This window comes from Mytilus edulis, chromosome 1 (genome assembly GCF_963676685.1).
Source record: "Mytilus edulis chromosome 1, xbMytEdul2.2, whole genome shotgun sequence".
NCBI classification, from domain to species: domain Eukaryota; kingdom Metazoa; phylum Mollusca; class Bivalvia; order Mytilida; family Mytilidae; genus Mytilus; species Mytilus edulis.
The window spans coordinates 20,815,014-20,959,192 of record NC_092344.1 but is presented as its reverse complement, the minus strand read 5'-3'; the positions used below and the strand labels follow the sequence as shown (position 1 = coordinate 20,959,192).

The 144,179-nt window shown below is 31.8% G+C and overlaps 6 protein-coding genes across 7 annotated transcripts in view; 1 reads left to right on the top strand and 5 right to left on the bottom strand.

Annotated features, from left to right (window-relative positions):
• The first annotated feature begins 1,284 nt into the window (after positions 1-1,284).
• LOC139527330 (oncoprotein-induced transcript 3 protein-like) lies at positions 1,285-8,317 on the top strand. 2 transcript variants are annotated; one of them, XM_071322715.1, is made up of 5 exons: positions 1,285-1,425; positions 2,736-2,945; positions 3,404-3,571; positions 4,811-4,864; positions 7,566-8,317. In XM_071322715.1, exons 1-5 carry the CDS (start codon positions 1,371-1,373, stop codon positions 7,568-7,570), a joined length of 492 nt encoding a protein of 163 aa, XP_071178816.1. In that variant the 5' UTR covers positions 1,285-1,370; the 3' UTR covers positions 7,571-8,317. The 2 variants fall into 2 exon arrangements, with proteins under 2 accessions (XP_071178816.1, XP_071178805.1); XM_071322704.1 differs by lacking the exon at positions 7,566-8,317 and having other exon boundaries at positions 4,811-5,083.
• A 3,036-nt stretch (positions 8,318-11,353) lies between these two features.
• On the bottom strand, positions 11,354-32,314 carry LOC139527324 (guanylate cyclase soluble subunit beta-2-like). The gene is made up of 12 exons (XM_071322692.1): positions 32,219-32,314; positions 27,607-27,680; positions 26,468-26,568; positions 25,129-25,312; positions 23,845-23,921; positions 22,728-23,216; positions 21,562-21,736; positions 20,973-21,118; positions 19,833-19,981; positions 16,926-17,072; positions 14,937-15,091; positions 11,354-11,991 (listed from the first exon to the last, which is right to left on the bottom strand). The coding sequence occupies exons 1-12, from the start codon at positions 32,219-32,221 to the stop codon at positions 11,571-11,573; spliced, it is 2,121 nt and encodes a 706-aa protein (XP_071178793.1). The 5' UTR covers positions 32,222-32,314; the 3' UTR covers positions 11,354-11,570.
• Positions 32,315-40,558: 8,244 nt separating this feature from the next.
• On the bottom strand, positions 40,559-114,136 carry LOC139527379 (tudor domain-containing protein 1-like). Its single transcript, XM_071322796.1, has 20 exons — positions 114,023-114,136; positions 108,775-108,921; positions 106,967-107,105; positions 104,864-105,226; positions 103,692-104,078; positions 102,530-102,582; positions 96,383-96,470; positions 94,937-95,408; positions 94,323-94,453; positions 93,607-93,743; positions 91,618-93,110; positions 90,130-90,254; positions 89,007-89,123; positions 58,307-58,402; positions 57,404-57,586; positions 52,221-52,278; positions 46,766-46,904; positions 45,586-45,737; positions 45,150-45,206; positions 40,559-42,675 (listed from the first exon to the last, which is right to left on the bottom strand). The coding sequence occupies exons 2-20, from the start codon at positions 108,883-108,885 to the stop codon at positions 42,498-42,500; spliced, it is 4,479 nt and encodes a 1,492-aa protein (XP_071178897.1). The 5' UTR covers positions 108,886-108,921; positions 114,023-114,136; the 3' UTR covers positions 40,559-42,497.
• A 3,859-nt stretch (positions 114,137-117,995) lies between these two features.
• On the bottom strand, positions 117,996-123,540 carry LOC139527315 (probable glutathione S-transferase 7). Its single transcript, XM_071322680.1, has 5 exons — positions 123,332-123,540; positions 120,825-120,917; positions 120,178-120,293; positions 119,031-119,135; positions 117,996-118,435 (listed from the first exon to the last, which is right to left on the bottom strand). Exons 1-5 carry the CDS (start codon positions 123,462-123,464, stop codon positions 118,268-118,270), a joined length of 615 nt encoding a protein of 204 aa, XP_071178781.1. The 5' UTR covers positions 123,465-123,540; the 3' UTR covers positions 117,996-118,267.
• Positions 123,541-129,031: 5,491 nt separating this feature from the next.
• LOC139527308 (probable glutathione S-transferase 7) lies at positions 129,032-136,287 on the bottom strand. Its single transcript, XM_071322667.1, has 5 exons — positions 136,054-136,287; positions 134,103-134,195; positions 132,162-132,277; positions 129,800-129,904; positions 129,032-129,554 (listed from the first exon to the last, which is right to left on the bottom strand). Exons 1-5 carry the CDS (start codon positions 136,184-136,186, stop codon positions 129,387-129,389), a joined length of 615 nt encoding a protein of 204 aa, XP_071178768.1. The 5' UTR covers positions 136,187-136,287; the 3' UTR covers positions 129,032-129,386.
• Positions 136,288-140,353: 4,066 nt separating this feature from the next.
• Positions 140,354-144,179, bottom strand: part of LOC139527292 (uncharacterized) — a 4,650-nt gene continuing 824 nt past the window's right edge. Inside the window, exons 1-2 of the mRNA XM_071322648.1 lie at positions 141,820-144,179; positions 140,354-140,976 (exon numbers count right to left, since the gene is read on the bottom strand). The exon at positions 141,820-144,179 is cut by the window's right edge and continues 824 nt beyond it. Coding sequence (XP_071178749.1) covers positions 140,696-140,976; positions 141,820-141,925 — 387 coding nt within the window. The 5' untranslated portion in view covers positions 141,926-144,179 and the 3' untranslated portion in view covers positions 140,354-140,695. The remainder of the gene's footprint in view (positions 140,977-141,819) is intronic.

Sequence of the window (144,179 nt, the reverse complement as noted above, 5' to 3'; positions counted from 1 at the left end):
ATGAACACTTTGTTGGATCTTGATATCTTGATCTCGATGAAATATAATTACTCAATTTTAGATGGTGGCAATCGTATAATCTACACATCAATGTTTTTGAGTCGCTTGTGTACGTATTTAATTTTTACTGCAAAACTTTCACTTCAGGGTTTTAGATATCACGAAATTGTCAAAAGCTTTACTCAATTTTGTTATCGGTACAGGAACAACATCTGAAAATACAAATCAACGAGCAGTCATCCGTACCAAGTCAGGAATATGACGGTTATCTATTTGTTTAATGTGTTTGAGCTTTTGACTTTGACATTTGATTAAGGACTGTCCGTTTTTAATTATCCTCGGAGTTCATTTTTTTATATTACTTTTTTTCTTATACGTCAAATATGTAACAGTGCATCTTTATTACAAATATCTTATACAAATTGCAAAATATTGAAACTCACCTCAAAAGCTAACCAAACCCTAAATCAGAATTATTCACAAGGGGTAAAGTTAAGATACTATTGAGTTTTTCTTTTTTAAATAATGATGTTGTATGATTGTTAATGAGACAACTCTTTATAATAGATCCAATGACACAGAAATGAACAACTAAAGATCACCGTAAAGCCTTTAAATATTATCTAAGTTAGTAGTTATTAAATATGGCATTTTTCAAGAATTAAAATTGCTTCACTATAAGGCCTTTGCATGTGTAATAAACACACTTATTATAAAACCAGTTGACGACATGATATTTCTCACGGTCCGCCGAAGAGCCATAATAGTTGGTGGCATTGGTATGTTTTCTGCTCTTTTGTCCTTGAAACATTCTTCGTTGTCACTTCGATTCTATTTTTATATATAATATAATAAGCTGACCTATGTTGCAAACATATACTATTCCACTTTAAGATGAGTTGTCATACTAATTATATTTGTAGTTCACCTTAAATATCTACTTGTTCAAATACATTCCTCAATACTATGTATACGCAGCACAGATTAACAAATATTGCTAAGGGATACAAATCAACATAAATCAAAAAGATTTAATTGGTCAATCGAACTAGGAAGTTTTCAATGTGAATAAGTAGTACTTCAATAGTTACCTGTGCATATTTTTGAACGTGACATTTGATTTGTATAATGAAACAAAAAAGTATTGTATCTAAGGTTATGAAATAAGCTAGACTGAAGTATTTTCAAAAAGCTTATGAGTTATCGTGTCCATTTTCAATATTTACAAATAAATAACACCTCACAACCACTGTTTGAAACATTTTAGGAAAAATCCAGCAATTTGAATATTTCGTTTGTTTATATAACGTAGATATGTAAACATTCATGGTTTCGTGTAATCTGTGTTTCCGTTTAAGGTTAAAATTGAAATGGTGGCTTTAATGTTATACCTTATTCACGTCTGCTTTCTTCAATTCGGGAATGGTAAGTACCATAATATTTAGGGGTTTTTTTATCATATTTTTCATTTTAAATACCCTCAAACCTCCACTGTTCAAATTAATATGGTGATATAAATGCAAGCAAAATCAATTCAATATAGACATGGAAAAGTACAAAATGAGAGAAAGAAATGTCTAAGATCATGACATTTGATTATAAAAATTGGAGGGAAATTTCATCAATTTTGCAAATTTTGCAAATTTTTATTAACATTTCACAATAGCTATTACAAATTCAATGCTTTACTTTCTTGGTAATTTTCAAATACCGATTCTTCCGTTTAACACATTGTCATTATGATATATCTGAAAAGATACTTGTTATCAAAGGTACCAGTCTTACAATTTTAAAAGCCAGGCTCGCGTTTCGTCTACATAAAACTCATCAGTATCACTCAGATCAAAATAGTAGTAAGCCAGCCATGTACAAAGTTGTTAAGTATTGAGGACCCGAAACTCCAAAAAAGTTGTGCCAATATAGAATAAGCCTTACAGTCATCATGGTGTTTATGGGAGATTTCTGCATAATCTAAATGAGAAATTCAGTTATTGTATTTAAAAAATGTGGGACTTTTAAAACTACTATTGATCTAGGTATTTTGATTTGTTTGATATTTCGCTTCAATACTTTTTGTTTGAATTTTCTACGAGAATTTGCATGTTTTATCCGAGATTATTGTTTCATGGATGTTTATCAGATTCCTGCATTACATTTTTTATGATCTTGACAAGGCTCTCTGGTACAACAAATAAACTTATCATGGATACCAGGATTAAAGTTTTATATTTACCCCCAGACGCACGTCTCGTCTACAAGAGACTCATCAGTAAAAACAATCCTTAAAAGGCCAAATAAAGTACGAATTCTTAAAATTTTGTCAAATACACCTTAGGTAATCTATTACTGTGGTAGATTGACATTAAACTCTTGCTTTATTACGACACTTCGACTGCGCTGGAAATATAAATAAACACTCCTTCTAGGACACTGACTTCTATAGTCCAAGTTATGATACTGTTTCTATAAAAAAAAATACTTTTGACTGTGAGCATGAGGAGCGGATGGTGGTGAAATATGTCTCGTCACTTCTTATCTTTATAAAAAAAAAACATGTTGGTTGATAAGTCTCATACTGAACAAATTCTTACATTATTTTGTTGTCGCAAACATACAAAGTCTCAAATTAGATTAAGTATTATATATATTTACTGTTATTCAATAGTATGGTTGATTACAACATATATATAGTTAGGGAATCAGTACAATATAAGATATATTTTTTTTTATTCCAGCATTTGACCCATGCTATGAGTATTTAACTATTTCCAATGAAGAAAAGCGTTCACCATCTTACAATTTCGATCTCAATAATGACATACCGATTTCGGATGAAAGATTGACACAAGATTGGTACAGGATTGAAATGGGCACTGGCAGCCTTATACCAAACCAAAGCCCAGGAGCATTCAGATGTGGAACATTTTATCCTATATGGTTAAACGGTATTTGCTTAGTACTAATTAATCAAATAAATGAAATAAATGTTTTATTAGGAATTAAAAATTTAACTATTGATGCCTTTACAATTGGACAGAACACAAACATTGTTGATTTTTGTTTTTTTGGTTGTTTTACTTAGGTGTAAAGTATAGCACTTAAAGCAGTATAAGTGAAAAGATTTTGATTATGTCGAAAATTTATTAATGCGTGTAAGGTGGAGATTGGATTTTGTTTTTGCAATTATACCGTCTTTTGTCGTATAGTTTTACGTAATATTTAGTATTACTTCGGTTTTAAGTTGGAATTTATTATTCAAACTTTTGGTACACAAATATTTTGTAATCAGTACAATTTTTTATTTCGACAATACTAAGCCTATACATTAGTAGTGATATAAGGCTTTAACCAATGTCTATAAGATTATTTTTCTATTGTTTGATAACAAATTATTTTTATGTAGGTATATTACCATCAGTACCAAAAGTACAAGTTAGTCGACCAGTATGTGTTCAATCAACAGAAAACGACTGTTTCCAAACTTGGAACATCAACATTAAATTCTGCTGTGGAAATTATTTGGTATATGAACTGCGTACAAGCCTTGTTGATAAGTCTGCCTATTGTTTTGGTAATAATGTATTTAATGTCAATATCAATTTTGAATTAAATAAGTTACAAATAATAAACTTATTCGTGATTATGATTTGAGTATGAACTTGGTCATACGGTAAGGAAAGAATTAACATGTAATCTTTATGTTGTCGTTCCAATCACTGAATGTTTAAATTGTTTGATCATTGCAAATATTTGTTATTGATATTAAAAATTTTGACAGTTCTGCTAAACGTGCTACATAATAACATTCAATAGATAATCATTGATGCGTAACTTGGCATACATATGCATTTTTGGTTGTTTCTTTTTCTGTATAACACTTACGGTATCAATTTTACAAAACCGAAAAAAAACATTTCGACATTGAAAGTCGATTACGTGATGTACGTGGAACAACAATAGGCAAACCAAACGTTGAATATTTAAAAATCATCAAATTTATTATCTAAACCGAATAAAGAATAGAGTTGTGCATGACGAAGTTACATATTAAGAGCATTGGTGTAGTGCATCGGCCTACTAACACAAAGGTTCCTGGTTCGATCCCCGCCCCGGGGAGCAAAATTTCAGGGACTTAATTTTCGGCTCTCCCTTGACACCATTTGCGAGTATGATGGTCTTCAGGAAACGATGATAGTCCGTCTGAAGGGTACGATAAATGGCTGACCCGTGGTAAGAGAGGGTCATATCTCTTGCACGTAAAAGACACCCTTGTAGATTTCGAAAATGAGCAGGTTAATGCCGCTACAGGGCAGGACTCGCATTCGCAAAGTTAAAAGGGATTAATATAAGTTGCAATAGCTTGTTTCCCAATTAACTATAAATAAATATGTTTTAACTAACATATTAAATCTAATTTATCCAAAATATGCGTGTATTTGATTTGAAGGTAGTTCCTCATTTTGACTACCAGTCTGTAAGAATCCCCGGTGACTGACAGTCCAATATCAAAAAGTCTAATAACGTTAACTGTACTAAAATGTACTTCAACAAACGCCTTTTTCGTAAATTTAGCTTTTTTTATATTTATTTTGAAATCTTTCATCTTTGAAATATTCGTTTTTGAGCGTATCTGATTAAATAAATAAATCCAGAAAAGTGCTGCGTAAGCAAGACTTGTTCAGTTTGGTTTTCATTTTCGGATGTCTCATCACTTATCGAGGCTTACATATTAGAGAATCTAAGGTATTGTATCAATTGACTAAAGTAATAAAGTGTTTTAAACGTTTATCATATTCTTTGTTATTTGTAGGAAATGTTTCTAGTGGATTTAATGTCTCAGAAAACAACGATTATACATGCTATGGTAAATGAGTAGGGTTAATGACTTATTTAGTCAATGTCAGCACTAAAATTTGGTTAAAATGAATCATATCAAATACACTTCTCGATGCACATATTTTAAGTGTAAAATTGGTTAATAATTCTGTCCAATAAAATACAATGTGTTTTGCGGTATAATTAGTTTGTCGCTATATTTTATTTATATTTTATCACGCTTTTAACTAACAGTTTGCTTCAACTAACACAACTTTTAGTGATATTTGATCTTTTAATGATGTCAAGTTTGGTATATTCATGATTATTTTATAATACACGGTTTTGATTAATACCTATGTTTATTTTCTTAGCTTACATTTCAAAGTGAGGTAAACAAAACATTTTGAAAAATTTACCATATGAAATATTTCAAATATATAGAGAAAATATTATCTGCATCATTTTTAATATGTAAAGGACACATTTTGATTGTTTTAGATCATATTATAGAACTTGTGTGATGAAAATTATTATACGTACTTCAGTTTTACACCTTTTGAACATTTCAGTTATTTATCATTAAGAAAATAATTTATTTCACAAAGAAAATTTTATATATGAATGCATACATAATCCTATTTCGGAACATGCTTTACCATAAAAGTATTATTTTATTTCATTTTGTTGTATACGGTTTTAATCGTTCTTATCATTTAAGCATAGTATGTTTTTCGATTTCGATTAAAATTGTCAACAACTTATATTGAATATCTTATAATTACATATGTCTATTAATGTATTTATCTATCAGTTGTATTCAATTAATGTTTCAACTTGTTATGATAATTAATGTTTCAACTTATTATGATAATTAATGTTTCAACTTATTATGATAAGCAATGTTTCAACTTATTATGATAATCAATGTTTCAACTTATTATGATATAATTATTGTTTCAACTTATTATGATAATCAATGTTTGCCAACCTATTGAATATAAGAAAATAGCAGATACTAAACAAAACGCAAATAAGTATTATATTGCATGTATGACTTGTGCATTTTACTCGATTTCATTCTTAGCAACAAACAGAGTAAGGTAAGTACGATGTCATTTACAAAATATTCGATTAATATGTTTTGCACAAACTTTTGAATTACTACATTAAACTATATATATAAGGATAAAACCCTTTTTGTTTGAGTAAGGTGTCACATATAATGCTTTACCAGATTATTTTTATATTAATAATTATATGAATTCGATATAAGGCGAATACAAATATTTGATACCTCATTCTTTGTCATGTTTTACATTTTGGAAGCTCCTACTTTAACATTGATTTAGCATATCATAGAGAAAAGATCTAGGGCTTTCTGAGACCTATATTACAAAACATTAGATACGTTAAATAACATTTTAAAGTTCTGTAAGATTGTAGCCTTCGTTTAATAAGAAGTAGCGGAAATATGACTTTATGAGTTGTATTTTCATTTATAACTCATTAAACGCATTTTATAATTGCAGAACTGAATACATTAAAATGATGGTATCTCACAAAACAAATACATAGTATTCCATGGTTTTTTTCTTGCTTTAATCATCTAGTCTTGGAAGAAGATTCCAAAATAGCTGTTTCAAAAGTAAAATTACACATCCAAATGAGCAAAACAGGATCGAACCAAACCAGATTTAACAAGACTGGTACATGGTATTTGGCCCAAGTTTACAACATATTTATGAAAATAACTTGTTTAATTAAATATGGAGCCCGAAGACCTTGTTTTGGTGTTTCTCCATTTGAAACGCTCAATCTTAACACAAATTTGAAAAACAAGGGATACATTATAAGTTATATGGTTCGCTACTGACCCCCTACGGATCCATAGAGGGTTAGTAAAATCCCCTATGGATTTTATTCACCCTCTATGGATTCGTAGGGGGTCAGTAGTTAACCGTATAACGAATTTATCGCACGCTAGACTTTTTCTGCTGCGTTTTGTTGAAAAATAAACAATAAAACACAACAACATTGATAGATGACGTCACCATTAACGCGTCATGAACCCCCTATGAAATTTATTATCCCCCTACGGTCTCAAAGGGGGTCACCACGTGACGGCTTTAAACCAATCACAACGTGATAATTTACCCGCGGTGCGATGATATACATTAAATACCTGACCATACGAGAAGTAAAAAGGATAACCCAATTTGTATTACATCTAATGGTCAGAGAGGTGGAACCTTAGTTTTTTTTCAACCAAGGTTAAAATGTTTGTTATGAACAGTGTCGGTATCGAATCATCATTAATCAACCAGAAGCGGCAACGACCGAGTTTCAGGACTCAAAAAATAAATTTGTGCACACAAACACCTTTTTTTTAATTTAAAATTCATCGATAACACTCGCATCAATTTTTTACACATACAGTAAAGTTTGGTAATTCATATCTCAGTAATGGTCGTGTTATAAAGAAAAAGTGGAAATTACATTGGTTATTGAATTTCGTAACAGTGGTCTAGCATTCTGTTTAAATTTTGTTTTAACCATGTCTGTTTTCTTATCTCTGCAACGTCTGAAAAAGGTTTTAGATTTTGGAATTGGTTGGCCGGGTGAAATACTTAGAAGATATCAAATCACATCGTATTACACACTTTTACCTAATAAAATATGATATGTGTATCCCAGTTAAATGTATAATTCTAAAATCGCATTACGTATTCTCCTTTTTAACATTTCAGAGTGACAAGTCGTCGCAGAGTTTGTCGTGCAATTCAATAGAAAACAATTTCAGTCTCTCTGAAGAAAATATCCTTCTCAAGATTCGTATTGGATGGTTTGATGTGATTGAATCACGAAGGAACTAAATTCTGTTAGTAGAAAAGTATAACAAACATACTGACTTCAAAACTCAAAACAGGGAAGTCCATATTAACTGATAGAAATCAAATGCTATCAATTGACGGAACACGAGAAAACAACTGCATTTTATATCAGCAATACAACTACGCAATCTTCAAAAACATGTTATTTGAACTATGGAAGTCATCTCAGATTTTATTTGAGATTCTCAGATTTTTAGAAATGCTTTGAATATCTGTACTAAAATGTAGAACATGTTAGATGTATTTGTAAATATATATGTTTTTATACTGATGTTGGTGTCGATTTTTATTTATGTAACAGACATAAGTAAACTGTCAAGCATTCATTCAATGAATATGTTTATTTAAATCACAAATTCCGTTCAAAATAATTATTTTTAAATCTTTATTGATAATCATTTTGATAGTCACAGAGGACAGAATAAAAACTTGACATGACAAAGTTTGTTTAATAATTAACGATGACGTTTGTACTGATTATTGTTGTTTACGACCGGAATCGTAATTATCAACCTGTCATACTAGTTTGTTTCACAAATTCATAACGTTTTATAGAGTATGCTTATACATAACGTATTTCAAAGATTACAAATAGGTTATACAATTTGTTGTGTGTGTTTTTCTTTTTCAAACAAGCGAATTTAAGGATTATGCAATGTAATTCCGTTAGGGAAGTTGAAAATATGCGATTTTCAACTCCTCAGACTATTTTGGTTTCATTCCACTGTTTTAGGGCTTCTGGGGAATATGAATTAAACCCTTAAGCACGGATAACATAAACTGAAATTGTTGTGGCTGTTCACTTTGTTTCTGTTTGATTTAATCACAACTGTAGAATTCTTAATTCTTGTTTATTTATAGCCTGAAACATCTCATTCATACTTCTATCTTTACTGAAATTTATTATTTTCGCTGAAAAAATAATGCAAACAACTTATTATAATACACGATTCGTTTGAAACATGTATTCATTAATTATAGTAAAAAACGCCTTTTATAAATATCAATTTTTATCCAACGCAATCATATGTTTGAATGTTTTTTTCAATTTAGACTTGTTTATATTTTTTCTTTTGGTCTTGACTTATATTTCATTTCAGGTTTATATAATCCGTTCATCTTATTCCGACTCTTAAAAATTCAAGAGTCTATCATGTATTGAGATACATTATATGGCCTTCCAAATATCGTTTCGATTCCAAACATCACTGAAGAGACATTAATTGTCGAATTCCGGATAAAGTGTACTAATTTTTGCACCTTTTGTTTTGCAAATAATTATAAAACTTGAATTATATAAGTAACATGTTATAATACTTTTGAGTCGGAGTTTAGTATAATGCATTACATAACTAATTGCACCGGTAATTTATGCATTCAAATTATATATTTTAATCAACAACAAAGAAATTAGCTTATTTTAATTTTTCATAAAACAAGGAATGTGTATTTGGAAAACTTTTAAATTGCCCATTCAAACCTAATACATCCATTTTCATGTAGATCATATATCAATCGATTCATTATTCTTTTTACTCCACTGAGATATAATGAACTCATCATAGATACCATGAATGAAATTTTGTATTTGCTCGTTTCGTCTCATCAATTACGTTCGAATATAAAATGATTAAAAAAAGAGGTAAACAAATTTGAAAACAACACGAAGCGCTTTTCTGGATTTACCTTCATCAGGAACGCTCAAAACCAAACCGAAGTACCGAAACCGTTGAAGGGCTATATGTCAAAAATATCAAAAATAAATAGCCAAATTCATCTAAAGCCAACTTTGCGTGATGGAGTTTAAACCTTAGTTCAAATAGAGTATTAAGTTGAAGAGCATTGAGGACCAAAAATTTCTTAAAGTATTACCAATTACCGCTAAGGCAATCTATTACTGAGGTCGAAATGTAAATGTATTTACGTACTAATCACCAATGGCGGAAACCCAATATTAATAAAGACATACTCTCTTTTTGTTCAATATAATGAATATCTTGTTTATTTTCTCATGGTGGTTTTTATCATGGTGGCTAATTTATAGAAGAATGCTGTTGTGTTCCTAGATTAAGACCCAAATTTATGTAGTGATTGTCTGTAGGAGCTTTTGTTCAATATTGAGATAGCCAATTGGGGTTTTTTTTCAAATGTTTCCATTGCTCTAAAAAGTTCTTCAAAATGAGTGGTTGTCAATCACACACACAAACTAACAAACGCAATAAAGCACACATACAGGAATAGGTTCAGTTTAGGCAAAATATGACTTTTAATTTGAACTTTATCGTAAAATTTCAAAATTGTTATAATTTGGTTCTAAGATATACCTATTTCAAAACCTTTACTTCATTTCTAAAACAAATTCCTCACTAATAGTTCATTCTTCGCTTCAGAACCAGAACAATTTAGAGATGTTTACAAAACGAAGATTATTTGCATTTTTTAAACCTAAAAGCTCGAGGAACTCCATGGCCTCAAATTAGGATCCAAAATGTGCTGTAATCAAAAGTTACAAATGATGAAATTGAATCCCTAGACACAAACACTTTCTGGATCGTAGGTGGCGGCCTAAGTAAATTATGCAAAATACTGTTTAGAAGTATCGAAAATTTGTGCGAAACTGACGTCACAACACAAATAGTGCATACTTCAGGAGTCAATACTTCAACATTTTTTATATGATCTACCAAAATGAAGTTATTTTCTGCTAACATTGATATTGCAACTATGTTTATGAGAAAATTGTTGGGGTTTTTTGGCCTGGTTAAAACAAGACTTTAAAAATTGAGGGCCAACATTAGCTCTTCGAGAACCTTCTCCATTTGCTAATGTTCCGCAATTATATAAAACCGGACTTGTTTTGCTGGTAAAATTACAACTCAATAAATTCAGACTTAGTAGAAATACATAAAGTACTGAATAACCCAATTCGAATCTGACGAAAAGTGGTCCACATATTATTGATCGGACTCGATGACTATTAATAAAGATATGAAGTTATTTGCAATGAACTGTAAATGACTTGCTTTGTAATCTTGAATAAATGAATGGTAGACTTTTATTCTCGATATGTTAAGACCTAGTGAATGAAAAAATGTCAATGGCCGGACATGGAAACGTTCCAAACAACTATTCGAGCGTGAGGTATAATATGAAGACAAGTTTTATTTGAAAACCGATTATTTCAGTTTTACAATTGTAAAATTCCAACAGCTACTGTATACGTAGTATATATTTCCCCAGTCAATATACAATGTTTTAGCGTTCATTATATACCAGGATTATCTTAATACAGGATAGCGAAGTCATCCCTTCTAAAGTTTTCCATACGCCAAAACGATTGTTTGATGACGGGATATCTGTATCGAAAGATGACCACGAAAATTGTTTTATTTAATAGTCGTAACGGTACCGACAATCGCGTTCTCTTTCGTCAAATACCAAAATCATAGATGATACCGAATTGATGAAAAAGATGATGGGTGTCACGTCACATTGGATCGATAAGCCTAACCTTCCAGAGCACCTGCGATCAACCATTTTCATTTGAATTCAATATTTGTGATTTATAAATGACCACGCGAATTTTAACTTATCATGCAGTTTCTTTAATTTCGTGCAAATGAATAATAATAATAATACAAATGTACAATAACTAGATTGAGAATTTACCTCACATATTAAACATAATCGTATAGCTTGTCCTTATATGATCGAATAACCTGTCCTAACTAGAAATTGTGAGACCAATATTTGAGCGTCCTTTCAATTTAAGTGAATCGATTCAACAACATAATTTAGAACTGTCTAGTGTTCCAATGTTGACATTTGCAACTGCATCAGCATTGAAGTTGATACAAAGAATTAGCTCAGCATACACGTCGAGCTGTTTTGTTTCTGGAGTGGTGGCTGTCTTCTAGATATCGGTATTGGTCTTGTTACAATGACTGATCGACTCTTTGGACGTTCTACTGGTTTGTCGATTATTGGACTTTGAATCTGGCTTTTAGATCGCTCCTTTAATTCATTGGTTTTATCTTCATTGGTTTTATCTTCATTGGTTTTATCTTCATTGGTTTTATCTTCATGAGTTTTATCTGGTAAAACTTCAATTTCAATGTCCATATCAACAGTTTTAGCTATAGGCATTTTGCAGAAAGCATCGTCAGGTTCCTCGTATGTCTGACCGGATCTGTTGATCAAAATATAGGTGCTCATCAAACCTTTTCCTTTAATCTTGTTTTTACCTCTGTCTCTAAAAACGTACCCCTTGTCAATCAATAATCTGAAAAAGATAAAAAAAAAAAAAAAATGTTCAGAGTTTGTTCACTCAATCATCTGTTTATCATTTGTCATGAAATGTATCAATTTTATATGTTCAATTCGGATCGAAGTTGACAAGGATTGGAAGAAAATTTAAAATAAAAAACGCATTACATTGATACGGATCGAAACCTAAAGAGAAGACAGGGTTCATATATCCTGTCTTGCATGCATTACATAATTCAATAGTAAATGTTGAAGACAAAAACAGGTAAAACAGAAGATAGTGTCAAGTTTTACTAGGGAATTGATAAACTCAGATACTGTTTCGATACATCTAAAAATTATTAGACGATGTGAAGTAAAATATCTCTGATCCAAATTTTTCTAATTGTTTAAAGTTAACATTTTTGGTTTAGTAGAAGGGATGCAATAAAATGTTGTCCTTCGAAGTGATATCAGAAAATATTTGAAGACCTATTTTCCTGTAATAATTTTGAAAAACAAATGTAAAATTGTATGAGAGAATAATTAAACATTAATTTTGAATTAAAAACCATTAACCGGTTCAATGTTAACAACATTGGATAATCTAGTCGACATATAATGTGTTTGTAATGATTTACTATTCCAAATTATTTAAAAATACAAATCCTAATACAAACGTCGAAGAGGGAATATAACTGGAAGCCACCAAAAGTAAGTTCGAACTAGAGCAAAAGAATGTTTGAGAGGCTTTAAACATTTGAAATGATTTCTTATCGCAAATTTCATAGCAAACAATGTACTTTTAGCACTATCAAAATATCGAGCTTCTAAACATAACATTGCGATTTGCATATTGTTGGTTAATGTTGTTGCCTTATATAAATACATAATACACGGACATATGTTTTCCGCATGAAGACTTCAAATAGACCATTTGGATATTGTAAACCAGCTTATTTCTGCAGATACTTTATCAAGCATTTTTTAACACATTTCACGGCGATTTAATTTCGCGATTTCGCGATTCATTTGATAAAGCTAAATAAAGACTGATCCAAGGTTTCCATAATGCCGATAATTTATTTTCGCTTTATTTTTCTACTTGCAAAAGTAGTTGATTTACATTATTCAGAAGGATTGATTGATTGTTATTTGCTTTATGTCTATTCACAAAATTTCATAAATATTCAGGATGAGAATTAACTCTAATTGCAACGAGTAGTTCCTATTGAAGGAGTCAATTGGGATGAAACGCGGGGAATATTGAATGGGACTGGCAAATGAGGTCTTTTGGATAGGTATAGGCAACAAACTTAATACTGAAAGAAGTGTTGTCTTAACGTACAGAGATCCGACACTCTCTCAAGACGAGGAATTTTAACCGGACGTGGTTACGTCGGTATATTTCCCGGACAAGAAATCTTGAAGAAGAAAATAAGTGAAAAAATTTCCATTCCCCATCCACCTTTAGTTCTAAAAATCTAAAAAAAAATACCTTATCAAAATCTGATTAAACAATCAAAATAAAACCTTCAAAAAGCAAATCAAATTAAATTTATTTTTAAAGATTTACAGAATAACCTACAGCATGGTCAAAAAAAAAGAGACAAAGCGTCAAATAACGTCTACAAAATAGAAAATAATGATACAAACCTAAAAACAAAATTAACTCCGGTTTCCTTGACGGGTTAGAAGTTCAACTTGTAAGGACCTGTTGTGTTGCTTATATCAAGCGAACATTTGGGGACCCTACTCAATGCTACATGCGATTCACAAACAGCGAAAAAATAGAAGGTTTTTAACAAGAACAAATGATTCATATCTATGGTTATAATATTATATGTGATACGAAAATTCGTTAATGCTTGCCTCAACTATTATTGAGTCTTTACATGTTTAATGAATTGATATAAAGATGAAACTGTCGAATATAAAATCACCCTGAAAAATAAATTTCAAATAGAAGTGCCAATCCTTAAGGATAAATTTGTTCTTTAGACAACCACTGTTTATCCTTCTTTGGACATGCAAATTAACTTTAGCCTATATAACTTGTTTTGGTTTATGTCGGTTTAGTTTTTCCTCCAGCCTCTTCATACTTTATCTCTCTCAATGAATTACTAAAAGGAACCGAAAAATCTCCTTATCAAAAGTCGGAAAAGAAATGGTGGTAAACACAATAATTTATATACCACAAACAACAAGCATCTGTAAAACGATGCTTGACACATTCGAAATACCGTGACCTTAATTGAATACGTAAAAGTCCTACAAAATCTTCGTTATTTTTTAAAAGTTTTGAGAACTTGAACTTGTCAATGATAAAGCTATGAAAAATCACGAGAGAACAGCTTCCCGCAAAAATTACAATCGCTAATATCTCGAAAACAAGCACATTGACCTATATCTCTTTTTTTTGCATTTTTTGTTTCTTTGATAATCCTCTATCAATATATACTAGTGTTATGAAAAGCTTGTTATTTCGAAACTGAGTATCGAACTTCTTTAAGACTTATCAGTGGTATTCGAAAAAACCAGTTCGAAGAAATGTGTAATTTTTGCTTAGGTCATGTGTGATTAGTGGTAGAAAAATATAAGTGTTAATATAAAATTATGCACAGATTGATAATACATAAATATCAATATAATGAATACAGTGGCAAATTAAATGCGTATTCTGGACGTAGTTCTTTGGCTAATATGGAAATCACCCATTTCAAGAAAAGATTTGCCGAAATTGAGTCGATTTACTGATCCCTAATAATGCGTTAATTTTAAATTTGCTTTGAGTAAATGAGAAACAGTAGCTTACAAACCTTGTTTCAAAACAAAAATTTGACATCAACATATAATTTATTTCAAAGAAATAATGAGTAGCAAAACATCGCTTTTTGCTACTTCGGAATCATTAAAGGAGACATCAGATGCTGCAAAACATAAAAAGAAGCAACAATTTAAATCAATATGAACTATAATTACTTTGCAGACTGTGGACTTGCATGAACCCTAGCTGGTATGCCATGACTTTCCATTCTGGACGAAGTGTTAACAGTATCTCCGAACAAGCAATAGCGTGGCATCTTCAGCCCAACAACACCTGCAACAACTGATCCACTGTGGAATCCGACACGGATCTGCAAATAAATTATACAATGAATCAGGAAGGGCACAATCCAGACTAGTTATCATGTACGACATACACCGTTTCCTGGAGCGTTGTGTTGTGCATATTTTTGTTTCAAAATATTGCGTCTCTGAAAAGCCATGATATTTAAGGAGAAATGTTTGCCACTGAAACTGATACCCAATTAAAGGCTGTGGCTGTTTAGATATAATACTGTTAACATAGTCTGTGATAGTAAATTTCAAAAGTGTGTACAGGTACAAACTCCTATCAGGACTTGTTTTTCTCAAAATCAGTGCATTATAAATACTAGAATTAATCCATCGCTATAAAAAAAAATCTTCTTGCACAAGAAAATTTCAGGTTGTGTTATCAAGACAGTACTTTTACACAAAAATTCAGTAAGCTAGCGAATGTTAAGATTATAATTAATGTCTAATTGCCAAACTTCAACTCAGTTTGAGGCACGTGTTTTTAGTAAGGTAAATTTAGAATACCTTGTTTGCTTTGAGAAAAAAATCAAAGAAACATGTTCCAACCATATACACACGTAAACGAATCATTGGAAACTCTATTTAATTTTTGGGCTGAAATATTGAAAGTACTGCGAAACGTCTGTACCTAAATTCAAAAATTAGTGAGTAAAAATTACTTGCATGTTTTGTAAATATTTCGAATTCAAATAAATGACGAAGCAATAAATATCATTTGTATTTATAATATGAGATATAGGTTTGTCTAATGTTGCTTACAAGATGAATGGTCAAGTAGATGTGCTCTTGCATAGCAGTAATCCTATGAGACTGGTAAATCGCAACGGTACGCGTACGGTAATGCGCAATTTGTACTAACACAACATGTGTATTTATTTTTGGCAAAAAATGGTTACATTGGAATCAAAACAACATTTCCATTTATGTCGTTACAGCTTTTAATATTGGATTTAGTAAGCAGACATCCGTTTTTAACAAGTGAATATTAAAGAGCGAATTTTTAAATTAATAAAACTCATTATGTTTGAAATTAACCGGTTCATTGCACCTTTCGAAAAAATACGTCGAGATAGTCTTGTTCGCTTTTAAAGAAGGAAAGACTTCATTGGTATTTCATCAGGCCAAATCTTTCGTTACAATGAGATGTCTTAGTAAAGAATATTGTTTTGTAATGTTAATAACATTCTCCTGTTAATCTGCTCGCCACACCGTTTAACTGCAGAACCGTAGTTGGTCAGCCAATTGTCAAAAATACCATAAAAACATAAGAGCTACGGAACCACAGCTGTAAACTGTACTGAAACTTATTGAGCTTAACAGAGATTTTTTTGCGGAATTAGTATTGAACATTTAAAGAAGAAATATGTATTTTAATTTTATTTCAATTTTCCTGGACAAGAACATCATCGACAAGGCATTAATTGCATAGAAAGGAATACGCTTTCTTTTTAAATGAACCTACTTTAATCATTATCTAAATTTCAAATAAATGTTTATCAAATGCTGAGAGTTGTCGAGCTTTGAGGGTAAATAATAATAATTGTATTTTCTCTTTAAAAGTTTTTTCACAAATGTAATTGATAAATGGCAATACGTTTTCATCAATACTGTATTCGTATTTTAATTTTGTCCTAACTTTCGGATAGAATCATCGGATCGAAAATTTTGTTATTGTGTGCCCATCCTAGATAAATTAGGGCGGCAGTATAAGACAATGTTACAATTTCGTAAACAGATTAAGAAGAAAAAAAATCAACTGAAGGCAATAAACAAAACTGAAAATTAGAAAAGCCATGTGATTGATTTGGATCAATTATTGACCTACAGATGAAATTGATAATTATAAAATACCTGAATGGACTCTCCTGTAGCGGGAGACTGTACTTTGCCTGCTTCGTTGACCATGTCAAGAGAAAAATTGGCTACGTCTTCTGCATGTGAATTTGTTCTGGTTGGTACACCACTTACAACCATATATGCATCTCCTATCGTTTCGACCTTTAAATATAATTGCATTGTCAGTAATTGACTTGGTTGAAGACGAAACCAGGTGTCAATGATATTAATTTTAATAAGACTTAACAATGATATAGAGAGTTTCAATCTATAGTGTGTCCTTATTTACTATTAATAATCGAGAATGAGAAAGTATTGACCAGAGACCAAATGACGAATCAATTATTTTAATATGACGTGCTTCTTTCGCTTTGTGAATAAACCCATGCTCTAAATCCAATAAAATTTGTTTCCACATGCGTATATTGACTACTGCAGAATGATAAATTTTATAAACTTGGCATGTATTTAATATATTTTATTTACTTAAAACACTTCCAAACTCTTAAATGGTGCACATGTTGTAACTAATTCATTTATCATGATTGTAATGTGTTGACTTTGACATATTTGACCTAGATACGACAACCGTTCATGATGGCTGTTCAAAACTCCTCCTTCTGAAAAATCACACTGCCAGTCGTTTGCTTTATTTACAAACAAAAACGGGAGGTTCATGGAAGAGCCTACACAAACGATCTACACCAATACACTTCGGACATAGAAATTACCTTAATTGGCCTAATTAGAATCGAAATAATTGATGCAAGCTATACTTTATTGTAGTTTTATTATATTCGTGTTATTTAGCCCTCACTATCGGTCGTTCAAAAATGATCACGAATATAATGCCTACCCATGTTAAAACTACAATAAAGTATAGCTTGCATCAATTATTTCTTAAACAACTACTGTAAATACAGAAATTATTGCATGCATTTATTATTTTGATTTTGTCTTTATAGACTAAAAAGCAATTTTAACGTTTGCAACATGAGAAAATTCTGTTAAATTCAGATAACAAGTTTCAAAATTCTAGTTAAAATTATTGTAATTATAACCCTGTTGCATTTTTCGCAATAAATCTTAACTTACAGTATACAGACCACCCGTTTTGCCTTTAAATAAGTCAATTACTTTAATGTTTTTTATACAGTAATCGAAATAAGATTTTAATGTGGTTCTGCATATTGACTTTATTTTTAACTTTTCCTGTAAAAGAAGTATGTTTCGCTTTTAGTCGTGTGTAGTCAAAAAAAAAAAAAATTTGAGTTATAAAGAATCTAGCAAAATAGACAACAATTGCATCATATTTGTAACTAAAGATAAAAAGTTACGAAAACAGCCAAGTAATCAGTACAAAACCTTTTGTTAAGTGCCGCCTTCACATCCCTGGAAACATCTTTGTTCTTTTGCATCTTTTAATACCCCACGTATTACTTTTAACTAGAGGCTCTAAAGAGCCTGTGTCGCTCACCTTGGTTTATGTGAATATTAAACAAAGGATGCAGATGGATTCATGACAAAATTGTGTTTTGGTGATGATGATGTGTTTGTACATCTTACTTTACTAAACAGTCTTGCTGCTTACAATTATCTCTACCTATAATGAATTTGGCCCAGTAGTTTCAGTGGAAAATGTAAATAAAAATTTACAAATTTTATGAAAATTGTTAAAAATTGACCATAAAGGACAATTACTCCTTAGGGGTTAATTGACCGTTTCGGTCATGTTGACTTATTTGTAAATTTTACTTTGCTGAACATTATTGCTGTTTATAGCTTATCTCTATCTATAATAATATTCAAAATAATAACCAAAAACAGCAAAATTTCCTTAAAATTACCGATTCAGGGGCAGCAATCCAACAATAGGTTGTCCGATTCATCTGAAAATTTAAGGGCTGATAGATCTTGACCTGATAAACAATTATCCCCCTGTCAAATTTGCTCTAAATGCTTTGTTTTTTGGGTTATAAGCCAAAAACTGCATTTTACCCCTATGTTCTATTTTTAGCCATAGCGGCCATCTTGGTTTGATGGCCAAGTCATTGGACACATATTTTAAACCAGATACCCCAAAAATGATTGTGGCCAAGTTTGGATTAATTTGGCCCAGTAGTTTCAGAGGAGAAGATTTTTGTAAAAGATAACTCAGATTTACGAAAAATGGTTAAAAATTGACTATAAAGGGTAATACTCCTAAAGGGGTCAACTGACCATTTCGGTCACGTTGACTTATTTGTAAATCTTACTTTGCTGAACATTATTGCTGTTTACAGTTTATCTGTATCTTTAATAATATTCCAGATAATAACCAAAAACAGCAAAATTTCCTTAAAATTTCCAATTCAGGGGCAGCAACCCAACAACAGGTTTTCCGATTCATCTGAAAATTTCAAGGCAGATAGATCTTGACCTGATAAACAATTTGTATCCCATGTCAGATTTGCCCTAAATGCTTTGGTTTTTGAGTCATAGGCCAAAAACTGCATTTTACCCATATGTTCTATTTTTAGCCATGGCGGCCATCTTGGTTGGTTGTCCGGGTCACCGGACACATTTTGTAAACTAGATACATCAATGATGATTGTGGCCAAGTTTGGTGTAATTTGGCCCAGTAGTTTCAGAGGAGAATATTTTTGCAAAAGTTAACGACGACGGACGACGGACGACGGACGCAAAGTGATGGGAAAAGCTCACTTGGCCCTTTGGGCCAGGTGAGCTAAAAAGGACTTTTAATTCTGACATACTGTGGATTCAGTATAATTCGTGGGATTTTAATTTTCGTGGATTTTTTTTGTTACAGATAAACCACGAATTTACAATTTCAGCAAAAAATGCATTTTACCATAGGCTTTTCCTCAATCCATCAAAACTGATAACAACGAAAATAAATGAATCCATAGAACTGTGGCTTACCTTATAAACATTATGTACAGTTGTTAGGTTATCAAACCTCTGATACAAATTGTTGAGAAGATTAACAATGTCCATCGGTGTACACGCTGAGGCTATATTGGTGAAAGTCACGATGTCACTAAACAAGATAGTTACGTTTTCAAATTTTTCTGAAAATAAATGTGTTATATAATCATTTGCCCTTACAGTACATAAAATGTTTAATTTGTTTCGGTGTTCATTCATGGTACTGCACTACTGAGTCGAAACCACTGCTGGTGGATTGCGACACCATGATATTACTTCGTTATATTTTCAGTTAAAACATACATAAAATTAGTTTAACTAAAATATAAGCTATCAAATAAACGGACGTTCCTTTACTATTTTGGTTATCTTAATAGCCTCGTTGTCTCATTGGCAATCTACTTATTTGAATATTTCTTTATTTCTTTATTTTATTTTGTCAATAATATTGTGAACAAGTTTTTGATTACACTAAGTACACTCTAATCATCTAATAAGTTATAAATCAGACACATGGGTTTGATATCAAACAGTTGTGCATTATATACTTCTTGTGTTTGAAGGATCTAAATAACATGTTGTTTGTGTATTGTTTCTTTATTTAATTGGTTATCAAAGGTACCAGGATTATAACCGTTTTGTTATTCTTCATTGTAATTAAAATCTTTGAATCATTGGGTTTCACTAGTAGAGCAGGAACTGCTGATCCTTCCAGAACACATAAGTGCATCCTTTGGTATGTGTAGGACATTCACTTTGCTGTGAATCGTGTTTTGAATTTTTGTTCACTATAGTCGGTTTTTTGCCATAATGTTGTGTGTTTTTATTCGACTTATGTTTTTATATTCCACTTTTGAATCCCTTTTCTTTTCATTCAAACCCCATTATCAAATGTGTTTGTCTTGCTTATGTCTAAGCATAATATTGACAAGAGTTCAAAAACTGCTGCAGCTGTTTGCAAGTTTACCTGTTCAACTTTAGAAGTTTGATGCACAAAACAAGACTTAAGTTTACATTTTTCTTTTTCTTCATTCATCGTTCCAAAAAATACTTGTGTTGTTGGGTTTTGTTTTTATCACTCTTATAACAGAGTATAGGATGTTAAGTGCGTTGAAAAGCAATTAATTATTATACCTGCGTCTACAGTTCTACCAGCTAATAACTCGGTAGCAACTTTGGTTGGCAACATTTCATGTAATAACTCATCAGTCTTGTTTTTTTCAATTTCCAGAGCTTTTGACATTTTTGTTAAATCTGCAGTTGTCTCGTCGAGCTTTTTTCTTTAATCAAAAAACGAAATATATAGCTAAGAAAGTATAATGTTAACACAAAAGAAAACTCATTGACACATTAGCCAAACATTTGAGAAAATCCTTAGTTAGTGTAAAACGCATCTGTCGTACACATGTATTTATGGCCGCAATTCATTTGTTTTATAAAACTCAATTTAGTTTAATTTTCTATTAATATATCATTATGCTTCTACCTATTGGAGACAATACCTCGTGTATTTTATTAATTATTTGTTATGAGTACAAATTATTGAGCACATATAGCTGAAACGGTATCAGTCTTTGATGATAATACTTACAAAATGGTATAATACACAATAAGACCATTTATGTTTTAAAAATGAAAATTGTATGCTTTTTATGCATTATTATTTGGTTTATACATCTGACTCTAGTAGGGTTCATTTTATGCTTATATAAAATCTAATTACGCTATTTCCATCTCAGCCATTCGTTGTTGGTTAAGCAGAATCAGTTCTCGTGTGACGTCATACAATGGTATATCAGATATGTACAGGTCCATTGCCTTTAGTTCCTGGAGACTTGATATACACGGTGAGCTGATAAATATCATGTGGCTTATATCTGGCATCCATCGCATCTGACCTTAAAGCATGAAAGCAATATGTATGATACTTTTATTAATTAATGTAAATGCCGTATTTATGTTACTGTAAGGTACTTTACGCAATATGGAATTATAAATATATTAATTCATTTTTCTTGTCATCGAATTACATATTATTGTGGTTTGTCCAGCAAATACACAATATATACTTTTCAAGATATTTGTATACATGCTCAAATATTAACAAACTACCTGTAATACTACAAGTTCATACACAATCAATTATTTACAATTTGATTAGATTGAGTTGGAAACTGGAAACTTTCGTATTAACGCATATTATATGGGTTGTTTTCATATACAAAGTGTTTATAATGTATATTCTGTTGTCTTACGACAAATTTATTTGACGTATAAAAAACTTTCTGACGTCAGACACACAAATCAATGAATGTGTTTGTAGATGTTTTTGTGTTCTGTTCCTTTTAACATTGTTATACGATGATGACTGATGTACCCATATTTTGACTATTTTATTCATTGTGTCTGTTTAGTTTACGCATCAATGTAAATATAACGGAATTTGATGAAACTGTCATCAAAGTGAGAGGGTTAACCCTATAAAACCAGGTTTAATCCACCGTTTTCTACATTTGAAAATACCTGTAACAAGTCAGGAATATGACAGTTCTTGTCCATTCGTTTTTGATGCGTTTTGTTATATGATTTTGCCATGTGATGATGGACTTTCCGAATTGATTTTCCTCTAAGATCAGTATTTTTGTGATCTTACTTTTTGTAAATATATATTATAAATCATTATGATTATACATTTATGTTGCTTACAAATATTGTAATTTAAATCAAATGTATATTATATAGCAGTATTGTTCTTATTGCAATAAACGTCTTACATTTTTTTTAATTTATTATCTAAATAGAAAGAATTGGAGAACTGCTATTTCTACCGAAACGACATATTTTTTTGTTCTTCCTTGTGGTATGCTTTCAATTTTTATTGATCATTACCTTTGAGAACAAGACTATGGCCGTTTCTTTTCTTGACAGACGTCATCAAGAAGGCGCTATTGATGAATGCCATCAAATTAGTTAGGGTGAAGTCGACCCTTGGATAAGTTAGATCAAATAACGATGTTAAGCTGGATCCTCTCTCCATCTTTGTTTTCAGGAGGATTTGTATCATCGAACCACATTGCTTAATAACAAAGTTTTCGTCAAAAATAAGATGGTATGGAAATATGTTACAAAAATGTTTAGCTTGAATTATTGTTTGCTTAGGGAACGTTGGTCTGATGCAGACAAGTTCTTTGTTGTTTTCGATGGTGCTGCTATCTTCTTTGTTGTTTACAGTAGTGTTGCCATCATTCTTTGACAGTTTGACTGTAAAAATGACATGGTCGTCGAGAATTCCATTCTCTATATCCTGCTCTTCTCTACTGTCAACAGTTATTGTTGCTTTCTGATTGTACAAGACACTAGCTATTTGTGGGATTACTCCTAATAAAACAAAATAGTAACACTATTATATACAACATGGCTTAGTGTATAGCGTTACCTCCAATCTTTTTATATCCTTCCTCGGTTAATTAAACAGCAGTAAACCCAATATGTCAAAATGAGTAAACTTTTAATTACTCTTTAAAAGGTTGTTGTATTCTTAAATTCCTATATCTGAATTTTGTTAACCGATTGCAGATAATTATTCTGTAATTGCTTATTACTTCGGAAGTGGACTAAAGGTTAATCATTTGATTCCATTTTGGTTGCATAACATATTTCGAAAAAAAGTCTTTCATATACTTGACTATTTGTTTTGTCCTTTTTTCTTTGATTATTATTATTTGATATAGAATTGCGCAGAGCATTTAGCTCTCGCTCATTTTAACATATTTCTAGTAGCATTTTACATTACACTCGGTCTAGTTTCTATTATTTTAAATACCTCGGACATAATACTTATATCTTGCCTTTCATAATAATCTCCCATTTTGACAATTGATAATATAAAGTGAACTTTTTTCAGAAAATCATTGGCCGTTTTCGATATAAACCTTAAACGCTATAAACAATAGCATGATGACCATTCATTTCCTATGACACAAATGCACTAACTTAGGTAACTCACCTAGCACAATGTAATACAGTCCTGATCGCTTCGAATAATAATGTAATGTCAATGTTCCATCATTGTTTGTTTCACATCTAATGAAAGAGAGGAAAATTATCATTGTTCATAGATGGAAAATGATATAAATATTTCTCAGTTTTCTGTCTTTTTACTATAGTAAAATAACTTGGGTTAAAACTGTCAATTAATAATGTTTATAAACATGGTCGCCTAAAACGGACTGTTTAAAAAGTATTGTATTCGCCATGATTTGTTATCAAATCGATTTCCACATATTGTTTTTCCAAATAAAGCATAAAATAATTTTTGTTATCATTAATATCATCTTTTTAAAGGAATCCACTTTCGTAATAGATTTCAGACGCAGTAAGTTGCATGCAGAAAAGCGGTGAATGTCACATTAGCCCTATCGTCACAGATACATAAATTACTGCATAGCTAAAGATGCGGCAGTCAACATTGTAAAAATAAGAAGATGTGGTATGAATGCAAATTGAGATAACTCTTTACCAGATACCAACGCACGTTGAAGTTAGCAACTATGAGTAACTGTAAAGCCTTCAACAACGAGGAAACCCCTTTCCGCAAAACAAAAGATAACAGGCCTGAAAAAACTAATTTAAAGCGATTCAAACAAAATCAAAATAACAGCCTTCAATAATGTACAAAACAATAAACGAAATTCTTGTTGATTTTTTTCAATCCAGACATTGCATCGGTATTGACACGGTTAGGTCCTTCTATTTTTTAATGTTTTTGGCACACAAATATTTTACATAATGTCATCGTTATTTGTCTGCCTTACTTATAATGTCAGATGTACGTGACGGATATTATAAAACACAGGGCATGCGCACTAACGTCAGTATTGTAATTTGTTTTTTTTTAAGATATTGAAATGTCGGCTTCATTTTAGTGATATTAAAAAAAAAGTATTACTGGATTTTAAATTTACATAACGATGTCCGATTTAGATTGAATGATTGATTTGTTGATGTTTGCTTTACGTCGCATAAGCGTAAAACAATATTTCATGGAGAGAATTTATTTTTGAAACTAAACAGATATTTACATATAATTTGATTTATTTTGGATTTGTTTGCTGCATTTAATGACAAACAGAGCTATCAATGGTGATTGCCATACGGTAATATACAGTTGCTTACCACAACGTCATCTTGACACTATTGAATATAGTCTCTTTGGTAATCACACCACATCTCCTTTTGTGTATATGGAGAGAGGAAGAGATATTATACATATATAATTGTTTTGACTGACCTAAATGAAGGATAGTTAAGCTTGGTGTATGTTCTTGATAAATGAGCATGTAAAGCATCAAGGTTTTGAACAAACGATGTAAAATCTCCACCAAGAGTTCGTAACATTTCCTCGTAACCATTGTCCATACAAAATTTGAGCCAGGTTTGCCCAAACACTTCAAGTACAGTTTCGAGTGGTAAACCTAAACAGTAAATACAGTTTAGTCAATACATTAAATGTGGAAATTGACTCCATCTATAATTTAAAAAAATCAATTTCAATAACTCAAACAATCATAAAAATCATGGGGAATCATTCTGCTATAGAAATTATATTTCCCGAAAAAAATGTTATATTTTTAATTTTGTTCCATTTGCTGTCAAAATGAAAAACTATGCTAATAGTTATCAAAGGTACAGGATTATAATTTAGTACGCCAGACGCGCGTTTCGTCTACATAAGACTCATCAGTGACGCTCATATCAAAATATTTATAAAGCCAAACAATTACAAAGTTGAAGAGCATTGAGGATTCAAAATTCCAAAAAGTTGTGCCAAATACGGCTAAGAAAATCTATGCCTGGAATAAAAAAATCCTTAGTTTTTCGAAAAATTTAAACTTTTGTTAACAGGAAATTTATAAAAAAAAAAAAAATGACTACATTATTGATATTCATGTCAACACCGAAGTGTTGACTACTGGGCTGGTGATACCCTCGGGGACGAAACGTCCACCAGCAGTGGCATCGACCCAGTGGTGTAAATAGTTATCAAAGGTACCAGGATTATAATTTAGTACGCCAGACGCGCGTTTCGTCTACATAAGACTCATCAGTGACGCTCATATCAAAATATTTATAAAGCCAAACAATTACAAAGTTGAAGAGCATTGAGGATTCAAAATTCCAAAAAGTTGTGCCAAATACGGCTAAGAAAATCTATGCCTGGAATAAGAAAATCCTTAGTTTTTCGAAAATTTTAAACTTTTGTTAACAGGAAATTTATTTAAAAAAATGACTACATTATTGATATTCATGTCAACACCGAAGTGTTGACTACTGGGCTGGTGATACCCTCGGGGAACCTTCAAAATTAAAATGGAGCTTTTGAAAATGATAAACAATGGCAAGTAAACAATCAGATTGTCTTACGAATCGGGACATATACTCTCACTATCAATCAACAATAAGATCATTTGCTCTCAATCAAAATAGGATTGTGGTATTCCAACGTACTTCACACGGGATACGTACGTATAGCCTGTCGCCTTCTAGGTCATGCAACATTTAAGCAATTCCATCTTTCAAAATTCTTGAAGAAAAATCTATATTTTGTTTATCAATATACATATACTAACCGCTAACTTTACATGCTGCAGTGATAAGCTGGAATGTCTTTTCATCATCATACGATTTGAACATCAAGAAATCTTTTGTTTCATCAAAGTTTGCCTCTATCCTGTTTATACATATTAAACTATACTTCTAAACAATACCATATTGTTTCTTGAAACATCATATACACTTTTAATCACTTGCGTGTTACTGATTAACAAAACAAAAGAGGCGTCATATTGCACTTGCATCAACTAGAAATTCGAACGAAGCCGAAATTATATATTTTTTTTAATTGTTATGTTGTAATGAATATGATTGTAAGTAAATGTACAATTAAAGATTCTAGTCAAAATGTTTAAGCATCTGCATTCATTTTATTTTTAGGTATTCAGTTACACACTTTTTTCTTTTTTATAAATTGATTGTGTATATCTGAATAATTGTACATGTGTTCTCTAGTTATTCAAGTTAATAATTTCATTGTATTTGTTTTTGTCATATAGTGGAAATGACCGCTTTGTTTTATACACTAAAACATAGGATTGTTTAACTGTCTCTGTTGTTAAGTGTTATGCCATGTTGGAAAATAATTTCTAAGAACCCATATACTATTTTTTTAATAGGGATATTAATACCAAAGATGTGGAATTGACAGTATTATTTCATTTTGGATTTGTATGTAAAACTTAAGACTAAGAGGTTGAACAGTATATAAATAACACACAGGGTGATAGAGCAGATTGTTACTTAGAGAAAACATTATCTACCGCAGCTAAGCCAGCTTAAAGGTTGACAATGATTTCTCGAGGGGAACCAATCTGCTCTATCACCCTCTCAGTTATGTGTTATTTTATTTATTATATTGAATAACCTATCTTATTGTCTTGTACAGATGAATTTTATTTAAAGGTATCTTCTATGACATCACGTACATAACAACGTTACGAGTATTAGAAAATTTAAAAGAAGTGAAGCTTGATGTTTTCTTTTTTTAATTTCACAGTTAAATAATAAAATCTGAGCCAAAACGTAGAATATGGATTCTGTTTAATAATGGTGTAAATTTAATTAATTGACCTTCAAATTACCGATTTTTGATTGGTCTGGACGAGAGGGTAACATCCCAAAAAAGTGTGTCTATAACATAATGCCAACTTACATAACTTTGTTCCACGCATCCTGTCCAAACTTTGAAAGCACCAATTCCTTAACACATTTATGAATTTTGCCATACTATAAAAATAAACGTCTATATAGTAACAGTTAAGGACATAATGTAAAATAAGTATTGTCATACTATAAAAAATCGCCCAAATAATATGTATAAGTGGCTTATATCACTTAACAGAGAGGGTTATATGGCTTAGCGTTACGAACATCTTTAATCCCGCCACATTATGTACGTGCATGACCCAAGTGAGGAGTCTGCAACTAAGACCCCGTTCACACTAGGACATTTTTATCGATTTAAAGTAGACCGGTTCACTTTAGATCGATTTAAGGGCCAATGTGAACGCTTTGAATCGATCTTCAGTCGGTCTAAATTAAAACACCAAAAGAGGTAGTTTAGTTTGAATCGATCAAAAGTAAACCGATCTTACTTTAAATGTGAACGCAGAGATCGGTTTAAACTAGTACGATTGAATCAAAAATAACGTATGCGCATGTACAGCGCCACAACTATCTCAGATGTTCATTGTTTAACCCATATTTCTCTGTTTACAGTCAATTAAAACAAACTGAAAACATTTTGTCTTCGCCATCGCATAGATTTGCGAAATCTGTGTCTTCTTATCTTATGATGATTTTTTTTCTTTTCAGGAACCGCAATATTTCGTCGTGCTGTAACTTCGTTACTACAGATATTTTTTTCAAAATTAAAGAAAACGGTAATAACATCTGTACCAAAATGTTAATTTCTGATTCAGGAGAAACAATAACTTTGTCCATTTTTTTTCAAGTGTGGGTGTCAGAGTATCAATAGATGAATTTAATAAATCAGTTCTATTTATACATAATGTTTACAGTTTTAAGGGTAAAAATGTTAGACCGGTTGCGTGTAGTGTGAACGCAGTGGATCGGTTTAGACCGATAAAGATCGTTATGATTAAAGATAATGTGAACGCTAACTGGTTTTATTTAGATCGATTCAAATTAGATCGATTAAAAAAAATGCTAGTGTGAACGGGGTCTTATGAAATAAAGGTTCAAAGATCTTCTAATTCAAATCAATGACCCCTGATGGAACATAAAGACAATAGTACACAATACGTTATCATTCATAACACATAATCATACGAATGGAGATAACATTAAAAGTCAAATAAAGTGGATGAGATTATCAGAAAATATTTGAATGTCCTGTAACAAGTCAGGAATATGGCCATGTATTTGGTTTTGATGTTATATTTGTTATTCTCATAGGATTTTTTCTTATGCTTAGTCCGTTTCTGTGTGTGTTACAATTTCATGTTGTGTTGTTGTTCTCCTCTTATATTTAATGTGTTTCCCTCAGTTTTAGTTTATTATCCCAATTTTTTTTTTCATGGATTTATGAGTTTGAACAGCGGTATACTACTGTTGCCTTTATATGTCATATACTACTGTTGCCTTTATATTTCATACATAAAATCATGTAAAATATCGCAACATAAAACTTGTTATTATATATAATACATTTCATTTTTTTTCATAAATTAGTTTATATCTTTCCGAATATCATATCTTTGCCGGAGTGCCAACACAAATAATTAAACATTTTATCATAAAGTTTGCTAACCCCTTACAGATGTCTACCTTGCCACTTATCCATAAAAAAGTCAGTTGAAGGAATAAATAATTCAAGTCACTAGAATGTAAAAGAGACCATGGGCAAATGTACTTGGACATGTAAGCAAGTCATAAACTCATCTTGAATAGCGACAAAAAAAAAATTCTATAACTTTAATGTAAAAGTCAAAAATGGATAATACTTAACTTTTTATGCATCTCTTTATCTCAATTTAAAGATTAGTTGTCTTTTGTTGCTATATATCATTTTGTTTTTGTTTTATTGGGTGTTTTTTTTAAATCAGGCCGTTAGTTTACTCGTTTGGACTGTGTCATATTTGTTATTTCGGACCTTTTATAGCTTGGTATGTGGTATATTTGTTTTGCACATTGTTGAAAAGCGGTATACTACTGTTGCCTTTATTGAAGACCGTACATTGACATATATTTGTCAATGTGTGTCTGTTGTCTTATTGACAATCATACCAATCTCTTTATTTTTTTTTAAATAAAACGTTTTTATAATTAATAGTTTTACTAGTAGTCATTGTCTCTGGATGATTCGTCCCAACTCCGATTCGTACCAACCAATTCGTCCCAAGTTGCTTGGTTAGTTCGTTCCAATTTTTTCAAGAACAGTAATATTTACTATTAAGATAACCTAATTACTTTAATTTTTAATGCTGTACATATATTAAATTGATATGAAATGTATAAAAATGCTTATTTAAAGACATTTATATGGTTTATTAATTTTAAAATATCTATATGGTTTATTAATCGGAAAAGATATATTAGGAATGATATATTGACGACTATTTTAATTATTTATGTTCGTATTTCATGACAATTTATATTTAATAGATAAATATAAATTAGTGTTATTTTCAAGGAAATCGTTATCATTATAAATGCTAATTGTATCCAAATAACATAGTTAATTTTTCTAAAATATAGGAGGCATTTCAAGTATGTATATTTAAATAAAACGAAGAGTCAAAATTGAAAGCAGAGAAAACAATTTGACACAAATGAAAAAAATATTGAAAAATTATAGTTTAAATAAGTATGACGGTGTTGTATCTATCATTACATGGGCCATAGCATTCAATGAATATTGAAAACGTGGGTTTTTTTCTTATTCTATAAAATACGTTCAGAAGACATTACCCTATAGATATTGTACTAAGCTTGCTGTATTTGAAACAAACACAAAACTGTGTCAAGTTGAACTGTTACAATTTTAATCCATATTATTTAACAAGATAAGTTTAGCATTATGGAATATTATTATTTGCATTGTCTGGGATGCCATGGAAATCTGTTTTCTTAAACTATAAGAATATTTTTTTATTTGTGTGTGATATTGATTGAGATAGAGTATTTCCTGTTAATTCTAAGCGATGCTTAAGTTTAAATATGATTTCATTGTAAACATTTTTTTCCCACGTCTCAAAGTTTAAAAATTTCCAATGATTAAATATAGGATCTTAAACAGTATGGGAAAATATCTGAATATTTATGTAAAGAGTAATGTATTCAAACTCGCTTTGGACTAGAAGAACATTAGAACACGATCTCATTGCGTGCAACTTTTGTGTTCAGCGTCTTTTGATTCAACCAAAATATAACTTCAAAACATGAATATTACATTGAAATAAAACCTCAAAAACTGATTTATTTAGAAAAAAGTAAAATTGCAAAAATACTGAACTCGGAGGATAATTCAAAACGGAAAGTCCCCATTCAAATGCAAAAACAAATGATAAAACACACCAAACGAATGGACAGCAACTGTCATATTACTGACTTGGTACAGACATTTTCAAATGTAGTAAATGAGGCATTGAACCTGGTTTGATAGCGCTTAACCTCTCACTTGTATGACAGTTGCATCAAATTTCATGATATATACAACAGTGCGTGAACATAAACATACATAATAGGTAAAATTGTCAAAAAAGTGTACTGCAGTCATCACTGTGTCACAATCTCAATTAAAACAGAAACAAACAAATATTTAACAAACGAAGCACAAAAAGCAACCATCAAATTAAACAACCACATTCATTGCTTACTTTTAAATCAACCCATAAAGGATTAAAATATTTGAAGTCCTGTGACTGAATGGCAAGGTTCATATCAACTTAAGTGTAGAGTCGCGTTTTGACTTCAGAATTTAAACGTCACCCAGGAAGAAATATAAGATATTTTTGTCGTTCAAAGTATTTTCAAAATTATAGTTTCACATCAGGAATGGTGGTATACAGTTTAATCTCTAACATCCTGCAATACTTTCTTCTAAATGAAAGTCAATGCCGAGGCACAAACTATCCTGGGGTTATGCTTTAAGATAAGATAACCGCAAATTGACCAGCAATTGTATCGACACATTCTGACTAACAATAAACATATATTGGGGTTAAACAAATTTGAAATCTAATTATGTTGTCATATTAACCATTTTTCTTTCACATCCCTTCATAATTATGATATCATTCAACTCTTTTTACAATCTACAAATTTTAGATCTATCTATATACAGAACTAAACACGCTTTTGAAGAAGAAAGTTACGGTTCGATTTAGTCGCATTTTATAAAAACCATCTAGAAAGGTTAAAAATGCATAAACATATTTTCCTGTAGATATCTCTTATAAACATTTTTAGTGATATATCCAATTTTATATACTTATAAATTAAAAATTGGGAATATGTTATCCCCGGGAACAAAAGTGTTTTTGTAACAAATGGTCCGTTCTGATACACCTAAACATTTAAGTAATTATGGATGTGGTGTGATTAAAAATGTCATACTCCAACTTACGTAATTCTCGAGCTTAATTCAGTTATAATTTTTTAATAGAATTTTTTTTATAAATATACTAGTACATTTGGCTCTTATAAATGACATTTTATCTATTCGCATCAATTTAATATTGATATTTTTAATACAAAATCAAGAAAATATGAAACACTAAATTAAGTAAAAGTTACTTTACCATTTTCTAAATGTTGATTGAGTTTCCTATATCTCCTGAGTGATAGTAATTTACGATCTAATGGTCATGTTCATCTCTTTAAATATCACCAAGAATACCGCTAAACAATTACAAGGATAATATTAATAATCCAGAAATTGATTTAGACTCTTCTGATTGATTAAACGGTTACATATTTGATTGCCACATCTAAATTAGAAACAAGTCAAATACATTAGATATAACTAATATTTCGATTTAAAAGGGATTTCATTGGGGTCTTATCTGAGGTTTTTATGATTATCTGAATAAGATTTGATCAATCTCTTTACATTAAGTAATTAACTTTTTAAATAGCATTTCCAATTTCTAATAGTGTTTCATGAGACAGTTTCCAGGATATTTATTTGCAAAACAAACAAACTTCTAATATGTTACAATTAAGAGTGTTATGTAAAGTTCAGGGTGTAATGAGACTATTGTAGACAAAACGTGCATTCTGGCGTACACAATTATTAAGCTTGTATTAATTTGTTGGTGCAAATGAAAAATAACTTTTTTTTGTTTTCGATCGGAAACAAAATAATATCATTTTGTTTTCTCTGTGGAAGGTTGATGCTTACAGTGAAGCCATTAAATCAAGATTTTCAGTTTAATGTGAAGTCATCTGTTTTCGGACATTTTAAGTACGTCATCATTGTTTAGTTAAAGGGGCACTAGCTGTCAAATTCATGGTCACCGATTTGACTCAAATTCTCATATTTGATTTATAACAATGTAAAACATTTATTCAAACTATCAAAAGTCTACAATAAACAGTTTACAGAGCATGGGGTATATAATATATAGGTTCGTTTCGTGTGTATTTTAGTCAAGACGGCATTTAATTAACTATCGATTTGACCTCAGATGACCATATAAGCGATGTAAACATAAATAAAGATATGAATAGATTAAACCAACACGTGCAATTGGATTTTTATAGGTCTGTTTGATTTTATTTTATAGATTAAAAATAGATGTTTTTCATTGTTTTTAACCGTATAAGAATGATTTTATGTGCATCGAATTAGTAATCAAATGATTTACCGTAGTTTCACTTTCATTGTTGGCAATCTTTTTCTTTAAATAACCAGTACACGTACAATGCATGCGTTGTCAATGGGCCATTCAAGTTAATTTCTAACAGGTGGGGATGGATGGGGAGATTTTTTTCATACCTATCAGAAAAAAAATCATGAAAAAAACTACCTATCAGATCTATAAATTAAGACCTATCAGATGCATATTGGGTGGATGGGCTTTCATGGGAAAATTTGACAAAATTGAACCTTTTTGGCTGCAAAAAGCGAATTGTTATTTCACTATTTCACTTTCGTTATTGATTGAACAGAAAAAAATCAAACTTTATATTTTGTATATATCTCGTAGCTAGTGCCCCTTTAACAATACGAAATTTCACAGATAACCACGGATTTGTCTATTTCTCGTTACCACAATCCCGTCTTCATTTTCACGACTGTGACATTACTGAATATGACTTTTTATCAAAAGTTTACTCGCTATGAGCAACTCAACGGGATGGACATTTTCGGAAAACTCGAAAGCATGTACGGTTTAATTTTTTGCAGCCATTGTTTGCCTTTCTTCGTATTCTTTTTAAGGGATTGCCTCCTTGTCATTAGTACCTTTTCTCCTATTTTGTTTGTTTGTCATTTTTTTTCAATCTAAAACTGAAAACGTGCGGAAGCTTTCAAGATATTCTTCATTTTACTTATCCTTTTTCCTAACGTCTTGCCAATGCATGTAGCGAGTTCCTTTAAATCTTAACATTACGTTTTACAGAAACTCTGATAAGTATGCATTATTAAGAAGACATTTTTTTCGGAAATCCGAGATATCCCGGATAAATCATTACTGTATACCTTTTATCTAAAATCAATGATTTGTACTTCACAACTTGATAGATCAACAGATAGATACAACCAGGAGATCCTTTTACCTATTTTATATCATGGTCATGTATGCTGGTGTGATTTGATCATGAACATGATATATATGGAAATAATGGCATTTTTATTTTTGACTTGACTTTATCACCTGTAATATCAAGCAAGTCAGTCGCCAGGTTAATTTGACATTTATGCTGAGGTAGTCCGTATGAAAGAGATGTTATCATGATGTTCATCGGTAATATTTCTTTATTTTATGTTTTATTTTTTGTTTAGACTATGATACTACATTAAGTAGGTGTTTTTAACATCGACCAATGAACATTGAAAGCCAGAATTCAATTTTTGTCATCGTCAACGGGAGATGACGACAGTGATGTGTCACTTCTAGGTTTCTGAAAAAAGCAACACTTTATAAATTTCGGGCGTACGAAGCGATTTTCTGGATTTACTTTAGCTGTCCTTGGATATCTGTAAAACTGCTGAATCTTAGAGACGTCACAACGAACGATAAAACGATAAAATCTCGGCGTCTTTATAAAACTATGGTAATCACATTTTCAAATTATGTACATTTTTCTAATTTCTAAAGGACCAAATGGAATTTCTTCTTTATTTGTCAGAGTGTAAAATAACATCTTATTGTTACTATTAGTTTTTTTAAATGTATAATTGGGATCTTCTGTGTAACTTTAACTTTAATAGTAGTTATCGTACCAGGATTATGATTTGATACGCCAGACGCGCGTTTCGTCTCAAAAGACTGACCAGTGACGCTCAGATAGATACCATGATTAATTCTGAGCCAAATTTTGTGCGCCAATATATTCCTGTGGTAGAAAATCTTACGTATTTCGAAAAAAAACAAAGGTGTTTAAATAGCTAATGAATAAGAAGATAATCATAAAATGTTTCTCGTGGTAACAGATTAGTAAAATATTCTACAATCCATCTGTTCAACGTGAATGTTAATATAGGTTTAATGCGCTTATTATCTGATCTATATGGTAAATCTTTCATCATGTGAGTTCGAGGCGTCAATATTATTTACAAGCAATATTCCTTAATCCTTTAAAATTCATAATGCCTTTGGGCGAATTGCTTCTGCATAAATGAATCAAAATGCAGTATTTCTTTATAAGGTTATTATTCATTTGCACCAACAAATAAATCTTATTTCCGCAACTTTTTTCAAGTCATTGATTTTCATAATATTCATTTTACAGAGTACACCTTCAGAATATAAATCTGGTCATTCATATTTCTCATACATTAGTATTGATAAGTTGTTCCCATTTTCGAGGTGAAAAATTCATTTGAGACAAAGGGAGAAAATAGCGCAAACGCATACAGATCATCTAGTATATCACAAAATTCAGACAATCTTATAGATTCAATAAAGAAAAATCGTGACAGCGAATGAGGACATTCATAGTTTTATAATGGAAACAAAAGTTTGAGATATTGTCCATTTAACTGATTATAAACAAATAATACCACTTAACAATTACAATAAGGATATAATTATTAACCTAAAAATTGATTCAGATTCTACTGAAAGAGCTATACGAAGGGTCCACAAGGTATATTCTAAACAGTTACTATACATATTTGTTTACTAGATGTAAATCAGAACAAAGTCAAAAATATTTTTAGATAAACTTTTTTATTATTATTAAAAGGGAGTTCAGTGGGGTAGTATCTGATGTTATAAAGAATAAATACATCATAGATACTAGGATTGAAATTTTATATTTGAGCCAAACTCGTGTTTTAATTATCTACAGACTCATCGGTGGCAAGAAAAAAATAAAAGGCAAAAAGAAGTGCGAAGTTGAGGAGCATTGAGGACCAAACATTCCTAAAAGTTTTGCAAAATAAAGCTACGGTAATCTATAAATAAAATTGGAATCTATCTCGTTACATTCAGTAATCAGCTTTTGACATTGATGTGTGCCATCATAGTTTGTGTGAGAGATGACATACATACGTTCACTTTCCCTACTAGGACTATGACATCCCCAAATGTGACTTATCACAGAGAGTTGTCTCTTTATGAGATTTGAACGTCTGCGTACCGAGTACTCAAAATCATCCCCGGTTTTTGGTTTGACTATAGTTTGCCTTTTCATCGTACTTCTTTCGGGTATGTTATTGTCTAATTTGTTTTATGGATTTTGAGTTCCCCCTTGATATCTTCTGTCCGATTTGTTTTATTTATCTTCTTTCAATCTAAAAATTGAAAAAAAAATAGGAATCGTTGTAAAACAAACCATGATTGTAAATGCGATTTGTTATGATATTGTCCGTTATATCATTTAATGCATGCCTTTTAACTATCAATGATTGGTACTTTAAAATTTGATTGATCAACAGATAGATATACCCATGAGATCATTTGACTATTTACATATTTTATAGCATGGTCATTTATGATGATACAGTTTGATTATCAGCAATGTTAAAGCAAATATTAAGGCAGTTGAACACTTTTCTTTAACACCTTCAAATTCTTGACAAGTCTAACATCATTTTGTGCCTTGAATATCTGAGCATTTATTTCATTGATAAATTTCTGGAAATGTTAATGGATAGGATGTTATGATCAATGCACTATATTATGTGTATCGAAAAAGGTTGTGAGAAGCCTTGGAACATTTAGTTATCAAGTCAGTCCCATAAGGTTTTGATTGCATTTCATGCAATCTTTACCTAAAACTGATAGAATTGCATGTATATTCCAAAAAAGATTGAAACCGGATGTGTCATTCAGGCTTTTGGTTGATAAAACTTTTGACTTTAAGTTTCGAATGTTTGATTAACAAATCATAGATACCAGGATAGTATTTGTGAGCGCTAGACGCTTGTTTCGTCGACAAAAGACTCATCAGTGACGCTCGAATCAGTCAAATTTAAAAATTGGCCAGAAAAGTGAAGAGAATTGAGGACCATATATATCAAAATGCCGAATGGGTCGATATCCTTAATTGATTTTCTATAGGCGGTAATGGTAACGTTGTGGTTTTTTTTCCTGTAGCTCATTCCTTATCGTAAACTTTGATACGTCTCGAAGCTTTGACATTTTCACATATGTGGTTAATTTTCGAAGTAAAAAGTGAGATTATTTTTTCTGTAAATTAGTAAACCCCGAAAATCCTTTCGTGATGCACGTTTATTAGCTCCATAGATTTTACACATTTATCCTATGTTCCTCTAATTTCAAAATTAATACAAATGGTTAAGTTCGTATATTTGTTATAAATAGAAACATGTCTATACTACTACACAGAGATTTTTTGTTTACAAACAACTTTAGAGTTCCTCATTTTAAGGCGCATTGCGATATTGATCCAGCTAACATAACAGAGTTATTGACCACTGGGTTGATGATGTCTTCGTTGAGGAAAATTCAAAAGCAATGGCAGTGACCAGTTGTTGTAAATAAATGTGTCACAGTTACCAGGATAAAAACATTGTACACCAAAAGCGCATTTCGTTTACAAAATACTTATTAGTGACGCTCGAAATTAAAAATGCTAAACAAAGTACGAATTCGAGTTGAAGAGCATTGACGACCTAATAGTCCGGCGGCTACAAGCATATTTCAGACGAATTGTGCACATCCTGCTACAAGCATGAAATTTGGCATAGACCTTCCTCAACTATTACTCTTTTATTTCAGATAGGGAGGCATTTGAAAAAAATGTCTCACTTCCGGTAAAATCCAAAATGGCGGACCTCATACTTGAATCAGCCTAATATCGAAGGCTAGTATTTGAAAAGGTGTTATTATCATGCTACTAGCATAATATTTAATACAAACCTTTGTTATGAACTACTTTTTGTATATTTTATAGATAAGATGTCTTCAAAAACCCTACTTCCTGTTAAAATCCAACATGGTGGACATTGTACTTAAATAAGCTTATTTTTTAGGGAGCGTAATTGAAATGTGTTTTAACGTATTGCTACTATCATTACATTGTGCATGAACCTTTTTTTTGGTGCTTCTGATGGTTATAATGATAAGACATATGTCTTAAAAACCCTTACTTCCGGTAATATCCAAAATGGCGGACATAGAAATATCAATTAATTAATCAAATATTCAACTTTTTTTTAAATGTAAAGAAAATATTTTTTTTTTTTGTGCTGGTCATTTTGCTTTAAGCTATCCCCAAAACCACTAATTCTATCATGTTGTAAATGTTTAAATATAAATTTGACACTTCCGGTAAAAATATGTCCTAAATTTCAAAGATGAGTCCTCAATCCATTTCTTCGATGTAGAGTTTTGGATAGATTGGTTAAAACAAAATAAAATCACTATAGTACTCAAATATATTTAAAATTACTACAATTTTCGGCCAAAAATAACGATCACCACGACATGCACACATCGCAGTGCACGGGAGACCCGATTTTCCACATTAAAAATGACCGCAGCATCCTTTCTTGTTTAAGTCTAAGCTGATTTAAGATAAGACAATTATTGAAAGGACATGCATCTAACATTTTTTTGATTTTTATCGTACAAATCTTTAAAAAAAAATATATTCACATGTGGGCCTAAGCTATCAATGTAAACTGCATGGTTCATGCATATAAATCTTTATTTTTAGTGTGAACCACTGTTTCTAATAAATATATTAAAGAACATGTGAAAAAAGAAATTTCTTAAAGACACTCCGATAAATATTTGAAATAATACTTTTTGATTAATAACTAAATGAATACTGGCATGTCGTGTCGTTGTAACCTTCCAACAGTGGCTGCCATTTTGAAAATATTGCTAAAAAATGACAAAATATGAACTTTTCCATCAAATTTTGAAGCAAAATGTTTGATACCTAAACTGATATGGGTTTTGATTTCATTTATATGAATATGTTGTCGATCTTTTTAGGGGTTGGAAGGATATAAGTAACAAAAAAAAGTTTAGAAAATTGGTTATACTAAAAGGTCCCATTGCAATTTTATCGAGTTTTAACACGGGGTTGGGAGGTAAAATACACGATATAACAAAAAAGTTATGACCGTTTAATATGTGTAACTAGACCAATCACAAACTAAACCATTGTTGAAGCCACAGCTGTGAAACACAGCATACATATATATCTCACTTTTTGACTCCCTCAAGCGGGACAAAAATGAGAAAACAAATGAATCAAGTATGACACCAACCAATGAGTAAAATATGAAGCAAATAACCTTAAATATGAAGAAGTAATTGATGCATCAATATATTTTACGAAGAACACTCTCACAACTATCGCTATGTTGAAAACCAAAGTTTTTCAGTGACAGACGTCATGTGAGTTGTTCATTTGGGAAAATTCAATAATACATTAAAACCAACCACAGTTTTAGATATATAGTTCTCATTTGCAATCACATCACATCTTATTTTCGTAATGAGTGAATTGGGCAAAGTTTGGTAGCTTATATAGAAAATGCATTTGATAGACAACAGGTAATACAAAATGACATTCTGAATAATATTCTTTAAGGTCTGAAACAGTACAGCCTGTTAAATATGGGGTTTATTGGGACTTTCAATAAACCTCCCAGACTACGCGAATGAATTTTATTTTTACAGGACATTCGGTCTGGTAAGCATCCTAGCTTTACCAGACCAAATGAAATTTTACAAGACCAATTTTTTTTTTACATCTAATTGTATATTATCCGACAAAAAACAACAAACATATGACTTTGTTGTGCCCTACTCCTCCCCAAAATGCACAAATTAAAACAAAATGATGTAACAAGAGGGGATATTGTTATGAAAGTTGTGCACAATTGCTTGAATGCATTTCAGTGAAGAGTAATGTCCCATTTTATTGGATTTTGACAATGTTTGTGAACTAAACATAATTTAGAGTTTCTGTATAAAATATTATTTCCTGTTTCTTATTTCTTTTTCATATATCTTTTGGTTTTCAATTCTTGTGGTTATATTTTATAGCTAAATTTTGTGATCTGCTTGGATTTTTATTCATTCATTGTATTTGAATCGGCAAACCCGGAATTATCCTTATCCGTTCCCAGAATCTGATCCGGTTTTATTTACATTTCCGGTTGTGCCAATGATGGCATCCATTGTTGTTTTTGACAGTCAGATATGTTTTTACCCGGATTTACACATCACTGGTTGGCGATGTTCGGCATAAAGCTAGCGGTTGAACAAAATAAACATCGCTGTGATGAATAATAAAGATGAAAATGAATTTGAGATCGCTCAGCAATTTTGCTAGAATGTTAGAATAATCCATGAAAAAAAAACACCGGACATTCGGAACGGAATTCAACAAAATTTTACCAGACCGATCCATTATTCACCGGATTTGTCCGACGGTCCGACGTATTTCGTGTAGTCTGACCTCCTGGACAAGTAACAGGATTTGAAAACAACAAAAAATCTCCTTTATTTTTGGAAAAATTGTATAAAAACAAAAATTCAAAATCTTACAATTTAAACTACAACTAGCTAAAAATCACAGTTACTAGTCACTTAATACTTTTGTCAGTATTTCACATATATTTCCAGCTACAGAATGTATATATCCCTGCATGTGTATGAATATAAAACTTCATAGTTCGTGAGAAATTGAAAATGTTAATACTACCTACTTTCTTTAAACTGAAAAAATGTGTCCATATTATACATAAGTGCCACTCACACTATCATTTTCTATTTACAGTGGACTGTGAAATTTGGCATTAAAATTAGAAAAATCCTATCATAGGGAATATGTGTACTAAGTTTCAAGTTGATTGGATTTCAACTTCATCAAAAACCAACCTTGACCAATATCTTTAATTGAAAAACTTGAACCTGAATCGAGACAGACAGACCAAAAAAAAAAACCAGAAGCACAGACAGAAAAAACAATGCCCATAATGGGCCACAATAAATTACTTTTCAGTATTTCATAAAAATTTCATGAGTTGGACAGTTTTTAGTCATAAACTAGAGGCTTCTGAAATCCTGAATCATTCACCTTATAAAAGTTGAAATACACAACAACCCAAAAATTAGTCAAATATCATCATTAAAGGTCAATAACTTAATCATCCAATGATTTGGGTCATACAGGCAGTTGTGTAGATCTTGTATCGTTAATCAATTGTTCTACATGCAATTCTTCTAAACCAGGTAAGCATCAAAAAGGGCATTGTACATATCTATGTAAAGAATAACTTCTGTGAAAAAACTGTTGAATTCCAAAATTTCTTTTGACTAAGCAATTACCTAGTAAAAATGGTACAGGCAAGCCAAATAAACATGTTATCATATAAATCTGTAAGTTTGATTAAAAGTAAACTTGAGAAAAATTAAACAAGAAAGACTTAAAGTAGTTGTTCTTGGTTAACTTTAGTTTGAAAAATTTAATGATCAATGATGATATATATAGAATTACTGAATACAAATAGTCAACCCTTTTTCTGTTAAAGTGATATCTCCATTTTAACTGTAACACTACTAAAGTACAAATAGCACCATATGAATATGAACTGCAGAGTAAACAATATAAAAAAAACAAAAATAGATGCCAATATCAAAACAAACAAATTTACAAAAAACACACCTCTTTGTGGTAAAAATATAAAATATTATTTTCTAAATGTTTCATTTACAATTATAAGGTAAATGTTTTATATACAATAAATCAAAACAAATGGAAATCACTGAAATGTTTTGACAAATACAAAAATGCAAATAAAAAAAATGTAACAGTAACAACAAAACAAGAGGCTCCCAGAAGTAATAGAAAAACCATAGAAACTTAATATTGCATAGTAACATGTATGCTAGATTAGCTAAAACAATTAATTGTAAAATAACATAAAAGAGGTAATAATGACTAGTTAGAAATTTGAGTTTGTCAATTCCTTCCAACTCAGAAATTTAATCCTGGTCAAGTTTATCCTGGTACTAAGATAAGTAATGAATGGCTTGAGTGGTTATGTAGTCCTGGTCAAGTTTATCCTGGTACTAAGATAAGTGAGGAACGGCTTGAGTGGTTATGTAGTCCTGGTCAAGTTTATCCTGGTACTAAGATAAGTAATGTCTGGCTTGAGTGGTTATGTAGTCCTGGTCAAGTTTATCCTGGTACTAACATTAGTGAGGAATGGCTTGAGTGGTTATGTAGTCCTGGTCAAGTTTATCCTGGTACTAAGATAAGTAATGTCTGGCTTGAGTGGTTATGTAGTCCTGGTCAAGTTTATCCTGGTACTAAGATAAGTGAGGAACGGCTCAAGTGGTTATGTAGTCCTGGTCAAGTTTATCCTGGTACTAAGATAAGTGAGGAACCGCTCAAGTGGTTATGTAGTCCTGGTCAAGTTTATCCTGGTACTAAGATCAGTGATGTCTGGCTTGAGTGGTGACTCTGTTTACTACTTGTTGTTGTTGATGATCCAGTGTCTTGGACAAGTTTTTCAGACAGCAAAACTTTAGCAATGTCAATGTCTTCATCACCTGTGGTGTCATACAAATCTACCCATATACTACCATTAAAGGACCTGAAAAAAATATTTACTTTACAATATATACAGATACATATCATAGTTTATATCAATAACATATCTTCTTTTGGAAATTACTGTATAATATGTTAAACAAGCCAATGGTTTGTTTTAGTAGCTTTAGAAGAGTTATAGACATTTATTTCACATCTGTTATTCACTTTTATTTTTAAACATTACTATTTGTAATAAGAGCTCTTTGAATTTATAGTCTAAACCACTATAAATCCATTTTCAGAAATAAATAAAACTAGAGGCTCTAAAGAGCCTGTGTCGCTCACCTTGGTCTATGTGAATATTAAACAAAGGAAGCAGATGGATTCATGACAAAATTGTGTTTTGGTGATGGTGATGTGTGTACATCTTACTTTACTGAACATTCTTGCTGCTTACAATTATCTCTATCTATAATGAACTTGGCCCAGTAGTTTCAGTGGAAAATGTTTTATGAAAATTGTTAAAAATTGACTATAAAGGACAATAACTCCTTAGGGGGTCAATTGACCATTTCAGTCATGTTGACTTATTTGTAAATCTTACTTTGCTGTACATTATTGCTGTTTACAGTTTATCTCTATCTATAATAATATGCAAGATTATAACCCAAAACAGTAAAGTTTCCTTAAAATTACCAATTTAGGGGCAGCAACCCAACAATGGGTTGTCTGATTCATCTGAAAATTTCAGGGCAGATAGATCTTGACCTGATAAACAATATTACCCTATGTCAGATTTGCTCTTAATGCTTTGGTTTTTGAGCTATAAACCAAAAACTGCATTTTACCCCTATGTTCTATTTTTAGCCATGGCGGCCATCTTGGTTAGATGGCCGTGTCACCTGACACATTTTTTTAAACTAGATACCCCAAAGATGATTGTGGCCAAGTTAGGATTAATTTGGCCCAGTAGTTTCAGAGGAGAGGACTTTTGTAAAAGATTACTAAGATTTACGAAAAATTGTTGAAAATTGACTATAAAGAGCAATAACTCCTAAAGGGGTCAACTGACCATTTCGGTCGGTTGACTTATTCGTAAATCTTACTTTGCTGAACATTATTGCTGTTTACAGTTTATCTCTATCTATAATAATATTCAAGATAATAACCAAAAACAGTAAAATTTCCTTTAAATTACCAATTTAGGGGCAGCAACCCAACAACGGGTTGTCCAATTCATCAGAAAATTTCAGGGCAGATAGATCTTGACCTTATAAACATTTAAACCCCGTCATATTTGCTCTAAATGCTTTGGTTTTTGAGTTATAAGCCAAAAACTGCATTTTACCCCTATGTTCTATTTTTAGCCATGGCGGCCATCTTGGTTGGTTGGCCGGGTCACTGGACACATTTTTTAAACTAGATACCCCAATGATGATTGTGGCCAAGTTTGGTTTAATTTGGCCCAGTAGTTTCAGAGGAGAAGATTTTTGTAAAAGTTAACGCCGGATGCAAAGTGATGGGAAAAGCTCACTTGGCCCTTCGGGGCAGGTGAGCTAAAAATAAAGATGAATTTTTGGAAACACTAATAAAACAAGAATGTGTCCAAAGTACACGGATGCCCCACTCGCATTATCATTTTCCATGTTCAATGGACCGTGAAATTGGGTAAAAAATCTAATTTGGCCTTAAAAGTAAAAAGATCAACTAATAAGGAACATGTGAACTAAGTTTCAAGTTGATTGGAGTTTAACTTCATCAAAAACTACCTTGACCTAAAACTTTAACCTGAAACTCACACTTTTAATTTCTATGTTCAGTGGACCATGAAAATGAGGTCAAAAGTCTAATTTAGTTTAAAAATATGAAAGATCATATCATAAGAAACATGTGTACTAAGTTTCAAGTTGATTGTACTTCAGCTTCATCAAAAACTACCTTGATCAAAAACTGAATCATATCATAAGAAACATGTGTACTAAGTTTCAAGTTGATTGGACTTCAGCTTCATCAAAAACTACCTTGACCAAAAACTTTAACCTGAAACTCATACCTTAATTTCTATGTTCAGTGGACCATGAAAATGGTGTCAAAATAAGAAAGATCATATCATAAGGAACATGTGTACTAAGTTTCAAGTTGATTGGAATTCAGCTTCATCAAAAACTACCTTGACCAAAAACTTTAACCTGGAGTGGGACGAACAGACGGACGGACGGACGAACGAACGGAGGCACAGACCAGAAAACATAATGCCCCTCTACTATCGTGATGGGGCATAAAAACAACAGCAGAAACCATTTACATGGTCTAAGATTAAACATTTTACTGAAAAAGTACAATTATTTAATTTTCCTCATGAAAACTCAGGTATGTAATATTTTACAACATGCAAAGTCTGCACCAATGCAGTTTGAAAAATCCCTAATAATTCAACAAGCCTAGAAGACGGTCAAGAAAAGCATATTCATTGGGCAAGAGAACAATGATAGTGTGAAATATTCATCTGATTCCAGTGAAGAACATTAAGTTTACCTTGTCTTCACAAAAGCCACAAGAACTTTATTGTCAACCAATTCTTTAAATCTATACCTGTAAAAGAAACATATTCAGAGTTATCAGTAGTTCTTGCATTGTTGTTTTTTTTTTCTTGTTTTTTTTTTAATTGTTAGCAAATTATATGTTAACATTAAGATTTAGATTACTAAAATAGTGTTATAAAATGTAAGCCATTACACAGCTCTGGTTTTATGACAACCGTAAATTCAGAATTTGACCTTATCTAATAATCCAGAATAGATGCATAAAACCAGTCTAAGCAGGCTTAAAAATTACTGAGATATAAGGAGATTGTTAGGTGGCCAATAGCAAGTTACATAATTAATTTAGTTTTATTTTTCTCAAATGTTATTCATTTTCTAAGTAACAGGTGTTCCAGTTCAAAACACCAAAGAGAAATGATAAAACTTACTTGGATTCTGTGGTGTACTTTGCACCAAGAGGTTCTATGTGCATAAGGAAACATTCTACAGCTTGGAAAGGTAAATGGAGAAAATCTGGTAAAATTGATCTAACACAGTTGTATCGTAGCCATTCCCGGTTTCCAAAGTCAACAAAAAATACCTGAAAATTGACAATTGAGACATGTACTTATTTATTATTCATGTAATAGAAATATCAAACAATGGAGGTCAAAAAGTCATGTCTAATGGTGCAGCAACAATTGTCTAGAGGTTATTTACCCACATTTTAAATATCAAAGCTCATTCCTACTGGTTAAAATTAAAATTCAACCTATTTAAAAAAAACAGTAAATGCTACAAAATAAATCATTAATCATGGAATTAAAATGATGAACTATGCTGAAATTGTATAAAGAATGACATGAAAGTGACAGGTCTGATAATAGTGTTATAATCAACATGAATCTCTTTCACTTTTCAGAGTTATTTTGAATGCTTTTCCAGCTTTAGACTTTGAACAGCTTCAAACAGAACTCCATTGTTTAGTACAGGTCTTAGAAGAAGTTAAAAACAAATCCAATTAACAAGAAGGCAACATGATAAAGAATGTCGTTCTATCAAATGCAATTATCCATATAGTATGTCAATCTCCTTTTGGATCATATGTCAGTTAAAATATCATTGGTTATTCTATTTAATTAGTAATACATCACATATTAGTTGAATTAATATTGTAAAAATTATATCAAAAGTCAGCTTTACAGACTTATGAATAATACAAATTGTTAAACCTTCATAGAACTTATATTATGCTAATCAAATCTGACATTTTCATGCTTAAAAGTTATTCAAATTGTTATTTGGCATTGAATCTGCTTAAAATTGTTCACAAACAGTATAAACAAGAATGTGTCCATGGTACACAGATGCCCTAATCACACTATCATTTTCTATGTTCAGTAGAGTCAAAACTTGCCCCCACTTGCATATAACATGATAAAGGGGAATAAATTTAGAACAGTTAAAGTGATGCCATCAAATTTTAAACTTGTTCTGTGTTTAGTGGTAATTAGCATTGTGTTTGAGATTAATAGCATATTTGTTGAGGCAAACTTAAATTAGAGAATAGAAATCTATTTTGGAACAACTGTTTCTCCCTTCTATCCTAGGCTTGTATGTCAAACTTACTCTCAGTCTATTTTCCTCAACAATGAGAACACGTGCTCTGTACCATTTTCCATCGGATGTAAATTTGGCAGCTACTATTTCTCCAGGGGCTTTGTCCACTGTTGTGTCTTCATTATGGCTTCCTTTACTATACTCCTCCCTAAGAAATGTAAACACATGTTGATTCCTATCTTAACAGCACAGTATTCATTTTATCAAAGTAAATATATATTTATTTATAGCAGTAACTGTTTAGTTTACTTCCATTAACAATAAGGATATTTAAAATTAATTTTCTGGGTCCAATATACTGCTCATGGCTTGTATTTACTGCCATACAAAAATTAAACCAGATGCTCCGCAGGGCGTAGCTTTATACGACCGCAGAGGTTGAACCCTGAACGGTTGGGGCAAGTATGGACACAACATTCAAGCTGGATTCAGCTCTAAATTTGGATTGTGATTGAATAGTTGACACAGCATAGGTTTCTGACACAGAATGAATGTGTTCTAATGAACTTAAAATTTTTGTTTTCTCTTAGAGCAATTCACTATGCTGTTGAATATTAATCCTCTCAAAACAAGAATGTGTCCTCAGTACACGAATGCCCCACTCACACTATCATTTTCCATGTTCAGTGGACCGTGAAATTGGGGTAAAAACTCTAATTTGGCATTAAAATTAGAAAGATCATATCATAGGGGACATGTGTACTAAGTTTGAAGTCGATTGGACTTAAACTTCATCAAAAACTACCTTGACCAAAAACTTTAACCTGAAGCGGGACAGACGGACGGATGAACGGACGGACGGACGAACGAATGGACAGACGGACGGACGGACGGACGCACAGACCAGAAAACATAATGCCCCTCTACTATCGTAGGTGGGGCATAAAAATGTTTGAAGAAATTTTCTTTTTTATTTATGAAATTTCAAATGAGAAAAATTGAACCCAATTTTTTTAATCACATCCCCCTTTCCCTTATTCCAAAACTAATCTCAATTAAAATTTCTAATGGAGTTTGCAACAATAACTACTCATTTAAATACATCATAAAATATTAAGATGTAAAAAAAACTGCTTGTTATCACTGAATGTTATTTATTATAATTTATCAGTTGGTAGTAAAAAGTGAATATACATTGTATATTGTATATAACAAAGATTTAAGTTGATTCTGGACAAAGAAAGATAACTCCAATTAAAAAAAAATCTTGCTATTGCACAATATTTTGCAATTAGATATTTCTTGCTTACTATTCTGAACAAAGAAAGATAACTCTAATTAAAAAAAAAATTGATATTTCACAATATTGTGCAATTAGATATTTCTTGCCATTGTGCAATACTGTGCAATTGAAAAGACTTGCTATTGCACAACACTTAATATAATAATTTTAGATTCTGATTTGGACCAACTTGAAAACTGGGCCCATAATAAAAAATCTAAGTACATTTTTGGATTCAGCATATCAAAGAACCCCAAGATTTCAATTTTTGTTGAAATCAGACTAAGTTTAATTTTGGACCCTTTGGACTTTAGTGTAGACCAATTTGAAAACAGGACCAAAAATGAAGAATCTACATACACAGTTAGATTTGGTATATCAAAGAACCCCATTTATTCAATTTTTGATGAAATCAAACAAAGTTTAATTTTGGACCCCGATTTGGACCAACTTGAAAACTGGGCCAATAATCAAGAATCTAAGTACATTTTTAGATTCAGCATATCAAAGAACCTAACTGATTCATTTTTTGTCAAAATCAAACTAAGTTTAATTTTGGACCCTTTGGACCTTAATGTAGACCAATTTGAAAACGGGACCAAAAGTTAAGAATCTACATACACAGTCATGACAGTTAGATTCGGCATATCAAAGAACCCCAATTATTCAATTTTGATGAAATCAAACAAAGTTTAATTTTGGACCCTTTGGGCCCCTTATTCTGTTGGGACCAAAACTCCCAAAATCAATACCAACCTTCCTTTTATGGTCATAAACCTTGTGTTTAAATTTCATAGATTTCTATTTACTTATACTAACGTTATGGTGCGAAAACCAAGAAAAATGCTTGTTTTGGTCCCTTTTTGGCCCCTAATTCCTAAACTGTTGGGACCTAAACTCCCAAAATCAATACCAACCTTCCTTTTGTAGTCATTAACATTGTGTTTAAATTTCATTGATTTCTATTTACTTAAAATAAAGTTATTGTGCGAAAACCAAGAATAAGCTTATTTGGGCCCTTTTTGGCCCCTAATTCCTAAACTGTTGAAACCTAAACTCCCAAAATCAATCCCAACCGTTCTTTTGTGGTCATAAACCTTGTGTCAAAATTTCATAGATTTCTATTAACTTAAACTAAAGTTATAGTGCGAAAACCAAGAAAATGCTTATTTGGGCCCTTTTTGGCCCCTAATTCCTAAAATGTTGGGACCAAAACTCCCAAAATCAATACCAACCTTCCTTTTGTGGTCATAAACCTGGTGTTAAAATTTGATAGATTTCCATTCACTTTTACTAAAGTTAGAGTGCGAAAACTAAAAGTATTCGGACGCAGGACGACGACGACGACGACAACGCCAACGTGATAGCAATATACGACGAAAAATTTTTCAAATTTTGCAGTTGTATAAAAACTTTGTAAAAAAATATCCAGTGTTTAAATTTTAACTCTTCAAAACTATTCAAAGGGTAATATAACTCTAGTAGTATTCTCTTTATATCCAGTCATATGATACTTTGACATCTACAACTGCCAAAATATAACAAAATAAACAAGGGTAAAACTTAACGACCCCTCCACTGCAGCTGGGGCATACACAAAAGTCTCATTATTTCTTCACATTCTTTTTAATGATCGATGCAGAGAAAGCAAATTTGCCTTTGTTGCCTAGCCAGTGTGACAATGATAGGATAATATCTTTTATGTTAAATCTTAATTAACTTCAATCATTCTTCCCCAGAAAAAAATACCAAAACCTGAATCTTGATGAATTCTCGTGTTAAGTTATTTGACTATAACATTACATAATTATTATATGGTATGTTATTGAAAATGGTATTAAACCTCATTCAAACAAGTGGTGAACCTGCTTGTCTGAAACTCTAGCCTAAAGTGGTCATCATAATAACACACCACATAGTCATTCAAGAAAATATCTTCAACAGGCCAAAAATATATAATTTTATGATTCACACTTGGTTCCTTCTGAGGCTTCTCCCCTTAACATGCAGAAGAAGTGAGATTTTCAGATTAGTTGTCTGGGCCACAATAAAAAATATTTTGGTTTGCCCAAACCCTACCCAAAGGTTGAGACAGTGGGTAGGTAGGTAGGCATTTTTCAAAAAAAAGAAATTGAAATATCGGGTGTTTATAAGTCTTCATGCCTATCTGATTAAAAAAAAACTTCTTCAAATCAGGACAATAAAAGAATTTGAGTAGGCAGCTTTTTTCTGGGTAGGTAGGGTTTGGGCAAACAAACCTATTCTTTTTTATGGAACCTGGGAGTCAAAATAATTTGTCCTAAGAGGGAGGGGGGTAAATATGTGGTATGTTATTCAGAATGGCATTAAATATCATAATAACACATAAGAGAGTGTCTTAACAGGCCATTAAATTTTATGATGAACACTTCTGAGGCTTCTCCACTTAACATGCAACAAGAGTGAGATTTTAAATGAGTTGTTTTGGAGGCTGAACAATTTGTCTTGGGAGGGAGGGTGATAAATATATAGTGTTATTCAGAATGGTATTAAACCTCATTCAAACAAGTGGTGAACCTGATTGTCTGAAACTCTAGCCTAAAGTGGTCATCGTTATAACACATAAGAAAGCATTTCAAGATAATGGCCAGACCAGATGAAACCACCCTTTTAAATATAGCTTTTACTGCTTTTCTGTTATACATGAGGCGTATAGGATAGAGATTTAGGTTTCATAGTGTCTGGGTCATGATTTAAGTTTGGTTGTCTAGGGAGTTATAATCATGTCTTCTTGGAGGGAGGATGATAAATATATTGTATATTATTCAGAATGGTATTAAACCTCATTCAAACAAGTGGTGAACCTGATTGTCTGAAACTCTAGCCTAAAGTGGTCATCATTATAACACATAAGAAAGCATTTCAAGATAATAGCCTGACCCGATAAAACAACTCTTTTAGAAATGACTATTGCTGCTTTTCTGTAATACATGTGGCATATAGGATTGTGATTTAGGTTTCATCTTCTCTGGGTCAGGATTTAAGTTTGGTTGTCTTGGAGTCATTATTAAGTGTCCTGGGAGGGAGGGTGATACATATATGGTATGTTATTCAGAATGATAATAAACCTCATTCAAACAAGTGGTGAACCTGCTTGTCTGAAACTCTAGCCTAAAGTGGTCATCACAATAACATATAAGAAAGCATTTCAAGATAATGGCCAGACCAGATGAAACCACCCTTTTAAATATAGCTTTTACTGCTTTTCTGTTATACATGTGGCGTATAGGATAGAGATTTAGGTTTCATAGTGTCTGGGTCATGATTTAAGTTTGGTTGTCTAGGGAGTTATAATCATGTCTCCTTGGAGGGAGGATGATAAATATATTGTATATTATTCAGAATGGTTATAAACCTCATTCAAACAAGTGGTGAACCTGATTGTCTGAAACTCTAGCCTAAAGTGGTCATCATTATAACACATAAGAAAGCATTTCAAGATAATGGCCTGACCCGATAAAACAACTCTTTTAGAAATGACTATTGCTGCTTTTCTGTAATCATGTGGCGTATAGGAGTGAGATTTATGTTTCATCTTCTCTGGGTCAGGATTTTAGTTTGTTTGTCTTGGAGTCATTATTAAGTGTCATGGGAGGGAGGGTGATACATATATATGGTATGTCATTCAGAATGGTATTAAAACTCATTCAAACAAATGGTGAACCTGCTTGTCTGAAACTCTAGCCTAAAGTGGTCATCATAATAACATATAACATAGCTATTCAAGATAATGATTTGAACAAATCAAACCATACACTTTATAAAAAAGACAGAAGCTGCTTCTCCGCTTAGCATGCAGCATGTTATAGTTAGATATAATAAGTTATCTAGTTCATAGTATACAGTTATTTAATATGGAACTATGCAATAGATCAAAATATATTTCCCCCGAGGTATGAAGATCCCCTCATTGACAGTCTGTTCCCCAAAACCAAAGGCTGAGGGCAATAGAACAATGAGCTGATCTTCATACCGAGGGAAATATATTTCATAACGGAAATGAAAAATCCAGCAAATTTTCCATTTAAAAATGGGCAATATAACTAAAGTACATGCATTTGAAAATTACATTGTGATTTTAAAGTAAATAGTTGTGTCTGTAAGTATGACTAAGGTCTGGTAATCCAGCATTTCTATACCCTGCTCAACATATAGTGTCGGAGACAAAAGAGACAAAGAGTGTTGCATCAGCATAATACTCACTGCATTTCTGATATCAGCTGATCAAAATTCATTTGCCAATCATCCTTCTTGTCTATTTCTATAATAAAATTTAAAAAATCCATCTGAGAAATATTTTTTATCATAACAATATATAGTGAAAAGGAGAAATATTAATCCAAATCTGAAGGCAATGCATTTAAGGTATTATATAAATCATTGCAATACACTTAATACAACTTCACACACATCTTAAACTAATACTGACAAGAAGTTTCATATAATGTCATACAAAGTACACCTCTGAGACAAAAAGAAAAAGTTATGGGAATAAACATGCAGCAGATTTGATGTATCTCATGTTTGGGGCTATACAACTATTTTTACTAGTAAACAAATAACAAAAAAGCAATCAGTAACTTGATAAAATTTCATTTGAATTTTTAAAACTTAACTTTGCATGGTAAAGAGTAATTATCAATTTCAGCCTTTAGAAGTAATCTTGTCCTACAGACAAATAGATTGGTTATCTGTCAGACTAGTCTACTCTTGTAGCATACATAACCTAATAATGACTTCACGGTTTAGCTAACAAGCAAGCTAACCAAAGATATTATATTTACCTATACATACACTCAATGCATTCTGCAATAACTGTTTATAAAACTTGGAAATTTTTGTTCTACCTCAGGAAAAGATTAGGCCAAACAAAAAAATATATGCCTGTTTACGGTTACCCGACCGTCCCTATTTTTGGGTGCCGACCCTATGTCATTTTATTTTAAAATGAAATCGAAAGTGAAAGTACAAAGCCGGAAACACCTACTTTCAGTTTAAAACAAAAAAGAAAGTTGCATGATCATCTGTATACTCTGAAAGCTTTCTTCGATCTCGATCTTAATGGCAGCCTGCTTGCCCCAACAGGCTGTCAGAGGCATTAAGCGTGGTTGCATTAAATTAAAACTAGAGGCTCTAAAGAGCCTGTGTTGCTCACCTTGGTCTATGTGAATATTAAACAAAGGAAGCAGATGGATTCATGACAAAATTGTGTTTTGGTGATGGTGATGTGTTTGTTCGTCTTACTTAACTAAACATTCTTGCTGCTTACAATTATCTCTATCTATAATGAACTTGGCCCAGTAGTTTCAGTGGAAAATAAAAGTAAAAATTTACAAATTTTATGAAAATTGTTAAAAAAATTGACTATAAAGGACAATAACTTCTTAGGGGTCAATTGACCATTTTGGTCATGTTGACTTATTTGTAAATCTTACTTTACTGAACATTATTGCTGTTTACAGTTTATCTCTATCTATAATAATATTCAAGATGATAACCAAAAACAGCAAAATTTCCTTAAAATTACCAATTCAGGGACAGCAACCCAACAACAGGTTGTCGATTCAACTGAAAATTTTAGGGCAGATAAATCTTCACCTGATTAACAATTTCACCAATGTCAGATTTGCTCTAAATGCTTTGGTTTTTGAGTTATAAGCCAAAAACTGCATTTTACCCCTATGTTCTATTTTTAGACGTGGCTGCCATCTTGATTTGATGGCTGGGTCACCAGACACATTTTTTAAACTAGATACCCCAAAGATGATTGTGGCCAAGTTTGGATTAATTTGGCCCAGTAGTTTCAGAGGAGAAATTTGAAATTTTGTGTAAAAGATTACTATCTTTTACGAAAAATGGTTGAAAATTGACTATAAAGGGCAATAACTCCTAAAGTGGTCTTTATTCTTGGTCATGTTGACTTATTTGTAAATCTTACTTTGCTGAACATTATTGCTGTTTACAGTTTATCTCTATCTATAATAATATTCAAGATAATAACCAAAAACAGCAATATTTCCTTAAAATTGCCAATTCAGGGGCAGCAACCCAACAACAGGTTGTCCGATTCATCTGAAAATTTCAGGGCAGATAAATCTTGACCTGATAAACAATTTTACCCCTAAGTCAGATTTGCTCTAAATGCTTTGGTTTTTGAGTTATAGGCCAAAACTGCATTTTCCCCCATGTTCTATTTTTAGTCATGGCGGCCATCTTGGTTGGTTTGCCGGGTCACCCGACACATTTTTTAAACTACATACCCCAAAGATGAGTGTGGCTAAGTTTGGATTAATTTGGCCCAGTAGTTTCAGAGGAGAAGATTTTTGTAAAAGATGACTAAGATTTACGAAAAATGGTTAAAAATTGACTATAAAGGGCAATAACTCCTAAAGGGATCAACTGACCATTTCGGTCATGTTGACTTATTTGTAAATCTTACTTTGTTGAACATTATTGCTGTTTACAGTTTATCTTTATCTATAATAATATTCAAGATAACCAAAAACAGCAAAATTTCCTTAAAATTACCAATTCAGCGGCAGCAACCCAACAACAGGTTGTCCATTCATCTGAAAATTTCAGGGCAGATAGATCTTGACCTGATAAACAATTTTACCCATGTCAGATTTGCTCTAAATGCTTCTGTTTCAGAGTTATAAGCCAAAAGCTGCCTTTGACCCCTATGTTCTATTTTTAGCCATGGCGGCCATCTTGGTTAGTTGGCCGGGTAATCGAACACATTTTTTAAACTAGATACCCCAATGATGATTGTGACCAAGTTTACTTAAATTTGGCCCAGTAGTTTCAGAGGAGAAGATTTTTGTAAAAGTTAACGACGCCGGATGCTGGACGACGACGCCGGATGCCAAGTGATGAGAAAAGCTCACTTGGCCCTTCGGGCCAGGTGAGCTAAAAATGGATACCAGGGTTCTAAGATTCCCATTTCCCGTCACCCGTGGCAAGTTCATTAAGGTCAAGGGAAAGTGAAAATTCAAACCTTTGACTGTGTTGTAAGTGGGCAAGTAAAATTAAATTACAGAAACTGCCTATTCATGCAGATCAAACGGTCATTTAAACAATTGTTTTCATTTATTTGAATAAAAGCAGGAACAAATATGGATATACTGTTCCCAGATCAAAGTCTCAAAGCAAGATCTTTTTTGTTGGCATTAATCAAGGGTTTTAAAGTCTAGGGGAGAGAAACATGTGCAATGATCACAGTCATAAATACGCTTGCATGCTAAGCAAGGGAAATCCTTAATTTGAAGCATCTATCTGATCTAGACGCAAAAAATTAATAACGAGAATGCAAAACGGTAAAAGATTTAAAATCCGGATTTTAAATTGTTGATTTTCTGCTTGTAATATTATCACTTTTTTGCCAATTCATTTGAGTTACTGATGTTATGTCATAATTAGACATAATTCAAACTAAAATTAATATATTTCAAACTAATATAAATATATTCCATCACATGTTTTGTATCTAGATTAACATGACATTGAATTATTTCAAGCTAGTTAGACAAACTAATTAATTTCAAAGGAAATAACAGAGCTCATAATTTTAAATTGAACAACATGTACATGTATAACATGCAATAAAAGGAATAACAAAATTTATATTATGAAAACATTTTTGAAATAGTATAAATTTAAGGGAAAGTTCACTAAACTTGTGAGAAAGTGAATTTTTGACACCAACTTTCCTGTGGAACTTTCCTTGGAAAGTTACAAATGTATAAAAATCATAGAACACTGGATACCAATGTGTTTGATCTGTACCATAGTAAACATCAACCTGCAAAATGTTACAAAGTAACAGTGACTTGCAAGACTGAAATTCAACAAGGTGACGCTTTTATTGTTGACGGGAACTTAGCTGTTGAAGATGTTTGAATATGGCAATGTTTAAATATAAAAGAATTCTGACATGACCCTATTAACATAACACCAATCCCTGCAATTATATTTCAAACCAAGTATTTAAATTGTAAAAACAGGCATTCTTTTTTTAATTTATAAATTCTGCAAGTAAGTGTCAGTCCTTGTAGAGGTTAGCCAATTACTGACAGATAGATAATTTTAGACTAATCTCTCACAATTAAATGTAAATACCACACATTTATTAATATGTATGGTCTGCAGGGGCGTCACAAAACCTTTAAACTATATACAACATGTAACAACATCACACCAAAAAAATTAAATGAAAAAATTAAATAAAATAAAATGGAAATAAAATTGAGAATGGAAATGGGGAATGTGCCAAAGAGACAACAACCCGACCATAGAAAAAAACAACAGCAGAAGGTCACCAACAGGTCTTCAATGTAGCGAAAAATTCCCGCACCTGGAGGCGTCCTTCAGCTGGCCCCTAAACAAATATATACTAGTTCAGTGATAATGAACGCCATACTAATTTCCAAATTGTACACAAGAAACTAAAATTAAAATAATACAAGACTAACAAAGGCCAGAGGTTCCTACCTACCTACCTACCCTATTTTTTGAAGGATGTAACCTTAAACAGACAATTTTTTTTTTTGGCCTTACCTTAGCTGTATTTGGCAAAATTTTATTAATTTCTGGTCCTTTACTTCACACTTTATTTGGCCTTTTTAACTTTTTTATTCGGGCATCACTGATGAAACTATTGTAGACAAAACGTGTGTATGGCGCAAGTATAAAATTTCAATCCTGGTATCTATTCAACAGCATCAATTATAACTATTGATGTGATCCTGTTTGATTAGACTTTAATTTTGTATGGTGTATAGTATACCTAAGCATCAATTATTAACCATAGCTATTTTCCCATATGATCAAATCCTAAAATATCAAAGATTTATTGAACTTAAGCATCATTTATAAACCATACAGGTTTCCCATCTGTTCAAATCCTCCCAACTATGAAGGTTGTGTATAAAGTACTTCTTTTTTTTTTTAATCAATTGAAACAAAAGATGTCTCCCATATGACAAAATTTCACATCTGAACTAAAATCATTAATTTCAAAGTAATTGGAAAATTTTCATACATGACACTGTAAAATACGGGTTGATTTCCTTGCAGATAATTGAATTATTAACTTCTATGAGAAGCCATACCAACAAACAACAGAAATAAACTACATCATGATAGGGAGTATACTTTAAACCAACTAATTTTCGCGAGCCATTTATTTTCGCGACTAGTAACATATCACAAAAAAAAATCATTGCAAATATGTAAAATTAGGTCTATTCTCATTTAACTACATCAAACAAAGTTAAGAATCGTGAAAAATAAATCGCCGCGAAATTGGTAAGTAAGGGCTTAACGCGAAATAAAGTATCCGCGAAAATAAGTTGGTTTACAGTATCTAAACAGCTTTTTATTCTTACCCTCTTTTTCTTTCAAGTTGTCAATAGCTGACTTTCCAAATGGTAGTGAGACATAGAAATGACCAGGGTTCAGTACAGTGGTGACCTCTACAGCCACCCATGTTCCTGGTTCTGGTAGAATCTTCTCCATATAATACTCATCCACAGCTCCATATACTAGTTCTTGATCTAATGTGACACCATCTGAAAAACAAATTACAGTGAAACCTTCACCACTATCTTGGTATTTGTGCACAGCAACTCAACGTGTCAAAGAATTAGTAATTAAAACACTGATGCACTCAATATGCAATTTTACATAATAAACTGTTGACACAGAGATATGCCTCACCTGTCTGCTATTTTGATAGTTAAATTCAATTGTTCAAATCAAATAGCAATAATCATTTACATCTTAACTATGCAAAATATTCATAAGTGATTCCCCAATTCAATTGAACTAATCACAAATTTTAACATTTTTTTAAACTATGCAAATATTCCAAGTTAATGGAGGTAGAACCATGATTGATATGACTGGGCCTAATGATCTATGTGGTAATAAAATATACCAATGCTATTACAACTGCATAACAAAAATAATGGACACCATTTTGTTGTATGAATGTCATAACATGTAAACTATACAAAAGATTCAGTCGATTGACAAGGAGTTAAGGGGGAGAGTGCTATAAAATCTTGTTCAGATTAAGCTTAAGTTATTAAGCATCTACAATACTCAAAACGGTGCTATGCAGCAGCATACAGGCAAAAGTAAACTGCCTTTAAAACTTAAAGAAGGATCTATGGTTAAGTCAAATCAAAATTATTTATGTAATTTACTACTGGTATGTTGTCTAGTTTTTTATAACTAATTTGCTGGTCTTTTTCTCATTATACCTGGGTGGGTGAACAAATAATTACCTGATGTAACTTCCACATGTCTGTAAGGACACCTATCTCCTCTCCAACAATCACCAATGTTGTAGTATTTACAGATCCTAGACTCGTCCTGGGCTCCTGAAATAAACAATATACATCAGTAAACACAAACATAAGGTATACTATAATTCATCACTGATTTATTTTCTAAGTAGTCTCATGACAGAACAAAATTTCTTCATATATTTGAAAATTATCGGTCTTATGTTTTTTTTAGTTATAGAATATTTTGTTTATGAGTTAATTTAACATGGTAATAATATGCTTAGTTTTTTCTTATGTTGTGCCGTTACAACATGTCGTGCTGTTACAACACTGTCCCAGGTTATCGGTGGGTTGAGAACACTCACTAACATGTTTCAGCCTTTTTGTCTTGTGTTTGTCCCAAGTTAGGAGCCTGTAGCTCAGTGGCTGTCTTTGCTTCATGTCTGTCATAATTGTTTGTTATAAATTAGGCCATCAGTTTTCTCAATTGAATTGTTTCATATTTTTTTTAATGTTGAAGCCTTTAATAGCTGACTAAATGGTATGTTTTTTCTCTTTGTTGAACCTCATAAGTTGCCTTTAGTTGCTTCCATCCACTTCATTTGAACTTTGGTGGATAGTTGTCTCATTGGTAATCATACAGTAACCACATCTCCTTAAATATTGAATAAGGTTGTATGAGATTCTAATATGACATTCTTCTGTCACTTTTGGAAACAAATCCCTTTTCAACAAAACATAGGCTGCATGTTATGAAAATGCAATGTCAGATGTATTTCAAACAACACTGGAGATTAAAATTGATATTTGTTTTGGTGATGTTCACTAGGAAATTAAATCAAAGTGCTTGTTGGCATTGAAGAGTAAACATTGCTTAATTTATCATTGGGAAGTAAATTCAATACTGTAAATTTAGAAATTAGTGCGTGTATGGAACGCGTAAAGCACATTAATAGATAATCACAGTTTATCGGCGACAATGATAGATTATCGGTCGACCATTATAGATGTACGGCGTAAAGTATACTTTACGGTCGACCATCATAGATGGTCTAATTAATGTGACTCGCGCGCAGACAATGATAGTTACTTCTTTGATAATGCATTTACAGTCGACAAGGTGAATTGTTTCGACAATGATAGTTAACCTCGACCAAGTGAATTAAAACACAAGTCGTAAATTCGATAATTTTAGATAAAACCGGAAATGCTAGCTAATTGTAAAATCGATTTTGATTGGCGGTCAACTTTTTTCTTTGGAAGTTAATTCCTTGAAGTTAATTCCTTAAAGTAAAAGTTACCCTTTCTAAAACATGTTCAACAGGTGTTTTAAAAAATAAATTTCGGACTTCACATCCTTGTATTAACTATGATGGTAAAGTGCATCGGACTATTCGTGCAACAGAATGGACACAAGAGGAACATAGTTTCCAATTTTCAATCCTCGAATATTGAAGCTTCTTGTAAAATTTAAAAGTTCCGCACATAAATAAAGTTTTGTTTTCTCTATCGTTTACAAAGTAAAATACCTTTTATTATCATATACATGTATATTTGTATTTTTTCTCTAAAAGGTTTGATTTTTACAGGTAAATGCATATTACAGGTGGCTAGATGATCACATGTTTACCTGTAATATTGCTAAGAGGTGTCAGAAGTTAAATTTCTATAACAACTGGCCCCAATAAACGTTGACATAACAGGGAACAAGTGTTTTTTTTAAGAATTTTATAATCAATAAATTAATTCGAGACTGTTTAACAGTAAGAAACAAATTTTCAACATTCATAAACAAGAAATCTTTAAAGATTTATGCTCTATGGTTCTTTTTTTGTGTGTAATTATTTGGGTTGTTCTTTTGTTCAGAAATCTATATATCATTTCATATAATAATATTTTATGAAGTTAGTGTGTCTTAACACTGATTAGGACTCCTAAGTGCACTAAAAACTTATAATATGACACTCTTGACAAGAAGGAGTACTATTAAATGTTAAAAAAAATCATGTTATGTTAGAAATTGATATTTAATGCATAAACTCAAAATAATAAAATAAACAGAATAACAAATAAATGAAGTATTTAACAATGTTAATCTTGCCGGTTATTCTTTGATTTTACCGAAAACCGATGAACCGCAAGATATGGGTCAAATTACATATCTGATTACTCTATTATCTTAAAAAAAAATGAAAATTTTAAACTTATTTGCATAAGAAAATATCTCAGACATTATATATGTTTAACATAGAAAATACTTTAAGATTCCGTGATTATTATTTTTAATAAGACATCTATAGATAAAAGCTTAAGTGTACCTTGGTGAATTCAATGTTGTGATGTCATAGCAGATCTTAGAATACAGAAAGTTGTTACTTATAACGATTTTTTTTTTAATGAATTGACAAAAAAAAAGTTTGTCCCGGGTAACCGCCCTCCCCCTCTATGATTTGGTATTGCCGAAGTGGGAGGCTAAAGTTTAAAAAAAAAACGCGACCTAACAGACTACAGAACAGCAGACAGTGGATACAACATTTGATATGTTTTAAAGACACAGTTGGACACAAAATGATTGCACTGGGTAATTTCAACTATCACATGATGCCCTATGAATTAATTGACATACTTGAGCTCGTCTTAGGAATATATTCTCAGTGAACAAAAACGAATTCAGTAAATGTTTACTATAAAAACAGACAACAGACTTGCTGTCTTGAATACAATTGTGGCTTGTATTGTTTAATTCATTTTTAAAGCAACATTTGATCGATTGTTGGTATGTGTTTTCTCATTTTTACGGCTGTAATTTGTTTTCAGCTTTGCCAAATTAGTGGAGATAACTCAGATAAAGTATTTTTACAATTATAGAAATGACCTATTTTAATATGTAGCATTTGATTTTTTTTGGGGGGGGAAGGGGGGGGGGGGGATGCTATGGATTTTTTTTGGGAAAAAAGTTTGTTTCCAGGTTTTGGAGAAAAAAAATATTTGTTTTTGACCCTGAGAAAAAAAAGTGTTTGTTTTATCCTCAGCTGCCACTATACGTAATTCTAAAATTGAAAGAAAAAAATTGTTTTCGTCTTTTCGCCAAAAAAAAAGTTTGTCCAGAAAAAAAAATCCTTGCCCCCTCCCCCGAAATTCAAATCTGCCTAAGAGCTATATACCGTAATTTTGATTACTTTTTTCTCAGTAAATTTTTAAATAGATATAGAATTAATGAGTGCAATTTAGAAAAAAGGAAAATTCATTTACATTCTTCAAAAATGAATAAAAAAAAAAAAAAGTATTAAAGGTTATTTTCCAATATTCCCGTTGTTTGTGCATTACTCTTCGATAACTAAAAAGAAGAACCAGACTTTCATAAAAAAAAATTAAGAAGATGTAGTATGATCGCCAATGATTCAACTCCAAAATAGACCAAATGACACAGAAATTAACAACTGTATGTTACCATATGGCCTTCAATAAGGAGCAAAGTCCATCCCGCATAGCTATAAAAGGCCCCAAAATGACAAATGTAAAAACAATTTATGCACGGAATCATGAAAACAAATATGTTTTACAGCAACAAACGACAACCACTGAATGGATCCTGACTTGGGACAGGCACATATAGAATGTGGTGGGTTAAAACTTATTCGAAGACACTAACCCTCCTAATATCCTGTGACAGTGATAAAACAGTACAACATAAGAATAAACTATTAAATTTAGTGGAAAAAAGCTTATATCATCAGTTGGGTACAAACAAAAATACATCTGACAAACCAAAAAACACAGAGTGCTATGACTATAGGATATTAATCAAGTGACTGCTATGATTGTAGGTTATTCTTCACGTAACTGCTTTGACTAAAGAATATTCATGATATTCATCAAGTAACTGTTTCTACTATATGATTTAAATCAAAGTAATTGTTATGATTAAAGGTTACTTATTAAGTACATGCTATGACTATAGGTTATTCATCAAGTGTCTGCTATGACTATAGGTTACTATAGAATATTCGTCATTAAACTGCTATGACACTACGATATTCATCAAGTACCTACTTTGACAATAGGATATTCATAAAGTACCTGCTATGACAATATTATATTTCTTGTGAAACTGCTATCACAATAGGATATTCATTAAGTAACTGCAATGATTGCAGGATATTTATCAAGCAATTGCTATGACGATAGAACATTCAAAATGAACCTGTTATGACTATATGATAATCAACAAGTAACTGCTTTGCCTATATGATATTCGTCAAGTAACTCCTATGACAATTTGATATTCAACAAGTACCTGCTTTGAGTTAGTATATGATATTTATCAAGAACATGCTATAGCAATAGGATATTCATCATGAACTGCTTTGACTATAGGATATTCATCAAGTAACTGCTTTGACAATATAATATTCATCAAGTACATGCTTTGCCAATATGATATCCATCAAGTAACTGCTACGACTATAGGATATTCATCAAGTACATGCTTTGGCAATAGAATATCTTTCAAGTAACTGCTATGACTATATGATAAACTTCAAGTACCTGCTATGACAATAGGATATTCATCAAGGAACTATTATGACGATCGGATATTTACCAAGTCCCTGCTTTGACTATAGAATATTTATTAATTCCCTTATTTGAATATAGAATATTCAACACGTAACTGCTATGACAATAGAGTATTCATCAAGTACATGATATGACAATAGGATAGATATAGGAAGATGTGGTGTGAGTTCCAATGAGACAACTCTCCATACAAATAACAATTTAAAAAGTAAACCATTATAGGTTAAAGTACGGCCTTCAACATATCCATCAAATAACTGCTATGACTATAGCATATTCATCAAGTACCTGCTATGACAATAGAATATTCATCAATTCCCTTATTTAAAATATAGGATATTCAACAAGTACTAAGTAACTGCTATGACAATATGATATTCATCAAGTACATGCTATGACAATAGGATATCCATCAAGTAACTGCTACGACTATAGGATATTCATCAAGTACATGCTTTGGCAATAGGATTTCTTTCAAGTAACTGCTATGACTATAGGATATTCATCAAGCACCTGATATGATTATAGGATATTCATTAAGGATCTTCTATGACTATCAGATATTCACCCATTCCCTTATTTGAATATAGGGTATTCATCAAGTAACTACTATGACAATAGGATATTCATCAAATACATGCTATGACAATAGGATATCCATCAAGTAACTGCTATGACTATAGGATAGTCATCAAGTACCTGCTATGACAATAGGATATTCATCAAGAAACTATTATGACGATCGGATATTTACCAAGTCCCTGCTTTGACTATAGAATATTTATTAATTCCCTTATTTGAATATAGAATATTCAACACGAAACTGCTATGACAATATAATATTCATCAAGTACATGCTATGACAATAGGATATCCATCAAATAACTGCTATGACTATAGCATATTCATCAAGTACCTGATATGACAATATTATATTCATCAAGTAACTGCTATGACTATAGGATATTCATCCATTCTCGTATTTGAATGTAGGATATTCAACAAGAAGCTGCTATGACTATAAGATATTTATCTAGTAACTTCTATGACAATAGGATATTCATCAAGAACTTGATATGACAGTATGATATTCCTCAAGTAACTGCTATGACTATAGGATATTCATCCTTTCTCGTATTTGAATGTAAGAGATTCAAAAAGCACCTGCTTTGACTAAAGGATATTCATCAATTCCCTAATTTGAATGTAGGATATCCAACAAGTAGCTGCTAAGAATATAGGATATCCATCCAGTACCTGCTATGACTAAAGGGTATTCATCAAGTTACTGCTATGACAATATGATGTTGAACAAGTACCTGCTTTGACAATAGAATATTCTTCATTAAACTGCTATGACAGTATGATATTCACCGAGTACCTACTTTGACTATAGGATATTCATAAAGTACTTACTATGACAAAAAGATATTTCTCAAGTAACTGCTATCTTAAGAGGACTTTCATCAAGTAACTGCTATGATTGCAGGATATTCATCAAGTAACTGCTATGACTGCAGATTATTCATCCAGCATCTGCGATGACAATATGATATCTTCAAGTAACTGATATGACTATAGGATGTTCATCATGTACCTGATTCGACTATACGATATTCATCAATTTTCTTATTCTAATGTAGGATATCCAACAAGTAGTTGCTATGACTATCGGATATCCATCCAGTACCTGTTATGACTATAGGTTATTCAACAAGTACCTGCTTTGACTATAGAATATTCGTCATTAAACTGCTATGACAGTATGATATTCATCAAGTACCTACTTTGACAACAGGATATTCATAAAGTACCTGCTATGACAATATTATATTTCTCAAGTAACTGCTATCACAATAGGATATTCATTAAGTAACTGCAATGATTGCAGGATATTCATCAAGTAACTGCTATGACAATAGAACATTAAAAAGAACCTGTTATAACTATATGATAATCAACAAGCAACTGCCTTGCCTATATGATATTCGTCAAGTTACTCCTATGACAATATGATGTTGAACAAGTACCTGCTTTGACTATAGAATATTCTTCATTAAACTGATATGACAGTATGATATTCATCAAGTAACTGCTTTGACTAAAGGATATTCATCAATTCTCTAATTTGAATGTAGGATATCCAACTAGTAGCTGCTAAGAATATAGGATATCCATCCAGTACCTGCTATGACTAAAGGGTATTCATCAAGTTACTGCTATGACAATATGATGTTGAACAAGTACCTGCTTTGACTATAGAATATTCTTCATTAAACTGCTATGACAGTATGATATTCATCAAGTACCTACTTTGACTATAGGATATTCATAAAGTACCTACTATGACAAAAAGATATTTCTCAAGTAACTGCTATCTTAATAGGACTTTCATCGAGTAACTGCTATGATTGCAGGATATTCATCAAGTAACTGCTATGACTGCAGATTATTCATCCAGCATCTGCGATGACAATAGGATATCTTCAAGTAACTGATATGACTATAGGATATTCATCATGTACCTGCTTCGACTATACGATATTCATCAATTTTCTTTTTTCAATGTAGGATATCCAACAAGTAGTTGCTATGACCATCGTATATCCATCCAGTACCTGTTATGACTATAGGTTATTCAAGAAGTACCTGCTTTGACTATAGAATATTCGTCATTAAACTGCTATTACAGTATGATATTCATCAAGTACCTACTTTGACAATAGGATATTCATAAAGTACCTGCTATGACAATATTATATTTCTCAAGTAACTGCTATCACAATAGGATATTCATTAAGTAACTGCAATGATTGCAGGATATTCATCAAGTAACTGCTATGACAATAGAACATTAAAAAAGAACCTGTTATAACTATATGATAATCAACCAGCAACTGCTTTGCCTTTATGATATTCGTCAAGTTACTCCTATGACAATATGATGTTGAACAAGTACCTGCTTTGACTATAGAATATTCTTCATTAAACTGACATGACAGTATGATATTCATCAAGTAACTGCTATGACTATAGGATATTCATCCTTTCTCGCATTTGTATGTAGGAAATTCAAAAAGCACCTGCTTTGACTAAAGGATATTCATCAATTCTCTAATTTGAATGTAGGATACCCAACAAGTAGCTGCTAAGAATATAGGATATCCATCCAGTACCTGCTATGACTAAAGGGTATTCATCAAGTTACTGCTATGACAATATGATGTTGAACAAGTACCTGCTTTGACTATAGAATATTCTTCATTAAACTGCTATGACAGTATGATATTCATCAAGTACCTACTTTGACTATAGGATATTCATCAAGTACCTACTATGACAAAAAGATATTTCTCAAGGAACTGCTATCTTAATAGGACTTTCATCAAGTAACTGCTATGATTGCAGAATATTCATCAAGTAACTGCTATGACTGCAGATTATTCATCCAGCATCTGCGATGACAATAGGATATCTTCAAGTAACTGATATGACTATAGGATATTCATCATGTACCTGCTTCGACTATACGATATTCATCAATTTTCTTATTTTAATGTAGGATATCCAACAAGTAGTTGCTATGACTATCGGATATCCATCCAGTACATGTTATGACTATAGGTTATTCAACAAGTACCTGCTTTGACTATAGAATATTCGTCATTAAACTGCTATGACAGTATGATATTCATCAAGTACCTACTTTGACAACAGGATATTCATAAAGTACCTGCTACGACAATATTATATTTCTCAAGTAACTGCTATCACAATAGGATATTCATTAAGTAACTGGTATGACAATAGAACATGAAAAAAGAACCTGTTATAACTATATGATAATCAACAAGCAACTGCTTTGCCTATATGATATTCGTCAAGTTACTCCTATGACAATATGATATTCAACAAATACCTGCTTTGAGTGAGTATATGATATTTATCAAGTACCTGATATAGCAATAGGATATGCATCATGAACTACTTTGACTATAGGATATTCATCAAGTAACTGCTTTGACAATATAATATTCATCAAGTATATGCTTTGCCAATATGATATCCATCAAGTAACTGCTATGACTATAGGATAGTCATCAAGTACCTGCTATGACAATAGGATATTCATCAATTTTCTTATTTTAATGTAGGATATCCAACAAGTAGTTGCTATGACTATCGGATATCCATCCAGTACATGTTATGACTATAGGTTATTCAACAAGTACCTGCTTTGACTATAGAATATTCGTCATTAAACTGCTATGACAGTATGATATTCATCAAGTACCTACTTTGACAATAGGATATTCATAAAGTACCTGCTATGACAATATTATATTTCTCAAGTAACTGCTATCACAATAGGATATTCATTAAGTAACTGCTATGACAATAGAACATTAAAAAAGAACCTGTTATAACTATATGATAATCAACAAGCAACTGCTTTGCCTATATGATATTCGTCAAGTTACTCCTATGACAATATGATATTCAACAAATACCTGCTTTGAGTGAGTATATGATATTTATCAAGTACCTGATATAGCAATAGGATATGCATCATGAACTGCTTTGACTATAGGATATTCATCAAGTAACTGCTTTGACAATATAATATTCATCAAGTATATGCTTTGCCAATATGATATCCATCAAGTAACTGCTATGACTATAGGATAGTCATCAAGTACCTGCTATGACAATAGGATATTCATCAATTTTCTTATTTTAATGTAGGATATCCAACAAGTAGTTGCTATGACTATCGGATATCCATCCAGTACATGTTATGACTATAGGTTATTCAACAAGTACCTGCTTTGACTATAGAATATTCGTCATTAAACTGCTATGACAGTATGATATTCATCAAGTACCTACTTTGACAATAGGATATTCATAAAGTACCTGCTATGACAATATTATATTTCTCAAGTAACTGCTATCACAATAGGATATTCATTAAGTAACTGCTATGACAATAGAACATTAAAAAAGAACCTGTTATAACTATATGATAATCAACAAGCAACTGCTTTGCCTATATGATATTCGTCAAGTTACTCCTATGACAATATGATATTCAACAAATACCTGCTTTGAGTGAGTATATGATATTTATCAAGTACCTGATATAGCAATAGGATATGCATCATGAACTGCTTTGACTATAGGATATTCATCAAGTAACTGCTTTGACAATATAATATTCATCAAGTATATGCTTTGCCAATATGATATCCATCAAGTAACTGCTATGACTATAGGATAGTCATCAAGTACCTGCTATGACAATAGGATATTCATCAATTTTCTTATTTTAATGTAGGATATCCAACAAGTAGTTGCTATGACTATCGGATATCCATCCAGTACATGTTATGACTATAGGTTATTCAACAAGTACCTGCTTTGACTATAGAATATTCGTCATTAAACTGCTATGACAGTATGATATTCATCAAGTACCTACTTTGACAATAGGATATTCATAAAGTACCTGCTATGACAATATTATATTTCTCAAGTAACTGCTATCACAATAGGATATTCATTAAGTAACTGCTATGACAATAGAACATTAAAAAAGAACCTGTTATAACTATATGATAATCAACAAGCAACTGCTTTGCCTATATGATATTCGTCAAGTTACTCCTATGACAATATGATATTCAACAAATACCTGCTTTGAGTGAGTATATGATATTTATCAAGTACCTGATATAGCAATAGGATATGCATCATGAACTGCTTTGACTATAGGATATTCATCAAGTAACTGCTTTGACAATATAATATTCATCAAGTATATGCTTTGCCAATATGATATCCATCAAGTAACTGCTATGACTATAGGATAGTCATCAAGTACCTGCTATGACAATAGGATATTCATCAAGTACATGCTTTGACAATAGTATCCATCAAGTAACTGCTATGACTATATGATATTCATCAAGTACATGATATGATAATATGATATTCAACAAGTACCTGCTTTGAGTTAGTATATGATATTTATCAATTACCTGATATAGCAATAGGATATTTATCATGAACTGCTATGACTATAGGATAATCATCAAGTACCTGCTATGACAATAGGATATTCATCAATTTTCTTATTTTAATGTAGGATATCCAACAAGTAGTTGCTATGACTATCGGATATCCATCCAGTACATGTTATGACTATAGGTTATTCAACAAGTACCTGCTTTGACTATAGAATATTCGTCATTAAACTGCTATGACAGTATGATATTCATCAAGTACCTACTTTGACAATAGGATATTCATAAAGTACCTGCTATGACAATATTATATTTCTCAAGTAACTGCTATCACAATAGGATATTCATTAAGTAACTGCTATGACAATAGAACATTAAAAAAGAACCTGTTATAACTATATGATAATCAACAAGCAACTGCTTTGCCTATATGATATTCGTCAAGTTACTCCTATGACAATATGATATTCAACAAATACCTGCTTTGAGTGAGTATATGATATTTATCAAGTACCTGATATAGCAATAGGATATGCATCATGAACTGCTTTGACTATAGGATATTCATCAAGTAACTGCTTTGACAATATAATATTCATCAAGTATATGCTTTGCCAATATGATATCCATCAAGTAACTGCTATGACTATAGGATAGTCATCAAGTACCTGCTATGACAATAGGATATTCATCAAGTACATGCTTTGACAATAGTATCCATCAAGTAACTGCTATGACTATATGATATTCATCAAGTACATGATATGATAATATGATATTCAACAAGTACCTGCTTTGAGTTAGTATATGATATTTATCAATTACCTGATATAGCAATAGGATATTTATCATGAACTGCTATGACTATAGGATAATCATCAAGTTCCTGCTATGACAATAAGATATCCATCAAGGAACTACTATGACTATCGGATATTCACAAAGTCCCGCTTTGACTATAGGATATTCATCAATTCCCTTATTTGAATATAGGATATTCAACGAGTAACTGCTATGACTATAGGATATTCATCTAGCAACTGCTATGACTGCAGGATATTCATCAAGTAACTGCTAGTACTATAGAACGTTCCTCAAGTTACTGCTATTATAGTATGATATTCTTGAAGTGTCCACTGTGACAATAGGATATTCATCAATTACCTGCTATGACAATATGATATTTCTCAAGTAACTGCTATGACTATGCGATATTCAGCAAGTACCTGCTATGACAATCGGATATGCATCAAGTAACTGCTATTGCTATGGGACATTTCTCAATTAACTGTTATGACAGTATGATATTTATAAGGTACCTAGTATAACAATAGGATATTCATCAAGTTCCTGACATGACAATATGGTATTTCTCAACTAACTAATATGATTATACGAAATTTTTATCAAGTAACTGCTATGACTGCAGGATATTCATCAAGTAACTGCTAGTACTATAGAAAAATTAACAAGTACCTGCTATGACAATAGAATATTCCTCAAGTAACTGCTATGACTATAGGATATTCATCAAGTACCTGATATGACAATATGATATTCATCAAGTAACTGCTATGACTATAGGATATTCATCAAGTACCTGATATGACGATAGGATATCCATCAAGTAACTGCTATGACTATAGGATAGTCATCAAGTACCTGCTATGACAATAGGATATTCATCAATTTTCTTATTTTAATGTAGGATATCCAACAAGTAGTTGCTATGACTATCGGATATCCATCCAGTACATGTTATGACTATAGGTTATTCAACAAGTACCTGCTTTGACTATAGAATATTCGTCATTAAACTGCTATGACAGTATGATATTCATCAAGTACCTACTTTGACAATAGGATATTCATAAAGTACCTGCTATGACAATATTATATTTCTCAAGTAACTGCTATCACAATAGGATATTCATTAAGTAACTGCTATGACAATAGAACATTAAAAAAGAACCTGTTATAACTATATGATAATCAATAAGCAACTGCTTTGCCTATATGATATTCGTCAAGTTACTCCTATGACAATATGATATTCAACAAATACCTGCTTTGAGTGAGTATATGATATTTATCAAGTACCTGATATAGCAATAGGATATTCATCATGAACTGCTTTGACTATAGGATATTCATCAAGTAACTGCTTTGACAATATAATATTCATCAAGTATATGCTTTGCCAATATGATATCCATCAAGTAACTGCTATGACTATAGGATAGTCATCAAGTACCTGCTATGACAATAGGATATTCATCAATTTTCTTATTTTAATGTAGGATATCCAACAAGTAGTTGCTATGACTATCGGATATCCATCCAGTACATGTTATGACTATAGGTTATTCAACAAGTACCTGCTTTGACTATAGAATATTCGTCATTAAACTGCTATGACAGTATGATATTCATCAAGTACCTACTTTGACAATAGGATATTCATAAAGTACCTGCTATGACAATATTATATTTCTCAAGTAACTGCTATCACAATAGGATATTCATTAAGTAACTGCTATGACAATAGAACATTAAAAAAGAACCTGTTATAACTATATGATAATCAACAAGCAACTGCTTTGCCTATATGATATTCGGCAAGTTACTCCTATGACAATATGATATTCAACAAATACCTGCTTTGAGTGAGTATATGATATTTATCAAGTACCTGATATAGCAATAGGATATGCATCATGAACTGCTTTGACTATAGAATATTCATCAAGTAACTGCTTTGACAATATAATATTCATCAAGTATATGCTTTGCCAATATGATATCCATCAAGTAACTGCTATGACTATAGGATAGTCATCAAGTACCTGCTATGACAATAGGATATTCATCAATTTTCTTATTTTAATGTAGGATATCCAACAAGTAGTTGCTATGACTATCGGATATCCATCCAGTACATGTTATGACTATAGGTTATTCAACAAGTACCTGCTTTGACTATAGAATATTCGTCATTAAACTGCTATGACAGTATGATATTCATCAAGTACCTACTTTGACAATAGGATATTCATAAAGTACCTGCTATGACAATATTATATTTCTCAAGTAACTGCTATCACAATAGGATATTCATTAAGTAACTGCTATGACAATAGAACATTAAAAAAGAACCTGTTATAACTATATGATAATCAACAAGCAACTGCTTTGCCTATATGATATTCGTCAAGTTACTCCTATGACAATATGATATTCAACAAATACCTGCTTTGAGTGAGTATATGATATTTATCAAGTACCTGATATAGCAATAGGATATGCATCATGAACTGCTTTGACTATAGGATATTCATCAAGTAACTGCTTTGACAATATAATATTCATCAAGTATATGCTTTGCCAATATGATATCCATCAAGTAACTGCTATGACTATAGGATAGTCATCAAGTACCTGCTATGACAATAGGATATTCATCAAGTACATGCTTTGACAATAGTATCCATCAAGTAACTGCTATGACTATATGATATTCATCAAGTACATGATATGATAATATGATATTCAACAAGTACCTGCTTTGAGTTAGTATATGATATTTATCAATTACCTGATATAGCAATAGGATATTTATCATGAACTGCTATGACTATAGGATAATCATCAAGTACCTGCTATGACAATAGGATATTCATCAATTTTCTTATTTTAATGTAGGATATCCAACAAGTAGTTGCTATGACTATCGGATATCCATCCAGTACATGTTATGACTATAGGTTATTCAACAAGTACCTGCTTTGACTATAGAATATTCGTCATTAAACTGCTATGACAGTATGATATTCATCAAGTACCTACTTTGACAATAGGATATTCATAAAGTACCTGCTATGACAATATTATATTTCTCAAGTAACTGCTATCACAATAGGATATTCATTAAGTAACTGCTATGACAATAGAACATTAAAAAAGAACCTGTTATAACTATATGATAATCAACAAGCAACTGCTTTGCCTATATGATATTCGTCAAGTTACTCCTATGACAATATGATATTCAACAAATACCTGCTTTGAGTGAGTATATGATATTTATCAAGTACCTGATATAGCAATAGGATATGCATCATGAACTGCTTTGACTATAGGATATTCATCAAGTAACTGCTTTGACAATATAATATTCATCAAGTATATGCTTTGCCAATATGATATCCATCAAGTAACTGCTATGACTATAGGATAGTCATCAAGTACCTGCTATGACAATAGGATATTCATCAAGTACATGCTTTGACAATAGTATCCATCAAGTAACTGCTATGACTATATGATATTCATCAAGTACATGATATGATAATATGATATTCAACAAGTACCTGCTTTGAGTTAGTATATGATATTTATCAATTACCTGATATAGCAATAGGATATTTATCATGAACTGCTATGACTATAGGATAATCATCAAGTTCCTGCTATGACAATAAGATATCCATCAAGGAACTACTATGACTATCGGATATTCACAAAGTCCCGCTTTGACTATAGGATATTCATCAATTCCCTTATTTGAATATAGGATATTCAACGAGTAACTGCTATGACTATAGGATATTCATCTAGCAACTGCTATGACTGCAGGATATTCATCAAGTAACTGCTAGTACTATAGAACATTCCTCAAGTTACTGCTATTATAGTATGATATTCTTGAAGTGTCCACTGTGACAATAGGATATTCATCAATTACCTGCTATGACAATATGATATTTCTCAAGTAACTGCTATGACTATGCGATATTCAGCAAGTACCTGCTATGACAATCGGATATGCATCAAGTAACTGCTATTGCTATGGGACATTTCTCAATTAACTGTTATGACAGTATGATATTTATAAGGTACCTAGTATAACAATAGGATATTCATCAAGTTCCTGACATGACAATATGGTATTTCTCAACTAACTAATATGATTATACGAAATTTTTATCAAGTAACTGCTATGACTGCAGGATATTCATCAAGTAACTGCTAGTACTATAGAAAAATTAACAAGTACCTGCTATGACAATAGAATATTCCTCAAGTAACTGCTATGACTATAGGATATTCATCAAGTACCTGATATGACAATATGATATTCATCAAGTAACTGCTATGACTATAGGATATTCATCAAGTACCTGATATGACGATAGGATATCCATCAAGTAACTGATATGACTATAGGATATTCATCAAGTACCTGATATGACAATATGATATTCATCAAGTAACTGCTATGACTATAAGATATTCATCCATTCTCGTATTTGAATGTAGGATATTCAACAAGAAGCTGTTATGACTATAGGATATTCATCATTTAACTGCTATGACTATAGGATATTCATCATTTAACTGCTATGACTATATGACATTCATGAAGTTCCTGCTATGATAATAGAATATTCATCAAGTAACTGCTTTGACTACAGGATATTCATCAAGTACCTGCTTTGACTATAGGATATTCATCAATTCTCTTATTTGAATGTATTTACATGTACATGATTTGGAGCAGATTTTATTTTGAAGGAATAAATTTGTATTTCAGAAAGAAATTTATTCATAAAATAAGAAGGATTAGCATTTTTTTTTTAATAAAATAGAAATTGGATTCCAAAAAAAAGGGAGGGCTAGATGGGTTTTTGTGGGCATTGGATGATTTACAAAGATAAATTGCATGTACGCATCATGATAGATGTAAATTCTGAAGCTATAATTAGTTAATTTGTTAGTTTTTCCATTTCAGTGGCATGAAAACCCCCCAAAATACTAAGCGTATAATTTCGACGAATACTCTCGACTTACAGTGTAATGTAACATTTTGCTCACATTTTTTAAAATTTTACCCCGAACATTTTTCTGAGTAAAAGCAGTTTGAAGTGAATGTCAAAATTTGAACATGACCTTGTCCTTGACCTAATTTTCTAAGTTGGGACCCAAGGACCTTCAATAAAGCGACTCTATGTTTATACGGCTTACGGTTTATGAGATTATATGCATATCACTTATATCAAATGCATAAGGGGAAAGAACTTTGGTGCAATCCAACTCATCATCTTGAAGATATAGCAAGCACTTTGGTAAAATAAATTTGTCGTATTTTTTTACGGTTGTGAAGGAGTAGTGGACACAAGGAAAACAGTGTTCGGGGAGATAACACTTACAATGTAAAGTGTACGGTTTAACAGGGTCAGTTTCAAAAGCGCAATAACTGTTCGATATCATATGCGAAAAAATCTAGGCGACATCTTGCGAAACCACAATACTACGTAAGAACAAAATGTGGCGGAAGAAAAACAATAAATCTCAGAACAAAACCAATAGGTCTTTCCACGGAAAAGTTTAAAGACCTAATAATCAAAACCAAATAAATGGGTCTTTCCACGGAGAGGTGGAAAGACCTAATAATCAGAACAAAATCAATAGGTCTTTCCACGGAAAGGTAGAAAGACCTAAGTAATATGATTGTCAATGAACTATGAAAGTTTTACTATTATTCTAGCAAATAACCTTATGTCATCTCCGTGCCTATATCATCGTCCTAAGAATATATGAAATATTTGCCTCTGAACGTTAATCAACCAATAATCGATAATTCATTTTAAAATATGTCAAACCATTGAAGGTAACATGGAAACTACGTACAAACTAGTATGATTGTCAATGAACCATAAAACTTATACTATTATACTACCAAACAGCCTTGTCTCTATATTATAGCCCTAAAAAAACATGAAATATGTGCCACTAGATGTTAAGCGACCACAATCAAGATTTCATCGCTATATCATTTCAAACCTTATACAGAACATGAAAACTAGTTATAAATCAATATGACTGTCAATGAACTATGGAAGTTATACTATAATACTAGCAAACAACCTTCGGCCATCACTATATCATCGTCCTACACATACATGAAATATTTGTCACTGGCATTAAAACAATCACAATCAATAATTCGTCGTTATTTCAAGTCAAACCTTAGTTGGAAACATGGAAAATAAATACAAATTAATATGATTGTCGATGAAATATAGATGTTATACTATTATACTAGCAAATAACCTTAGGTCATCACTATAAATATATATATAGCTATTTCATCGTCCTAAAAATACATGAAATATGTTCCACTGAACGTTAAGCAACCAACAGTCAATATTTCATCACTATTTCAAACCATTGAAGGTAACATGGAAACTAATATGATTGTCAGTGAACTATAGAAGTTATACTACTATAAAAGCAAACAACCTTATATCATCACTATGCCATCATCCTACACATACATGAGATACTTGCCACTGGGTTTTAAGCAATCAACAATATATAATTCTTCGCCAATCGTATCAAACCTTAGAAGTTACCATGCAACCTGATTACAAATAATATGATTGTCAATGAGCTACCTATGGAAGTAATGCTATTATAATACAACAGATCGTTGGCGTTTTAATGGGCGGAGTTGCCTTCCAGGAAATATTTTATATTGCTATATTTGACAATGACCATAATAATAAACAATAAAATAAAGCAATATCTTACAAAAATAATATCAAATTGCACAAAAGAACGAGAAATAATGGATTTAATATATTCAAAGAAGACGGTGAACAAAAACTATTTACAAATTGCGAGAACTATTAGAAACAATAGCAACATGTACAAAATGTGTTTCTGAATATATTCTGTCTATAGATATTCATTGGTTATAGTTCTGCCAAATTAAAATATTTTGATTCTTTCAGATTAAGCTGTCTGCCTGTGAGGCTTACTTTCTTTTACAAATGTTTCACCGTCTATATGATTCTTTTTTGTTTCTCTTGATAAACTTTATTTAATTATGTACAATTAGATATTCACTAGACAGTATTTGTCGGCCTCTGATGAGGGTTTACCTTGGAATATTCCTGAAAGAACCCGAAACATTGCATATTAAATTCTATAGAATTAAGCAATATAAAGTACGTAGTGTCAGGTCAGAAATATTGATGCCATACCATGAATAAGTGGATTTATGGTTCAGTATTATATACACCAAACAAATTAATAAAAAGCTACTTTCTCGGCATTTCTTTTAATTTAAAAATTAAAATCTGGTAATGATCAGTTGATATTGCAAGAAACTTTTCTGTACCGCATTTATTTGCTAAGGTTTGCTTCTTAATTACACAGTAAAATTATATGTGTCCGATTTTCCAATAATTAGTTCTGTAGCCCGAGTTGTGACTGGATTTACAGGTGTGCGATTGCGCAATTTATTGCCCTCCAATTAATCACCTGAAATTAAGCTGGAGGAGAAGTTCTAAATGGATTATCACTTGGTAATTGTTTTTACAACTAAACAAATTACTTTATTTAAACAGAAGCACTGGGCAATACTATGGTATTCAATCCGGAAAAACAATATATGTCACGGTACATATATATTATATATATGTGTGTCTCTGTTAATGATAAAAAAAAATGCACGATTTTTTAATATAAAATATTTGAAATAAAAAAAAATATTTGGTTATATTAAAAATGATAAATGATGCATTAATATAGAAATTAGAAAGTAAATTATTCTACAACGACTTGCCATGTATATGAAATTAGTACCAGTTATAACTTATTAACTTTGTCACTGTAAAATTATTATAAGTATAATAATTAATAACTGTAAACTTGCATGTAATATGATTTCGTCTCAATTTTTACAGATAAACAGTATTCTAAAATACTATTAATTGCCGGTTGTTGAGATCTAGCTAGACGATCAATTTGACTTAAACGCGTTGTCATTTGAATCGATGGATATGATTGGACAAAATTAATTAGCATTGTCGATAACCTATTGTGATTGGGTACATATGAATTGCTATCGAAAACAGGGCGTAAATGCATTTACGAATCGCCCGTTAAACTGCAATTATCCAATAATGTGGTTCCCGCGTTCCTTTATTATAGATTGTCGACTGTTAATGCATTTATGATCGATAATGATAGATTGTCGACGATAAGTTCGTAAATGCATTTACAACCGTAAAGTATACTTTACGCCGTACATCTATAATGGTCGACCGATAATCTATCATTATCCCCGATAAATTGTGATTATCTCATTTATGTGGTTCCCGCGTGCCATATGCGTGCATTTAATATTGCGATTTTTAAAAAATACACAAAAATGTGAGATTAATTATTGCGATGTCAGAAAAATCTACATATGTTTCAGATATAAGAATGCAAGTTCTTATAACGCAATACTCACTCAGTCGCATTATTGGCATTAATAAAAAAAACTCGCAATAATTTCTCAATTTACAGTATTGCATTATTTTAAGCATTGGTTGGTTGTAGTTAATTCAACTTAAACTCTAGACAAAGGAAGATAACTCCAATACTTAAAGAAAACTTAAAGATGACTTTAAAAATGACATCATTGATATCTTTAGAACAGATTCTAGATTCCTGCACCTTGCAAAAGCTATGTTCATTTCTAGACAAGTATAACATTATTTTGTAACTTGGATAACTGAGCATGCGTTTCTTTGATAAATTTATGAAATATTCATGAATAGGATGCATAGAATGTTGTGATCAATTGACTACATTTTGTGTATCTAAAAGGTAGTGATAAACCTTGGAAGATTTAGATATCAAGTCAGTATCAGGGTTTTGACTGCATTTCTTGCAATCTTTACCTTATAAAATCATCCTTAAAGTTAAGTTAACATGTATTTGTTCAATTTTTTTATCACTTTTTTTTCTATAACGTTTTAGCTTCATCAAATCAAAATGGCTGCTTTCCAACTTATTTATCCCCCCAAAAATAGGAGTCATCCCCACCACATGAGGTCATTAAAAAGAAAAATTTGGTAAGAAACATTTTGTCCAAAAAAAAAACTGAAATGGTGATTCTCTTGACTTCATTCACCATATTATAATTAGAGCGGGACTAAAACTGTGATGTTAAAAGTTGGCATGCATTTTATCATTTTATTCTTTTTAGCCAGAGTTTTTCCTAAATAATGAATACCAAGAGTCAACACCAATACCATAGATTTGACTTTATCATGTGACTTTTCTCCCTTTGAGCAGTTCATGTCTTGTACCACATTATTTGTAAGGCTATTTATTTTCATCAGATAACAGTCAAACATTGGAAAATGAAGTTAATTCTGTCCATATGATATAATTTCACATATATATATTGAATAAACTAAAAACAAAATTAAAATAGGTGATAAGGTTTTATAATACACTCTTTGTTAGAAAATAATTTCTTGCAGAATGACATCAAATCTAAACTTAAACAAGAATGTGTCTATTGTAAACAGATGCCCCACTTACACTATCATTTTCAATATTCAGTGGACTGTGAAATTTGGTTTAAGCTCTAATTTGGCATTACAATTAGAAAGGTTATATCATAGGGAACATGTGTACTTAGTTTAAAGTTGATTGAACTTCAACTTCAGCAGAAACTACCTTGACAAAAAAAGGTTCAGCTGAAGCGGGACAGACAGCCAGTCAGACAGACAGACAAATGGATGCACAGACAGGAAAACATAATGCCCATAAATGGGTGACAAATATGTACAAGATAAAGAATTATCTAGCTGGTAGTTGTATCAGTTGAAGAGAGTATAATAAAATATTTGTTATTCTATATATGCATCAAAAGAGACTACCGCGTATATTCTCAGCAAAATATTACTTGAGCTGAAAATGCTGAACAAATGTTTCCAAAATAAACAGAGCTACAGATATTTTATTCTTAGAAAACTGAATCAATAGATATAGGAAGATGTGGTATGAGTGTCAATGAGACAACTCTCCATCCAAGTAACAATTTATAAAAGTAAACCATTAAAGGTCAAGGTACGGCCTTCAACACAGGGCCTTGGCTCGCACCAAACAGCAAGCTATAAAGGGCCCCAAAAATTACTAGTCTAAAGCCATTCAAGAATAGATGTGCAGAAATGGAAAGATACAACAGTGTGCTATGCTTAATTAATGGACAGTCCATAAATAGTAAAATATTTCATTCTAATCATCACATCTACATACTTTAGACCTATATAACACTACATCAATTACCTTTAAATAATTAACGTCAATACTAATTACTGTAGTAATTTAAACTCATTGCGTAAACCCCTGAGGGTTTACGCAGTATATATTGGACGAGTGATGTAGTCTTTCGGAACACCGGATGTTAGTCGGAACACTTCTGGTCTTTCTATGACCACCTTTCAAATACATGCGCAATAGCTATGACCACCTTTCAAATGCATGCGCAATAGCTTACAAATCTGTTGAATATGCATTAGCATCTTAAGTTGCTATAGAGATATTTTACATATGATCTGAAATTTATTATGATATAATATTTTCTTGCACACGATTACAAGTTGCTAATATTAACCTACATGCGTAGTATTTTAATTAGTCAAACGATGTAACCAGCTGTGTTTAGATATGAGATAAGATTTCATGTAAACAATGCGCTTTATATTCTGAACGAGAATAATTAAAAATAAAATCTTTAGAAAGAGTTTTAGTAGCATTTTATTTTAGATTTTACGTTTAGTGAAGATGTACATGTTGTAAAAAGCAAGCTTTTTATTTTTTTCATACTGAAATTAAAGGGAAGTCTTTCTTGCATATGATTAAATTACAGTTATTTTTTTGGTTAAATATTGCAACTTTAATTTAAAAAAAAAATGGTTATTAAAAATAAAATAAAATAGATATTGAATATGAAAAAATAAAATATTTTGAACGAGAACAATTAAAAATAATATCTTTAAAAAAAGTATTAGCACTTTTTGAAATTTTACGTCTAGGATAGACCAAGGACATGGAAATATAATCATAAATACGTGCCTCAAATAGGTGTAAAAACGAGGATTTAAAAAAAAATCGTTTATTGAAAATAACGTTAAAATTAATTATGAAAGTTATGTCCGTATTTATTTTCATTAATATTGCAAATTTAAAGTTATTTTCTTTGTTTAAATATTGCAACATTATTTACTTTTTTTAATAACCTCTGAATCCTTTTCGTCATTAAAATGCGACTGATAAGTATAGATATTCAATATGAAGGGGGAAAAAATAACCGTGACTGAAATCTAAATCTAAAATTTATTTTAAAAAAATACACATTTGACCAAGCAGATGTAAGAAATGATACTTCAAGCAATGAAACAACGAATTAAATGTGCCACTTTAATTACGACTGATAACCTAAAAATGAATCATGCATGCATTTTTAGCAGACTTAACCAGGTCGGCGATAAGATATCGAATGTAAAAAAAGAAGATATCGGGTTTGGTGTCAATGAGACAACTATCTGCAAGAAACCAAAATAACACAGAAATACAAACTATGGGTCACCGTACGGCCTTCAACAACAGGCAAAGCACGTACCGCAAAGTCGGCTATAAAAGGCCCCGAAATGACAATGTAAAACAATCGGTCAAAAAAGAAAATTAACAAAGTCCGTATCATCGTATGCGTAACTTAGTTGCTCACCAGAGGAACTTTACGCAAGCGTTTAAACACGCGTTCCATAAGTTTGAAGTACGTCGAAATGCAAAGGTATACGCTTGGTGAACGCTTTTACTTCAGGAAAATTTTAATGGAACATAAAAAAAATCATTCAGCTCAAGCGTTTGTCAAACGTATATACATGTACCTGTAAACTGTACGCACATAATATACACGCTACAGGAGCGTTGAAAACGCTACAGATAAGTTTTAGACACGTTAAGGGCACATTGCATACAAAAATACTTGTCGCCTTAAAGCTTTCATTTAGGAAAAGAAGTCCGATACGGGTGAAACTTCATCAAACCTACAGAAGATATTACACCCTCTCTAACCATGCAACATGGGACTAGACATAGAAGTACAGGAACTACTCACATTAGTTTGAGCTGTACAAGATCTACAAAAATATCCCGCCTGCCTCAAAGGTGCATATAGGATCGACCATGGTCCAGCACTTATGATACAAATGCCAACCAGAGTTACAATGACGTGGTAGTAAGTCTTTAAAGGCTACCAAGCGGCCTCCAAAAATGAAAAAAAAACTACTATTTAGTCGGCTATTAAATGCCCCGACCATTAAGATTTAAAAACAAAAATCAAACAAAACTAAACAGCCTTATTGATAACAAAATAATTTACGAAAACAACTTGACCGACATGAATTATGAACAACAACCACTGTACTACATGTTTCTGGCTTTAGAATGGACATTGGCACATAAACAATGTGGTGGCCATAAACCCAACCCTCCCAAATGAACCAAACCTTAAGGACAATACATCGCAAGAAAAAACTGTAAAATATCAGTTGCAATTTGCGTCCCTAAAATTATGGGTACGGTGCACAATAATCACTTACATAAAAACAATAGACACAAATCACTGAAATAATCGCACTTACCGAAAGCTATTTCAAAGCTAGTGAACATGTAGACGAACCAGTGGACATAGACGGACTGGTAAACATGTAAACAGACAGGCGAATGTGACAGACTTATTGACAAACATTCACATATAGACAGACCTGCAGTTGGGAATGTAGGAAGACCAGGAGAAACGCTAAGGTACGCTTTACGCACACCCAATACACGCTTTAAGCTCGTTGTGCACACGATACAGATATGATTGACAGGTTGAATGCATCAAAATTACTAGCGTTTTGGTAGCGTGCATGATTTTTTTTACCTCGGCCGACGTACGTCGGATCTATACGTTGATGTGTGAAGCCGGTATTACATTATTTAAACCACTAAACAGGCAATGTCAGTTTCTAATTCTTATGCACAACAAAAGTAATATAAGACAATACATCTTTATTAAACAATTATCTAATATATATATAATGCCAAACAAGCATTTGGGTTTACGATTGCATTTCTTTTTTTAAAGAAAGCAACTTGTTTTATCATTTATAATGAAGTTACATTTCCTTGCAGATTTGTCATACTAGTATAAAATTCATCAAAAGTTAAGTGAGAAGGTGTAATGCTACTTCGTTCATCCTGTTCCTGTTTCCTGATATAGGGCAGGTCCTCAAAGTTTTCCTCGTTATAAATTGCATAAATTCTTGGACTCTTTCTAAGACTGTTTTTGAATTGTCTGATACTGCTAGCAGCTGAATCTATGGAGAAAGTTTTCTTCAAGGCTAGTTTTTGTTTTGTCCATTCTTTTCTGACATTGGGTTTGTATTTCATTTGTGACAGCATTACAAAATGTGAAATGGCATTAAGTAAAGACCTTGATTGAAAAGCAATGGCACAAAACAACAGCACAGAGTCAGTTTTGTTTATCCATTCAATATTTCCATTTCTTGTAAAATTACCTATAACATGAACAATGATGATTTCTGAAGTAAAGCATAAACATAATGTTCCTAATTCAAACTGTACACAAACAATCATTCTCTTATGTCGTGAGACAGTTAAAATACTCTTGTGAAGGAATTTCTTGCTATTGTCAAAATGACTCATACATTTGTACGAAATAAACATGCTTATCAATGAAATGATGATACCCAGCATCCAGAACGAGGCTATTACAGACAAATATACGTCATTGTAAAAAGATATAGGGTTGCACTTGTCCACCTCTTTGGAATCGTTCCAACCAATGATCGGCAGAAAACCTAACACTAAAGAAAAGTTCCAAAATAACATGATAGCTGTATTGACATTTGCTTGATGTAATTTTCTTCCATTTGTCCATGATTTAGTCAGTCGACAACAAAGGTCTGCATTCATCCACAGGAGGAAGAAAAAGGATCCTAACGAAGCAGATATGAAAAGACATTCAGGCAGGAAACAGTTAATATACAAATTATCTTTCCTCTGTAGAATAAAGGATTTAAATATACCGTAAATTGTCATTATCATATCAACAACCAGCAGGTTCCTCATCAGAATCAATACAGGACTACTCTTTCCAGAAACAAACTTTGTAATTGATAATCCTAACAAGTTACTTAGTAAAGCTAGAGCTCCTACACAATTTATGAGTGTGGTGGTGACTGTCGGAATCACAGGATCGTTAGGCAAACTTTCAGGCAAGTTCATAGTAGTGTTTATAGATGTTTGTTTAAACATATTTGTATTTGTAAAATAATTTTGAATCTATCACCGAAATTCTCACCATGATGATCTATAAAACGTAACTATAATAGTCTTTTGAATTTAATCCATAAGTCCATAACTCTAGTTTCAATATCAATATCTGGCAAGACTTCCTTTTACTTTGACAACTGCAGATTTCATTACTAACATCAGCATGGAAAGGTATCCCTATACAATAGTAATGTGGTCCATTTTTTTCTTTTTGTTTATATAGTGTTTAATAAATTTCAATATATATGCTATGAAAATGTGACCGTAGAATTACCAATCCTATTTCATCTAATTAACATTCAATCTTCTTAACAGAGATCAAATATTAATTATATAATGTTGTGTCAGTAAGGTCAACTCCAGAAAATTACTATAAAACACATGCAATGACATGATAAAATGATTAAGTACTGAGAAAAGAATCTTTTTAGAAGCTAATTAATACTGTTAGTGTTTTAATGACTTTAGTCATGCAAGTGAAAAGAAATAATATTTACATGATAGTGAGAAGGTTTCATCTCAATCAAGTACAAATGTACAAGATTGTTCTCAAGAAAATATGACAATTAATCAATTTCAATATAAGCTGTTATCAAATTCTTAATTCTCAAAACTGCAAGAAGAATTGTTTATCTAGATTATGTAACCATCATTGACATCTCTACTATTAAAGGGGGGTCAATACTTGGGGGAAACTTGAGGCTCTAATCAAATATTACACACAACTTACTTGGTGAGATGCAAATTCGGTTTGATTTGGAATAGAATTTCAGACATGGGCTATTTCAAAAAAAATGATGCCAAAGTGTGACAAACATGGTAAAAAATTAAGTCATTGCTAATCTTTTTTCTATCATTTTTCTTTCATCCAGAGATATTCAAGTTTACAAAACTATCAAGGGTTAATGCAAAATAATGAAAATAAAAATTTTAACAACATTTTACTCATAAGAATTCATCCACTTTTCAAAGGAAACAACAAAATTATAATATCAAAATACAAACATAAAAAAGAATATAAATATCAATGTAATTTTTTGGTTTGTTGCAATAAAGGTATTAAATGATTTCCTGCAATTTTTATTTACTTATATACACTTTTTTTTTTTTAAATATGTAAATTTCACCAATTTTTAGTGTATTCTTTAATATCTTATTTCAAAAGTTTTTATATCTCTTTGCAAAGGCTTTAATTTTATATAAAAATTATAAGGAAGCAAACATATATGATCTAATTACATCCTCTGAAAATTTCACAACAATTACTTCAGTCAATTCTAAGTTTTCTTCATTTAAAAAATACAAACATATGTTTTTTATCCTTTTGTTACACTCCTGACATATTTTTTCAGTAACTATAAGACTGTTTTTTAATGGAATGTTTAGAAAATCAGTAGTGATATCTATTTTAAATTTACAATCTCACAAATAAATAAACCTATTAGATATTTGATTACATATTTTTTTAATTTCTGAGCAAAGAGCAAACTTTTAACATGTTTAATGAGAATTACACTTTAATTTTAAAGAATGTTTGGTAAATAGTGTGCAGAAAAATCACTTTTACAAGACAGATCGGCTTTCTCATTTCATTGTAAAGATGTTACAATTATTTTAATAAAGAATCATGTTGAATTTTGTATAGATAAGCTACATCAGAAACATTTGTTACATTCCTGACCATAATTTATTGCTACCATATTTTAACCTGAAACTGACCTGAAATCATGTAGAGTCTTTATATTTCACATATCATTTTAGTGCACATTAAGAACAGGTTGATTTTTTTTATATATTTCTTACATATGTACAAATTTTGCTAATGGTCTATTTAAAAAAAAAGATGGCTTTCCTTTAAACCTTGTTCAGTCTCTTGTTTAATACTATATATATGCTGTTTTTGTGTCAGTTAATGTATTATGATAAGTTTGTTCGTACTACCAAAGATGGTAGCAGTATGTGCTCTGTATAAAAAAAATTGTCCAAAAATGTACCCAAAAATGTCAGGAGTGTAACGCTTTAAAATGTTTAAGTGTAACATTCATGTTATTTTTTATAGAAACAATGTTGTTATTATTGGTTTTCTTTTCTTGAATTTGAGTGTGAACACCATCTGTTGCAGATTATCAGTAACAAACATGCCATTATTATGGCCTTTATTGCTTTTGTATGCTCAATACTTGTATGTCAGGACTGTAAAACATTTAAACAAGCTAGTTCAATTGCAATTTTAGTTCAAAAATTTCAAAAGTAATGATGTAGACTTGTATTCTGTGTTAAGCTGAGGTGTAGTAATGTCATTTTATAATAATTGTCAGCTTGTTTTTCTTCCAATAACTTACCTTTGCTAATAAGATTGAAATAAGGCATTTTTTTGTGTTACACTCCTGACATTGAAGTATTGAGCATACAAAAGCAATGAAGGCCATAATAATGGCATGTTTGTTACTGATAAACTGTAACAGGTAATGTTCACTGAAATTCAAGAAAAAACAACAACTATAACAACATTGTTTCTAAAAAAAATACATTTTAACCCAATTGTTACACTCCTGACAGACTTGGGTAGTCCTCTTATTGTAACCATAATATTCCAGTAGTAGAACTTCAGGGTCAACTGGATGCACCTGTGCTAAGCTATGATACTAAACAAAAAACATAAACCGTGCAAGATGTACAGAAACATGTTATTTAACCTACTAAGACATTTTCTGGCAGCATATTGACTATTACTAACATTTTTATTTTTACACAAACTTATTTGAATTACCTTATGAGGCTCATAAAAATGTAAATATATGGAAGATTTGAACAAGAAATCATAGTCAAGATATAATAGTTTGATGAAAGATATTGTTTGGTATTGTATCTGCCCTTATTTATTCTATATCATCAATGAATGCACTATGCTTTCTTGTAAATGTCACACTAAAAGCGTTACACTCCTGACATTTTGAGGTACATTTTTGGACAATATTTTTTAAACAGAGCACATACTGCTATTATCTTTGGCAGTTAGGACCAACTTATCATAATACATTATCTGACCTAAAAACATTACAGATATAGTATCATACAAGAGACTGACAAAGGTTTAAAGGAAAGGCATCATTTGTTTGAAATAACCCACATCAAATTGTTGGCTGTTCTTAAATTTATTTGGTGGTACATGTCTTCTCTCATAAGCAAGAGAATAAATTCAGTCTTGCAAGACATATTGTGACTAGAAGAAAGTTATTTTCAATCAGAAAACATTGACATTGCAGGGTTGTGGAAATATTTGTTGTGAGCACTTGTCCCTGGGCAAGTAAAACTGTAAATTTTACTTGTCAGAAAAAAAGTTACTTGCCCTGATGGTCCCAATAAATATTGAAGTATTTCATTGTTAGGTAATATATGATTCTTAGCATTGTTTTGCATCACAAACAAATGAAATCCATTTGTTTATATATGTGTAAAAATTTAGGAAAGTAGGAAATAGGTTAACATCAATGGGACAGAAACCCAACAGCAAACCAACCAATGACACAACATGTAAAGGACAATTTTGCAGCAGTTTTTCAATAAAAATTGTAGCCAGTACATACATATACTAAATTTAGAGGACAGTGAGTGCAGAAATTGAAACTAAATAATAGATTAACCATTGATTTTTAAAATTTTTGGTGTTTCTCTCAACTGAAACACTTGGTTTTTATGCCCCATTTATTATGCCCCATTTATGGGCATTATGTTTTCTGGTCTGTGCGTCTGTTTGTCCGTTCGTCCGTTCGTCTGTTCGTTTGTTCGTCCGTCTCAGGTTCAAGTTTTTGGTCAAGGTAGTTTTTGATGAAGTTGAAGTTCTATCAATTTGAAACTTAGTACACATGTTCCCTATGATATGATCTTTCGAATTTTAATGACAAATTAGATATTTTCCCCCATTCTCACAGTCCACTGAACATAGAAAATGATAGTGCTGATGGGGCATCCGTATACTGGGGACACATTCTTGTTTTCTTGATGGGCAATTAAAGCATCCCTTCTATTTACCACTTTGACAACAAATCATGTTGACTTCCGATCTATAAATAAGACAAAAAAAAAAATTTATTTTCAGAACTTCCTTCCTAGAAAGCCAGGGGCATCTGATATCCACGATGTCTGAAATTCTTGTTCCATAATTTATTTTAATACTCCTTGTCCTTCTCCATTTGCATTTTCGGTTTTCTACTTGACTAGTTAATCTTTTTGTCTTGTTTGCCTGGTATTTTATTAAGTATTCATCAATCTGAATCTCGAAATGACACTTCCAGTGAATGATAAAACCTAATTGACGATCCTGGGTCAATGGACTCATATTCGCATACTTATTTTTTATTATTTGGGTAATCGATCTATTTCCAGTGTTATGTAATATTCATCATCATGACCATTGATTTCTTTTACATAAGTTAAACATCTTTAAATACGTTTTGAAATTAATTCTATATTTTTGTTGGATTTGAACTTTGTTTTGTATATTTTTTTTCTTGTTCACGGGCAACCCAGACAAAAATAATTACTTGTCCAGTTGTTCAAAAGGTACGAGTCAGGCGAGTCAGGCATAGCATTTCCACACCCCATTGACTGACAAATATATATATTTGGAACAAAATCTGTCTCATATAGTAATCCCCATGTCTTGCATACTGCAACATAATGCAATTTCCTGGCAGGCAAGACAAAAATAAATTGTGGGGGACAATCTAGCCTCTGGTGAAAAAGTTAAGTTATAACAGTGGCTACCCAAGCATCATCTATATTTATTTTGTAGATTTGGTTACACCAATACTTACTACATTTGTACTATGGCCATAAATGGCAACTCCAGAACTTTGTACTTGTATTTTATAGTCTTAAAGCACACTGATACTTACTATAGCCAACAGTAGCCACTCCTGCATCATCTACGTCTACTTTGTAGGAGTTTCTAGCTGACAGAAAGTCTTCCATCATAGGATCCCAGGCACCAAACTTATCTAAAGCACCAACTTCTGTAAGATAATCAACAACTGACTAAAACAAGAGCTGACATTTTATATGTATAATGCTAAGATGTATCACATGCTGCATTATCTGAAATATTTTGAACTCTTAAAACTAAGGGCAAAGTTCAGGCAAACCTTGCAGATGCACCATTTCATGTACATGTAATGATTTCACAAACATTTTTTTTTAAATCTAATGCATATAATTTCAGGGGTAGAGTATTCAGATATATATTTAATTCTCAGACCAACAATTCAAACATGAATATGAGGTGAAGGCCATATGTCATATGTCGGGGAGATATATAATATAATCATTTCAAATTATATACCCAAGAGTACTCTGGTTCCAATTTCAATGTTTATGAATATTATTCCAATACCAGGGATAATATGTATGGTGTAAGGAAAGTCCAACACTAAAGGTCCCTTGTAACAATTTTTTTCTTTTCTACGATCAACAGTCAGCATGTTGCAAGGCAAAATGTTTGCCTCTTTCAAACATAGTCTCATTTCCCAGTCTTACTTTTCGGACTATTTGTCTAGATCAACACTCAACAATTTCTATATATTTTAAGGTTTAACACTACTTGGATCTAGTCCAGATTTTAAATTATGAAATGATTGCCATAGGACCTTGGGCAATCAGTTAATCTCATATAACAAATCTGTCTACCAAATATTGTTTACTTATTAATGACAGAAAAGAAGCAAAAGACAAATGTCAGATAAATATCTGGCTGTTGGTTTTCTCTTTTGAAACGTGGACATTTTGTTGTGCTCGACCTTTCAAAGATTACTACTGAGGATTCATCATTATGTTGGATTCCAATTATCATGAAACTTGTGGGAAGATATGAACCACAAATTGAAATATTCAACGAATTGCAAGTTTTCCATCAGGTTTTATAAAGCTGACTTAAACAGAATTACACAATCAAATATCAATCAACGAAAATTTGTACCCATGAAAATAAACAAATCCAAAGTATTTGGTATTCAATGGATTTACCTGTTTTGAGATCTTCTTTAACATCAAGCTCAGCATAACCTTGTTTTATAAGGTCGACATTGATGCAGATTTCTTCTTTGTCATTATTATCTACCAGTACTACCTTCAATGGATCTGCATCTACACTGAAATGTTGAATAATAAACATTTTTATAATCATAATTTTCATTTTCAATAAAAAAAAAAAAAAACTCACAGCTCCACATTGTCACTGAGCTAACAAAATTTCAACAGATTCCTTTGTTCAAAGACTCATAACACCTTGTTGTGATAACAAGAACAAGACTGACGGACAGTCAGGTTAAAACATTACACCCTACAGAACTTTATTCTGGGATAAGGGGTCCAGGGATAAGGGGTTCTGGGATAAGGGGTCCTCAATGTATAAATATATTCACTTTATTACCAGTAGCTACAAGGATACATTGAATTATGGCTATTATGCAAATGTACACATTGCTTTAAAACAGTTATTTGATTTCTAAGTAAGCTTGAACAGCTTTAATAGCCAATTACTATAGTTGAAGACATCAAAAGCAATGGGAGCAATGTACCTGGAATCCATATATGTATCAAGTTTCAATATTCTACTCCAATAAAGCTTTAGTTGAGTTATACACTATTAGTTTTCCAACATTAAGATACCAGCCTACACAAATGCACTCTAATTAAAATCCTAGTCTGGACAGAAAATTCAAAGAAATATGAAACAAGAATGTGTCCATAGTACACTGATGCCCAATCCGCACTATCATTTTCTATGTTCAGTGGACTGTGAAAATTGGAAAAAAAAACTCTAATTTGGCATTAAAATTAGAAAGATCATATCATAAGGAACATGTGTACTAAGTTTCAAGTTGAATGGACTTCAACTTCATCAAAAACTACCTCGACCAAAAACTTTAACCTGAAGCGGGACAAACAGACGAACAGACAGACAGACGGATGGATGGATGGAAGAAAGAACGGACGCACAGACCAGAAAACATAATGCCTCTAAATGGGGCATAAAAAAAACATGTTGCTTAGGCCAAAAAAAAATATATGTCTGTTTCCTGTTTCCCGACCGTCCCCAACTCAAACCCCCCGACCCTAGATCTTTTATTCAATTCCGGAAAAAAATCGTTTCCGGTCCGGAAAAATTCATTTCCGGTCCGATCCAGATCTGTATTTTACTATGCCCAAACAATCAAAATGGCTGCTCCCAGCACAAATGTGCTACAATTAAGGTTTAAATAATGTCAGCACTGGGAGAATTATTCAATTAAAGCTTCTTTAAAGGGATTAAATCATTTTTGGGTACAGGACCCTAACCAAACATGACATTTAACCGACTGCAAATCTGACATAGAGTGCAAAAAAAAAAAAAAAAAAAAAAAAAAAAAAAAAAAAAAAAAAAAAAAAAAAAAAAAAAAATCCCAGACCTACCGACCCCGATTTATTTGCCTTGGAAGCAGGAAACAGACATATATTTTTTCTTGGCCTTACCTTCCCAGTGTCTCCTCAATACTTCCATCTACTATTATCATTTTTAACACTTTGTCGTCTCCTGTCAATTTATTGAAACATTCTTTGGCATCAGCTGACCAATGTTTACTTTTCTTTACAGGTTCAGCGTGAGCAAGCGAACTTTTAATAGCTAATGAGGGAATATTCTGTAATTCTTTGGGTAGGGGAAACAATCTTCTCTTTGGTACTATTTCTACATCTCCGTAGTCCATGTAAAACACTTTGATCTTTCCAGAGACTGACGAGTCTGAATCATTTTCACATACTTTCTGTGGTGAATCAGGGGTTTGTATAATTTCCATAACCTGGGCCCTGTAAAACTTATTGTCCTCCATGAATTGTGCACAACATACATCATTGACCTTTGGGGTCAAAGTTTTAGACAATTTCTGTAGCTGTTTCCGTGACAACTTACTATGATGAGTATTTATGTTATTAGACATGACATTGAGAGTGTTTGCAGTGACTTCAGATACAATATGGACAAAGAAATGTGACGGGGATTTGACAAAAGAAAGCATGACATTATAACAGTTCAGTGATGTATCTATGTTAGGTAATGGTATATCAGAAGTAGTCATCTCAATCACTTCTACTTCATTGTTGTTCATTTGATCACAATTAATACTATTGGAAACTGTTAAAATGTCTGGTTGATTTTCAGTTACATTTTCTTTCCTTTTACTATGTTTTGCAGACTGTTTCATTTCTACATCCTGACAAGATTCTTTGCCATCACATATATTTTGTTTCATTTCTTCATCTCTGCAAGATTCCTTGTTATCACTTATAGAATTTTTCACAGTGCCTAATGTCTGGTTATCAGAATCCCTTTTCAAATTAAACTTTCTGTCAGTAACTGATGCACTTTGTTCTTCTACTTCAATTTCAGCCTTAATTTGATCTGTAGCCTCCGCTCCTGAAGCACTATTATTCTGTTCATGTTCTGTATAATCTTGTGAATCATTCACGCCTGTATTTAATAAAGTAGTATCACAATTTTTCAGTTTACAATTTTCTGATTCTTTGGAATGAGATTCAGCTTCTTCACATATATCATTTGTTTCAATTGAGTTTTGCTTCTTAATCAGAGATTCTTGTTTATCAAGGTCAATTGTTCTTACTTTCCTACCTGTTGAGTCTCCAAATTGTTGGGTTAATTCGTTAGAAGACTGAGGAGAGTAATTTGATTTCGGAGAGAGTCTATAAAACATCATAAAGGATGTCATTTGTTCTTGAATTGTTACCATTCTTCCAATGTTGTTATTTATCAATATTGTTTGAACAAATACAGGTGTTGGGGTCCAGTTACCGGGAATGGTAGAATTGAAGAACAGATCTACAATGTTTGGAATATCTGGATGCTGGTTTGGCTGGATTAAGGTACAGAAAAACTTTTTTGAATTAGCTAATTGTGAAAATGTAAGAATATCTTGTTCTGACCACACTCCATATTTGTTGTTTGGAGCAATCTGGAAAATAAAAATGTGCGCTGTCTGTAAAAGGGTAATTATATTGAGAAAATATTTTTTCTAAACTATGATTAGTTAAAGTAATAAATCTTTATACTGACTCTAACCCCATCACTTATATCTTATCTCTCATACGAAAACTGTGTTCTGAAGTTACAGTGAAAAATCAATTGAAGTACAGAGATGGCAAAAATTGAACATCAATAAACAAGATACCCACAACAATGATTGTGGCCAATTTTGGTTATAGTTGGCCCAGTAGTTTCAGAGAACAAGATATTTTAAAAAGTTTATGAACAACATCAACGGCATACAAGGGATGTAAAAAGTTCATTCAATTCTCTGGGACAGGTGAGCGTAAAAGCAAAACAAAATATGAAAAGACAAATAAAACTGGATATAATAATGGTTAGATGAGGTTTCATGTAAAGGCCAAGAGAAAAACTCTATAATATAACTGTTAGTATCTGTATACATGGTATAGCAAAACCAATACCTTTGCCAATGCACAAAATACAGCCTGAGCAGGAAGAGATGTAAATTGAACAGGCAGCTCTCGTAGATGAGATAATTCCCTCTTCTCAGCATTCCCATAATCAATGAAATAAACATCAACTTCTGTAGGAGAACAATCTGAAATTGGATAAGATGTTTTAAATAAACATCAACTTCTGTAGGAGAACAATCTGAAATTGGATAAGATGTTTTAAATAAACATCAACTTCTGTAGGAGAACAATCTGAAATTGGATAAGATGTTTTAAATAAACATCAACTCCTGTAGGAGAACAATCTGAAATTGGATAAGATGTAGTGTGTAAATGATTGGTAATGGATCTATTAATATCATTCATTATTTATAGTTTGCACCAAAAGATGCTGAGCACTCATTGCTGTGAACAAGAAAATCAGGCAAAACTTTTAATTTGATCATTTAAAGTTAAACAACAATAATGACAATAATATATAGATCAGTTACAATGTCTACATAGGCTCTTCTTTGGTATGGACACAAAAATATAGTGCTTCTTGTTGCATGCACCCCTAACAAAATAGAATGAGAATGTCAGGATTGGTTTTATTTCATCCATCTCATCATGAAGTTCTTTGAACAGCGATGATTTTAATGCACAAAATATCATGGAAATAATTAATCGTATGATTGACCACAGATTCAAAGCTTATCATGAATTGTTCAAAACATACAACCCACCTGACATATTCACATCTGTAATTTTTGCCCTATAATAAAGCTGATCTTGAGAGAATTGGGCCAGGTACACCATTCCTTCCTCAACCTTTTCTACCCTCTTCAGTAATTTCCCTTCAGACTCCATGAAAACCCTTCAAATAGAAATATAAAGATAATGATCCTGAACACTGAAAATGAATTTATCAATGAAAATACTTTCCACTAGAAACTAAAAGAATGGTTTCATCACAGTAAGGTTAGTATTTATGTAATATGCAGCTGACAAGCTTTTTCTTCACATTCAAACTTCAGACAGAAGTAAAATGTAAGATTAAACAATTGCATGATAAATGGATTGATTTGTTGTGGATCAAACTTATACTGCCCTCTAGATGTTATCTTTTGGTTTGTTTTTTTAGACAAGCTAATTATTTTACATATCTTCTAAATTTTTAAAGTTCTATTTACATTTTTGATTTGGTGTGAACAAAATATACAAACCATTATTTTACAACTGTTTCAAATTATTCTAATTTAGTTTATAGTTCAGACTTAACTTAAATGCTGATATACCAAAAGGTAAAACAGTAATCAGCTTTAACTTCATAAATGTTTTTGGCATAATAAAAGCATACCTGATATCCTGCATCAGTTTCTCTAAAGAGCTATTGACGATTTGAATGAAGAAGTTCCAAGGACTTCTCGTTTCACTGACAACAACAGGCATTGGTCTACCCACAGGTAAACTGATCTCACCAATACTAGTAGCAGTCAATCTGAAGCTGTCTGAAGTTATATTCATTTCCAGTGGAATGGAGGTTTTCACAGAACTTTGAGTATTTGATACAGCTAGGTCATTCTGACTAGAATTTACAGATTCAACTGTAAAATATTTTTCAATTATTGCACTTTTTGTTGTCTCAGACTGGGATTTAGCTGTTTTATCAGTGGTTCCTCCATTGTCTGGAGTTGATTTAGATCCTACAGCTGTGTCAATATTACTTTTGTTTAGATTGCTACCAGTCTGTTGATCTATAGTGTCTTTTACTGGAAATGTTTCATTTGTTCTTGTCTGTGAATTCTCTCTGCTTTTTGATGGTTTAGAATCTTAAAAATATTTTTTATAAATAATCAAAATAAATTTCTATATAAAAACTTCAAATTTGACAGCTAAACAATAGGATCCAAATGAGATAATATTCTTTCATAAGTGCATTTGAAATTTATAAATATCTTCATATTATCAAACAAACTATTTATAAAATTTAAGCCAAATTACATATACATTGTCTTGATAAGCAAACCACCTCTTAATTCAATTTATCAGAAAACAGGGAGTTGGTGGGTGTGTCTGTCTGAAAAGCTAATAAAAAGTGCTCACACATTACAATACATCACTCCCAATCTACTTACTAATTATTAAGTCATTATGTTGATACTTTAGAACCATGTGATGAATAGTTTTAAGTTTATTTAACATAATTTAAAATATTGAAAGTATCGGCAAACAGGAAGTGGGTGTCAGACAGATCTGAAATGTTTCAACCCAGCACTGTCAAGTTGCTTACAAAATGTGAAGTCCTTTTGTTTAATAATTCATTCTGAAAAAAGTGTGATGAAATAATTAATGTACATATGGAATTCAGAATATTAGTCATTATTATTTGGAAACTCACACAGTCGCATTGGTCAAAATAATCAAAGTGCACTGAGGGGTGAAGGCAAAGGAAGTCAACTTCATTTTTCAAGATTACTTTAACAATGACATCATTGATATTAGATTCTTGCACCTTGCACAACTTATATAATTTTTTGACAAGTATAACATCATTTTGTAACTTCAAAAGCTCAGCATATATTTCATAGAAAAAATTCTGGAAATGTACATGAATCCGATGTTTTGAATGTTATGATCAATGTACTATGTTTTGTTTATCTCAAAAGTATTGATCAACCTTGGGAAATTTAGATACCAAGTCAGTAACATATGGTTTTGATTGCATTTCATGCAATCTTTACCCAAAAACCTCATTATTACTTCTGAATTTTCAGTATCTTATATATTCATAATAAATACATACTTTTTAGACTTTTATTATCCTTTTCTGCTTGAACTATTATACCTCTGAGAAATCTGGTAGCAACATTAGTGTCCAATTTAGGCTGTCCCTAGAAAACATGATAGTTTACTGTAATTAGGCTTGTATAGTTGGTCCGAGACCACAATTGTCGTCCCTTGATTTTTCGTTGTTCACAAATATAGTCCCTAGTGTTGACAGTGGGTTACTTGCCATTAATTTTTATACCCAGTGATCTGGAAGGTTTTTTTTCACTATGGGCCCAGGGCCCCTCAAAAATAAATTCAATGGGCCTTTTTTAAAAATAATGGGCCATGTTGTCAAATGAGTGGGTCATTTTAATTGACTTCTGTAAAAAAAAATTATCAGTATATTTTGGCAAAGAGGTGTTGATACTTACCTTTATGATTTTAAATAAAATCATGGATATTGTTCCTGTGATTTTATAATTTCAATTTCAATGAATATACAGTAACTTCTTCCAACTCCAACAATATTTTATTAAGTCAACCTTTATTCACAATGTTTAAACTGGTACTGTTGCCTTGTTCATGTTCATGTTTTTTTTCTACATTAAATTTGGGTCTTCGTTGAGGTAAACGGACAGAAAGTCACAGGACAAAAAGTCACAGGACATAAAGTCACAAATTTGATAGGACAAAAAGTCACAGGACAAAAAGTCACAATTAATTTTTTGACAATTGTTTAAATATATAAGAGAAAGATCTTGAAATATTTCTTTTTATTACATCTATTCATTTCTAAGTGTAGTACATTGTTCATAAGCTTTGTTAAATGAAAATTTATTAAATTGTAATCATGCAAAGGAGATTTTTCTTACCATACTTATTCTAGACGTTCCGTTTCAGAGGACATTTCAGGCATTTCCTCTGCACTTCTTGTATTATTATAACTTCATCACGGTGACAAGAATAACAGTATAGAGTACCATTAATTCATAGAACATAACAACAAATCGCTGAAGTCATGTTTACAAAATGTGAAAACGAGCCAAAGACCAAAAAATGACAAGGACAGTTAGGCGTCTTTTATGGAGACAAAAACTATATTCCTAAAAAGTCTTGGGTTTCTTCAATCGAAATAATAGCAAGCTAAACTAAATGAGATTATTATTAGATTTAAATCTCGTCTGTACTTGCCAAATTTCACAAATTTAAAGTTGTTTATAAGCAAATATATTATGAATGATGGTTAATTACGTTTTTCGAGTTATCAGTTAGACCGCAAGGTTCTATTATTACAATAGGAAAACATCGAGACGTAAAATCGCATGGTTTTATTATGATAGGGAAACACCCGAGACGTCCCAAAAATATATAGGTGCTCCTATTATTGGAGGAACATTACACAGTTGTGAACACACACATTGCGGCACGGAACACGATCGGAAATTCATTTGACTATATCTAAACATTTCGAAACGAAGTGAAAAATATCGAGCGCCACGTGGGTGCTTACATTTGTCACTGTATGCGCCATTTCTTGTCAATATGCGCTATAGGCGCAGGGCGCACGTCCTTCCCGATCACTGATTATACCCCTTCCAAATTTATTTCTCCATGTTTAATGCCTCAAATTGCAAGTAGGGGGGGTGAAATTGGATATGAAATCAAAGATATAGCCATTACATACAGTCACCGTATCCAACTAAGTAAGACATCACATGACTTTTGTGACATATAGCGACCCACCATTTTGAATGATTTTTCCAATTTAAATTGCATTGTTGCTTCAGTAAAGTTCAAATTTCTTATTAATCTGACCCTTTTTCTAACTTTTGCAAATCAATCCTTGATATTCTAACATATTTCTACCAAACAATGTTGGTCCTGACAGCTTATTTTTTTTATATTCCGTCCCTGGAAAATCGTAAAAAAATCCTGTTGACTCAATGTTAAATATACCGATAACCATGTCTACTTGTACACCAAACTGAGAAATTCTGTAAATCAAAGTCAAACTTTCCAACTCGATTGGGTATATTTAAACATATAAATATCTGGCGAAATATACTACTTAAAACAGATTAATTTTAGAGGAAATTCCGTCCCACATTGATTAAAAAAAGCGATTTTTTCAGGATTTTTAAAAATGGCTGAAGATTTGGAAATTAATTTTAGTCCTCATGTATTTCATGCAGAATCTGTGCTGTTTCTGTTATTTTCTTTAATGATATTTCGATATAATTGATTTAAAAATTTTTTGATGAAATATAGATTATGTCAAGTATGAAATTTATTAATTGTGACAGATATCCAAGATGTACAGTAGAGTTCCTATAAAATAATTAACACTGAAATTTATAATAAAAAAAATTTTCGCTCCTATTTTAAGATATCTTCCCTGATGTATTTATAACTTATCTTTATTCAGAAATATATATATATATATATATGATTTGCTTTTAGAAAAAAAAGTTTTTGTCCAAAGAGAAAAAAAGTAATGCCCAAAAATTATTATATAGACAATAACTGTTTAGTGTCTTTAAATATCAGCTGTATTTGTACAAGGCTAGGAAGCAAGGTGTATGCGAGCTTTTAGCGAGCTACTACACCTGTTTCGAGCCGAGTACAAATACAACTGATATTTAAAGACACTAAACAGTTATTGTCTTTATCCTGCAATTAATTCTGTATATTGTTTGTGTTTTGAAAGACACAAAAACTAACATATTTAGCATTTATTTTCGATTTGTAATCCCTTGAGGCCCGCGTAGTAATATCAAAATCACACATTACGCTGAAGACGGGTTCGCAAAAAAGAATCTCAAATGGTCAACAATAATACATCGCTCAAGGTGAATAATTATCTATTTTAACATAACAACTAATTTCAACAGTAAAAACAAATAACAAAACATTGTCAAATTTGAAACAGAAGTGTACGAGTTGTCCTACGCTTCAGACTTGATATTCACTAAACATGCATGCTGAAATTGACATGGTTGATTTTGTAACACAATCATACACATTCAAGTTTTGAAATCGACAATTGTCATCGTCATTGGAATGCAACTGGAATACACATTCTGAGGTCACACAGGTTCAAACAATACTCAGTCCGGCAGTGGGCGGAGCTTTAAAGCGATATCTGTATAGTATACAGATACAGCATAGCGATATCTGTAGGGCTGTATCTGTATAGTAGGACACCCAATTGCAGGATAAAGATAAATATTCTATACCTTTAAAAACTGATGTCCCTTGACAAACAGGTAAACTCTGACTTAGGTTTTAATGGTACAAAACAATATATTGTCAGGTAGTGTCAACCCATAAATGTCATACCTCTATTGTCAAACCAAGGAGCCATCAGGTGACATTAACAACCTGTGTATACATGAGTTTAGATTTTGTGATATACAAAAGTTTTGATAAAGAACTGTCACTACACATAAATAGTTTCTCTTCCTCATGTACGTATACACAACAGAAGAAATATATACCATAAAGAACTTATTGAAAATATGAATATTATGAAAATTCTTTGATTAGTAAATGTTGATTTTTGCTTAAAAAGACTATGAAATATACGTGTTTCAAGATAATTGTTTTAAAGAAGTATTCTGATTCAAATTTTATATTAAATACATTTTTCTTATTTCATAGAAAATTAAACAAGATTTCATTGCATATGATTTAAATTTTTGTCATTTATTTAATACAATATTTTAATTAAAATGCAGGCACTAAAAAAAATTGATATTGAAATTTTAACTCCAGATTGTGTACAAAAAGGTGTTATTGTATACATGTAGTACATTTTAAGGTAAACGGACAGAAAGTCACGAGCTAGTCAAAAATTTGATAGAACAAAAAGTCATAAATAATTTGATGACAATTGTTTGAATATATGAGAGAAAGATCTTGAAATGTTATCTTTTTGTAACATATATATATATATATCTTTAAGGTTAGGCAATTAATGATAAGCCTTGATAAATGGGGCGCACTACGTTTGCGCGCATTTGGGGATTAAAATATTTTACGTTTGCGCGCAGCTTTTGGTTACATTTGCGCGCATTCATTTTACTGGTAATCTCAGGTAAAAATAATAATTCATATATATTAACACAATGATTAAATTATAATTGACTATACTTTATTGGTATTTTAATAATAAATATGACTATCAATTATTAATTTTGAAAATAGTTTGTTAATTCAAATTATATATTGTTCATATTGAATTCTAAAATCAATTTAAAATCCCGTTATATATATCTTAAGTTCAAGTTATGATAAATGGGCTATGTCACAGATTTCTTAATCTTTTGTCTACACCTTTTACTTGTTAAATTTTATATGAAAATCGAAAAAAATATCAGGCTTTATCTCCTTTTTCCCTGCCTAAGAATAGACTTAGACTAACTGAAGGGGTACTGATAATTGTAGATAATTGAACAAATTGATAAATAAATAAGTATTATGACCTGTATTTTCCCTAAAATATTATTGATTGAATTCTTTCAAAATAGGTGCCTTAGGAGACTTAGACTAACGGAAGGGGGTACTGATACTTGTAAATATTTGAACAAATTAATAAATAATAAAGTATTATGACCTGTATTTACCTGAGTTTACCTGTAAAAAATGCGCGCAAATGTAAGCAAAAGCTACGCGCAAACGTAATGATTTTTGCGCGCAAATGTAATGGTAATGCGCGCAAACGTAATGCACCGGATAAATGAAAATTAATAAAATTTAATCATGCAAAGGATATATTTCTTGGCAGAATGAAGCCATTTTAGTATCAAGACACTTTGACATTTTGTTTTCATAACAATTATTTAATCATTATTGATATTTATTAAATAAAGGAGTAGGTCCAGTAAGACCTCTTTTCGGCCCCAAAATATAGCAGTTTTACAAAATTGTTAAAATGTAAACTTGTAGTTATTTATTGGATAGTAGAATGGTTCTGCTACATAAATATGGGCTTTTTTTGACAATACAATGCACATATATTGGGTACTAGCACCAATAAGTCATGCTAAATTACTGAAATCTTCACAATTCCAGCATTTTAGTTAAATTTTAGACGGTTTCCGTGTAAAACGAAAGTGGCCGCATTCGTGTTCATCCAAAATATTGAAATGGAAGTTGTATTTGATGATAATACATAACATATATAAAGATTGAGGATGAACACGGATGCGGCCACTTTCGTTTTTGACAGAAACCATCTGAAAAGTGACATTTTTTCGCATATTTGGTAGATTTTTCATATTTGAGCTTGAATCGGATCGATTTTTATGACTAAATAAGTTAAAATCTTTCACATAAATGAATTGAATCATATGAAATAGACACTTAAGTGTTTAAAAAGTGGTCAAAATCTTTCGTCAGATGAAACTGAAATTTGAGGCCAAAATCGGTCCTTACCGGACCTACTCCTTTTAATTACAAAGTTGCTTCATATATAATAGTTCAAGGAAAAACAAAAATTTGATTTTTAAAATTAGCGTTTTCTTGTTCAAAGAAAAATAATCTCAAAACTGAATTGTGACTTTTTGTCCTGTGACTTTCTGTCCTACATTCCATTTTAACAAAATTATATACCCGCTCATATTTATCAACAGAGTTATCGGTCCTGAATAGGGCTGATATAGTTGGGTATGGGGTCATCCATAATTGTCAACCATTTTCCAAAGTGTACAAAACGTACACTTGGGGGGAGGGGGTTAAAAAATCAACATTTTTACTGTACGCTTTTTTTTTATTTCCAGAATTTTTTTTCGTTTCAGCATTATTACAGCAAAGAAGCCATTTTTCATCTATGCGTTTGAAAATAACGTGAAATTGTACATTAACAAAGCAACAAAATGGTATCTTTATACTCTTTATTTTGACGAAACACAAGCATCACAGATAGATGTCATCAAATAAAACAGTCAGATATGTTTCAGTTTATTTTCAATGCAAATTTCTATATTAAACTAAACTATAATAGCAGGATCTTCTTTTTATTAAGAATGATTGATTCTTGTCTTGAAATCTGAAAATGGTTGATGTACACTTTTTGAGGGAGGGTGGGGGGTCTGAAAAAGTGTATGTTTTGTACACTTTGGAAAATGGTTGACAATTATGGATGACCCCTTATGTAAACAAGACAAAAATATTAACTTACAGGTTTTGATGCTGTATTTTTGTTATACTTGGATTCAACTCTTTTTTTGGTCTCTGAAAATATAAAATGAACAAAAATATGACATGTATATTCTGACTTTTAGGCAAGACAAAAAAAATCGAATAAATGTAAAAAGTAAAATAACAAAAATGCCCAACTTCAAGGAAATTTCAAAACAGAAAAGTCCCTTATCAAGCTAAAACCCTTCAAATGAATGGAAAACATCTGTGATATTACGGACTTGGTTCAGACATTTCCTTATGCAGAAAATATAAGTATTTTTAAATTATGATTTTGTCTCAACTCTCAAAATAACTACTACATTGCACTGAAAATAACCTACTCATGAATCTTCAGATTTGCCTTTTTTCTGAGTTATATGGAGACAACTGTTAAATTTGATCTTAGTGCAGCCTTCACAATAAACTTTTGAGTTCACAAGCGTGACATTCAGAAATTTTTGAAAATTTTAGTAAGATTCTGTTGGCTTGTAGAGGTTTTTGCAAGCCTGAAAGCAATTTGACAAGCAAATGCTGTAGGATTTGTGGTTTAGCATGAAGACTGTTAGTGAGTTCTGAATAATGCTGTATTCCCTAGTATGTCATGGTCAATTTCACTTTTGAAATTTTTTTTAATTTTTTTTTATATGAATATTGTTATTAGATATGATACACCATGTACACCACAAGAATGCACCACTAAGTAAGCAAGAATCAACTTGTTCTCATCTAAGCATAAATGTACTTATATTTCAAGTATAAACATGATAAAAACAAATGCCGCAGTTATGATAGACCTAAATGCATACATAGGTTAAAACTCATCAATATTGTTTAACTGAACAAATATGTGGTTATTCTGTTTATCAGTATTTGAGGATTGTGTGACAATTTTTTACATTTATTCAACATATTGAAATATTCAGTCTCTGCAAACAGGAAGTAGGTATCTAACAGTTTCATAACTCTCTCACACAACACAACTTATCAGTCAAGCTACTGACCAAAAATGAAGACATTAGGTAAAGTAGTTTATGAAAAAAATGTGATGAAAATGTGTTGGACAAACACAGACACAAAAGATGATTTTTGGCATAGCATAGCTGACTCTTAATGAATAAATATATTTTGAATTAATGGAATTTTATCTTTTGTAGTAATACCTGGAAGTACATGTTTTGGTGTACCAGTATTGGTTGAAGAAACACTAGTATGTGTTCCAGGGCGAAGTCTATCTTGATCTAAAGTTATTTTTGTACTAGGCTCTGACCCTATTTCTGTTTTATTTGAAGGTCTTTGTTCTTGTGTTGTTTGAGAATCATGTTCAAGGTTATTAGTTGTTGAATATCTTTTATCAATGTTTCCATCTGTTAATTCTAAAGTTTCAAGGAAAGTGGCTGTATTTTCCATCTTCATTTTTGATGACTGGTTACTCTTTTCATTTCTCATTTTGTCTCCAAAGTAAACTGTTGTAGCGATACAGGATGATGGAATACTCTGTAAATCATCATTGCCATCTGCTTTTATATTAAATCCCACAGAGCCAATTTCTGAAGTAAAAAATAGAAGTGTTTATGAGTAAGGAAGAAAATATGCATATGATTATTGCATTTGAATAATTGCACATAAACAAGAGCCTCTGAGAAGCAGTATGGGCTTTGCTCATTGTTGAAGACCATACAGTGACCTATAGTTGTTAATTTCTGTGTTATTTGGTCTCTTGTGGAGAGTTAGTTGTCTCATTGGCAATCATACAATCATATAATCAATCTGAATACCAGTAATGTAAATATTATGTTCTCCACAAAAAACACCTAAAAAGAATGTGGATTAAAGATGTTTTAATCTGTTGTGGAGAGTTGTCTCACTGGCAATCATATACCACATCTACTTTTTTATTGTTTGTATTGGCTTGATGGTACAGATAAAACAAGAATGTGTCAATTGAACACCATGCACTGATGGCACTATCAAGACTAAAATATCAATTATTATTGAACCATGAAAATAATGGTCAAAAGCCAAAGTTGGCACAAGTTTCAAAAAGTTCACATAATAATGAACATGTTCTAAATTTTAAGTTGATTCATGTGATTTGACCACAATTTAATAGTTTGCTACCTTGAAAAAATGCATCGTTAATTTTTGTGTCCTAATAAGTGTACATCCAGCATTCCAGCAAAAATAAAGGCTCAATCCAGACATTAAGACAAGACAATGCCTTTCTGCCCCTCATGACAGACATAAAATTATTTAATGCGATGCAAAATTGAACACGTAGAAGGAAAAGAAGCGCAAAACAAAATTCACTTTCAAATCTTCAAACACCACTCACCTGTTTCTAAATTGTCAGCATCCTTCATAGTATCAACACCGATGCTCTTCATCATAGACTTAATAACAGTATGTTTTGTATAGTTTTGTGTCAAGTTATCAACATTAGCACTTTTCTGATCATAAACACTGTAATTTGGTATTTTCTTTACAGGAGAGGAACTTTTCCCAGCTTTTAACATGTGATCTGATGTTGATCCTGCAATAATGTCTGGTTCTTGTATATCACATGAACTGGATGTCTTGTTAATAGACAGAGCTTTGTTATGATATGGAGCTGCCGTGGCTCCTTTTAAACTAGTCAGATCTTCACCATCTGATTCTTCTTGTGCCAACATCTCTGTAGCTGTCAAGTCTACACTGTCTACAATAAGAAATATTTCTACAGTGAATTCATTGAAAAAAGTTATACTTATAAATAGTTCAACAGTACAATTGTGTTCAACTTTCTCAAGTATTTTTTTTTTGTAGAAAGCAATTATCAGTAATTGAAAGATAATGTAATTACTTTTGATTAATTAATTGATTGTAATTGATTCCACACAGAAAATCAGAGAAATCAATTAGGAGCTCCAACAGCATCAATTGGTGATTTGATGGTCACAAATTAAGTTTACTGGCAACTCTTTAGCCAATATAAATATTTGGTTACTGGCTTATATTGAACTAGAACACACCCACAAAATCACGGGCATATACAGCTTGTGAACTGTTGTATGATGATTTTTTGTAAAAGATATTATGTATGGAGAATTTCATAAAAGTCCTCTCCCTTTTTCCAAAGTTCCGAAATTTTTTTCCTTTCTGTTAAATTCAATTATTTTTGTGTTTCTGGCCTCAGACCACAATTCTTCTTCTTCTTTGTTACAATAAAATTGAGAATGGTAAATGCATCTTTTGGTAAAAGTCAAATTAAATTCAAAATTTGCACCGCTTCAAACATGAAATAAATGTAACTGCTTATATATAGACCATTATTAGTGTAATAAAATATGCTTCTAGGACAATCCATCAGTGCTTTTTCTTTTGAGAGCCTTATGAACATGCCAATGGTAGGATATGAATCTTGTATAAATCACTAAGACCGACTAAGGCTAATTTGGGGAGGTGTTCCGAAGGGTCCTGATCCCGAAATCCCAGGCTTAAAAACATGAAATCATGAGATGCAGAATTTAAAAAAATTCATATCCCGAAATCGAAAAATATATTCCCGGATCCTGTAAGTTTCAATCCCTAAATCCTGAGCTTAAAAACACCTGATACAGATGTCCCGATAATCTGTTCCCTACTTTCATTTTTGCCATATCACTACTTTCACTTTCAACAATAAATTTGTATGCCCCATTTATGGGCATTATGTTTTCTTCTCTGTGCATCTGTGCGTTCGTTCTTTCGTTTGTCCGTCCGTCTGTCCGGCTTCAGGTTAAAGTTTTTGGTCGATGTAGTTTTTGATAAAGTTGAAGTCCAATCAACTGGAAACTTAGTAAATATAGTGCCGATGTGGCATAAGTGTACTATCCATGGACACATTCTTGTTTCCACATGTTTTACTTATTGTAATATATATGCAACTGGTATGACCCCTTAAATAGTTAACATTTCAAAGAAAACAGTAGACAGAATACAGAGAGTCTCTATATATCAAAGTAGTATAATCGTAGTTTACATGTAGATAAACCCAAAAATAATTGTCCTCTGTAAGGAGGTATAATAGTTGTGGTTCTTGTGATCTAAACACCATGATATGGAGAACGCTCTGATTGGTTTTTTTATTTTTCATTTTTGTTATCTATTATACAATTGGATGTACTTGTGCATGTTTCAAACTGGAAGTCTTATCTATGACTAAAAGTCAGTCTGATGACAGAATCAATATCCGGACTCCTTTTTTGTGGTTTTTCTCCAAAAATAACTCAATCTGAATAATCATAACAATGGATGACAAATACGACTATGCATATTACCTATAGAACACAGAGGCATGATGATTAATTTATCGTGGAAGGAAGAGAAGCGACACACAAAATGAGGTCTTCTCGTTTAATAGTATAGATACACCTAGACCAGTAATATCAGGAACAAATTTCATGGATAATTGTCTTACCACATAAACTCTCTGCTTCTGCTGTTAACATGACACATGAATTGTATGACTGATCTAAAATCTTCATTACATCTAAATAGTGCTGCATAAACCGTCCATTGTCCTTCTCTGCCAAAAGTCTGTCTGCTTGCTCGTCAGCCTGAATGTGATAATAAAGAATGAATTATAGATTTTTTTCTCCAGTAGACAGTATATCAAATCCTTGTGACATGTATGAGAAACATACAAGTTATAAAAGTGTTTTAATATGAATGATAATGATAATATCTTATGCTGTGATTTATGTTAGTAATTGTGTAGTAAGATGTTAGAACTATCAATGATGAATGAAAACTTTAAAGAACTTTCAAATCTTATTCTAATATTTGTTGTTGGTTTTTTTGTCAATCATGGCATTTGGCCATTTTCTATTCCACTGTTTGAAAATACTGCTAGTTAGATAAATAAATTGCTTCACCGAGTGCAGCTGAATAGGACCGCAGATGTCCAATCCTGAACATTTGAGGCAAAAATGGACACAATATTTGCACTTGATACAGGTCTGAATTTGGATTGTAATTCAATATTTGACACATAATAGGTTACTGACACAGAACAACTGTAGTCAAAGAACTAAGAATTGGTTGTATGATTTGAATTTATATTCATTTTTTGCCTATTGTGCAAAACACCATGCTGTTGAAAACTTACCCCTCCCTCCTAAATTTTGTTTCCCCCAAATTTTTTAAGGCCAAATAAAATAATTTAAAATTTTCTTTTTAATCTTTAAAATCTAAGAAAAATTGCCCCCCCCTTTTTTTCAGTCCATTATCCAGGACACCCTTGTTTTTCACCCTTTTTTGTGCGTAATTCCTAAATGGTTTGAGCCATAAACCCCCCCCCCCCCCCCCAAAGCTAATCCTACATGTAACTATCCCATACTGGTATGAAACCTTGTGCTGTCGTGGTATAATGAGATCCATACAACGTTTCACAAGTTCTTGTCTGGAAACTAGAAAAGTATTTATTTTGGCCCCCAATTCCTAAACTGTTAGCACCACAACCTCCCCACCCCCCTAAATTAATCCCAACCTTCCTTTTATGATTTCTATTCATTTATACTAAAGTCCAGAAACCAAATGTCTTCTGATGTTGCGGTCAATTACAGGATACCAATATATGACCGCAAAATGTTTGGTGGTCGTATAGACATTTATTGGTTGAGATTATAATTCTAGAAGACATTGAGCAAAAAATCCATTCCCCTCCCATTAAAACATTATCTCTAGTTCCTATGATGTAATGCTCAATGAATATAACCTTTCAAAGCTTTTTCCAAAAAGGGAGTAATTGTCAGCATCAGTTTAAGCTTATTTGAGGTGCATAATCAACATAGAACAAAAATGTGTTATATAATTCCTGCTGACACAGATTATGCAGCTGAAAACTTTTTGTTCTACACAGATTTCTGACATCAAGTAAAAATTTTATAGGCAAAATAGATCCCTGCAACCTTGACCTGACAAATGTGCCTGCTTTGCATTTTTCAAGCACCAGTCTTTAATTTCTTATGTACATTTTACTATCATACATGTACCTACAGAAATTTATTTTTTTGTATTCATTACAAGCAAGTCTCAACTTACTAAATATAAAGCAACCTTTATCCATTTACAAGAGTCCCAAAGAAATCTGTCTTTTAGGAGTGTTAACCCCTGTGTTTGACTTTTAAAATTATTTTGGAAACCCTGAGTTCTACAGATGTTTTACATTCTAATGCCTTTCTCCAATAATTTTATACAAATAAATACGATATAAGCTTAGTATACCTCAGAAACAAAGCTATCCACCAAAGCCATGAAGATATTTCTCTGTTCATGGATACTGTTTTTCTTTTCCCGCACTTTTTTCTGTAGACTAACGATCTTCTTAGAAGACATTTTGGTTGTTCTGTATCTAATCTACTTAGCTATACTCTGCAGGACAGAAATCAAAAAGATATAAATTACTAGAACAATCTCTATTTTTTATCCGATCTAAAGATAAATTCGTTTAAATGACAGAATTATATTCACATTTGTTAAAAAAAAATCAATCTTTACAATACATATTCACAAAACACAAAATGGTATTATAAACATGTAATTTAGCTGTCAGTTTTCCAGTCCCAGATATTTCTAGGTTGGGCGGGATTAGGGACACAACAAATATTTTATTTTTGACCTTGCAATAAACAATATTGAGGCCTAAATTAAAATATTGTTTGTTTGCCCTTTTCCGACCCTATGTTTTGAAACAGGGTAGGTAGGTAGGTAAAATATTTTATTTTTTTCCCCAAAAAAATAACTTGGCTCGGTATATTATTTGTCATGGGTAGGCAGGTAGGTAAAATATTTTATTTTATAGATACAAAATCTGCATAATGTCATTTTTTTGTCCGTTTGTTTTTGCAAATAAGTTTTCCACTGGGACTATTAATTAGTTTTGAAAAAAAAATATATAAGAGATAACTTTGTACTGGTAAGATAATGTCCGGGCAGACATAAATTACTAGTAGAAAAAGTCCCTAGAGTGTTACAAATTTCGTGTGTGCCTTTTTTTCCAATAAAAATGCTATAAGACTTAAAACTCAATTGTCACGTATTTTGCATCACATTTATAAATGATCTGTATGGAAAACTTGGCGATTTTACTGCCAGATATTCTCCACTTTACAGGGTTTTGTCACTTTTTGTTCATGTCAGATATAAATAATTTAGCGGCATCGTTAACATAATCATTCTGATATGCGGATCACAAAAGGCCATCCCTACATAGAATACAACGTCCGTTTACAAATTAGTTTGTACACACGTAAATACTTTTGTATCAAACGAACTTTTTTGTAAATGAACCCTGCTCTTTAAGTTTAAAGGTCCAGAGTAATTAACGTACTTCATATCATGATTTCAGAAAGCGTTCAACATCGATTTCAAACAAATGCTTTGAAACTTCAAATGCAAGTGTTCATGTCAAACGCTCAGGTGATACCAAATTGACTTGACCTTATACGTAAAGATAAAACCCAAGGATTCCGGTAAACAAGTTTTGAGCGGGAAATACAAATATAAGATTTTTGGTAGGAACGAAAAAATAAAATAAAATAAAATCTTGCTGGTAAATACAAATAAAAGATTTTCAGGCGGAACGAATTGATAGGGTCGGTCGGTAAAGGGCAAACAAACAATATTTTAATTTAAGCCTGATATTCCAATACATAGAATTGTACATATTGTCAATGTATTTGATTCATTAACTATAATCTACATTATGACCCCTTGATATAGAGGATTTTAACTCATCACATTTTAAGGTAAGAGTTGAACAATGAATGTTATTAGTAGTGGATCACGGAATGCTGTTCCTTCTAGAAATTATAATTCTACTTCTGTTTCTTTGGGGGCTTGTAACGCTTTTTCTTCATTTTTTTGTTGTTTGTTTATTTTCACGTTTTCTGGACTTTAGTTTATCTAATTTTTTTTTATCTCTTTGGCAGTTTAACCAGGTCATTTGTTTTGGGAACATGGTCTACTGATACCTTTAGGTACAACAAATCTTTAATCCAAAGGCATGCTACTGATTGAATACATCAATAAAGGCAGCATTCTTGGCCAGAGAACTCAGTTATATCTTAGTGCATTTCTTTTAGACAATAAATTCTAATTAAAAAAATCGTACCTGCTTTCAGTTTGACAGCTTTAGACACACTAATATTTGATCTTTTTTAGCCATGTTAGCTGGACCAAATCACTACTGAACTAAAAAAATTCAGCACCTAAATTTTTTAACATGTAATTTCATCCCCCTTCTTAATATTTCATGCATTAAATATCAAGAAATAAATTTGGAAAGTTTATCCAAAAAAATTGCAAGTTCCTACACTGTTCACACTAGGGACTTTATTCATAGACAATGAAAACCAAAGGACGATAACTGTGCCCTTGGACCTCTTGAATTAAATATACTGTTCTCAGCTGTGACCAACACAAACTCCCATATCGACTGTTGGGGAAGTTGTACAGCTAGCTTTTTAATGCGAGGGACTTTAAATTCAAGCATACTGTTCCAGAATCTAACATTCAAATAGTGTCAAGAATGCCACAGAGAAAGCAACCTAACAAGCAGTGAAAGTTTTTCAACTGCTGATGGTTTGGGGTAGATGCCTCCAAGCATTTAAATCAAAAAGTTAAAGAAAACATGAACAATTGAAATCTAAATCTTTAGTTCAGCATCATTCAGGGCAGCATAATCTGAATAGCTATAAATAAAATTGAGAATGGAAATGGGGAATGTGTCAACGAAACAACAACTGAACCATAGAGCAGACAACAGTCGCTGGCCAAAAATGGGTCTTCAATGCAATGAGAAACTCCCGCACCCAGAGGAGTCCTTTAGCTGGCCCCTAAACAAATATGTTACTAGTTCAGTGATAAAGGAAGTCATACTAAATGTTGTCGGTATCCGGTCGTTTCGGCCCCAAACTGATCCGGCCCCAAGTCAATCCGGCCCATAGTCGATCCAGCCCAAGTCGATCTGGCCCACGTCGATCCAGCCCCAAGTCCATCCAGCCCCATATTAAAATATAAAATAACTATATTGATTTTGGAGGAATTTGTGACACATTTTAACATTATAAATGGAATTTGCAAAAAGTGTCCGATGATTGATGACAACAGGTAAGTGAAGTATTGGAGTACCAGTTAAAGAACTATTTTAAATCGATACGAAAATGAGTGTTATTGTGTCGCTGGTTGTATAGCAGCTTCAACATATATTTTAAAATATGAAGTTATTTTCCATGATAACTTTAAATTTGAAAGTCATTGCGATTTTATTTTTTTTAGTTCATACACAGAATATCTAAATAAATATTTACAGTCCACTGGAACCAATAAAATTTAACTCATCATAATAACTGGATTAATCAAATCATTAGTCTATAATTGGTTTGTTTATTCAACAATTGTCTGATGATTGTGAACTAAGGTAATGCCACTTGTAATCACTTAATTAAATCGAATCCTGGTCACATACCACACAAGGAAAAGCCATTGTGATATATTAAAAAGCGCATTCGGTCTTCTCTTTTATAGAAAGGATTCGGCAAATCAAACATCTCAATTTGCGAAATTTTAAGAACTTGTATGTATCAGCTTGGGGATCAACGTGTATGTATCAGCTTGGGGATCGGCTTGTACCGTTGTGTATGTAACTATTTGTTATTACACAAGATGAAAGACTTGTTAGGATCACAGTCAATTGAAAGAAAATTCCAATTACTGCTGATTAATGTTGATGTCTGAATTGTTTTAATATAATTATACCCAATAATCTTGAAAACTTGTAATAAAAACATAATCAACCTAGTTGTTTTATACTCATCTGAAGAAAATATTTTTTTTTTTTACCGTACACCTTTTAGGCCAGGATTTTTTAATTTGTTGGTTTACGGATCCGCCGACCCGATTTTGCCGATTTCCAGAATAAAAATAAAATTGACTTTTCATGCTTTTTTATTCCCGCCGACCCTAAGAAATGCATTATCCCTGAAAAATAATTAAAATAAATTTTTTTTATGAAATGAAATGCATTATCACTAACAAAATTGATAACACTTGCTGTTGTGAAAAAATAAAAATTCCAGTTTATGTTTTTAAATATAGACAAATCAATTATCATAATAACTGACCTTGAAATGTCGTTTGCACAAATAATTTTGCGGAACGAAACTTGTGTTTAAAACCAATTACACAATAAGTTCGTTTCCCTTATTTGTCATCAGTCCGTAAGATGCATCATCTCATAGAAATAGACTTGTCCAAATGTGGATAGGTTGAAGGCATCAAGTTGAAGTATTGAATATTAACAAATCATTTGGAATTTTCTTGTTTCATAGATAATAAAAAAATTATCGTCCATTTGGATAAAAAACGGGAATGCGAGACAACAGATTGACCCGATAATCTTGTTTTTCCAATGGACGAGTCTATTAGGTTTTTGACACTTGTGTTGAAACTTATTTTCGTACGACGTTTTTACATTTTTTTTCTTTATCAGTTTTCGTGCTTGAAGATCATTATTCACCAAGTTTTCTGGAATTGATTAAGCATGTTAAGAGCTACGCGAACCTATTTTTCTTGTTTCTGAAATGACGATTTAATTTCATCTTTGTCCGTGCACCCCCCTTTTTTTTTTTACTGTAACTTATTAGACAATGTCATGCGATGTTTATAACAGCTGAGCAATAATATTTCATTGAACTAAAATTTAAGAAATGATGATAAAATGGCATAACAAACATATTGTTAGAAAGGTGAAATATATATTGATTTTGCATATTTTTCTGTCCGCTTCAAAGATGATTTTTTTTCTTTTTTTCCCGACCGACCGACCCGACTTTTTCATGGGGAAAATCCGTAAATCAACAAATTAAAAAACCGTGGCCTTACATTATAATAAAAATCATAAACATAAATTTATGAATTACATTAATATATATCTTTATTTTTATTCCTTATAAATATATTTTTTATTGGGGCAGGATTGACTTTACATATGGGCCGGATCGACGTTGGGCTGGATCGACGTGGGACGGATCAACTTGGGCCAGATCGACGTGGGGTCGAATCGACACGAAAGCCAAGCAATGTTGTCTTTCCCAGTATTCTACATTCACCATTTTCTACCTCTACCAGCCTTCCATCTTTTTCATGCACATTATTATTTTTTTTCTGCCAGATAATGGCCATAATCAACAAACATATCATCCTGCCATGACTTTAATGTGCATGCAAACACAGACCCCTCGCCCTCCCCAATTTGATGAATGGTCTGCAAATTGTCAAAAACTTATAAATAATGAGAAGGACTAAGGACATGGGAGCTACAGTTCCGCAGCTAAATCTGAGTAAAATTATGTAGCCTTACACAACTCGCATTCATTTTGATGATTTTAGACCACTTTGATATTGTCAACACTTTAAATCATGTTTATGTGAAAGAAAATATGATTTAAACTAAAATTTAAACAAAACTGACTATCAATTGCACATAAAAAGCATCTGTATCACTTCTTCAAGTTTATGTCACATTTTGATAAACTCCCGCCATCTCCACGTGCAGTAATGTAAGGGGAATAACTTTAAAATAAAATATGACTAAAAACCCAAAAATGGTTTACGGCGAAATGGATAAAAAAAATACCAAATAAATCGTTTGAAAGTCAAAATGATTAAGAGTTGAGCAGTTTTAAGACCATTACACGACAGTAGTGCGTATTTATAGGATCTGAAAATAAACAACTTTCATAGAAGTATGTAGAGCTGAGTTGAAACCGTGCAAAAAGTAAAATAACAAAAATACGAGCTATGAGGAAAATTCAAAGCAGAGTTTCTAATCAACATGGAAAATCTAGTGTCATAATATTATCTCCCCTTTAAACACTGAAAACATGATCTTTTCAATGATTGTCCCGTTTTAACGAGGAGGCTATAAGTTCAGATTCAAAATTACCATTAAATCAGTTAGTATAACAAACTAAAGGAGCTTGGTGTTAAACATGTTAAAAAGGTTTAAAAGATTGCTATGCGAATGAATTCCTGAAGTACAAAATTCAATTAATTTTTCACTGGCTCTTTACCTCTTTGGAACATTCTAATCATCTTCCGTAAATATGCAGCTAGATCAGAGAAAGTTAGAGAAAAGATCAGAATATTTATCTTCAATATTTTTAATCTACACAGACAAACCTTTCTATTGTTATATCACGAACAGACAATATTTCTATACGGAATTTTCATATCACAAGCGGAGACCGGTGTACTCGAAAACTTAGAATGTGAAAAAAATAAGTATATTTTGGGAAATTGAAACATGTTATTAACTGAATTTGTGAAACAGTCCCAAATTAGATGACCATAAAGACCAACCGATATTAATGTACATGGTTTTTTTCCAAATTCTATCAATATAGGAAACAAAGATTGGCATTTTTTTAAATTAAAGTTTCACAAGCTTCTAATACTTTTATATCGATAAATAATGAACAATAAGCTATCATGTTTTTTCGTAGCTCTACCTATCTATTGATAGCAGATGTCAAATCAGAATTACAATGCTTGAGCAAACATTTTTACAAACGAACACAGCAAGCAAGCCAACCATAACTTTAATATGCTAGAATTAGGATAACAGCTTTAACACACTATGACAGTGTACTAATCAAATGAACATCTACCAGACATGTTTTGTTACAAAACTGTCTCTTTATTGTTAGTTGTAACGTTGTTTGACACGGTCTATGGCACATCTTATTATTTTCCGTCATTAACCGTCTGCAGGTTTCTTCTGTCTAGTTCTATCTTTTTGTTACTAAGAGCCAATTCCAAATTAAGGGTTACAGAAAAAAAGTTTCGAAAATATTTTGAGTGTTTTAAAAAAAAAAACACCAATAAGATGGTTTCAAGAGAAAAACTTCAACATATTTCATTCTGTGTAATGAAAGATTATTTTTCCATTTTCCATTTTCCATGTTGTACTGAAAAATACCTCTGAAAAATAAGTTTCAAAGGTTATAAAAATAACGACCAGCAACGCAAGTATAATATTATATATAACCCATAATGTACAGCATTTGTTTTCTCTTGTTCAAACAACCCCACATAAAGTAATTCCCTCGGATTTTGATTTACTTTCGTTTTCTAATGTTTATAACAGGAACGTATGCTAACGATGGATCACCATATTAATATACTGAATTGCGGAGGATAAGAAGTTGTAACCTTTAAATGAGTCCAAACAATCAAACATTTCATGTTTTATAAAACCATATGTAATTTTAAACTTTTTAAGACTTTTTTTCTTCCAAATATTGTCTATCCTGTTTCTGTAACCATAGTAACAGGATGGACATAACATAATAGACACTGAATTTCTTCATTTATGAATACCGTTGAGTAATAATTATACGGCCCCGTTGATGAAGCTATAATGTTTTTCTGTTGAGATCATAGTTTTTATTCCAACACGTTATTACACTTCTTACAAGTATGATATTAGTTAAATTCATAAATACGTTGGTAGCAGCATAGACATTTTTCCTTCAATGTCTTAAATTCTTAGTATTGGTAACAGGATAGACAGGAACATCACTTACGCCGATTTAACTTAGTTAGTAGAAAAAATATTTTTCATATAATAAAAGTGTGGACACAGATTAGTGTGGATAGTTGCTTTGAATAGTTGACAAAATTTGAAGTGTCGGTTATTCAATATTTGACTTTTAGGTTTAAGTTTATTATGGAGGAAACACTTTTTATACACGTTATATGGATTACCACATGATTCTGTTAAAATATATTCCACTTGTTTTCTTTTGGATTAAAACAAAACGCGACTCAAAATTTGTACGGCAAATCATAAGCTGCATTTCTGCATTAATTGTGATTTATATATGCAAAATACTTGATTTAAAAGAATCTGTGTGTATTTTTTTCTCGTATAGTTTTAATTGTGCACGTTAAGGCGATAGGCATTTCTTACTTGGAACAATGTAGTTTAGGATCTCCCCATTATCATTTTTTTTTAGATTTAATTGACATATTCGCAATTGTTTATTAAAAGATGTATAATGATTTTAAAGTGATGATAATACCTTGCATGCACATGGGACTAGGTGAGCAAGAAAGTACACCTTTGTTGAACTACACATGAATTTAAAATGAAGTTATATATAAACATGCTAAGAGACCAATTATTTGTATGAGCTGCGATTTTTCGTTAGAAATATATTCAACATTCTAAATTAATTCCTCTTGTAGATAGGAAGGCAATCAGAAAACAGGAAAAATATCATTGAAAATGTGTTACCATGACACCGTTCGCACATAAATTACGCAAAAATCTGACTAAAATATAGTTTTATCGTACAAAACAGATCTTGCTTGTGTTTATATATATATTATTGATGTTCAGAATTTAATCATAAATCCCACAAACTTTCATTTAAATACTCGCAACTGCATTTTCCATTGAAAAATTAAAAAAAATAGCATAGGTGTTTTGAAGATTCGACATTTTGTAAAAAAAAAAATACCGTCGTAATAAATAACACAGGCTCCACATCTGTTTGGAGGGGATCCCATGCCTTGAACCCGGATCCTTACCGCCTAGAGCCCTTATACCTGAGCCTGTACATGTACAAGAACTATATAATAAGTAGAACTCGGAAACCTATATGTGCAGCACGTAGCTACAAAACATTGCACAAAGAAGACGAGAGCCCATAATGTGGAACCTTCAGTCCAATGATAAAGTTATGATGGAGACCATAGCCCATGTTTATATTTGATACTGTTGTAATCAGCGGTGTTTGTATAAAAATTAAACCTTAACAAAAATGTAAGCTATGGCAACAACGAGACAACAACCAGACGCCAGAGAAATTTCAACACATTACAGTCAACCTATTGTTGCACATGATACAGATGGAGTATTTTTTTATAACGCGTATCTCATGTGTATCAATTAGAACTATATACTCGTTGACCATTCAACTTTGAAGTTTTGTCATACAATTCCGTTTGGTAAAACTTTTTTAAAAGTACGTAAATTGCTTTTGAATAGTTCAATTAGTAATCATAAGATAAAACCACCAAAACTTATGTCGGACCATTCCTCAAATAAAGTTTGTTGGTAATTCACGTGGAACGATAGTCATCCATTTTAATATCAATCAGCCCAAAATTTTGAGTAGAAATAATAGAAACAGCATATTAATTGAAAAGCTATCATGGCCTGCATATGCTAATGTTACATGTACCTTTGTATGAACTTTATGCATACTTGGAGTCTCCGGTACCGATGAACTAAGTGTCCACTATGAAGCTCATTTTACATATTATACGATTATTCAATAAAGTGTTACATTGTACTGTAAATTAATTTCTTTCTCCATACACATAAAGGAAGATCATTTATGATATTTTCGACTGAAATAACAACGAACAGTCAATTAATTGCAGGCAAAATATATTGTGTGAATCTTGCGATTATTGAAAAACAGTATTTTTCATATTTCAGTTAAGGCAACGACGAACTATCGCATATTGTTTCTGGTGGACAGACCATAATACCTATCACATATAAATGAAGTAGTCTTAGCTATACTTCTTCAAAACAATAATCATAGGACGATGATTAGTTGAAATTAGAGAATTCAGTACGATAAGAACAAAACTAAAAAATTGAAACCAATTATAATATTTATGAGTTTTAAGTATTGGATTACATATCCGTCACTGGACGCCTCTCAAGCCACTTTTGTACACCTGCAATGCTTGTTATTTTCTCTGAATGTTTTTTCATCGTCGGCGAAGAATCAAATATAGAATCGCCTTTCTTTGCTGTTAGTCTGTTCATTAAATCGAAGAATGCCAAATCTGCTACTGATAGCTACAAATGTATAAGAAAAATGCGTCGGTAAATGTCAAAGAATAATACAAATTTAACCAAGTACTTACTTAGTATTTAAAAGCTACAACCTACTATGAAGGCAAAAAACGCAGGGTTAGATGTAAATCGACATTACAGCCTACAACAAATACACAAACCGTAGGGTCGGCTCTCGACTGATGATACCGCCGATAACGAAGACTCAAATTACGTCCTATAGAGAGCGCTTCGTACAAATAAAAATTATAAAGTACTGTATGTTTTTCGAGCAATGGGTTGATACCGCTGGTGGTTAGCTACTAGTTCTCCAGGGTGTCATCACGATAATTGTTTTGTCCCCTTGGTCATATAAGACTTGATGTTTAAGCGTTCTCGATAAAAGCGCACGGTTAATATAGTGCTAGCTTAATGGTACAAATCTCGTAAAATATTTGTGTACATAGATCTATATACATTATATTCTGAAGTATATATAATATGTCATGCTATATGTCAAGCTCTACATAGTCTTACACAAGTTTTAAATTTATTATTAATTAAACAAAAACAAAAACGTAACTAATCATTAATTCAAGTCTAACAGCAAATGTCATACCTTATCACCAACCAACCATTCCTTATTGTCTTCTTTTAACATCTTCTCCAAATGCGAGAGGAATCGTGGATAAACAACTTCCATTAAGTTTTTCTCTATATCAGGCTAAATTTTCAAAACAATAAACATGTAATGTTATTAGTTTAAGTGCATTTACCTGAATACCATTACTGATATAAGTTAACTTTTGCTAAGTTTTGAAACTTATGAGTACACTTGTTAATCCCTGCCTTCGAATGTTAATACTCCTATCTCGTCAAAAAAGTGCTACATCTGCTGACGAGAAAGCATTAAATCCTACTTTACGTTGGTAGCAGCCGTTAATTTGCTGTCAATGTTATATAGCCATTCGGTTGCTGTCAATGTTAATATAGTCATTCCGGTTGCTGTCAATTTTGATATAGTCATTCGGTGCTAGTACTTCAAATCTTTCAATCGTTTATGGGTGGAGTAAAGATGCATATATAAAATTCAAACATAAGAAAGCAACGAATGAGGTTGTTAAATGTGATTTTTGCCTTTTGTGCTTTTTTGTTAAATATTTGTTTGTTTTTTTTATTGTGATTAAGATACTTGTACTTGTACATCATGTCATTATGTTATTGTGTATGCTATTCTCGTATTCTCGTCTTTCATTTTTGATAATGTGCTATGCTAATGTGCTAAGTGATAAAGATTATAACACAATGCTGACTGCTGTACCCCTAGTTTTTACATTTTTACCTAATATGTCTGTTAGTTTTGTTCACGCATCGTTGTCAATATAATGGAATTAAATGCGACTGTCATACAAGTAAGAGGTTTAGCTAGCTATAAAAAAGGTCCAATCCAACATTTTCTACATAAGAAAATGTCTGTAACAAGTCAGAAATATGACAGCTGTTTTCTTTTCGTTTGATGTGTTTTATCTTTTGATTTTGCCATTTAATTAGATTGAGGACTTTCCGTTTTGAATTTTCTTCTGAGTTGTTTGTGTTAAAGTAAAAATATACTTTAATCCAAAAAATAGTTAGCAGCATATTTGCAAAGGAGACACATCAAAAGAATATAGTTCCTTAATTTGTTTCTTTTTTAATCAATGTTGAACAGTAAAATGTTCATTTCACTTATTCTTTCCTTGTTTTCCTTTTTTTCAACCAAAGCTTACCTTCTTAGTTTCATCCTGTTCTAAGAATAATTTTAAAGTTTCTTTGATCACGTCATTAATGCATTCTAAGACAACATCACACATCGTATTCTCCATGTTATTTTTTCCGTATAAATCTGGAAATGCAAAATGTAATTGAGTATCGATAGGTGCATATTCAAACATTCGCTATCAAATTCCTGCTTCTTTGAATTTAGTTTTTTAATAGGACAGAAATAACTTGCTCATTATCGTCACATCTATACGAAATAATATTTACAAAGAGATGATAAGGGACGACATCAAAAGTTCAATGTAGAATAAAATAAAATTAATTAGCATACTAGTAGTTTTTTCACTCACCCCTCACCCACCCCAACCCCACCCTAACCCCCACCCACTCGAACTTAATTTAGGAAAAAATGATTGACCAATATAGATAATCGTAAAATCGACTTGGATATACAAATTTTGCAGCAATTTACCCCCCCCCCCCCAACCCTCCCCGAACCCCTAAACTTTACTTTTTGTATCCTACGTCGATCTTTTGATGTCGTCCCTAAGTGATAAAAGAGAACATGGATACAATAGCCTGACGTTGCACAGGTACAACTTGTTTTATGATATTTAACTATGTACAGACTCATCTTTTTTAATAATTTAATTACCGAGATCTCTAGCTAAATATCTTGCAATGGCCATAGACTGAGGTATCTGTTTGTCTCCATGTGTAAGTACTGGAACTTGTCCAGAAGGTGTATCTGCAAAAGTAAAGGAGGTTTGTAATTCAATATTGATCATTACGATATACATCTTCTTTTAAATCCAGCAAAATGGTAGAGATATTAAACAATGAAAATGTGTGTTTACTGATACAAAATGACATGTTCGCTGCATTGTCTACCTCAATTGTTTTCATTGATATTCATAACGATTCCTTTCTAAATTCTTTAGTTGGTAGCGCTTATTTTCAGATACTCGTAACGCTTGTTTGGATACTTTTGTTGATGTGGAAGCAGGAAACACGAGATGAGGGGATGCTACTTTAATAGGGTGGTGTGGTTTTCTTTTGTGTCGCTCGAAACTATTTACTTAATTAATAAAATGTCATGCGTGTCTGTCGATACGTATATTTTGACACTGCAAATGTTTTGACTGTTATTGATGTTTTTTAATACTAAAGCCATTGGAAGCTTAAGTTGGATGTGTAAACTGATTATTTTGTTTTGTCCTAGATACATGAATGTTTTATTAGTTTTTATTGGCTTTTGGCTTTGAAATAGCACATTATGTATGTATGTGTCTGTCCCAAGTCAGGAGCCTGTAATTCAGTGGTTGTCGTCTGTTTATGTGTTACATATTTGTTTTTCGTTCATTTTTTTATACATAAATAAGGCCGTGAGTTTTCTCGTTTGGATTGTTTTACATTGTAATTTCGGGGCCTTTTATAGCTGACTATGCGGTTAATTTGTCATGCTCAGCCTAAGCAATTTTGTGCTTAGGCTGAGCATGACAATCTTAACACCTTCAAGGCGACACAGGATTGAGCAAGACCATATTGACATCTATTTCATTAGTCCACAAAACATTTATACTCTATATAAGTACACTCTCATGAATTTTTTTTCTTTTTTTATTTTAAAATAACAGCTGAATAATGATCCCCAGCCAGTATAAGCTCTATATAGATTTAAATTCTAAGGTACGACCCATTTGATTTGACCGGGTTTTTTTTTTTGGCCGGGGTTTACATGTCTGACCGGAATGTCTGTTTCGCCGAACTGATATATTGAATACTTTTTTCCAGACCAGACTACAACCTGCTGCTGGAAGTAGCCTTAATGTCTACATTTTTCGACTGTCATTCATATATTCGTTGTCCGATGATTTCAGACTCATTTGTAGCTTTTGGTTAATTTGGAATCCCTCACATCCCTTAATTTTGTTGGGTGAAACATATCAACCAAACAGTTGGATAAATATTGCTTGTTCGTCTTTTTTAGCTCGTGTCCGTCGTATTGTAAATTTTATTGAATAGCCCGACTTATATCTTGTTTACAACAAGAAATCTGTGAGGTTATGATAACTTAACTTACAGCAAACCAGCGAGAATTTTCAATGTCTTTTTTTACTGAAAAGTCCCACATCAAATTTATCATTAAATAGCTTGCAATCCGTACTATCATTTTATGATAGACAATTAATAAGGAGAATACAGCATCGAAAATGTCCAACCCTTACACCTTTCAGGAACTACAAAATATACATGCACCACGCCAGGAATCGTTTTAAAAGTGCATATTACACTTATTTCATGTTTTTGTAGCCAAAAAAAGGTCCAAAATTTGTTTGCCTCGCTCCGCTCGGCGAATTTAAAAACTTCGCCCCCTTTCCAAAATCCTGGATCCGCCCCTGCAGTCATTGCGAATACTCTCCGATCTATAATTTGTGGTTTCGGTTTTTTTTTGCTTTTTGTCGGTCTGATGAATGAAACCCTTTTCGACTGATTTTTATAGTTTGGGTTGATGTTGTACTGTTACACAACTGTCCCAGGTTAGAGAGAGGGTTCGGCGTCCACTAACCCGTTAAACTTCGCCATATACTGTATGTTTCTGTCCCTGTCATAATTATTTTGTTCTTCATATATTTATATGTCACCAAGAAAGTTTCAAACAAAAGATAAACGATCCGAAACGCAACACAGTGAACGATTGAACACAAGAATACACTGATTGTTTAATTTACCATACCAATTCTGTTATGTTTATTGGTACCAAACGTAGCATACGATACGATGAGTTCAAACAATTGTTGTTGAGTGCTTCAACATAACATTAACTTTAGTATGGGGTTAAGTCAGTAAAGCTTATTCTCCATTGTTATCCATTCGTTTAATGTGTTTCAGCATTTGATTGGGACTTTTAGTTTGATTTTCCTCGACGTTCGGTATTTTGTAATTTTACATTTTTTTCTCAAGTATCTAGAAAAAAGAAAATAGAAATTGCTGAGCAAATAGACACTGCTTGATATTTAAGATAAACGCATTTAATTGTAGATAAGATGAGTTTGTAGTGTTGAAGTTGGTTTTACAACTATTAACTGTTCCATGTTAACAGATACTTTTTTTCTTTAAAAGGAAGTGTGGTATTTTTCCGCTATATGCTGTGGTACTTACTAAGTTTTCGCTGAGGCCATTCCTCTTTTTCAAATCTGTCGTCTTCAAATTCTTTATCGGCTGCAGACAACATAATACGAGCCAGCTCCGCTAGGCCCATAAAGTTGAAGTAACTAATTTTATAAGCGGACATGTTTTCTGGTTGGTTTAATTCAATTACTTGACTTTAAAAAAAAAATATTTCTTCGGCTAAAAATTTTAATACAATAAATGAATGAATAATAGTAAAATCGTATAGATAAAAATTATCTAATTGGACCTTGCAGCTTTGTATGTTTTTGCTACTTTAATCTTATACAAACAGGGTATATTACATTTCGTGATACTCGAAGTATTTATTAAGTGTGTTTGAACTTATATGTACTATTTTTTTTTTTTTTTTACATATTTATCATCTTCAACGGCAACTTCTCAGAAAATAAAATGACATTAAAACTGTAAGATAATTCTTAATTCTTAATGGTCTTAATGAACAATTTGCATATAGTTTGTTATTTTATTTTCTGCATTACCATTGTTCGTGTCGAGAACCTTCTTTTTCAATATTTTAGCAGCAAATATTGTAATTATATCCCAGAGACAGTATTACCCGTCACTGAATAGACATAGGTATTTCACAGAAGATAAGAAATATGTATGTTTTTTTTATATTTTTGTTTACTCATTTTCTAATTGTTACTTTATATTTCATATTTGTTGTTTTTGTACTCAATATGCCCCCTAAAAAGAGTCTAGAATCAGCATATTTTAGATATATTGTCAAAAATACGAAGACCTTTAAGCTTGAAAAAGTAGATTTCCTTACATCAAAAAACGATTTTGTGATATCAAAAAATCATATTCTGATATCAGAAGATAAGAAATAAATGAAAGAATGAAGGCTTCCAGTGTGTCAATGAAAGCATTCAAGCTCACCCGTGTGCCCAAACATCAGGAAATATGTGAACTAGTGTTTCCGGTAAACAAGTTATTATGTGGAATGTATCGCCACACGATATTTGTCCTTTTATTTATGGCAAAGGGTCCATTGTTACAAAAACAAACTGCTTATACATTTTAAGTTTTATAAACATGATTAGATTTCGAAGTCTCTAGAAAACTGTTATTTATTACCAATATTTGAATTAATAAAACATGTAAATTAAAAGTCTAATCTTCAGCTTGACGAAACCAAACGATCCATTTAAGTACGAAATTCGAGTCCGATGAACTACAAGGCAATATATTGAAGATTTTTGAAATTATTCTAAAATATAACATACTATTTACTTTTGCGTCGTACAATCACAATCGATTTTTGGATATTGGATAAACTATAAAACCTCGTACAGACAAAATTTAAGCAGATTCTTGATTTTCTTTCTTTCGATTTGAGACCCAAATAATATCAATGAAAATATAAGGTAAAAGTCCGAGTCAGCCTTTTCCCGCCATATTTTATAAATCAAATATCTCGAAAAGGAACTCCATGACCTATCAATACTTTTAGCTTATTTTGATCCTTCAAGTTAGTTTATACTCTTCCAACTTAAAGTATCAGTTTTGAATTCAAATCCTAAGTGTAGACTGCTCTGAACCCCCCGAGTGACGTCATTCTTATGTTCATATAGGGACAAAGAGCCGGGCTGAGCCGGATGTCAGTCACTTGCAAGAACATAAAGTCCCGACAAGAATAAATTACATGGCCTGCATCGGTAGAAAAAGTTACGGCACTATAAATAATACTATCATTAACCAATTTCTCCATATAAATAGAATGGACAATTAAACAAAGTGACCACCGTTATACTAATATTTTGCTCATAACAAATTTAATTAAATGTCATATTAACCATTTTAATTATTAATTGTTAAAACTCTTAACATAAATGTAATGTAACAAATGATAAAAAAAACCTGATAAACAAGATTAAGAAAAGCACCTAAACATTTTCCAAAATGAATTAAAAAATGCAAAAAATATTTACATGTATTCAAATATAAATAATCTTTGTAAATTATGGTTTTTATAGTTTATAGCTATATGATTGGCCATTCAGTTTGGGCAATAGCGATAGTGAGTCAGAACTTAAATAGAAAAATTTTAATTGAATAATAACTGTCAAATCATAAAAAGAATGAACAATTACACGATAATGGTGTTTCAAGTATTAATATTTCGAAGTTCTGAGGTAAATTAAGGGTGTTCTGTGGTATATTTTAAGTGTTCTGTGGTAAAAAAAAAAAAAAAACGCTCCGAGAAAAACTTTTTTCTATTGTTATAGTCACGAACAGACAATAGGCTATGCAGAATTTTCACATGACAAGACTAAGAGTGAAAAAAATCAGTATATTTTGGGGAATGGTAACATGTTATCAGCTTTGTGAAACACTCCCAAATTTGATGAACCGAAAGACCTTTAGATTTTAGTGTATATGATTTTTTTCCAAATTCTATCAATATGCAGCAAAGATTAGCAATTTCATAGATTCATTTGCTATTTTATCAATAAATACTGAACATTTTGATAGCACCACCTATCTATTGATAGCAGATGTCAATCTGAATTACAATGCTCGTGTAACCATTTTTATAGAAAAAAACAAAGCAGGCAAGCCAACCAAACTTTTAATATGTTAGCATTAGGATAACAACTTTGACACACTGTGTACTCACCAAATGAGCATCCATCAAACAGTGTTCTTTCACAACTGTTTCTTTAGGGGTTAGTTGTAAATAACGTTTGATACAGTCTATGATACTGGTAACTTATTAGAATGAAATTCAAAACAGTGTGGCTGTGGCCATTGATTGACACATTAGATTCATCCATTGACTGGGACAACTTAGGTGAACGTTTGTATGTAACGACCACTGCTCACTATGTACTTTTTAAAGACACTCAAACTATGGGGTCACCAAAGGTTCTCAACACCTTAATAAAGTAATTCGAAAAATTAATCAGAAATAACACGATGTTTTGATTTATATCAATTATATAAATCAAAACATAAAGGTTATTCCTGATTTATTTTTCGAATTATTTTATAATTAAAGGCGTTAAGAAACCTTTGGTGACCCCACAGTTTAAATGTCTATCGTATGTTCGTCGTGAATAGTGGTCGTTACAGACAAACGTTCACGTAAATTGTCCCAGTCAATGGATGAATTTAATGTGTCAATCAATGGCAACAGCCACACTGTTTTGAATTTCATTCTATTTTCGTTTATTAACTAATTGTTTCTGTCTGTAAATCAAACGTCAATACTGCATGCTTCATTGTGATCAAACGTTATACAGGTTTAACTCCGCCTACTTATGTTTTAGTTGACATGTGTCAATCTTAATTACAATGCTCAGTTGAGCAAACATTGATACAAACAAAGTAAGCAAGGCAAACAAGCCAACCAAACTCTTACTTTTCATCCAATAGTAAATTGACTCTAATTACTGTACATGTAGTAACCATTTTTTTTTAACTTGCAACATAGTAAATGATTTTTTAATTGTATTTCGTTTTGCAAGACATGTGTTAACATTTATTAACATTTATTAACATGTGTTAATCGAATTTGCAGTCTGGGTTTTTTTTCTGTTTAGTTGTAATTTTTTTTCTCCAAATAACCCTCTTCCTATACAAATCAAACAGTACTTCTGTAACAACATAAAAGCTGCAATCTTTATAATGTCATACAAGAATATCTTTAAAAAATTTCATATGGTGCAATATTTTATCTCTGCTGATACTATGATCAAAAGATATATGAAGGGTAACACTGCAAAAGGTTTCGAAAATATTTTAAGCTTGTTTTTCAAATACAAACAGATGGAATTCAAGAGAAAAACTTCTACGTATTTCATTATGGGTAATGATACATTATTTGTCCATTTTCCATGTTGTACTAAAAATACCTCTGAAAAATTGGTTTCAAAGGTTATGAAAATAACCGCCAGCAACGCAAGTATGAAAAGTAATTCATAATGTACATTTGTTTTCTCTTATCCGAAGCGCTTTTCTGGATTTACCTTCATCAGGAACGCTCAAAGCCAAACATTTGAAATCCGAGGATACATAAGAACCAAAACCGTTGAAGAGCTATATGACCAAAATACCTAAAACGAATAGCCAAATTCATCCAAAGTCAACTTTGCCTGAAGGAGTTGAAACCTTAGTTTCTTTAAAATTTCAAAATTTATAAACGGACAATTTTAGAAAAGTTTGTTAAATCATGTCAGTACCGAAGTACCGTCTACTGAGCTGATGATACCCTCGGGGACTGATAGTTCACCAGCAGAGGTATCGACCCAGTGGTGTAAAAAATTGAAAAACAACACGTTTAATTATTTCATTGCGTCCGAAGCGCTTTTCTGGATTTACCTTTATCAGGAACGCTTTAAATGAGTTCAAACAACTAAATATTTTGTTTTTTGTGTAAAACTAAATGTAATTTAAAACTTTTTAAAGACATTTTGTGGTCAAATATTGTCTCTCCTGTTACCGAAACAGGACACATAAAAGGATAGATAAATTTCTTCATTTATGAATGCCGTTGAGACATACCTATACTCCCTCTGATGAAGCGATAATGTTTTTTCTATTGTGTTCCTAGTTTTGGTTTCCAACACGCAATTGCACTTCATACAAGTATGATATTAGTGTAAATGAGAAATATGTTGGTACATGTAGCAGCATAGATATTTTTTCACTAACTGTCTTGAACTTTCTTTTTTCTACACTGTTATGCACAAAACGTGCTGCATTTAATTTTAATGATGATTTGATCTTTTGAAATCATCACTGAATATTTACATATTCATAAGAGGGGAAACAATTAAAGGGTTAATCTAGTAATATGCACTTCGTGTACTCCAATTGAATTTAGTTTGTCATGAGAAAAAAATGTTACATATAATGCAACCGTGGGCACAGATCAGTGTGGATAGTATGTATGCATGTTTGAAAGTGTCTTCTGAAAGTTTTCTATTGGGTTTTGTTTGCATAGTGTTTTATGTTAAACTTTGTTGTACAGTGACAGTCATCCCCAATATCAGACAAGTACCAAACACTAAACATTTGTAGTGTCGGTTATTCAATATTTGGTTTTTATGTTCTAGTTTATCATGGAAAACACACTTTTTAAACATGTTATATGGATTAGCAAATTATTCTGTTAAAAATGTTCCACTTATTTGCTTTTGGATTGAAGCAAAACCTCAAAATTAGCACATGAACACATACTGTGTATCAATTTGAACTATACATGCTTGATCATTCAACATTGAAGTTTTATCCGGCATAGAAATTACGTTTTGTAAAACTTGTTTAAATTACGTAAATAACTTTTGAATAGTTCTTACCAATTATTTATTTTAAGACACTATCAACGTATATTTGTTCCTAATAATATTTGTTCCTGAGGGAAACAATATTATAATATTCACCTGTACACAACACCTGAATGTATACTAAAACATGGAGGCTGATGATTAGAGAAAATATTTATGTTTTTAAATGATGGGACATATGTTAACATACAACCACCAAAATTTGCGAATAATTAGAAACATCATGATAGTTATTAAGCTATTATGACCTGCCTATGCTAATGTTACATGTATAAACTTTATGCATATAAGAAGTTTGCGGTAAAAATGAACAAAGTGTTCACTATGATTAAAACTCATTTTACATATGGTATAATACGATTATTAAAAAAAATTGTTACAATGCATTGTAAATTTATTTTTCTCCACCCCAATAAAAGAACATCGTTTATTATATATTCGCCTCAAATAACAAAGGACAAACAATTGATTACAAGAAATATATCGTTTGTATTTCCATATTACAGTTCAGGCAACGACGACATATTGCATATTGTTTCTGGTACACAGACCACACAACTATATTAGCTATACTGCTTCAACACAATAATCACATGACGATGATTAGTTATTAAGAAGCATGATATGTACAAAAGATCTAACATGTCTAAGGAGAGAATTCAAAAGAGAGAACAAAGTAAAAAATGAAAACTAAACAATTATAATATTTATGAGTTTTAAATATTAGATTACATATCCGTCACTGGACGCTTCTCAAGCCACTTTTGTACACCTGCAATGTTTGTTATTTTATCTAAATGTTTTTTCATTGTCGGTGAGGTCTCAAATACAGAATCACCTTTCTTTGCTGTTAGTCTGTTCATTAAATCGAAGAATGCCAAATCTGCTACTGATAGCTATAAGAAAAAATACATGGGTAAATGTTGAAGAAATAATAATAACTTTACCAAGTAATTTTAAAAAAACACAACGAAATATGCAATGTTAATCTAATAATTTATTTCATATATACTTTGGTTTATATAATATGTAAAGCATTTAAAGCTGTACTTAGTTTCGAGTCTTACAAAAATGGTAAAAAATTAAACAAAACATATAAAATAACTGATCACCAATTCATATATTACAGGAAATATCATACCTTATCACCAACCAACCATTCTCCACTGTTTTCATTTAACATTTTCTCCAAATGCGACAGGAATCGTGGATAAACAACTTCCATTAAGTTTTTCTCTATATCAGGCTAAATATATAAAACAGTAAACATGTAATGTTATTAGTTTAAGTGCATAGACCTTAATACCATTGCTGATATAAGTTATTAACTTTTGCTAAGTTTTATAACTTACGAGTACAATTGTATATATCTCTATCTCAACATGTAATTTTAAAATGTATCTGAAACACAACTTTAATTCTCATGTACCCGTAAATTCAAAAACGTCTGGAATTTCCACTTTTCAGTATATTTTGTGAGGGTGAGGTTGTAATTCTGAGTATTCCAAATGGATATAAATGATGCTACTTTTTCAGAGAAATGCTCTAAATAGTTCACAGTCTTGTAGCATGTCACAGCAACGAGCTATATTGTGCTTCGTACGAAGATGTGGTTGGATTTAGCAAGACTTTAGATCTTAACCCTCCTCCTTTTATCAATCTCCACCAGTGGATGAACAAATCGTACACGAGGGAACATTCGATAAAAACTAGTACACGAAAACCACTCAATTTTAATATAACGCTATTACAGACGAATAAAAGACAAAAGAAATTAACAAAGAATGCTTGTTTTTAAAGGTAGCAAGCTTAAAGTGCTTTATCTGCTGATGAAAAAGCATGCAGTCCTACACTTCATATCGCGTTTGCTGTACTTCATAGAAGGTTTTATACATCAACCTCATATAAAACTGTTTAATAGTATAGACATACATGATCTTGAGCAATGAAAAAATATATATATATATTGAAAATCAAAAGAAAAAAATCGATTTACGATAAACTATACATTAATAAAAAAAAATAGTTATAACTTTTATCAGTCTATTTACAAAGGAGACAGATCTAAAGGAGATAAATCCTAAATTTATAAGCTTTTAAACAATGTTTCCGGAAAATGTGCCAAATATCACTTATATCACCCGTCATACTTTGAACCACACCATTATTTTATTTATTATTTTTACTGTAAGTCTGTTTTTTGTTATATCTACTTTACGTGAGTCTGCATTTATGTATGCCGTCATACGACAAAATTATTTTTATGTCTACCTGTGCGAATTTCAAACGCGCAATTTTACACCAGTAATGAAAACCTTCTTTCATTTATGGGTAGACGTTACATAGATAAATTCAGCCGTATAAGAAAAGCAAAATGAGAATGTTAAATTTGATGTATGCCTTTTTGTGCTACTTTGTTACATTTGTTGTTAATGTAGTGATATTTAGATGATAACACAATATTGACTGTTGTACCCCTATTTTTGACATTTTTACTCTTTGAGTATGTTTGTTTTGTTCATGCATCGTTGACAATGTAATGGAATTTGATGCGACTGTCATACAAGTGAGAGGTTTAGCTAGCTATAAAACCAGGTTCAATCCACCATTTTCTACATTAGAAAATGCCTGTACCAAGTCAGGAATATGACAGTTGTTATCCATTCGTTTGATGTGTTTGGACTTTTGATTTTGCCTTTTGATTTTTGATTTTCCTTTTTGAATTTTCCTCGGAGTTCAGTATTTTTGTGTTTTTACTTTTTTCATTTCATTTATGTCGTTTTCTCTTTATTTTTATTTTTCTTGAAGACTGGTTTATGCAGAGAGTATTTTCAATTTCATACAAGACTCTGTGTTTCTAAGGAGGTGCTCTCTACAATGTCCCTGATCGACACTTCACACGCAAATGATCGGAACAATTATTAACTAGCATTTGTCTGTTGCAATTTTTCACTAATCGTTTCCATCGGAAGCTCAATAGCGTTTTCTTAATGCCGCAGCTGTAACAGTAATTGCTAGCAGCTGCTACTTTTTTTGGTTGCTGCTCACAAAGAAGCTATTAAACCAAGAGTTCAAAATGGTGAAGTTGAAATCATCCCTTCCTAAATTTTACGGACGCCTACACGAGTTAGTTGAGCGTTATGAAATAACTGTTTCACTGATGATATCGGATATGTTCCTTTTGTCGTTACTACTAGAAGCGCTTTCCTTTTCATGAAGGTGACCTACGGAATAAGACTATTTATTAAATATGCACAAGACGGGTGCCACACGTGGAACAGGATCTGCCTACCCTTGAAGAGCATCTGCGATCACCACTAATTTTTGGTGAGGTACGTATTGATTAGTCTTTAGTTTTCTATGATGTGTCTTGTGTCTTGTGTATTATTAATTTTCGATTTGTCTTTTTTAGCCATTTCGTTGTCAGTTTATTTTCGATCAATGAGTTTGACTGGTATATTTCGCCTGTCTTTTATTCTTCCCTTTTTTCGATTAAAGCTTACCTTCTTAGTTTCGTCCTGTTCAAAGAATAGTTTGACAGTTTCTGTGATCACGTCATTAATACATTCTATGACAACATCACACTTTGTATTCTCCTCATTATTTTTTCCGTATAGATCTGGAAATTAAAATACAATTGCATATTGATAGGTGCATATTTAAACCTTCGCTAACAAAATCCTGCTTCTTATGAATATTTTGAATAGGTCAGAACCTACTGGCTCTTTTTCGTCACATTTATACGAAATAGTATTTACATAATAACGATAAGTGGTAAAACTAGAGGCTGTGTCGCTCACTAGAACTGCTTTTTACACCTATGTTCTATTTTTAGCCATGTCATCCATATTGGTCGGCAGGCACGGTCATCGGACACATTTTTAAAAACTAATATACCCTTATGATGATTGTGGAATTTGTCTCTGAAGTTTCAGAGGAGAAGATTTACAAGCCTCGGTCACACCTTATCGGATAGCACGAACGGACGCCTAACGTATGAAAATAAAAGTTGTCCGGATGTCGAACGTACATCCAACGGACGAGTACCGCATAAAACGGACACCTAACGGAAGCGTACCGGATAAAACGGATGAACAATATTACGGAAAAATTAAAGGCGACAATAATAATATATGTAAATCGCATAAATATTCAAAATGTTTCTTTGTAACTGTTTTTGGTTTGTTCTTGTCCGTTCAAAGTTTTGAACATGCTCAACATTTTCCACCGGACAGAATGGACGTCGACGGATAAAACGTACGCTTAACGGCTTTGCAACGGATATGGACGGACGTCTAACGGATAAGAACGGACGTCTAACGGACAAAACGGATTTGAAAAAAAAGTTATCCGTTAGGCGTCCGTTTGAGCTATCCGGTAAGGTGTGACCGAGGCTTTAAGGTATCAATTGTCAATTTTGGTCCTGCTGAATTAATTGTAGATCTTCTTACTTTACTGAACAGAATGGCTGTTTACAGTTTATCTTTATCGATAATAATATTCAAGATAACAACAAAAAACTGCTTTAGTTTCAGAGATATAAAGCCAAAACTGCATTTTACTCATAAGTTCTATTTTTAAACGTGTGGGACACGTTGGTTGGCAGGCGAGGTACAATTTTGAAACTAGAAAGCCTAATGATGATTGTGGCCAGGTTTGGTTGAATTTGTCACAGGAGTTTCAGAGGAGAAGGTTTTTGTAAAAGATTACCAAAAAATTGGTAAAAAATTATATTAAAGGTCAATAACTCCTTCAAGGGGCAATTCAAAATTTTAGTCATGTTGACTTATTTGTAGAACTTATACTTTGCTGAACATAACTGCTGATTAAAGTTTATTTCTATCTATAATAATATTCAAGATGATAACCAAAATTTTTATGAATGTTCTTTATATTACTAATTTAGGGACAGCAACCAAACAACGGGTTGTCTGATTTATCTGAAAATTTCAGGGCAGATAGATCTCAACCTAATAAAAAGTTTACAAAACTGCATTTAACCCCTTTGTTCTATTTTAAGCCTTGACGGCCATCTTGATTTTCGGACAAGGTCTTCGGACACATTTTGTAAACTAGATACCCCAATTTTTATTGTAGCCAAGTTTGGTTAGATTTGGCCAATTTGGCTCAGGAGTTTCAGAGGAGAAGATATTTGTAAAGGTTAACAGATGACGGACGACGACGATTGGCGGACGACGGCCGACGGACGTCAAGTGATGAGAAAAGCTCACTTGGCCTTTACGGCCAGGTGAGATAAAAAAAAAAAAAAAAACACGGATAAAATAGCCTGATATTGTACAGGTATAATTTATTTTATGGTATTTAACGTTATACAGGCATTTTGGTCTCTTGTGGAGAGTTGTCTCATTGACAATCATACCACATCTCTTTTTGTACATTTCGCAGATTTTCATATTTTTCTATTAGTTTTATAGTCAAATTACCGAGATCTCTAGCTAAATATCTTGCAATGGCCATAGACTGCGGTATCTGTTTGTCTCCATGTGTAAGTACTGGAACCTGTCCACAAGGTGTATCTACAAAAGTCAAGGTGATAATTCATTACGGTATACATTTTAAATCTTTTAAATCCAGCAAAATGGTTGAGAATAAACAATGAAATATGTGTTTACTGAAACAAACAAATATGAATGTCGTTGAAAAGTCTCGATTTCCTTTTTACGCTATGTTGTAACATTTCAAATTTATGGCTGTGATTTCAGTGTCAAACGAGTTTTGACATAAGTTGATTCAATGCAAAGAGCTCTTAATGTATTATTTATTGTTACAAAATTGTTTTATTTTGTTGATATTACCTGTTTGTTATTTGAGTCACAACAATACATGCAATATGATTGCAACGTTATTACGAAGAAATGAAATTGATACCCTGTCGTTATAGCAAACACGAAAATTACTTCTTAAGAGATTTCAACTTGACAATTGTGAACTCTCCATTTCTATCTAACCACATTCCAGTAGCGCTTGGGTATGGATTATATATTCCTTAGTTTATACGATATTCCTGGAGTTTCGTTTCCTATCTTGATCTCCTTGATAGAGGGTTGCTGATCATAAGGTAGCTGCCTCTAAACTAAAAGTTCCAAGTAGCGAATTGTAAGTAATTCCTTCGAAAACTTATAGGGACACCAACACGAGTTTGTTCACCATTATGACGATGGATATGTTCCAATCGTCGGAACCTCACTCCCTTCGTCCTTTTCTATGAATTTGACCTACCAAATTAGACTACTAGTTTGTACTTGCATGATCAACAAGATTGGTGCCAAATATAGAGCAGGATCTATTCACCATTCCTTTTATTTTGTGGGGTTCGTGTAACCCAGTTGTGTTTTGTATAGTGATGTTTGTCTTTTGGTTATTCATTTGTTATTTTCATTGTGTTTTTTTTCCATTTATTTTCAACTTAGGAGTTTGTCCCTTCGTACGTCTTTTTTTTCAAAGTTAGATATACAGTTTATTCCAAAATTAAATGCTTCTTATTTTAACTTTATTTGTATTTAAAAGCATTGACCGAAGCATATTGTGTATGAAGAGTGTGTCATACGTCCGATTCAGTTCTGAAATCCGTGTTTTGCGATGGGTAAATGTACAATTTATATATATAAAGTGTTTACCGCGGTGTGTATTCAGAACGATTGCTGTCCGATAAAATCGTCGGTAGGTACATTTTTTTATTAGTTGGTAATGGCTTTAAACAAGCTTCCAATCACTGTGAGTACTCTCAAATCTGTTCTCTGTGTCTTTCCTGTTTTTAATAGTTTTTGTGCGTTGTATCGATCGGATGAGTTCAGTTCTTTTCAACTGATGTTTTTATAGTTTGCTTTGAAGTTGTACTGTTAGACCACTGCCCAAGGTTAGAGGAGAGGTTGGCGCCAGAATTTTTAATCTCGTCACATTATGTATGTACATGTATTAAGTCTGGAGCCGGGTTTCAGCGGTTGTCGCTTTTTGCTTTATATCATAATTGTTTTCAGGAATTGTATTGCTCGTATTTAAGGCTGCTGGTTTTTTATTTGCCATTTTCGTGGCCTTTCAAAGCTTATTATGTGGTATGTTCATCGTTTAGCGTAGCGTCACATTTATACAATACTGTGTCCTAACATTTATTGTTGGATTCTTCAACATAGCATTAACTATCGTATGGAGTAAAGACATCACAGTTTGTTCACAAGTATCTAGAAAGTAGAAATTGTTTAACAAAAAGACACACTTTGACATTTTAGATACAAGCAGTTAGTTAATTGTAGAAATGATGGCTTTGTAGTGTTTTTGTTGGTTTAACAATTATCAACTATATCATATTGATAGATATTTTTATTATTCCCTTAAAAGTAAGCGTGGTATTTTTCGTCTATATACTGTAGTACTTACTTGGTTTTCGCTCAGGCCATTCCTCCTTTTCAAACCTGTCGTCTTCAAATTCTTTATCGGCTGCAGACAACATAATACGAGCCAGTTCCGCTCGACCCATTAAGTTGAAGTAACTAATTTTATAAGCCGACATGTTTTTGGGTTATTTTTATTTTACTAATTCAATAACTTGACTTTAAAAAAAAAGATATTTCTTCGGCTAAATATTTTAATTCAATAAATGAGTGATTAATAGTAATATCGTACAGATAAACATTATCTTATTGGACCTTATAGCTTTGTATGTTTGTCTTACCTTAATCTTATCCAAATAGAGTATAATACATTTCGTGATAGTTAATTCATACACATACTCGTTATATTTATAAAGTGCGTTTGAACTTATATGAACTATTATTATGGGCATTATGTTTTTCGGTCTGTTGGTCCGTCCGTCCGTCTGTTCCTTTTCAGGTTAAAGTTTTGGTCAATGTAGTTTTTTATGAAGTTTAAATCCATTCAACTTGATACTTAATACACATGTACCCTTTGATATGATCTTCCTAATTTAAACGCCAAAATTATAGTTTTGGTCCTTATTTCACGGTCCGCTGAACATAGAAAATGATAGTGCGAGTTGGGCATCCATGTACTTTGGACATATGTTTATTTCTTCACATTTATAATGTGTGATGGAAACTTCTAGAAAATAAATGACATAAATACTAAAGATAAATCTTAATTTTAAATGAACAATTTGCATATATATTGTTAAAAACAATTCTGCATGACCATGTTTCTGTCAAATAATGATAGTCAATATATAATGGAATTATACCATAGTGAACTAATATTTTCAAAATACTCCTCGTTTTGGTGACCCAAATAAGAGGGTCCACTGACTGACCTAAAGGGAGAGCTGGTCCAGTCTTGGTTCAGTGATTCCCTATATAATCAACCAAATTTTCCACACAAAAGGGCCCACAGGGCCCCTCCTGAACCCGCCTATGACACTTAATGCAAGGAGGCTAATACGAAGTTAGCGTAATAGATTTTAAATTATCTTATTCAATTCTTTCTTGCTTAACAATTCACAGTGTGTTGACATTTAAATCGCATCTTACCCTTAAACTTGAAATCATGTACACACGAATATAGATAAGTCTGCTTTATGCCTCGAATTTAAGACAAAAAAAATGTTCGTGTCGAGAACTTTCTTTTCTCATATTTCAGCCCCACATATTCTGATGATGGATCTAGAGAAAGTCATGCCCGCCACTGAATATATATTTATATTTCACAGAAAACAACGGACATATATGTTTTCTAATAATTTCGTTTACTCATTTTTCTAATTGTTGTTTTATATTTCATTATATATAGTTTTTGTACTCAATATGTCGACACCAAAAAAATGTATATTCTTGGCTCTACAATCAGCACATTTTAGATGTATTGTCAAAAATATGAAGATTTGTACATTTTCGGACCTTGAAGCTTGAGAAAATCTTGGACCGCAGCCTAGGATCAAAATGTTCTGCAACCAAAATATTGAATTCTGAGACTTAAAAAAAAATCTAGAATCATTGGTGGCGGCCAAAGTTCAATACATCAACACTGTTAAGAACTATTGATAATTTGTCCAACTGACGCTACAATTCAAATAACGCATGCTTAAGGAATAAATTCTTCGTCATTCTTATGCGATGTGTCAACATGAATTTAATTGTATTACTAGTAATATCACAACTATTTCAATGTGATATTGTAGCATTTTGGTCTGGTGAAGAAAAGAAAACAAGCTTGGTATCCCATATAGGTTTCTTTTTAATCAAATAAATGTAAACATGACATACAATGGCTACAATGATTTCTTAAATGAAAGAGATTTTCTTTGAATTTATTACAAAACATGATCATTTAAAAAGAAAGATCAATGTTTGATACCATTAACTGTCTGACAGAACTTTATATGAGTACAATCAAATGTATTTTGAATTCTTACAATAGAATGGCATATTTCTGAACGAGTTCAAATACAAAGTTAGCAATTCTTACACAAGAGCATGTAGTTTTAAACACTTAACAAGCACATGCATGTAAAAAACCATTAAAATAAAGTATTGATATCTAATGGATGTCTTTTGAACCTATGTCGGTTTCAAAAATGATCGTGATAGTGTAACAAATTCAAGGGAAATAAGTCATACCTCCTTTCCCTCCAAACCACAAAAAAACATTCGTGATGTTTACATATTCATAGTATATACATTTTACGCATTTATCTATAAAATTATTTTTGTTATTTTATGAGCCCTATAAAAGCTAAACATGAACTTCATCATTATTTTTTCCACAATTTTAACCAAAGCAATTTGATTATTTTCAAAAATTAAGAGCAGCTTTCTCTATAATACAAATATAGTTTTTGAAAATAAGAGTTCCATTTTTGAGGCTACTTACACATTTAAGTCAATAGTCCATTCCGAAAGTGATTGGTAATTTTTTAAGAAAGTTTCGAATTTGTTTTCTCATAATCGGTTTATACGACTTTTGAATAACGGTATTACGCTGTTACCTTTATTCAGCATTGTCCAGAATTTAACAATCAAAAGTGGTGTCATAGCTATATAACAATGCATCTGGAAATGCTATAAAAAACGATAGCTTGTCTGTGTATTTTTCGAACAACACATCATGTAAGCCTTCGTAACTAGCAACATTGAATTACAGAGGGAAGGGGTCGGGAAAACGAACAACAGTATTTCGATTTTCAGATATATCAATTCGAAAGTCTTTTTTGGGTTTAAGGATGAAAAATAAAACGGTGACTGAATACAAAAAATACAAGCCAGTCGTTCAGTCATCAAATTTGAATGTAATCCCAACACGTATTTGCAAGATCAAACCAAAATGAAAGTGCTGTTAAAATGCGAATACACTGTGCATAAATTAATAATAAAAAGATTCCATTTCCAGCATTCTTTTCAGAGAGGTTAGATGTCTCCCTATAATCATCATTTGAAACGGTTTATTACATATGGTACAGAAAAAAGTATCATTTCAATATCCGAAGATCAATACCGAAATCTGATATTGACCGTTACCAATATTGTTTTCTACCACACATAGTATTTGTGCAATTTGTTCATCCGGCTTTTTAAAAATTATAGGACAATCAGGAGGAATAAACTAGAACTAGAGATAAGTGAATGATATAGCAAAAAAAAAAACCAACACCACAAGAACATCTATTTGAGAAAATAAAACAGTAAATATGTATGTAGACAAAGCACAATCTTTTAATAACTATTTAAAACTGATACATTGTATTGTTAACCTTTAGAACCGCTAGGTGTTGGCTTGCCTAAATATAATTAGAATGAAGTTATAAAAAACTCACATAAATACATCTTTCACTATTTTAAAATTCTTGCCTTTTACATTTTATAAAAAAAAATCAACCCTAATCTTTTTTCTTTATTCTATTAAGTTAAATAAAAATGTTTTAGTTAAAACACATGTGAAAGTCGTTAAATGTTAAAACCTAAATTTAACAAAAAATGCCAAAGTTACATTCAGGAACAAATATAAATGAACTTTAATTTCTGAACAAAACACAAAATATTATGTCATTGTCAACATAAATTATCAGCGATACATTCAGTCCATACTGTGATTCTCCATTTCAAACCCAAATGTCTAAAACAATTTTGAAAATATGCTTCAATCTGCTTAAACCATTGTACACTTTTTTCTTTAGACACCGATCAAACATCTTCTGAAATAGCGTACTTCTTTTTTTTAAAAACGTTTGAGATTCTTACTAGTTTAAAATTAAAACATTATTCACATAGAATTAAAAAAAAAAAAAACTGTTCCGGGAAAAAAATCGACCCCTTCCCCCTCCCCCCCCCCCCCCCCAAATAATATAGGATTGGATAGTTGACAGGGTGGATTGAAGTTATCACTGATAAAACAAAAATATGACCAATGAAAGCGAAAGTCTCCGCTTCTCCCGATCATCCGATTCTTACAGAAGTACATAACTAAGTAACTGTATCTCCTTAGGATGTATGCTGTAACAGTGTCGGTACACAAGCAATGACAACAATGATAGTCATTGCAACCCCCGTTCAATACTTTATGATGTTTTCGAACTAGGTCATTTGCATGTCTATCATTTCCTTTTCTCCGAGAATTTTTATGAACTTTAAAGGCTAAAATGTTTCACAGAAAGAAATACGCGAATAAAAAACAATGCTTATTTGTTGCTTCTGTTGTACACAAAGTATTTCATGACGCCTATTCTTGATACTCACTTCAGAATAGGAAAAATAATAATTGTTGTTTATTTTGAATTTTGATTTCAAACTTTAAATTTGATTTTATCTATTTTCATTGCTTTTTATCTCTTCATTTCATTACTTTCTTTCTTTCTGTGTTTCTTTCTTTTTTACTTCAAGTTTCAACAATTGCACATTTGATATTTCTGACTGATGCATTTTTATTTGTATTTGTCTATCGTTAGACTAAATGCAATACCAAACACATAAGTTTCAGCAGAATGCACAATCTCGGAGTAATGGTTTTTTTAATCATATCTCGTGAAATTAATCGCAGAGCCTGGGGTGACTTTGCATCACTGATCATATTTTACAATTCAGTTGTTACAAAATTGCTTGTCAAATTTTACAATTACATCATGTCTGTCTATAGATGATAGACCTTTCAGAAGTGCAATCACTGTTGCTTCTGTGGCTTTCAATTCCATCCATTTCACCAGTGTCTCCAGTGAAATTCTTTTCACGTCTCCTCGATAATCAACTTCAATGATTTTAATGTCCGTCAATGAAACATCTAGTTGGCCAGCTAAGTATACATATGCTTGGTCGACAGCTATTTCCTTTGCAACAAAGCAAAGTTGTTTGTTAGTTGGGTTCTCTGAAATGCATTTATTGTAAATATTGTATTTTAATGCAATAATTAATGGATGAACATTAAAACAAGTCCCGATAATCAGGTTGTCTGCATATCCGTTTCGTTAAATATTAGTTGCGATTCATAATATAAAGTTTTTTGTCGAGAGGACATAGTGAACGAGATAAAAAAAAAAAAAAAAGGCGTGATATTTTGTCGAGTAGCTGATTTTTACCATGTCAATATACAGACAACCAGATATTCGGTTTATCGAGTTATATTTGCGTATTTTGCATGATGGGAACAAGAGTTTTATTTGTTTCACCAGCAACCAAACTAATATGCTTTACATCGATAGTATTTATAAAAGCAAATTTTTGGTATACGAAAATGGGAAAACAATCAGGTTAAGATTTTCAAAGGTTTCTTTTTTCAATGATTTGAAGGCCACTTGTGAATCATCTTCCGGTCGTTTATCATAAATATCCAAAGGGATTACAAATGAACCTACGTCATTTGTTTTAGGGGATCGCGTATTTGAAAATAAATATTCTACGAAATAAATCTACCTTTTTTCGGACTAAAATATTATGGTATTATTTTCAAATTCGTACACCAAAACAACTTAAAAATTATAGATATCTTATTACTAAAGGTATATTATTTTTTGTTTTAAATTGTCACAATCCTTTAAATTAAGGAAATGCCAATTATTGCTAGTCCGTCTCTTATGCAGAAAAAATAAAACAGCAAAAATATCGAAATCCCAGGAAATTCAAAACGGAAAGTTCCTTATCAAATGGCAGAATCATACTTGTCCAATTCAAAATAATTTTTATATCGTTATGTTTGGAAAAATCAACATACCTTCAATAGATCCCCAAACCTCCAAAGCCTTCTTAACTTCTTTCTGCAGACAATTATTTGAGTCTAAATCATTCTTTTCGTCAGATGACATGGATAGCTTCATCATTACTGAAAGATAATATAAAGTATAGGAGAGGCGAAAGATACTACAAGGACATTCAAACGCATGAGTCGAAAATATTAAACTAAAAGACAAATACTCAAACAACAGTATACAAATTTCAACATAGAAAACTTACGACTGAGTAACACGTACACCAACAAACACTGGGGTGATCGCAGGTGCTCCGGAAGGGTAAGCAGATCGGCCTACTTCACGTGTGTAACCCGTCGTGTTGCTCTTGAAAGTTCAAACCAGGTAATAAATCTGGTGACGGGTGCGACATGTGGACCTTGATCTGCTTACCCTTCCGGAGCACCTGAGATCACCCCTAGTTTTTGGTGGGGTTCGTGTTGCTTATTCTTTAGTTTTCTAAATTGTTTCGTTTATTCTATTGTTTAAAATTGAGAATGGAAATGGGGAATGTGTCAAAGAGACAACAACCCGACCATAGAAAAAACAACAGCAGAAGGTCACCAACAGGTCTTCAATGTAGCGAGAAATTCCCGCACCCGGAGGCGTCCTTCAGCTGGCATCTAAACAAATACATACTAATTAAGTGATAATGAACGCCACACTAATTTCCAAATTGTACACAAGAAACTAAAATTAAAATAATACAAGACTAACAAAGGCCAGAGGCTCCTGACTTGGGACAGGCGCAAAAATGCGGCGGGGTTAACATGTTTATGAGATCTCAACCCTCCCCCTATACCTCTAGCCAATGTAGAAAAGTAAACGCATAACAATAGTACGCATATTTAAAATTCAGTTCAAGAGAAGTCCGAGTCTGATGTCAGAAGATGTAACCAAAGAAAATAAACAAAATGACAATAATACATAAATAACAACAGACTACTAGCAGTTAACTGATATGCCAGCTCTAGACTTCAATTAAACTGATTGAAAGATTATGATTTCATCATATGAATATCAGGCACAATCCTTCCCGTTACCATCATAACATATATGAGAAGAACATAACGCGTGTCATGCCAACAACTGGTTTTTCAATAAATATGTTTAGTTCCGATGCAAAGACCCTACAAGTGAATCAATATTAACGCCAAAATATGCCATCTTTAATGACCTGACAACAGTATCGTAACTATATCCCTTCTTAATAAGTCTATTTAAAGGTTTTGTTAGTTTCTGAGGTGAATACTGACATTTTTGTGCTTTATAAAGAATATTTCCGTAAAAAATTGGATGTGAAATACCTGAACGTATAAGAAGTCTGCATGTTGAGCTATATTTACGAATGATGTCCTTATACCGATGATAAAATTTAGTTAATGTTTTGACTAGTTTGTGATATCGAAAACCCTGGTGTAAGAATTTTTCAGTAATACATAAATTTTTCTCGTTAATATCTAAAACATTGTTACATACACGAGCGAATCGTACAAGTTGAGATATATAAACACCGTAAGATGGTGACAAGGGAACGTCACCATCTAAAAATGGATAATTAACGATAGGAAATGAAAAATCATCTCTTTTATCATAAATTTTAGTATTAAGCTTTCCGTTAGTGATATAGATATCAAGATCGAGGAAAGGGCAGTGGTCATTGTTAGTATTAGTTTTATTTAAAGTAAGTTCAACAGGATAAATTTCTTTAGTGTACAGACTGAAGTCGTCATTATTGAGAGCCAAAATATCATCCAAATATCTAAAAGTATTATTAAATTTGTTTATCAGATATTGTTTCGATGGGTCTTTGCTGATTTTTGTCATCAATTGTAACTCATAGCAATACAAAAACAGGTCCGCAATAAGGGGTGCACAGTTAGTCCCCATTGGAATTCCGATAACCTGACGATGTACGAAATCTCTAAAGCGAACAAAAATGTTATCTAGTTAAAATTCAAGGGCATATATAGTATCAAAGCATGTCCAATTGACATAGTTTTTTTGTTTATTGCTACTAAAAAATGACTTAAAACAGTTTGAACATATATATTCACATTCTGACTTTTTAAATGCCCATTTAATTAGGTGGGTGAATTTTTTCTTAATAAGAATGTGCGGCAATGTAGTATACAGGGTAGAAAAATCAAAACTTTGAACAGATTCAAAATCACCAATATAAGCATGCATTTTTTTAAGTACTTCTAACGAGTTCTTGACACTCCAAAGTAATTAATTCCACTTTTTTCGAAGGCTTTATTTGAACAATTAATTATCAGGTTTTTGATTGTACCAAGTGTACTGGTAAGAAGAATAGACAATTTAGTAGTGGAACAATGGCTTGAAG

Bases quoted from the DNA above. Each gene is read 5' to 3' on its own strand.
- LOC139527330 (XM_071322704.1), top strand. From the start codon at position 1,371: ATGGTGGCTTTAATGTTATACCTTATTCACGTCTGCTTTCTTCAATTC. The intron at 2,946-3,403 runs GTATTTGCTTAG...ATTTTTATGTAG, and splicing joins TTATCCTATATGGTTAAACG to GTATATTACCATCAGTACCA. The intron at 3,572-4,810 runs GTAATAATGTAT...TGTTATTTGTAG, and splicing joins TAAGTCTGCCTATTGTTTTG to GAAATGTTTCTAGTGGATTT.
- LOC139527315 (XM_071322680.1), bottom strand. From the start codon at position 123,464: ATGTCCGCTTATAAAATTAGTTACTTCAACTTTATGGGCCTAGCGGAG. The intron at 120,918-123,331 runs GTAAGTACCACA...TTACTTTTGCAG, and splicing joins ATGGCCTCAGCGAAAACTTA to ATACACCTTCTGGACAAGTT. The intron at 119,136-120,177 runs GTAAGCTTTGGT...TTGAAAATTTAG, and splicing joins AACAGGATGAAACTAAGAAG to CCTGATATAGAGAAAAACTT.
- LOC139527308 (XM_071322667.1), bottom strand. From the start codon at position 136,186: ATGTCGGCTTATAAAATTAGTTACTTCAACTTAATGGGTCGAGCGGAA. The intron at 132,278-134,102 runs GTAATTTGACTA...TTTAATTTCCAG, and splicing joins ATATTTAGCTAGAGATCTCG to ATCTATACGGAAAAAATAAT. The intron at 129,905-132,161 runs GTAAGCTTTAAT...TTATATATTTAG, and splicing joins AACAGGACGAAACTAAGAAG to CCTGATATAGAGAAAAACTT.
- LOC139527379 (XM_071322796.1), bottom strand. From the start codon at position 108,885: ATGTCTTCTAAGAAGATCGTTAGTCTACAGAAAAAAGTGCGGGAAAAG. The intron at 89,124-90,129 runs GTAAATCCATTG...ATTATCTTACAG, and splicing joins TAAAGAAGATCTCAAAACAG to AAGTTGGTGCTTTAGATAAG. The intron at 58,403-89,006 runs GTAAGTATCAGT...TGTTTATTTCAG, and splicing joins AGTGGCTACTGTTGGCTATA to GAGCCCAGGACGAGTCTAGG.
- LOC139527324 (XM_071322692.1), bottom strand. The intron at 21,737-22,727 runs GTAATGATCAAT...TCATGCTTTAAG, and splicing joins CCATAGTCTTGTTCTCAAAG to GTCAGATGCGATGGATGCCA. The intron at 21,119-21,561 runs GTAATTAGATTT...TTTTGATTAAAG, and splicing joins ATGGCTGAGATGGAAATAGC to AAAAAAGCTCGACGAGACAA.